This window comes from Zingiber officinale, chromosome 2B, assembly GCF_018446385.1.
Source record: "Zingiber officinale cultivar Zhangliang chromosome 2B, Zo_v1.1, whole genome shotgun sequence".
NCBI lineage: Eukaryota > Viridiplantae > Streptophyta > Magnoliopsida > Zingiberales > Zingiberaceae > Zingiber > Zingiber officinale.
This window is the reverse complement of record NC_055989.1, coordinates 127,226,453-127,369,864: the sequence shown is the minus strand read 5'-3', so window position 1 is coordinate 127,369,864 and position 143,412 is coordinate 127,226,453. Positions and strand designations below refer to the sequence as shown.

Sequence of the window (143,412 nt, the reverse complement as noted above, 5' to 3'; positions counted from 1 at the left end):
TCCGTGCAATTCTCGAGACATTTGGATGGCATCATCCCCAACCGCGTTCATCCACAGAAACCAGGAAAACCTGTTCTAAGTCAAAATGCTCATCTTGCCGATTGGCCCAAAAGGTCAGACCTACGGTCAGTCGACAGTCTTCAATAGACTGGTCGGCAAGGAGTGGTCACACAACAGGCCGAAGTCAAGGGAGGATCTACATACAAGTGAAAGAACCGTTTCAGAGATAAACTGTCCAGGTAGTCGGACTTGTACCCTCCTTCGACTAAACTTGAGGGATTGGCATGTGATGCGATGATGAGAGGCCCACCCCGCGGAGGATCACAACCACGGTGTAGGTCAAAGTCAAGGTTGACCAATGCCCCTATATCCTCGGCCGTTCGGGCAACCCACTCGCCCGACTAGGATAAAGAAGACCCGATCCAACATCAGTACAGCCTGAGAACACACCGAACATCCGATGCTCAGAAACACAAGTACTAAGTATCCGCAAAGGCGCGCCGAGCGGCAACCCCGTTCGGCCTTACATCAATCCTTGAAATCAACGGAGCGAAATGGCGACCGAGCAGACTACATTCAGACATATAGATATTATTGCCAAGCAACTTCCCGGCTCGGCCAAGGAGCAGATCCAACAGTCAAACACCAATCCCGTTCGGCACATCAGCATAACAAAGGATAGTGGAATGTCGACCGAGCGTCTATGCCGCTCGGCCCAGGGGCAGACAGTGTTTGGACAAGATGAAGGTCGGTCAAGCGGCTCTTCCGCTCGGCCTAATAACAGACAAAAGGAGTATCTATCGGTATCCTTTTGGAAACTAGTGCCGCAAACAGGCGACATGGCCGGCGCCATAGTCGGGCATAGGATCGTACGACGAAAGCTTCTAATGTCACGTCAGAGATATGCTCGGCTCGTTAAGGTATTATGTTATAGACACTTTTCTGACATATCTTTACATGGAAATCGTGGAGAAGTACGCATGCCTTGGGGTTTAGGGTTTAGAGTTAGGGTATATAAAGGGGGTCCAAGGTTCAGCGGAGGTATGTGATAATCCACTGTTACTGCTACTGTTCGTTACTTTACTTTGCTTCCACACATCGCCGATGACTGACTTGAGCGTCGGAGAGCCAACACTGGGGACCCCTTCCCTGGCTCGGCACTGACGTAGTTGTGGTTGCAGGGCCACGCGGAGTCAACATACGGTCAGCCGGAGCGCCACATCCCAAGCTTCCGCCGCCTCGACTATCGGACAGGATTAATATATGTTTTTAAATTCAAACTTAATTATTCTGAAACTTAAATTTAAAATATTTTTTCAACATTAAGAAATCCTCAAATTCAAACTTAATAATTTTTGAAATCCAAATTAACTTAAATTATTTTTGAAATATAGTTCAATATCATAAATATTTTTTAAAGTTAAATTAACTTAACTCCGTCTCACACACACTCATAAGTTGAACATGCTTGATAACATAGAATGAGTGAGATAGAAAATCAGGAAAATAAATAATAACCTTTATGTTTTTTATTTACATACTTGAATTCTAGGATTCCCAAACCAATGGACTCTAGGATTCCCAAACTAATTGACTCGAGGATTCCCAAACCAAAATTACTTAATTAAATTTATTGGCATTAATTAAGGGAGAGTGAAAAAGGAAGTTTAATTTTAAAACTATTTTTGTAAAGGAAAATAAATTATTTTTGAAAAGACAGAAACTAAATTTTGGATAAAGTATTTTTCAAAAGAGTTTTTTTACTTAGCTAAGTATTTTTATCAAAATATGTTTAAAGCTAAAGTTTTTTTTAAGCTAAGTTTTTATCAAAATATTTTTAAAAGTTGAAGTTTTTATCACAATATTTTTAAAGCTAAAAGTATTTTTATTAAATGTTTTTTAAAAGCTAAGTACTCAACTTAATTTTTATCAAATTTTTTTAAACTAAGCTTTAATCAAAATCTTTTTTAAGCTGAGTACTTTTAACTAAGTCTATTTCAAAACCTTTATAAAGCTAAGTATTAAAGCTAAGTTCTTATCAACTTCTTTTGAAAGCTAAGTAATTGACAAAATAATTATCTTCAAAGCTAAAATTTAGCTAAGTTGTTTTTTTGAAAAAGCTAAGTATTTTCAAAGTATTTCTAAATTAGGTAAATATGTTTCAAAACACTTATTTTCAAAAGCTAAGTTTAGCTAAGTTTTTTTTTTAAAGGTTGACTCACTTTCAAATGCTTAAAAAATAGCTAAGTTTTTTTAACTGCTACCCTTCATGGGGAGTTTAAAGTTCAATAGAATAAATATTTTTAAAAAATCTTTACATGTAAAACAATATTCTCTCTATTTATTATTTTTTATTTATGTCAAAGGGAGAGAGAAAAGTCAAAGTTAAGAATTTAAACATAATTTTTATGAAAGGGAGAGCATAAGAAAGTTTTTTTTTTTACAAATTATAGTATTTATGCTCATGCTTAAATTCCTTTATTATTTTGTTATGTTTTACTTAACTTGAATCATGTTGCCATAATAAAAAGGGAGAGATTGTTGGTGCGGAAAGCATCCGATGATCGAACCTGTATTTTGATTATGTAAAAGGGTCCAAAGTTAAGTTGTCTTATTATCTAACAAAGTTCATTGAGCTTGCAGGAAATTCCTAAGTTATCTTAGGCAAAAATCCTAGTGGATTCTAGGCAGGTGGAAAATCTTAGGGGGTGGTAACTCTAGGTCCTAGGGGGCAGTAACCTTAGGTGGTGGAAAGTCCTAGCTATGATTAGGCAGGTGGAAAGCCCTGGGGGGTGGTAACCCTAGGTTCTAGAGGGTAGTAACCCCAGGCTGAGGAAAATCCTAGGGGATGGTAACACTAGGTCCTAGGGGTGATAACCCTAGGCAGAAAGTCCAGTCAGTCTGGAGGACCGATCTAGCAACAGGTAAACTCTCCTGAGAGAAGTAGGTGAGGGTGTGTTCCCCGAAGAGGGAACAGTAAGCGTCGGTTCGACCTAGGGTTTTCGGAGGAAATCTGAAGTCAGAATCGGACAGTCCGATGACTATCAAATACTTATATTATTTACATTTTATTGTGCTAACTTGGTTTTGCAGGGTATACTTTGTTTGTGGACTAATATGCCTTGTAGGAAGGGAGTTGCACAAAAGAAGCCTCTGATGAACAGTACCCGAGGCACCCTCCATGAAGCTTGGAGGCACCTCGGGTGCCTTGGATGAAAGCCTCGCAACAAGGAGAGAAGGCGCCTTCCAAGGAGATGGAAGGTGCCTCGAACACTGGATGGAGGGTGCCCTCCATAGAGCCTGGAGGCACCTTTGGGCGGATAAGCAGCGAAGACGTATGAGTTTATCGATGTTGTGGATTCGGCGGGCTGGAGGCGCCTCCTAGGGCTACTGGAGGCGCCCTCAACACCCTACTTAAGGTTGGTTCAAGCAGCAGCGAAAAAATAATCCATACTCACAATACTTCTTCCGTGTACTGCTAACCAAACGATCCGAAGAAGCTGTAGCACTGCTCCGACAACTTGAAGTCCAGGTTTTCTCATTCTTAGTTGTTGGTATATTTTTCTGCACTTAAATTATATACTTGTAATTAATCTTGTAAAAATTCTTAAGCTTATAATGATTGCCCACCGAAAGCAATCAACGATCGCGGGCCTTAAAGTAGAAGTCGACATAGACTCCGAACCAAGTAACCAAAAGTGTTAGCATTGTTTTCGTGTCTTTACTTTTCCGCTACGTATTTACTTAAAGTTTTCTTAAACGAACGAATTAGCCACGAGCGCTATTCACCCCCTCCCCCCTCTAGCGTTTTTTCGATTCTACAACTGGGACTTGGTCGTAAGAGTAGACTTACTTATGACTCGACCAAATGGCACAAAAGGCTGGGATTTGGTCATGAGAGTAATCTCACTTATAACTTGGTTGAATGGTGCGAGAGCCTGGGCAATGGGTCTAAGAAGAAGCTCACTTATAACTATTAGGATTGCAAGGTTACCAACATAATCTCACATTGAAAACACATGGGAAAGATCGTGGGTTTATAAGAGAAAGATATCTTCATTGGTATGAGACCTTTTGGGTAGAACCCAAGAACAAAACAATGAAGGCTTAGGCCCAAAAGTGGACAATATCATGCCATTATGGAGATATCTAAATTCTTTTCGATCCAATAATTAGTATCAGAGTCTGGACTACCAGAAGGACTAACCGTCGACTGTGCGCAAGAGCCATGGTCCAATCGAACCATGTGGGTGGAATATTGACCTCAAACGAAGATGTGGGGGCTCCCGTGTCTGAATCAAGAGAACCAGACACTAAGCAGGAAGTCCTAGTTACGGGTAGGCAAGGAAGTCCTAGTAGATCGAATGGACTGAGGGACAGGAAATCCTAGTTGCGGCTAGGCAAGGAAGTCCTACTAGGTCGGATGGACCGAGAGGCAGGAAGTCCTAGTTACGGCTAGGCAAGGAAGTCCTAATAGATCGGGTGGATCGAGAGGCAGGAAGTCCTAGTGGGTCGAGGATCGGACGTTAGGGAGCTTGTGGTCCTTTGTTTGAGGGGGAGATTATTGGGGTTACAAGGTTGCAAACATAGTCCCACATTGAAAATACATGGGAAAGATCATGGGTTTATAAGAAAAAGATATTTCCATTGGTATGAGACCTTTTGGGTAAAGCCCAAGAAAAAAATCATGAGGGTTTAGGCCCAAAAGTGGGCAATATCATATCATTGTGAAGATATCCAAATTTTTTTGATCCAACAATAACTCGGGTGAACAACCTAAGAGTTTAGGACTTGGTAGTGAGAGTAAGCTCACTTATAGCTCCTCCGAACAGTGCAAGAGTCTGGGATTTGATCGTGAGAGCAAACTCACTTATAACTTGATCAAATGGTACGAGAGTCTGGAACTTGGGCGTGAGAGCAAGCTCACTTATAAATCATCCGCGCATGAGTCTGGGACTTCGTCGTGAAAGCAGACTCACTTATAACTCAGTGAATAATACGAGAGTCTAGGACTTGGTCGTGAGAACAGACTCACTTATAACTCGGCCGAATGGCACGAGAGTCTAGGACTTGGTCATGAGAGCAAGGTCACTCATAACACAACCGAATAATGTGAGAGCTTGAGACTTGATCATGAGAGCAAGCTCAATTATAACTTAGTTGAATGACATGAGAGTTTGGGACTTACACATGAGAGCAAACTCACTTATAACTTGGTCAAACAATGTGAGAGTTTAGAACTTAGTCATTAGTACAAGCTCACTTATAACTCAGTCGAACGACGTAAAAGTCTGAGACTTAGGCTTTTTGACTTGAACTTATCTGCATTCATTAGGTATGAACTTTCAACAAGATACACCAATTTATTATAGGCATACCCTCAAGCCCGATAGGGCTATAGATGATCTGCAGTCCAAGGCTGATCCAGGTTTTTTCCTTCTGTGTCTTGGAGATAATAAGAGCCCAAAGTGAGCTTTTGCACCAGTCAGTATAGTCCACCCCATTATGGCTCCAACTAAATAACATCATCGACCGACTTGATCTACTTCCAAACTAAATCACCGACCTGAAAAAATCTGGGGATGACTCTTCGATTGTCGTTGTTCTTCATTCGTTGCCAATACACCATCAGCCAAATGGCTACTTTATCTCTGATTTCATCTATAAAATCAAGCTCCATAAGACGCCAATCAGAATTATCCTCATCGTACAATTGACACTGAAGGGATTCTACGTCAACTTCTATCGGTACAACTACTTCTCCACTATACATTAGATGAAAAGGGGTTATACCCCTAGCGTCTCAAGGAATAGTGTGATAAGCCCACAACACATTAGGCAATTCATCGATCTAACTTCCATGGTTATATCCCTAATTTTGAGTCCTCTAATGATTTCTCTATTGGTGACTTCCTCCTAGTCATTGCTTAAGGATAAACCATGGAAGTAAAAGCTTGCAAAATGTCATAACTTGAGCATTATTCCCAAATCGTCTGTCCTTAGAATTGCTTTCCATTATCCAAGACAATATTATAAGGAATATCGAACCAACACGTGATGTTTTGTCACAGGAACTTGATGACCATCTGCTTGATTATCTTGGCCAGTGCCTCAGTTTCTACTCATTCGAAAAAATAATCCATAGCTACTAGGAGGAATTTTCTTTGACCGAACACCATTGGAAAGGGTCCTACAATATCAATACCCTATTGGTCGAACAGGCAAGAGACAACTGAGGTGTTCAATAGTTCAATGGGTCCGTGCAGAATATTTTGGTGTTTTTGACATGATAAATAAGTGGATACTGTTAGGACCTTCGGACGCGGCTAGAGAGGGGGGGTGTGAATAGCCGACCCCAAATTCACGTTTCTTCCTGCAATTTGAGTTAGCGCAGCGGAAATAAAAAGTAGAAACGAAAATGGAGAAGATCAAACCTCAAACGCGATGATATAACGAGGTTCGGAGATGATACTCCTACTCCTCGGCGTGTCCGTAAGGTGGACGAATCCTATCAATCCGTCGGTGGATGAGACCCCGGAAAATCGGCTAATAAATACTCCTTCTGGGTGGAGAAACCTCGCCACAATCTCTCTTGCAACAGCAAAATCAGAGTACAAGAAATACAGCAAGAAGTCAAGAACAATATGAATGTAAAACACTAGTTTGCTTGCCTTCTCGTCGACTGTTGATGAAGCAGCAACTTCACTGATGCCAACCACAGCAGTAGCTGTTCAGTTGGAAACCCAGCCGAGGGAAGCTCACACGAAGCTTCAGCAGTGGAGAGCTCAGCAAAGCTCAGATCGTAAGGAGGAAGAACTAGCAAGAAGAAGTTTTTTCTTCCCTGTAGTGGCCCTCTTATATGAACCTGTTAGAAGACAAAGAAGAAGCAGAAATCTAGCCGTTGTGACTCAACGGCTAGGTCTGGACCGATCAGGGTCCACCCTGATCGGTCTAGGGAGGATCTGATCGGTCAGGGGACCGATCAGGCCCTACGCTGATCGGTCCCCTAAACCCTAACGTCTTCCTAGTCTAGAGAACGAGCTACCGAGCCCTCTCTGACCTAGTCCGGAGAACGAGCTACCGAGCCCTCTCCGACTTCGTCCGGTCCAGAGAACGAGCTACCGAGCCCTCTCTGACCTAGTCCGGAGAACGAGCTACCGAGCCCTCTCCGACTCCATCCAGTCCAGAGAACGAGCTACCGAGCCCTCTCTGACCTAGTCCGGAGAACGAGCTACCGAGCCCTCTCCGACTCCATCCAGTCCAGAGAACGAGCTACCGAGCCCTCTCCGACTTCCACGTCCGGTCCAGAGAACGAGCTACCGAGCCCTCTCTGACCTAGTCCGGAGAACGAGCTACCGAGCCCTCTCCGACTTCATCCAGTCCAGAGAATGAGCTGCCGAGCCCTCTCCGACCTCCCATGCCAAGCTTCCATACTTGGACTTTTCCCCGTGCCAAGCTCTCTGCTTGGACTTTTCCCGTGCCAAGCCCCCTGCTTGGACTTCTCCGTACCAAGTCTCCATACTTGGACTTTTCCCGTGCCAAGCTCCCTGCTTGGACTTTTCCGTGCCAAGCTCCCTGCTTGAACTTTTCCGTGCCAAGTCTTCATACTTGGACTTTTCCCGAATCAGGTCAACTCAAGTCGGGTCAACTAGGTCAACCTTGACCAAGGGTTGCACCCACAATCCTCCAAGTTCCTATTCTTGTCAAACATCAAAATATAACTTCTCCATTCTTGTCAAACATCAAAATATACCTCGAGTCAGGTCAACTCGAGTCGGGTCACCCAGGTCAACCTTGACCTAAGGTTGCACCAACAGATACTAACCGACCTGAGTTCGCTTGCAGAGTGGGCAAAAAAATACTCGGCTAGTAGAATCTTCCGAGAGAGTGACTAACCACCCAGATAGCTTCCACATGAACCTTGATGCACTTATTGTAGAATATACTGTATATTATCGGATCCGAAGCACTTGAGCAGAGGACGAGAAAAGGCTCTCTTGTATAAGTGATCTCCCACTAATATAAACTAAATAAATAGCCCGCTTCTTTATCATATGCGCTTACTCCCGATCAGACGGTAAAATTCCTTGTTGAAGAAATGAAATCAAAGGCACTCGCCAATTACTTTGTATCTCTACTTCAGCTTGTCTCCCAATGTGAGCTATCAGTAATGTTTGCTCGATCCTTTTATTCAAAGTTAGTAGGCTTAGAGAGCTAGCCAACTTGGCTACCTTGTCTGCATACTAATTCTCCGATCGGGAAATTTTCTGTATCACCACCTCTTGAAACTCTGCTTTTAATTTCTCAAACGGTTATGTATACAATATTAACCAATCATTATTTATTTCAAAATTGTCTAATAATTATTGAGCTGCTAACTGAGAATCCGGGTAGATTAGGACTCGGGAAGCCCCCATATGCTTTGCTACTTGCAGAATGGCTATTAGTGTCTCATACTTCACTTCATTATGGATGCCCTGATACTCTAGCCGAACGGATAGTTGCTTTCTATCTTCGCGCGGAGATATCATAAGGATCCCGACTCCACTACCCTAGTGAGTGGATGATCCGTCCACATAAATTCTCCAAGTCTCTTCCGGCTTGGGGCTTTTTATCTCCGTCATAAAATCGACTCAGGCTTGAGCTTTGATGGTCAATCGGAGTTGGTACTATATGTCATATTCACTTAGTTCAATGGTCCACTTGATCAATCTTCCTGATACCTCTATGTTGATGAGCACTCGACCTAGGGTATTATTAATCAATACAATTATAGGATGAAAAAGAAAGTAAGGGCGTAACCTTTGAGCAGTTAAGACCAGCTCGTACGCTTACTTCTCGAGAGCAATGTAGCAGCATTCAACATCTTTTAATAAATAGCTTAAGAAATACATAGGTTGTTGTTCCTTACCATTCTATCGTACCAACACCGATCCAGCAAAGGGTAGACAAGTATACCCACAGTGGCTCGTCGGCTATGGGCTTTGCAAGTATAGGTAAACAGGATAAATAATCTTTAAGCTCCTCCATCACCTTATCACACTCGGCATCCTACTGAAACTTTGTGACTCGGAAGAATGGTAGAATCCGATCGAACGACCTTGAGATGAATTGGGATAAAGTCGTGATTCGTCCGGTCAAGCGTTGTGCTTCCTTCAAATTGCACAGCGGGGCCATGTCCTGGAGAGCTCTCACCTTGCTTGGGTTGACTTCAATTCCCCACTCTATCATGATGTAGCCAAGGAAGCGTTCACTCCTGGCCCTAAAGAAGCATTTATTGGAGTTCAGCTTGAGTCCATACTTCCTCAAGGTTTGACACGTCTTCTCTATGTATGCGCATAAATCAACAGCTCAGAAGAACTTGATTAGTATATCATCCACATATACCTCCATGTTTCTGCTGATTTACCTTCAGAACACCTTGTTCATAAGTCGTTAGTATGTTGCTCCTGCATTCTTTAGTCCGAACGGTATAACATTATAACAGTAAATTCCTTCAGCAGTAATGAAGCTAATCTTTTCTTGGTCTTCCTTAGCCCTAATATGCATCCAGCATGTATATCAGCTCGCGACCGATAGTTGATTCTACCACCTAGTCAATGCATGGTAGAAGGTAATAATCTTTTAGGCAAGACTTGTTTAGATCTCTGAAATCCACGCAGACTCACCATTTGTTCCCTGCCTTAAACACCAGCACCACGTTTACTAGCTCGGGAATTGTACTTCATGGATATGTCTAGCTTCGAGTAATTTATCCACCTCCGCTCCGATGATTTGATTCTGCTCAGTTCTAAAGTCTCGCTTCCTTTGCTTGACTGGTCGAGCGTCCAAATGGACGTGCAACACATGCTCTATTACTGTTGGTGAGATACCTATGAGTTCTTGGGGCATCCAAGAGAATACATCATTATTGCGTACTAGTTGATCTCCTTTCACCTTGCTGACCAGGTCGTCAACCAGGAATTTGATCTTCTGGTTGAATGTGGAGACAATGGCTCAGAATTCGTTCAGCGTCGGTCGTACCAAAATTGCATTGTAGGTTGACGAAACATCCACCACAATGAAGTTTGACTAGCGGGTTCTCATCAGAGGCTCCTCCCCCAGAGAGATAGTCAATCAGATTTGTCTGATCAGTTATACCTTGTTGCCCGTGAATCCTGGCTGGAGTTCGCTTTTTTCTATCTACAGCTTCTCGAATGTCTTTTTGAAAATAATATTGACAGAACTCCCTATTATGGGTGTAATCAGCTTCCAGGGTTTTGATGTTTGACAATGTACTTAAGTCTGATCAGTTTAACTAAGAGTTGCTCCAAACAAGACTTAATGTTTGAAAGAGAGAAGTCCAGTCAAGACTAGATAACTAGCAAAGAAAAGTCCTAATTGCAGGTTAGGAAAGGGGAAGTCCTGGTGAGGGAAGTCAGACAATGGAAGTTCTAGTGAGTGAAATTAGGCCCTTGTGAGTAATACAGGTGGTGGAAGTCCTAGTGAGTGAAATCAGATAGTGGAAGTCCCAGTGAGTGAAGCTAAGCCCTAGTGAAGCAAGGTGGTGAAATTCCTAGTAAGTGAAGCTAAGCAGTAGAAAACCTTACGGGGAGGTAACCCTAGGTAATGGGAAGTCTTGGAGAAGCAAACTCCAAGCATGAAGCATAGTAGATCGGGTAGACTTATAGGAGTACAGCTTGATCATAAGGGATTGACCCTTAGGTGGTAAACTTAGAGGAGGGACCTCCAAGCAAAAGATAAGCCTAATAGGTCAGGTAGACTTACATGAGTGTGGCTTGATTCTATTGGATTGACCTTAGGTGATAGACTTGGAGGAGGGACCTCCAAGCAAAAGGTAAGCCTAGTAAATCAGGTAAACATACAAATATAGTCTAGGTTGCTTGTTTATGATTGGTCGCTCAGCATATTTCTTGATTATAGTAATAACAATCTTCAGTATTGTGTGTTCCCGACCGGTGATAGGTACAAAACATCGAAGTCCATCAATGAGACTCAGTTAATCGTGTCTGCTCGACCTCTACATGCTGGACTGCATTCGGCCTTTGCTCGTGGTGATACGACAGATGAATCGATCGAGACCCTTTAGGTAGCGGAGTAGGAAGAGGACTCAGCGCTCGAGAGCGGAGGTAGGAGCAGAAGGGGCAACCTCCTTCCGAGCGGATTGAGCTGTACTTGGTGGCCCATCTGAGCAAATGATCGAAGTCTCTCAAAAACTTCTTAATGAGTGATCAGAAAAAATCACCGTCTATGATCCCTTGGGAGAAAGCGCTCACAAGAATCTCCAAGATGGTCGAGGAAATGTCCATGGCCACTTGATTGAATTTTTTTTATGTAAACTCTTAACGTCTTCTTAGGCCCTTGCTTGAGGGAAAATAGTCTCATCACTGTCTTATGGTAGCAACGACTACTGGCGAAGTGATAAAGGAATACCTTGCGGAAATCTTTGAAGCAACAAATGGATTTGGATGGGAGTCGGTTGAACCATCTCTGTGCCAAGTCAGCGAGGGTAGTGAGGAACATTCGGCACTTGACTCCATCAGTATGTTGATGGAGGATAGTAGCATTTTCAAATTTTAACAAGTGGTTTTCAGGGTTGGTCTCTCCTCCATATTCTCATAAATGACTTTGTGGTGGAAATGACTTGGCAGTTTATCTCCTAAGATTTCTTGGGAGAACGGCATGCTCGCTCTCTCGAGAGAGCCACTGGCCATCGGAGCTTTACCCTTTCGAAGGTCACGGGCAGGTGCATTCTCAGAAGACGATCCTTGGGGCCTTTCTGTTCGGCTCATATCATTAAGGGGTGCGTGGAATAGAGCCCGGTGATATGCAATCGGTGATGGGGGCACGGGCAGGAGGCTGGTCGGATGCGCGGGTGTTTACGGGAAGGCAACTGGGGGAGGATGGATCGGTTGAAACCCGGTCAGGCCTTCCACATGGGTCCCTCGCTTGGCCTGTGGGCCAATCATAGATACAGCCGGGTCATTAGGAAGAGGACATCCGATCGCTGCTTATTGTTGTTGACCAATCTAGTCGCTCATGCAGCTATTAGTAATTCCAAATATTCTTGTGGTAAAATTTTTGTAGTGAGTAGTCCAATCTCATCCATCTTCTCGTTTCAAATGCAGACGAAATTCCCACAAACGATGCTAAATTTTATCCTGTCCAAAAGTGGGGAAAATGGCGCATTAGCAGGTGGCTCTAATGTTGACTGAGTGAAGACTCCTAGCTGGAAAAATTTATTCCGAGTGGCCATGCGTGTCAAAAGGAACATCAGCACTCGAGCCAAGGAGGAGTCTCTGACGCAGGCACTCTGACGCTCAAGTGTTTGAGTTGAATGCAATGAACAGTAGAATGAACAATAGGACGAACAGTGGCTATGGATGCATAAAATTACGTAGTATCGCATACCTATATTTGTAGATGGAGACCCTCCATTTATAGTGTTATTGTTTATTTATACATGAATCTCAAAGCATTTTCAAAAAAATGATAGACTATAAAAATGATCTGACATCTTTTCCAAAATAAATTTGCAATCTCTGCGTTTGGCAGGATGGAAGCTTCTAGTGTACAATTTGCATATGAAATATTCTCTATCATCCTTGGCACAAAACACCAAAAAGGAATGTGAGACTATTGAGTTGAGGGGTCGTTAATATGCTTAATTGGCAAACCAACCGAATCCCTCCTGTAGTTCGATTGGTTATCACTTGCAATAGTAACTAGGTCAGATTTAAGGAATATTGTCAGAGACTCGTCCCTCGTTCAACCTCTCCATTTGGCCAAAGAGTTCGATTGGACCGAGTGCCCAATTTATTCGATCAAACCATAGATCCAATTGGCTAGATGACTCGGTTGAAATAATTAATCACGCTATCCCCGAGTGAGGAAGAAGACTTAGCTCTGGAGGATACTAACTTGGCTCAAAGTTTCATCAATACTAAGAGACTCAACGTCTAACCAAACCCAATGATTTGATTGGATAACCTCTCAGCCGAGACAATCGACTGCGCTAGCTCTAAGAATTGATCCCTCCTTAACTTTGACTATCATATCACTCTTAAACTTTGACCCAACTCAGGAGTCCACCCAACTCAGGAGTCCACCTCTCTTAAACTTTGACCCAACTCAGGAGTCCACCTTATTCACCGTATCATAACCCATCTAAATTTGCAATTTCAAGACATGCAACGTTCATGTACTCATGTTTACAAAAAAAAAATATATCTTGCTCTTATGTTTACAGAAGTATCTTACTCTTATGTTTAAACATATTTTGTATTTCCTACTTACCACGGTAGTAGGACACCTTCTGATAAGCATTACTTATCGACCTTCCAACTCTGTAAATGATTCTCTCTCTGTGGCTAGAGAATGCGGATCCCTCATTGCTGAGTTTCCATATGAATCTGCTGAAGAAAAAAAACCTGGTTGTTTAGGTTCTGGTATAAGAGAAATGTCGTCCTCCATACTGCCCAACATTGTTAGAACCGAAGAAATTGTTGGCCTATCTATGGGAGATTCTTGAACGCACAAAAGTCCAATTTTGGCACACCTCAAAACCTCATCCTCTGAAAATGAACGACCAACATTTTTATCCACTAAATCAAGGCATTTACCTTGTTTCCACATCATCCAAATCTAGAAGAAAACGAGAGCATAATCATGATATGAGCATGGTTGAAATATATGAAATGGAGATGTTTACACTTACATGTCCTAAGAGGTTCAGTTGCAGCTTTGTGTGAGACAGACTTCTGTTCTTTTGGCCTGTTACCATCTCAAGTACTAATACCCCAAAACTATATACATCGGATTTTACTGAAAATATTCCATCCATGACATATTCTGGAGCCATATATCCACTGCAATAACGGTAGAGAAATGAATGTTAGGGCCTAGTATATATAATGTAGTTGGAGATAATTGCAATTGCTATTACTCACTATGTTCCGACGACTCTCTTAGTATTTGCTTCTGATTCTTCGCCTCCAAATATCCTAGCCATTCCAAAATCTGATATTTTGGGATTCATTTCTTTGTCTAGAAGAACATTACTTGCTTTGAGATCCCGATGGATGATTCTGAGTCTGGAATCATGATGCAGATAAAGAAGACCGCGAGCAATTCCTAGTATGATTTTGTATCGTTTTGTCCAGTCCAACAAAGCACCTTGATGTTCATCTGAATAAAAATAATACTGTAAGTTTACTTATTGATCAGATTACATGATTCAATATATATTTTGTGTATACGGTATGCGGTGACTAACTAAAATTTTTTCTTAGATCAACTTGAATTTCTCTAGGAATGCACAAGAGTTGGGGTTTAACTCAAACTGGAGCAAATTAAAATTTTCTAGTTGACTTTTGACCTAAGTTCAGCAACCAAACATAGTCAAAATATAAAACTATATTTAGGTTTATAAACTAAACAAATAACCAATAATCAAACTATTTTCCTTTTATGAAATTTTGAGTTATTAATTGATGCCAACTATTAAACAAATAAAATCAATTTTCATAGTGTGAACAAAAATATATATAATCTATGTGAACCAAAAAATTAACTAACCAAATAGGATAGCATCCAAGCTTCCATTAGCCATGTATTCATATATCAACATCCTTTCCCCCCCTTGAATACAGCATCCAAGTAACCTTACAAGATTACGATGTTGTAGCTTTGCAATCAATGTAACCTCATTCTTGAACTCAGCTGCACCTTGAGTCGATGCATTTGATAATCTTTTTACAGCTATTTCTCGATCGTCTTCCAACTTCCCCTACACGCAATTTAGTGTCATTTTTTTGGTAAAAGTGTCGAATATTGTTTACATAGACCAAAATACTATTATCACCAACAGTATGATTCGATTAGGAGAAATTGATCCCAAGACCTCTTGTTAGTTTACATGAAATATATTCCTTCCATGTCTAGAAATTCCCTATTAGAGCCCAAGAAAAACTCAAGTTTACCCTAGATTTTCTTTCAATCTAGAATTTTTATGTTGAAAAATGCAGAAGGTGGACTTGGGGGAAAATTTTCAACAACTGAATAGGAAATTCCTTTACAAGATCATATATGCAAAAAGAATGAAATATGCTTACGAGTTCATTCTATTCCCTACCTTGTATACAGGCCCAAAACCTCCTTCACCGAGCTTATTGTCTATTGAGAAGTTGTCAGTTGCATCTCTAATTGTGCTCAAGTCAAATAATGGCAATTCCAAGTTCTTCTCTTCTGCATTTTCACTAATATGAACACCTACATATTAAGAGAACAACACATGCAGGAAGTTAGGTAACATCTTCCAGGCTGGCGTGACTATAAAAAAAAAAAAAGATAACCAAGTAAAATAGCTGACAAAGAATGAATTTACTTCTTTTTTTCCTCCAAATGAAGTAAGCAACACAAGCTAGGAAAATAATTGCCAGAGGAAGGATCACAAGCATCACCACCATGTATTTCCGGAGAGAATGGTTAGGCGAAGGCTCAGATGCTGAAGGATAACAGAAATTGAGTCAGTGCAAGAGTTGAATTTGATTGCTCATCAAACAGAAAAGCACATCGTGTAGTTCTTTTGCTTGGTCAACAATTTACTTAGTAAGGTACTCACCTAAGTCGGCTGCCGCTAGCTTGACATAAAGATCTTGCCCTAATCCACCTTGATAAACTGTGATATCAGTGAGATCAGTTGCCCATATTATGCATCCACTGCCACTGCCACTGCTGCTAATGTTAGAGGCTGCATACGCTCTGCAAGAGCAATTCTTCAAGCACAATTCCTTGCACTGCTCCAAACTCAAGCTTGCATTCACTGTCGCTCTAGCCGTGTCTGGCAACTTTGTGCCACTTTGGAGCCAGAATCCGTCAGTCCCATTTTGGCAGTCCAATGTAGTCGTCCTCACGCAACCGTCTGACCCATCCAATAGTTCCCAGTTCCTAGGGTTCTTAGGGTGAAACCCCTGCAAGCATGCACAAACCGGGGAGGAGCTTGGACGGCAGTAGCCATTGGGGCCGCAGGAAGACACACTATCGCACAGATCCTTGGGCACATACCAGATGACGTTCCAAGCTCGTTGAGTCTCTAGCCACACGACGAGCTGTAGGTGGCCAGAGTTGTGCACGACCCACCTCAAGATGGCAGTAGATTTGTTGGAGGGCAAGTAGGTGACCTGATTGGGTTCCACGTCGAAGTCTACGAGCCCGTCGGATCTGTCCCTCACCTCCGGGACGCCGCTGAGCCAGCGGCCGTTCCATGACCCTGCGCGCCAGTGCGGTCGCGTCCCGGACCAGAGGAACAATTGGGGATCGCCCTGCACATCTAATCCGAACGAGTATCGTCCCGGCGCAGGATCGATGTCGCTCGCCCAGGAAGCCATCTTGATGTCAATGATTCGCCCAGTCCTCAGCTTCCTCTGCCCCAGCATCATGCCCGGAATGAACGTGTCCGTCAGGAAGTCGAAGCTCTGCCACGCGAAGCCGTCAGGCTCATCTTCCTCACGGACGACGAAGTTGCCATCGTCGAGCAGCTGCGCGACGGGATTTACAAGGGCCGGCGAAAACGAGGCCGTAGACCAGATGACGGCCGAAGCCGACCCATCGACGAGGACTAGAGTCCCGTTCCTCGTCATAGAGAGGTTCCCGAAGCGGGACGTCACCGGCAGCCCGCGATTGGCGATCCACACGACGGTCTGGACCGGGATGTCGGCGTACCACACGCCGACGTAGCGGTTGACAGATCCGTTGGGACTGAAGAACCCCAACCGGAATCTACCGCGGTCGGAGACGAGCGACGACGCTCCGTCATCGAGGAGAGGCAGATCCGGGGTCAAGCGGTCCGCTCCACTGCAGATAGCGACCAGAGTCGCCGCTAGGAGGAGAAGAGGTAAGAAGACGACCGCAGCGAAGCTTCTCGCCCTCATCGCCCTGCTAATTTCTCGGCCAAATTGTCGGTAGCAGCCGGAGATGTTTATAATAATAAATTAATGACGATATGGGCCAGTCGTTTCGCCGTGTCCGCAGGGAAATTGAAATTCATGGGCAGTTGACGTTGACGTTGACGTTGACGTTGACGTGACGTGGCTGACGCCTTTTTTGTCAGTGAGGTTGGACTAATACTGGAATTTGCGGACACAGCTAGTGGCTCCTCCAAAGTTAGTATTTTGTTGTATTTAAATTTTATTATATGATTTGGTTGTATATTTGAAAAAAAAACTAAATAACTTTATTAATTAACCCATTATTTACTCACATCGCATTTTATTTTACATGTGGATCAGCATGTCGACATGTTCCACTCAGACTTAAATATGAATAGCAAGATAATGTAGAGCCGACCACCAACCAATTCATGGCTAATTATTTTCCAAGGGCATGGCTGTAACCACGGAAACAGAATTTACCGCATCAGGGTAGAATTCCGCCAAAGTTATTTGATCCTATTCTTTCGTGGGAACTTCTATACTTTTTTTTAAAAAAATTTCTCTCCATGTGGTACACTAAGAAGGATTGCACTTTTGATCGAATGACTAATATTTTCCCTCCGCACTTTAACGCCCTCCAATCAGATTTTTAACTGCCTTTATACCTAATCGTATAAAAAATCAGGTGGCGCGCATAAAAATTCACTAAGAGACTTTCGGAGGTACACTAATTTTAATTTAGAATGATTTAAAAGAAGGAGAGATATAACGGAATGTATTGCATAATTTTAATATTATGAAAATTAAATATATGATTTAGTTTTTTTTATTTTTCTTTCCTTCGTATTTATCTTTGTAGAATCAACCGGTGCTGATGAGGGATCAACATGACATATCTATTTGACTCCAATATAATTTAATTGAATTCTCTAATTAATTTGACGTCAGTTATAAATTAATATTTATCTTCCTTCGTATAATTATTTTCTAGACCAGATTATTATTGCGATTTACCCTAAATCAATTGATAAAAGAAGTCTTTATGGAGGTGCATTAATTATGATCGTTCAAAAAGCTGAGCAGAAGCAGAGAGATGGGGGCGGCGCCGTAAGGTTGATGGTACACCATTAATGAGCTAGTTCAAGCTGTACGACTTTATTTAATGAAGAAAACGATGCTCAACTTCCTTCGTATATATATTTATTTTCTAAAAAAGTAATAATATCAAAACCCGTTTTAGGAAAAACAAAATTATATTGCATGAATTTGTTTTGGGAAAAATAGTCTCTGATTGAAATCTGACTCTGTCAACCTTCTACTCTTTTTATTCTTCGTCCATTCAAACTGAATTAATCTCGTATTTTGCTGGTTTAAAAAATAGAAAGGCTGCAAATGTTCCAGCTGTCGCTAGTTGATTTTAAGGAGATCTGCCCGCCATTCTTGACTTTTGACTTTCTGGCACACCATAATTGACTTTGATCCTTTATTTTTTATGTCATTATAATAGAGATTTCAAGTTTTAATTTAATAATAAAAAAGATATTTTTGAAAGAGTTTATTCCCACTTTACTTGGCCACCATCTATTTACCCAAAACAAACTATGCTACTCATCGCTAAGAGTTAGATTGAATAAAAATTAAATAGTTATTTGATAGCTGATTTCAGCCAACGACAATGTTAAAATGGAGAGGAAGATCATGATCATTCTTAGTTTGAGGCTTTGATACTCGTTGAATATAAAATAAACAAATAAATAAAAGTTTAGGGGGCGTTTGATTAAATGATGAGAATAATTATGGATATGAGTTTGATAGTAGGGTAGAATGAAAATAGGAATAGAAATAAAATTCATCAAGTTATATGAGTTTGATTGATTCCCATAAATCTAATAATTATTTCTAAAATATGATTCCCAAATCCATAATCTAAACACTATCTTTTATTATCATTTCATTCCCTCATTTCTAAACTCATCAACCAAACATCTCCTTAATCATTCAACCCATTTTTTCATGTCCACCAGTCACATACTTTGACAAATTGGTCAAACTCATGACATATCTTGCACCTTCTTCAAAGTCTCGATCAGTGTAACAGTGTGAAGATGAACAAATTAGGCTTCAAGTCAAAAGGTGGCCCACGGAAGAAGAATAATTAAGAGCTGAGTGCCGTTCCGATCCATTCCCTAAACAACTCAAATACACTTGCTCATTAATAAAAGAGGATGAGAAGTATCAACTAGTCCTCTGATTCTCCTCTTCAGCTAGCCATGGAAGGAAGAATCGCTTCCTCCACTTCATTCTCCTTCGTTTGTCTTCTTTTTCTTTTTGTTTCTACTTTCTTTTCGATCTCTAATGGAATAGACACCCTATCGATAGATCGACCTCTTCTCGACGACGATACAACCACCTTGGTCTCAGCCAACGGCAACTTCCGGTTGGGATTCTTCAGCCCCAATGGATCTAACAGTCGCTACATTGGCATTTGGTACTGTTGCATCTATAGATTTTTACTATAATAAATTTAGTTTTTTACTGGATTTGATTTTCCATATTAGGTACAATAATATCCCCGTTCATACTGTCGTGTGGGTCGCTAACCGCCAACGGCCAATCGCCGACCGATCCGGCAATCTCTCTTTGACCGCCGACGGCGCCCTCGTCATCGCCGATGGGTCCGCCAACTCCACCGTCGTTTGGTCGTCTGGCTCGCCGGCGCCGGCCCTCGAGAATCCGGTCGCGCAGCTCCTTGACGACGGGGATTTCGTCGTCCGAGAGGCCCGAGACATTAATGGCACCGAGGAAGATGAGAGCTTCGCGTGGCGGAGCTTTGACTTTCCGACCGACACGCAGATCCCCGGGATGATGGTGGGGCGGCGGAGGCTCAGGAATGGGGTCGAGCACAACATCAACCTGACGGCGTGGACGAGCGACGGCGACCCTGCTCCGTCGCAGTACACCTACGGCTTGGACGTGGAGGGCGACCCGCAGTTGTTGATCTGGTCCGGGGCGGAGCCCCACTGGCGCGGTGGCCCGTGGAACGGCCGCTGGTTCAGCGGCGTGCCGGAGGTGAGGGACATGTCCGACGGGCTGGTCAACTTCAACGTGCAGCCCGACGAGATCACCTTCTTGTACAACCACCAGAGCACCGCCATCTTGCGGTGGGTGATTCACCACTCCGGCCAGCTCCGGCTCATCGTGTGGCTGGAATCGGAGCAGGATTGGAACATCATCTGGTTCGTCCCCAAGGATCTCTGCGACAGCGTCTCCACCTGCGGACCCAACGGCCTCTGCCGCCCGAGCAGCTCGCCGCTGTGCGCCTGCCTCCAGGGGTTCCGCCCCAGGAACCCCCGAAACTGGGGGCTCCTCGACGGTTCCGACGGCTGCGGGCGGACGACGGCCTTGGACTGCCGGAACAACACCGACGGCTTCTTCATCCAGCGAGGCGCGAAGCTGCCGGACACCTCGAGGTCGACCGTCGTACCAACCCTGACTCTGGATCAATGCAGAGCCCTCTGCTTGAGCACCTGCAACTGCACCGCGTTCGCCGCCTCCAACGTCAGCGTCGCCGCGAGCGGTTGCATAATCTGGACGACCGATCTCACCGACATCACAGCCTACCAAGGCGGATTAGGACAGGATCTTTACGTCAGATTAGCCGCAGCAGATCTCGGTAAGTATCCAAAAATTAATCCCAAACAAATGAAGCTCAATCAACCACTGCTTAATTTATCTCAAATTCGATCAGTATCCGAGTCTTCGCCTGAGAAATCTCGTCGCCGGAATCTCAAGGTGGCGATAGGCGTGGTGCTTCCTCTGGCGATCATTTCGCTGGCCTGCGCTGCCTACTTCGTCTTGAGGAAGAAGAAGAGAGGTACCCAACTTCCTCAAATAGCAGAGAAGGAGGACTTAGAGCTGCCGTTGTTCGACTTGAGCACCATCAGAGACGCCACCAATGGCTTCTCCATGGACAACAAGCTCGGAGAAGGAGGCTTCGGCCCTGTATACAAGGGGAAATTGGGGGCGGATCAAGAAATCGCCATTAAGAGATTATCAACCACATCGACTCAAGGCGCCGACGAATTCAAAAACGAGGTTACTTTGATCGCAAAACTGCAACATCGTAATCTTGTTCGACTTCTTGGATGTTGCATTCAAGGAGCGGAGAGGATGCTCGTCTACGAATACATGCCCAATAGAAGCCTCGATGCTTTCCTATTCGGTTAGTTCAAGCTTTTTCTCTATATTATTTACTTTTGTTTTTTCGAGTTAAGTAGCAATTTGTGATCGATTATTATTTTTATTCAGATGAAGTTCGAAGTAAATTGCTAGATTGGAGAAGACGATACAATATCATACTTGGGATCGCTCGAGGTCTTATGTATCTTCATCACGACTCGAGGCTTAGAATCATTCATAGGGATTTGAAGGCCGGCAATGTTCTTCTTGACAAAGATATGAATCCTAAAATATCAGATTTTGGAATGGCTAGAATATTTAGAGGAGATCAATCAGAAACAAATACTCAAAGAGTTGTCGGAACATAGTAAGAAATCATAACCGTAATCATTATTAATTTTATTTTTTTTCATATTATACTTCTTTAATATAATTATTTTCATCGTTGTGTAGTGGATACATGTCTCCTGAATATCTTATAGATGGAGTATTTTCAATAAAGTCAGACGTATATAGTTTCGGTGTATTAATACTTGAGATTATATCAGGCAAAACTAATCGAAGAGTTTATCAACATCAATCGAACCTTCTAGAATATGTAAGTCTTTTTATTATTGTACATATATATTATTGTCGATATGATGATTCACCGGTGATTACTTGTAGGCATGGAACATGTGGAAAGAAGGTGAATGGTGGAATTTGGTGGACAAAAACATCGACAAATTCTCTTCGGAGGAGACGGAGGTTACGAAATGTATAAAAATTGGACTCTTATGTGTTCAGGAGTGGCCTACAGATAGACCAACAATGCCTTTGGTATTGACAATGTTGGACAACACCGAAGATATCAATCTCTTACCCGAACCAAAGCAACCATGGTTTGCTTCTAAAGTAATTTCCTCCCAAGATTCAGCGACGACTCATCTAGATTCGGGCTCGATGGACAAAGAACTCCACACGGAGTTACAAGGACGATAGACAATTATCTTCCAAAAAAAAAATGTATACGACGAAGAGTCTTGCAAGAAATTTTTTGTACAAACATGTTTTTATCTTAAAAAATAACTATCTTTATCTTTTTTAATTTCTCCTTCTTCTTCAAACTAATAGCACAATAGAAACTTTTCGAGAAAACCAAGTCGGTTGCAACTCACAAATTCAACGTCGCCATATAAATCGAATCCACTTGCCCTAATTCATCTAGAAACCTTGCATTAATTGACTACGTCAATTTAGTCATCGTAATTTAAACTATTTTCTTTCATTTTATTTTCCTTCTTTCTTTTATCCAGAAATTTCAACCTTTGAACTTGACTTCAGCATGGAAACCTCGAAAGATAAACATAATTTTCAAATTGTAAAAAATAATAAAAACAACTATCATGCATTTCCTAAATTCGAATTATTTTAATTAATTCCCCCCTCAAAATAATTAAAATAAGTATCGATATATTAGGGACCCAAAGACCAACTGGAGACCGAAACGTGTCCTCAGGCATCCTTAGAAAAGTGGCAGCTATAGAAGCTGTCCACGTATATAAGCCTCAAAGACCAAAATAACCTCAATTCAAGAGCTCTTCCTCTAATTAAATAATTAACCAGGTATTATTTATAATTAGTACATCCTAATGTTAATTTAATGGCTCCCTTCCAACAGCGGCGTAGCCACGTGGGACGGGTGCGATCGCAACGTGAGATTAAAAAATACAATTAATATCAAATCCTCATGCCAATCCATCATCTTGTCATTCGAAAATTAAAATTCATCATATATTTAGGAAACTTTTTATCTAAGTTATTTATTGATATCATCTTACTATCTTACTATTTTATTAAAAATCTCCCCTCTTTACTAACTAATTTTGATAAAGCTTAAAATGCATTTATGTTGATGTCCTTTTTTCTATTTACACTAAAAATAATTCCAAAGTTTATTAGTAATTCTACAAGCGAAACAATCAGTGATTTAAAGTTCGAGACTCAGCTACAGCGTATTATTATGAATATTTCTCATCATTAATTTTCTCTGATTGTTTTATATAAAAAAATATAATTCTCTTTAGTCTCATATCTTATAATTGATAACACTATCATCAAAGAAGATTCTATAAATATTTTAGGGCGACGATGTTAAAAATTATACTTTTCTTAGTTTTTTTTACTAAGACAAGTATAATATTAAATTGAAATAATTTTTTGCATAGGGAAACCCGTTATAGTCGTCACTATTGCATGGGTCTGACGAATCTTACTCAAATAATTAATTCTTGGTTTATAAGGGTGACACTAGAAAATCTAAACAATTCGGATTTTCAAAAACCCAAATAATTTATATATTATTATATTACACACAACGTGTGTGCACGATCACACTAGCTTTTAAAAAAAATCAGAATATTAAGTATTTTAATTTTAAAATAAAATATATAATAATAAATGTATAAGAGAACTAAATTAAAATCGGATCGAATTAAAATTAAAGTCAACAGGTAAGTAGGGAGATAAGGATTGCCTTGGTTCAAACTGATTTGAAGATGATTTAAATCAATTATGACTGATTCAAATTTATGGTTTAAACAAATTCGATTAATTTAAAATGAATTAGGCCATTTTTGAAGAATTTTTTTTTTCTTCCCTTTCTCCCTATGCATGTAATAACACCTTAGCTATGTCTTCGCTCATTTCTTTTATTTTTCCCTTCCTTTTCTTTACTATTTCTTTCTTCTCTTTCTTTTCTATAGTAAATTTGTAGTTTTTTTCTCTCCTCTTCTCCAACAAGCAAGTACAAAAGTGATATTTTCTTCTCTTTTCTCTTCTCCAACAAACAAGAAACACAATATCAACCACTGTCTTCTTCCAGCAATAAGAGCTAACTCTCACATCTTTTTCCACTTCTCATATTTTCTAGGATTTTATTTGCATCACAAAAATAGTCCTATTTTGCATTACTTTGCTCTCTTTGTCTCATTGTCAATCTCATCGAAATTAGTCAAGGTCGTTGACAAAGAAGGGAGCACTCTCTTTTGCTTCTTCCTCCCTATCTTCTCTTCTCTATTTTTCTCAAAAGTAATGATTTTCATTTTATTTTTTCCAGAGAGCAACCCTTGACAAGAAATACTTTTTCTCCTTTGTTCAGCAACAACAAGAAGAGTGAATTGTTCCTTTCTTCTTTCATGTTTCATTAATTGAGTAAAATTATAAAATATAAATTTTATTTTATTAGGTTGCTAGTTAAAATGATTATTTAGATCGAAATGAAGTTCTAGAAATACTAAATATTACGAGAAATTACATCATAAATGTTTCTTCAATTTTAAATCATATATAACATCTGGGGATCAATGGAATGATGTTTCAACTAAAATTAAGGGATAATGTCAAAAATTTTGAATTTAAATTTATTTTCATATCTTTAATTTCTACATTTAGATTTTTGGATTGTTAAAATTGACCTATATTGATGTTTGGAATTTCTAAAAATTTCAAATTATATATTTTTTAAAGTATTTTCTAGTTTTTAGAATTAAATAATTTAATTTTATATAGTATTAATTTTTAAAATTTATTTAATTCGTTTTCATATTGTAAATCTTAACTACGCGCACTACTTTTTTTTATATATGTATAATGTGACACGTGGTGTGCCATCTCCCATCCTCTTGAAAATTAATTTTTGAATTCAAATTTAATTATTTCAATTATTGGATGATCACATCCACTTAAACTCAAAATTATACTGGAACAAGTTTAGCTCATTAATATTAATTAATAAAACTCTGATATAAAGAAATTCTAAAATGAGCAAACAACCTTAAAAAATCAAGTTTATTAATTAGTCAAATAAATTTAAAAAATGTAAAAAAGATTTAACTTGATTGAATTACAAGTTTGAAGAATATAAATCTTAACAATTCTAATTATACTAACGAGAAGTATCAACTAGACTTAGGGGGCGTTTGGTATGAGCATAAGAATGAGAATCGGAATGAAAATCATTGTATTGTGGAATGGGAATGGGTATGAGTATGGATATCACTCTTAAAAGCAATGTTTGGTTAGTTGCATACTTTCTATTGGAATAAATCAATATTTCTTTTTTTACCCTTAAAGGAAAATAAGAGAAAAAAATTAGATGTGAGAGAAAGATAAATGTGAGAGAAAAATATGATGAAAGAGAATGATAAGAGAGAAAGTATGATGAGAGAGAAAGTGTGATGAGAAAGAATGAAGAAAGAGAAAGTGTGATGAGAGAAAATGAGAAAAGAGAGTGTGATAGAAGAGAGCAAGATGAGAGATAAAATATGATATGAGAGAAATCATGATGGAAGAGGATGAAGAGATAGAAAATGTAATGAGAAAAAATGAGGGGAGAGAGAGTGTGTGATGAGAGAGAAAGTGTGATGAGAAAAAAGAATAGTGAATGTGATGAGAGAGATTGAGAAGAGAGAAATTATGATGAGAGAGAAAGATTGAGAAGAGAGAAAGTATGATGAGAGAGAAAGTGTGTTGAGGAAAAAAAAGGAGTGAGTGTGACAAGAGAGATTAAGGAGAGAGAAAGTGTGATGAGAGCGAAAGTGTGATGAGAAAAAAAAAAGAAAAGAGAGTGATGGGAGAGATTGAGGAGAGAGAAAGTATGATGAAAAAAAAAGGAAGAGAGTGTGATGGAAGAGATTGAGGAGAGAGAAAATACGATGAGAGAGAAAGCGTAATGAGAAAAAAGATGAAAGAGAGTGTGATAGGAGAGAGAAAGTGTGTGATAAAATGATGAGAGAGAAAATATGATGAGAGAGAACAAGGAGAGAGAAGTGATATAAAGAAAAAATAAATAAATAAATTTTGATATTTGATATTAAGGGAGAAAATTTTAGTTTTAGGTCAAGGGTATTTTTGGAATAAGAGAATATTTTGATTGATGAAAATAGGGTAATGACTCATTGAAGGGGATGTACATGTGAATGAGTTATTATCCAAATTCAAATATTCATTCCCTTATTTATATTCCTATTCCTATAATCCAAACATTAACAATGACAATTAATGATTTTCATTCCTATTCCCCACTCTTATTCTCCTAAATCAAATGTCCCCTTATTCTTTCTCCTAGTTCATATCTCCACTTAAAGTACAATTGTCACTCAAGACTTGATGCGGTGGTAAGAGAGGTAGGATATTTTCCTAAGCACTATATTTTTTTTTTTGAATTTATTTAATAGACGGAATATAGAGTCGGATCATCCATTCATGCAAGTTAAAGAAAGTTGTAAGAATTTGATACCCAGTTATATAAAAAAAAAAAACTCAAAGCACATTTACAAGTGCTGCCAAACATGTCATCAAGTTGATAGCCCTATCCAGCTCACTTCCCAGCTCACTCGCCAGCCATTCTCTGGAGACAAATTAGTAACCTAAAAATGTTGTAACAAAAACCATGCGCAGCACTGTGGCAAACATGCAAGCAGTCCTTTGGCACACCACCACGACCACCATCAGAGGTCCAAAGGGGCATCAGGACAGGGACAAGGGAGGGCCATGCAAATTGCAAAAGGCCAAGCAGCTGCAGGTCTCTCGATCGCCATAGGCCATAGCTTGTCTCCTCCTTCATCTCTCCACCTCCTCCTCACAGGCACAGCAACCATGTGTATGTGTCCTATTCCTTGCTTGCAGTACTCGCAGTGCATTTAGCACTCTAAGAGAAGGCACGCAGAGCAGTCATCTGCAAGCAATTATGGGATCTGGCACTACTGTAGCTAGCTAGATAAATCTGCCATGTATCTGTCTTCCACCGTTACACTTTGCTTTAGTGAGCAGCAAGGGGACACCAACAATGTTCCCTTTGTTACGAAACTACCGTCAATAAAGAACAAGGCAAAAAAAATTAAAAGGACCGTCCTTTTATATTATTATTAAAACCATTAAATAAACGTTCATTCATTTATTTATTTTTTTTTAAAAAAGACGTCACATAGCTACCTGCTCGAATTTAAATTCTGAATGATCCGACGAACTTGACAAGTTTAATAACGTTGATGAGGGTCTGGCCGTCTGGGTCAAAATTTGATCTAATTGAGCATGTCTTATATGTCTTAGTTGAGCAAAATTCAAGGGGAATGAGTTGAGCAACTCCTTGGCGGCTGATTCGAACGAAGACACATATCCAAATCCGATAATACGACGTTTTGTGGGAGTAAACCCATTCCTTGATTTCAGGAGCACAGATTGGACTATTTTTTTGTGATCCAGGGGATGTGTCATTCATATTTATGGTCGGATCATGATCCAACCATAAATTATTATGATCCCTTCTTGGGTTCACCGACTCCACCAGGTTATAATTTTTATTCGGAGCGAGCAGCCGGAGGCCGTCCGGAAGCCTTCGATGGTGGATAAGTGGCTAGGTTACTGGGTGCCAAATGAGGGTGTCCTTCAGGCAGCCTCCGGCTGCCCGCTCTGAACAAAAACTATAATCTGATGGGAACAATGAACCCAGAAAATTAAGGATCGCAACCATTTGCGATCGGATTGCGACCACGATCTACCGTAAATACGAGTGACACATCTCCTGGATCATAAAAAGTAGTGTAGAAGATCTTATCTTCGATTTCAGACTTAAACATATATATTTTTTAAAAGGGAGCTGATGAGGTGAAATGTATTTTTTTTTATAATAATTAAAAAAATGACACCTCTTTTATTATTTTAATAAAAGGACATCCTTTTCATTTTTAATAAAAAAAATAAAAACAATAAAATATTTAAAAGAGTAATAAAAAAATTAAAATTTAAAATGAAATAAATATTTTTTAAAAGGTTTGGAATGTATATAAGCATGCTTTGAATTTATTCGAATAATCAACAAGACTAATACCTCAATTAATTATAACACATTAATTCTTGCCTTGCTTTGAATTCTTGTTTAGGATTAGTTTAACAACACATTAATTTATTAAAACCATGAAGTTATCACTTCAATTCATTTAACTTGACTCCCACATTAGAACTAATCAAGTTAAACAATTACTTCATCTTATATTTAACCATATATTAAATGAGACACGTGGCAAGCGTCATTATCACCACATTCTTAAACTAATTACAGTGTTTAATCTTCATAGTTAATTAATTGTCTTTTCATGTAAAATTTAATTTCCTTTTGTTAATATTATCCGTCGTGTACCTTTATCAAGAGTGGATGAAACTGTGGGCCCGTACGACGAGGCAGGTAGGCGTGGATGGGAGGAGACGCAGGGACAGAGGGATTTCTAGGTGCGTGAGACAGCGAGGTAGCGACGTGGCCCAATGAGAACGAAAGGAGTTGGAGGCTCGATGGCGTGGAGGAAGTGGAGTGGATGGTAGGGTCGTTGGTGTCCGGGAGAGGGCGGGCTGCGGAGTACGAAGAGAGAGCGTCCAGAGGATCCGGCCTGCCGATGTATAAATTGCCGGAGAGGAGAAACGGCGGCGTGCCCGCTGTCTTTCCCGATAAGCTCGGTCATTGCTGGAGCGCGGACGCCTAGGTTTTCGGTACGCGAGGCCTCGCCAATCGCTTTCCCTCCCTCGTATCCTTTCTCGGGCGGATTAAACAAGATTCAGCGAGGAGATTAGGCCGATTCCCCACGGCTCCTACGTTCTTGCGGGCTCTAGATTCTCGCTATTCGCTTTGCCGAGTCGCTGGCGCTCTTCTTGCACGCCGACGCGATTGCAGAGGAGAGAGGAGGAGATCGAGGTGCGGGAATGGAGGATTTCTGTCTGAAACGGGTGTAGCGGTCTTGTTCTGAGGAAGTGGAAAGTGCCATTCGTAGGAGGAGCTTTCCGGAGGAATGCAGGTCGATCTGATGACGGAAGCTTCCAAACTGTTGAGGAGTGAATTTGAGAATGGAATTTCATGGTTCCCGGCGTTGAGTGGGTAGATCTGGGGGGCTTGGGTGCGTTTCTTGGTGGGAAGGCTAAATTTTGATGTTTGATTGAAGAGTTTTCTGAGATTTCAACAACCAGGGTCTATTGGCTAAGTGAGCATTTGTTTTTGTTTCTCGTCATTAGCTTTGCTTTGCTTGGTTGCTCTTTTTGCTGTATTTTGGGTATTGTTTGGTTTTGGTTCTAAAGTTTCTGCTAGGATTAAAGGTTGCTGCTGTTTTGTCCGTCTTTTTTATGTCTTCGTTCTCAGAATTCATACTGCGCTTGTTGCAGCCAGTGCTGCTGCTGTGTTGCAGACGGCAGCCCTGATTGCTGGCTGCCTGGCGACCGCAATCACAAGGAAAAAAGAGGAGCAAGACGAGCAGCTGATTGCTGGTTACAGTGCGATCTTCAGCGTCCAAAGGTCTAGCCTTCTTTCTCTTGTTTCTTTTCCGCACAAAGTATTACTGCCACTGTGAACTCGTCATCAATGCGAAAGGACGACCTTCTGCGCACTCTCAGAAACCCTGTGCCCCAGAGCTGACACAGCTCCATTCACAGTCGCCGTTTTCAAGGAAGGAGATCAGGTGGTTGAGATAAGAAAGGAGAGGTCGGGAGGTGTTAAGACCGATCTTGGGCCCAGGAGAGGCACGAGAACGGGATGACATTGGAGGGGAATAACCAAGGCTGCAAGCGGACCAGGGTGGCTGTGGGGCGAAAGGAGCTCCAGGACGACGACGAGGAGGAAGGCGAGAAGAAGGGTGGAGTGACTGCCCTCATCGCCCCCTGGCAGCACCACCCATCTTCGAGGATCTTTCGGGTTTCCGGCGCTTCAGGAGGAAAAGATCGGCACAGCAAAGTCTACACGGCGAAGGGCCTCCGAGACCGGAGAGTACGCCTCTCCGTATCTACTGCGATCCAGTTTTATGACCTACAGGACCGCCTAGGTTACGATCAGCCGAGCAAGGCTATCGAGTGGCTGATTAAGGCAGCGTCGGCTGCTATAGATGAGCTGCCTCCCCTCGACGGTTTCCCCAGGCTGGCTTTTCCTATGGAGGAAGACGCCATGAAGACCAAACCAGACGTTAAGTCGAGCTACAACCATAGCCACCACCAGCAGCAGCATCCCTCCACCAAATCCGGGTGCAGCAGTACCTCGGACACCAGCAAAGGCTCTGTCTTGTCACTCTCGCGCTCCGAGAGCCGCATCATGGCTAGAGAGCGAGCGCAAGGGCGAGCCGCTAAGGACAGAGAGAAGGACATAGATGACAGCGGACGCATTGATGTTTCCCCTCATCAGAACCTGAATGCTCAGACCTCTTTTACTGAGCTTCTAACAGGCGGTGGCAGCAGCAATGGGGCCGATAACAATGCAACTGCTGCCGCCGTAGGTGGCGAGAATTCTAGCCATGCCTGCATTCACAAGCAAATCTCAACGGCGGATTACTTCGGCCAAGCTGCTCTCTTCCCCCAGTCTCAGAAGAGTCACCAGCTGCCATCAGGGTTTTCCAATCAACCTCACTTGGGAAACAATTCTTCTCTGGGAATGCTTCCTTCTAACATTGTCTCCACTGGTGACCATCAAGAGATGCAGCATTTCGCTTTCTTGCAGGACCAATTCTTCCCTGCCTCGGCGGTGGCAGCGACAGGGGACTACAACCTCAACTTTTCAATTGCCTCCTCTGGTTTTGTGGGTTTCAATAGGGGGACCCTTCAGTCCAATTCACCAGCTCAGTTGCCTCATCATCACAACCACAGTCACAATTATCTGCAGAGGCTTTCGTCTACAGTCGACGGATCAAACCTCCAGTTCTTTGTTGGCTCTGCCGCAGGTCCGGTTGCTGCTCCTACCAATGCGGAGAACCATTTCCCAGAAGGCTTTGACGGTCGTCTGCAGCTCTACTACGGGGATGGCTATCGGCAATCAGACCTGAAAGGGAAAGGGAAGAGCTGAATGGTCAACAATTGAGGTCTTTGTGCACTCACGTTGCTGGTAAGTTATTTCAGCTAACAAATTAAAGTTCATCTATGGCTATTAGTTTAATAGGTTGATCATGTCTTTTCTATTTACCACTGTTCACTTTTCCAAAATGCTTTGGGATGTTCTCCGTTTTATGTGATTGGGTTGCTATTCTCCAGGTTGCATGTATTGATTCAGTCCCCATAATTTTATAACCTAATAATCTGTAACAGGAGAAGAAAAACTAATAGTAGATTGACGAGTGGCCGCTAGTAATTTTATATCTCACTTGCAATTCACCTATTTGTTGGTTAGAACAAGCGTAACTGTCACAGTTATGAAATCCAATAACAGGCAATCTTGTCCTGCCACCCACTCATACAACATCAACTGTAGCCTGACATCTTTTTTATTAGATGATTTGCATCGGACCGACCTTTCTTTTTTGTATCCTATATATTTTTAGCGCATAGTATAGTAATTGTTTGAATAAATTCTAATAAGGCACCTTCCTATTTTCACGCTCTAGCTAGGGGGTGTTTTTGGACACGAATGGAGAGAAAAATGAGAGGGAATAAGGATTAAGGATGTAAATTATTCTTTTGTTTAGAAGCTCTTTTAATTCTATATCTATTTAGATACAAGAGACGGAATTTTCTGAGAGACGCTGATTTTCTCGTTTGCTGTAGAAAATATGGGTAGAGGAAAGATGGGAACTGCAGCTTCCATTTTCTTATATTTAATTTTCGCCCAAATCAACCTGCAGAAAAATATAGAAATTGGTTTGCAAAATTCAAACCGCACAATTTTTTGTCCTCTATACTGTAAATTTTCCCCTAAACAAATAGGAACATTCATGTCCCTTTTTTTCCCTCGACGTAATTTTTTTTACCCTATTGTCCTTGCTGCTGCTGATAAAGCATTGTTTTTTCTTACTTGTTGACACTCCTTTTCTTCTTGGCTTTTCATTGAAGGATTGGCACAACTTAAATTTTTGACAGGAGAAGGGATATGCAATTTTTTTTACTAATAAAACCTTAATTACTTTGATCCTTTCCGTTTCTAATTTTTTCTGATCCAATCCAAAGATACACTTAATTCGTGATAAAAATTTGATTCCCATATACATGTGAATTGTAAACTTTGTACCAACTTTTAAAGAGGTGCAATGTTGGAAAAAATGGCAACTTTACCTTGGTATAGTATACAATATTGATGAGGTAAAGAAAATGTTGCACTTGTTAATAAGTTCAAGTACTTATATTTCTTTCCATTCTATTTTACAACTAAATCTCCACAGACACAATATCAAAATATGAAGTTGCTAACTCTAACATCTCGAACAATTGCATCAAGAAAATTTACAGTCGAGAGCAAAAGGAGTCAATTGGGAATAGCAGTTAGGAAAATAGTAATATGATTTCTATAACAAAAAAAGTTAGGGTCCATGTGGAACCCAACTAATAAAACTAGCTTGCATAAATAATCACATTCATTTCTCAACATCAAAATCTCTGTGCATAAGTGTAGCTCACAGCAATCTGAATATACTGCATCCAATGCATGCACACACTCATCAACGATATGTCAAGCGAGTTAAGGATAAAAAAATGTTTGCAACCATGTCGACAAGTAGAGGTTCATAGCAATCACATGGATGCACATAATAAAATTGTACACACGTACGAAACACAACTAAGTACTAATCCAACTTCCACTACTCAACATTATCTAGCTTAACATGATAAGTTATATTTTCATAATCTCAAGAAGTACTAGGAGTTTAACTCACATTTGGAATGTCTTCTTGTTGCTGCCCTTGTCAATGTTAAAAGAGAGGGATGAAGCAATTAAGATGGCGCGAGGAAGAGAAGGAATAAGGAATGGAAGAAATCAGAAATGAGGATCATGTTAAGATAAGGAAGGGATGGATTGGGTTGCTTTTACTTGCATCCTTCACAACAACACATGAGATGTGGGAAGATTGAGAGGAAGAAAAGGCAAGCAATAAGCGACCTTCTCAACCCACCCAAAAGGGTTAAGTTATGGATTAGCGGGTAGAGGTTTAGTTCTGGTGTAGATTCAAATTCTACTTGATTTGGGCCCAAATAAAAAGCCTAGTCCACACTGAAAGTCCTTGATATATATATATATATATATATTTTTTTTTTTGAGGGTTATAATTTTGGTGCAATGTAGTCTTTCATAGAATTTAAAGGATGTATAAGATCCATGCAGCCAGCAATGAGTTCAACATGTTACAACCATCGATCACATAATATCCCTTAGATTTTTCTTTAAACAATAACAAAATCAGACAGTAGACTTGAGATTTTCTTTAACACAGTATCACATTGTCTTAGAAGGAGAGTTTTGGTGCAATGATAAAGTTGTTACTTTATGACCTAAAGGTCACAAGTTTGAATCTTAGAAACAACCTCTTGCAAAAAGCAGGGTAAAGTTGCGTACAATGAATCCTTCCGTGCACCGAGTTACCCTTAGTAACACATTGTCTAACATCATAAATTCGATACATGCTGGAACATTTTAGGTTTATATTCATGGAAATTTCCCCCCAATAGCTGATTCAAACCTATACCCGAGATTGTTTTGAGTTTGATGGGTATTGACATCTAGAAAAGTTAAATATTATAGTTGATTATAAAATTTTTTATGATCTTTTAGAAAAATATAGTTTGTTGCTGAATTTCCACGCAAAACATACAAATTTTGATGCCTAGAAGAGTAGGTGCACCAACGTCAGCATCTTTAAGCCAAGCTTGTCTCCAATATTTGCAATCAGCTACATGAATTTCTTCCTCGAATGAGTTCCATGCAAAATATCATCGGGTACATATATAATCCTTGGTAAAAAAAAATGTGTATATCGTATTAGATAAATTGCTAAATCAACATAATTATTCAAAAAATTACAATTTATACAGAATATATCATCATATAAGCCTAACTTTAGATACCAAAGCAAGCAAAATATAGTATTATCTTTGGGGAAAAAAAGTTCTCAAAAGTATTAATCCTCTTTGAAAAGGAACTCAAGGATCTTAATGGACAAAGTGTCATTATCACCATCCAAATTATCATCAAAATTCTTAGTTCACGTTCACCCTCTTGACCCTAATCAAGTCACTTAGTTTCTGTTATAGTAGAGGGAAGAGTGGCACTATTAGACAAAGTGTCACTATCACCGTCCAAATTATCATAAAATTCTTAGTCATCACGTTCACCCTCTTGACCCTAATCAAGTCGCACTTAGTTTTTGTTATGGTAGAGGTAAAGCTCTTTTTCACGGAGAGATCATTTGTCCCAGAGCCAAGAGGCACTGTAGTATCACTATGCCACTTAATGGAATTTAAGGTATGTAATGGACGCATTTAATTTACTAAATCATCTAATTTTTATATTTGGCCTTCACATTAACCATGAGAGATGATTCGGTTGGATGCTGAGCTCAAACACATGCATGCATGACTTCCAGATAGAGTGTATATGATGTATTCCATTAACGTGGCAAAAAGGTAATGCGCTCATCTCAGGCGGCTCAGTATCTATCGCCTGTCCTATGGCAAGATACAAGTAGATAAATCAGGATATGCAAAAATTAATGGAACACATCACAAGTCCAGTGTGTGCACAATGTCATGTTGTTTACCTCACCCCCGTGCAAAGGGTCACTGGTCACGTGTGATGTGTTCCATTAATTATAGTAAAAGGTGACTATCCTCACCTTAGACGCCCTAGTTCCTATGAAGGAAGGTAAATCACGGGATCAGCTTATAGCCAACTGCCAAGTTGGTTAGGGGGTGGGAGGGATTTTTTTCCCCAAGGATATGTGCCCGCCGGGAATTGATCCCTTGTCCTATTGTAGCAAGTCTATCATCCTCTAGCCAACTTGACGGTTTTAAAGCAATGCTGCTAAACATCCAAGTTTTAAAGCATTGATCTGTATCTTTAGCAGGAATTGAGTTTTAAAGACCACCTCAGGTAGTTGAGATAAACATTGACCTATTCACAATGGTGGTCCTTGTACTTAGCTAATTTTCTGCTGTTCTTTTCTTGGAGTTTCTTTCATATTTCATATTTTCCCTTTGAATTGGGAGCGTTACTAGAATATGTGTCCCATGGATCTAGAAGTTATCTACCAATGAATTTGGCATAGCCAATCGGCAAGAAGGGTAGTAGAATTATAAGAAGACCCGTTGGAATGGCCAAGCTTTTTGAAGCTAAAGACTATTCAATCCATAAGGCTGACAATAAGATCTTGCTGGTAAAGGAATATAAAGGGAGTGAAGAACAAAATCTAAACTCTTCATATCTCTCACGTTGCTAAGTGAGATTTTTAAGCATGCTTAAACAAAGGTCTTCTACCTTAGAGGCTTAGCATTTTGAGTTAAATTCAGTGACCTCTTAGATTTTAACATGGTATAGAGTATAGAATCTCCCTCTAGTGAAAGAATATGTTTGAGATAAATAGGAAAGGCAGATATCAAGAAACTTCGCCTCCTTAACTTCACATTGTTGAAACTTCTTAACCATTCTTAAATATCTAAAGGTCCTTATTGTGTGCTTTGGGTTGGATGGATCTTTCTAGAGCTTGAACAATTATAAGTTTAGCTTAAGGTACATTAGATGGGATATTGCAGAGGCCAAATTTGCTCCAACAGCTGGAATATACTTTATAGGTAAGATTAGGAACCATAGTTCGACAAACAAGCTAAGATCTTCCTAATTGTATTAGAAATGATAGCAGATCATTTTTTTTTTCTATAACTATCATCCAGACTATTTAAATCTCATTTATGTTTGGTGAGGATCTGAATTGAAGAATTAGTATCCCATCCTAGTTGATTTCATGTTAAGCTCTACTAAGATTTGACTGACGTAGAACCATTTTTTGTTAAATTTCAGTTCTCTCACTTTTGTTGCAATGTATTTTTCAAGTTATTGTGTTATTTCTTGCCCTCGGCTCTGTATTGTATGTGCTTGTGTTCAACATTCTGTTCTGAAAGCCAAGAAAATCATCAAATAAACTATAAACATAAGATGGATATGAACTGTTAATAATTTAGGACAAAAATCAAAAGGGCGCTTCTTTTTTAAGGAATCGTCAAGGGGCGCCCTATGTTGATTTATTATCAAAGAAACACTCCACCTCCCTATAAAATGACACATTTGTCCTTTACTATAAAGTAGCAGTTTATTTCCATTATTATCTCTCTTCTATTTTAAACCTCTAGAGCTATAAATGAGTCAAGCCGAGCCAAGCTTTATGGTGTTCAAGCTTGTTTGATAATATAACCAAGCCGAGCCGAGCCCAAAATAAACCAAGTTGTTAAATAATTGTTCAAGCTTAGCTTGGTTCATTTTTTATGAGATTAAGCTTGGTTCATGCTTGGCTTGAGCTTGGTTCGTTTAGATGTTATTAAGCTCTTAATTCTCAAGCGTGTTTAATTATTTGAAATTTTTACGTTTTAAGCTTGTTTGATTGGTTATTGAGTTTCATAATATAAATTTATTTATTCATTTTGAAACATTATTTTCATTTATTTAGCATGTTAATAAGAGTTTTATTAATAAATATTATTCACAAACGTTGTTCACGAATATTAATGAACTGAACATATGTGTTCAAGTTTGTTTGTTTAGTTTAACGAGTTGTTCAAACTTGTTCATTTAATCAATCTTATGTATATTGAACGAGCATAAACAAGCTCTTACCAAGCTAAACGTCAAGCTTGTTTACGAATATTTGATTCATTTATAACCCTATTTACCACCTAAATCGGCGCGTTATAGTATCTACGGATTTCATAGTTGCTACATAGTTGTAGTAGCTACGGTTTCGTAGTTGCTACAACTGACTGCCACATAGTTGTAGCAGCTATGAAACTGTAGCTGCTACAACTACAATCGAAAGTGGTTAGTTAATGATGTGGAAACAATCAAACTTTCAAAGGTCATAACTTTTGACTCGAATATCAGAACAAGACGCATTTTTTTTAATCGAAGCTCATTGAGAGATCTATATTTGTTACCGAGTGAAACCCATAACCGGTCAAATTTCGAATTCAAAAAATATCATTTAGGATCCCTTTTGGAGACTCCAAGCATCTTTTCACTATTTTTGGTAATTTTTGGTTTGTTTATCATAAATGAACTCAAAGATGCACACATCGGATTAGTTTTTCTATCCGAACTTATATTAGTTTATTATGATAAACGAACTTAAAGATGCACACATCGAATTAGTTTCTCGACTCAGAATTAGATGAATTTATCATAAACGAACTCAAAGATGCACACATCAGATTAGTTTCTCGATCTGTAATAGATTCAAAAGACGTCCTTTTTTAGGGTTACAAAAGAACTTAGTGCTATTTATTAAAAAAAATCATGTTGTAATAACTACGGTTGCGTAGTTGCTATTGTAGTTGTAGCAGCAACAAAATGTAGCTACTAAGAATGGAACCATAGGCTCCTATGTAGGGAGCAATTAGGGGTATAGGTCTAAGCACCTTAACTCCTCGTTTCTCATAGCTATTATAGCGCGACCCCGAGTCAAGGTTTAGGTGGGAATATAGGTGGGAGTTCGTGTGTCAGATGCATGCCTGTGTCTGAAGCAATTACTCTACTAGAATGTAAAAGGGGAAATGTAGAAAGGGGTGGGGGCACCCTTTTGATAACAAATCAAAGTAGGGCGTCCCTTTGACAATTTGTTAAAAAAGGGGCGCCTTTTTGATTTTTGTCCAATATGAGCAATGGTGATATATTGATTCATACATTCAAACCCAAATAGTTGGGGTCCAAAACTCCTGCAAGGATTTTGAATGTGATATATCTTTAGGTAAAATTTAATTGAAGAATAAGATTCATATCAATCACAAATAGTTAGGTGGTCTCTTACCTCTTCCAGTGTGATTTGTCTTCTTGTGTTGATTTCTATTGTTCGGCAATTTCAACCACAACATTTTAACTTGTAATTTCAGGCAATTGAAGAAATTCAGCCGAGCACATTAGATACTTGTAACTGACTTGCAGGAATTAAACCCACATTTCAAACATGTATACACGAGTCATGACTAATACAAGAATCATGTTTCTGTGACAACCGAATAAAAGTTAGTGAACATTAGTATGCTTCAGGTTCCTCTTTATTTTGCCTTTCAGATTCAGCCTCTATAACCTAACATGCATTTGGATGGGTAATGCAGGAACCAACATCAAGTTAGCATGGCGACTTCGCATCCGTTCCCGCAGTGGGTTGTTTTCTTCAGCAGCTACTCTGCCACTATATGCTGTCTCTATTTTTATTATTATCGTGCTTCAGAAGCTTGATTTATACTTCCGATGATTTCATCCTTGGTAAACCTTGTCGTGTATGATAAGCGCTCTCATACTATTGCTTGTGTGTGGATACAGAAACATCTAAGCAAATCAAGTCGCTTGGAAGATTTTGATGTTTGTACCTTGGTTACTCCCCATCTTTGGACTGAAACAAGCATGTTTAATGTTTTCAAATTTTGTTCATCTGGATTTAAGATTCTTTGTACTGTTACTGATCATCTGTTGATCGTGAGGTGCACCATTTGCCTTTTTAGCTACACTTGTTACAGAGTTTCTGCTGTTTGTCTCTGTACGATAACTTCTCCACTCATGATTGAATGGTTAAGCTCCATAGACACCTTCTACAAGTTACTTGGTGCAGTTAATTAAGGTGGCAATTGTATTATGCTATGCTAATTTTATAGCATACGTATTGTATCATTTGTGTTATTAAAAAATTATATAAGATAACATAAAAATAATTATAATCTTTATTATTCTTTTGAATGTTGTTCAAGTTTGACTATTTGATTCTAACCATGTAGTAAAAAAAATAATTCGCTCATCCCAGTACTTTACTAATATGTTGCCAACAGAAAAGGAAAATTACGGATAGCTATTAGACATGTTCAGATACGTCAAATTTCGACCCCAAAATCTTCCCAAAATGACAATTTTTTAGTATATGTAACCTGATTATATGTATAACTGAATGCTTCAAAGAAGGAAATCATTGATGATCCTTGAAAAGATGCCTTCCCATTTCATTACTAATCATACGGACTAGGCAAATAAATATGAAATAAACCACAATTGTCACTAATATTACAAACAAACAAAAAAAGTTGTCATTTCATTAGATCCAAGAAGACAAAACCATTCCATAGGCTATGCAAGAGAATTGGAGGCAGCAAATTTTTGGATCTCGCAAACACCACTCCCATTACCACTCCAAGGAACACCAAGGGAAGCAGTCTCTGAGCATTAAAATGTGCAAGTGCAAAAGCAACTGCACTCACCAAAATTGATCCCCATAATGGCATGTACCTGGTCAGCGAAGGGAGAAGAAAGCCGCGGAACACAATCTCCTCCCACACGGGAGCGCACACAGATACCACAATGGCATAAATAACCATGGCCACGGGATCACGGGCCAGAATTGACTGCTCCACGCTAGAAACTCCGACGGGAGGAGCAGGGAGAGCTGGCACCATGCTTATGTTGATCTGGGATAGAAGATTGACCAACGGAAAGAGTAGGCATCCTAAACCCACATCTAAATGCCAGCTTTTACCTTTGATATTGAATTGGAACCAGCCTGATGGAAGGGGTTGGAATCTGGAAAGACATCGATGCAGGATTGCAATCCCAGCTAGACCTTCAGCTACATCCGTAAGGAGGCTGTACAAAGCCTGACCTCGGTGTGTCAGAGATTCCTTGCTAAAACCAGCTGCATGAGCCAAGAATGGAATTATCCAGGATCCCACAAACCAGAACGATGCGATCCAAAGAAGCATTACCTGAAAATTCATCATTTTACTTAATTTTGAAAAGACTGGATGTAATAATTGCGCATGAACTTGGAACACATGGTAATTGTTATAACCATATAGTTGAATGAACCATGGTATCAGCTATCAGAACAGACCACATGTTACAGCACTAACTATAACCATCAAGAATAGGCAAATAAAAGATAGAGAATAAGAAAAACAAGGATAGGGCATTATACATTAACTTTCCACGTAAAAAAAAAGACTGATAAATGAGGACAAGTTGAAACTTCTCCTCTAAAACGACAAAGTGGTGACCTAACTATACTCTGGAGACAAATATGTTATATGGTCAATATATCAGTTCTTTTATCCAAAAAATCAAGTAATCTGGTTGGCAAGGACATGGATTTTAATTTCATACTTTGATGGAGCATCCATATTATAGTGTTTTTTAATATGAAAGATGATTAATTGCAAAATTTGGTAAGTGAAATAATTTGCAAAATTATGGAGAGATATTAATTGCTTCTGCTACAAATAAACAAGAAAATGAAAGGAATTACAAAATGTTATTGACGGGCATTGACATGCAGATAGTTGTAAGGCTATACGTGAGTCAACTAAGAGAACAACAAGATGCACAAGCAACAACCCACTCTAATAAGATTAGTGATAGAGCACAATTCCAGATGAATTTCAAAGACCTTGCATAGGTACAACTTCAAGACAGGCAAATGTCTATGGATATGCAACTCAAGAAACTGAAGTACTGAGATTCCACAAAACATTGAACAGAGTTACTCCCATTTTTACAATCAAAACAGATTTTTAAACCAGGTAAAGTTAAAGGAGATGCATGAAAGACTAAACAGCTCGTTTTTTTTGGTGGAAAAGAACTTGAGAAAAATTAAACTCAAATTAGCAAAACACAAAAGAGGCTGGTCCATCTCAAATTGATGAAAAAGCCCAAATGAAACTACTGCCAAAACTATATCATCTTAAAATATTCAGTTAAAAATAAAAAGGTGAAGACAACAGACTGCTAGATAAATTACTAACTTGGACAATTGTTTCCAAAGTCCATGGTACTGTCCAACCATTGCCATTAAGAGTGAAGATCTTGGTTAGCACCTGAAAAGTATCATGTTAGGTAAATAGTACAGCCTAAATAAACAAGCAATGAGCAAATGCTTTCATCCTAACCCAGAAAAGCTAAATAGAAAAACTAGTTTTTCAATAGAAAAACAAGTGTTAAAGAAAAGGTATACCCAAAAGTTGGGTCTTGCAACATGAAATAAAAGACCATCTTAAATATATAATATCCATTGTATTCGAGCACACAATGGTTGTTTATTATGGAAATTTAAGAAATCTCAATAGTTTGAAGGTGTTTAGTGTCATTTATATATTCATAGAGCTTCCATAGTACCTACTACGATAACAATCCCAACAATAAGCCATGTGTTGCAACTTTGTTGAAGCTTGCTGCATTGATCTCATCATGCATGGCTACATCACCAGTAAATGTAATGCACATGGTAATTAATCCATTTGTATAGTTTTCTTTGGTTCCTCTTTAACTTTTACACCTTGAATTCTAATCAGATAAGTGAAGGAAAATCAAAGAAAATACAAAATTCTACTTTAAAAAAATGAAGTTTCCTTGTACATGATCCATTTCAACCACAGATACTAGGAGGCAAAAGCTAAGATTTTGTTTATTTTGTAAGATAAAGAAGTCCATTTCAAAAAATGAAAGGGAAATTATTGATGAGAAAAATGGTTTAGAGTGAAGATCAAGCATCCTTTATAATATATCATGTAGCCAAGTGAAGAAGATGATGGCAACTCTAATTTTTTACTTTTCATTTTTAAGATGCTCTTTTTTTTTCTCTGGAAAAGAGAAGCTATCAAGATCCCTTATTTGATTTTGTTCTTTTGCCAATTCATGGAGATTTATATTTCTATTGAATTATGTCAAGGAAAGATCACGATTGGGCAATTTGTAACTTCACTGTTTGAATATTACACCAAATTGACTGTTACATTAAAATGTCAACAGTGTTGTCAATGAGCACACAATGATTCCTCTAACTTTCATTGTCAAATTGTATTTGTCTTGACTATTAAGGTCAGTTTGTCTCGACCCCACCTAATGGGATAAGGTTTGGTTGTTGTTATTGTCATTATTGCATCGTTTCAAGGACCATATCCTCCAATGAGCTCTATGCAAATGTATAGACTACTAATATTCAAATTAGATCATTTTTCCCAAACTAACTTCTGCCTTGATTTGTGGAGACTGACAAGCAAGAGGCAGGAACATAATGAAATGAAGCTTTGACTATTAAAGACGGTTTGTACCACCTAAAAAAGCTCAAACTAAATGGAAGGACTCGCCTAGAGACAGATGCTGATGTTTTGGTACAATATTTAAGAAGTGAAAAAGCACTGCCAATGCCATAAACTCTAATTAATCTGATTTAAGACAAAAGGTCATGTTGAAAATTTTATAGAGATAGAGGAATCACATACAATTAGAAAGGGGAACAGTAATTTGCCAATGTTGTTCAGATACCTAAGCAGGTTTTTCTTTCGGGTTTTATGAGTTACCTTATCAACTCCATGGATATGAGATAAATATGTTGTGTATGCTTTGTTTAAACAAACACACCAGTTGTTTTTAAATAAATAAATGCCTACGAAATAAAGATAGGAGTGTCCATCCTACTGAAGATAGGAGTGACAGGCATTCAAGATGAGAAATTTCATGGGCTACATAGCATTTATGCAGACTGCATTTTTCTTTGCTTAGGCTCACAAAATTCAAACATTGTTGAGTTTCAACCAACTAACATCTATCAGGTACTAAAAGGCTAAAAGTTATCATCTTTTTACTTTCTATAGCAATTGATAAATCTTGTTACCCAATCTTTCATCTCCCAGATTTCCTTTCCTGAACTCCTCCAGTAAACAAACAAGGCGTATTAGAACATTGATGTGATTTAGTTAGTTTATTTCCGTCCCAAAAAATACTCTAATCGGTGTTAAAGCTTTTGGGTAGCCACTAAATGATCTATTCTTATGTAAAGATGTAGGTCTTATTTGCATTGGGTTATTTATTATAAAACAGATGTTAGCCTTTTATGGACACTTTATATCGGTTAAGTTCTACGTAACTATTTAAACTATGCTCTTATGAACAAAGACCATATATGTCCCACATAAGGACCATATATAAATCAGTTCAAGTAAAATATAAATAAGGACTATATATGTCTTGCATATTCCTATGAAGTGGTGGCCTGATATCAGCAAGCAAATTGCATATATTTTTGATACCTTTGTGAAGAGGAGGCTGCATCTCCTGATTGAATCTCAAAAGACAACTCAAGGTGCTATAACCCATGTACCACACAACCAGTTTTGGTATCTCCTCAAGCTTAGAACAGATCATGTATAGATGCTAAGAGAGAATTGTACCCCTTGTGGTTGCAGCTGCTTTCATTACGTAGAAGTTCAACCTTAAATGTAGCTTTCTTAACATAGAAATCCAACCCCTTCTTCTAGAAGGTTTGACAAGAGTGAGACCCTAAATAAGCCTCATGGATTCTATGTAAGTGCACTACTATACAACTAACTATAGAGAAGATGTTGTAAGCTTATTACCAACAAAGGAAAGGAGAGTAGTCCAAGATCCACCGGATCTTTACAAAAGACATACAAACTTATGTAGTTATAAAATGTTTACAAAGTTCACACTGCCTTTTGATTCGTTCATTCCTTTATGTTAGCATGCAGTGGCTTCCAAATGCAAAATTTGTTCGTGCCCAAAAGTAGAATAACTTGATAATACATCGCAACCCGAAAACAAAAGTCCACCACAATGAAACAGTCACAGAATCATAACAGTAGCGTCTAAAATTGAATACGGGTTACTGACCTTCCCAATTCGCAAAATCCAACCTGCTTTCTCCTTCCCTGATTCTTCCAGCTTAGTCTCTCCTACTTCCCCGCCTTGCTTAACTTCCACAAAATCAAATTCCCTCTTGCTGGATGATGTCTCCTCCTCGTCCTCCTCGTGCATAAAGCACGACACACGAGCAGTCTTCCATCCCTGCAGAAAACAAAACCCCATAATCGAACCCTTTTTCTGATGAAAAATCAAAGTTTTCCATGGGAAAAACTCTCATAAGACCTTTTCCATCCCCAACCTCTATTATGTTCAACTACCAACCTTTCTGGGAGCTCTGCAAGCTGACAAAGACCGCCCAAATGTCGAAGGTAGAGAAGAAACGGTTCTCAGGGAACTGCGAGCCCTAGATGGCGAGGGCAGGGGAGTCAACGGAGGTAGAGCGAGGGAACGGCAAGCGGCAGACATGGATGAAAGGGCGTCCCAAGGAGTATGAGGAGGTGGGAATACAGAACCCTAGACCTCGACAAGGGCTAGTTAGAAAACGCGAAGGAGACGGCAAGCACGATGGCGATGGCGCTGCTACTGTGCTGCTTCCTCCGGTGGATGGCAAGGCGACCGCAGCGACCAATCGAAAAGGGACGCCCAGAGCTTTTCCAATCCTGACGCCCCAGAACCAAACGGATGGTCTGATCCATCGCGGAGTAATTATAAGGAGAAAATATTAAAATTATAATAAATAAAATATTAATAAATAAAAATACTCTTTTTTATCGATTAAAATAATTCTAAATCGGTTAAAATCCAATTTAACTCTGTTATAATAACACCAGCTGCAATGAGAGTTTAATCAAGCTAGAGTCGTTTTGATAAATTTAAATAATTTTAATAAAATTGCTTTAAAATATCTTAATATAATTTTTTTAATTTAATTTAATTAAAATAATTTTATTCAACTTATTTCATATCATAACAACTATAATTATACTTATTATAATAATATTAAAATAATTTTAATTAAGTGATAAAGCATATTTTAATATAATAATATGCTATCTATAATATCTAATGCTAACTATTATGAATTTTTTTTAAAAAAAATATGATAAATTTTAAAAAAATAAGAACATCTGTTTTTCACTGCTGCTGCTGCTAATAATAATAATGTCTTTTTAATCTTTACCCTAATTCTTTTAAGAGTAAGGTATCAAGAAAATTAAGACATTGTGAAGCAAAAAATAATAATAAGAGGATAATTTCATGCATGACTCTTGCCTTCTCCTTTAACCCCAACATATAACAATAGCTGTTTTTAAGTGTGATCCAACATAGGTGGAGAGGCGGCCCACTCGGTTACGGAGGTAGTAAAGTGTACGGATCTCAGAAGCGGTACATGAAAAATATGAAAGTATGTTGGAAGAAAAATTATATTAATTTTGTGTATCTAAAATAAAAGTCAATTATAAAAATATATATAACTTTTCAATACATAAAATAAGGAAATTAAGACTAAATTTAATATGAATTAATTATATAGAATATATTTAGGAAATCATATTAATTAAATTGATTTCGTTAGAATTATTTCTTTAATACTCTCCTCAAATTGGAGTGTGGATGTTAAGAATACAGCTTGTGAATGTGTGAAATGGAGATTTACCTAATGTCTTGGTGAATATATTTGCGATGTGGTTTTCACTTGGCACATAAGCAGTCTTAATTTCTCCTTTTTCGATTCGCTCGCGGACAATGTGACCGTCTATCTCAATGTGTTTTGTTCTTTTATGAAAAACTGGATTGACAGCGATGTGTGTAGCTGTTTGATTATCACAATATAAAAGTATTGGTTGTTGATGATTAATGCCCAAATCTCATAATACACAACAAAAATAGTCGCGAATAACGACTGAATATTCCGTCGGTATTTCGTAGGTAAATGAGTTTTCCGACAGAATACCGACGGAATTTTTGATATCGGGAAGAATTGGATCGTCGCACAATTTATCGACGGAAATTATATTCGGTCGGAAATTACCGACGGAATTCATGAATTTCGTCGGTATATATTAACGACAAAAAACTTATCCAGTCGGCAAAGGTCAAAGGGCAAAGGGCAAAGGGCAAAGGGCAAACGGAATGTAACGGAGGTTACCGACGGAATAAAATATAGTCGGGAAATCACCGACGGAAAAGATAATTCCGTCGGTGATTACTGACGGAATTCAATATTCCGTTAGTGATTTCCGACGGAATTCAATATTCTGTCGCTGATTTCCGACGGAGTTACCTTTTCCGTCGGTGATTTCCGACGGAATTACATTTTCCGTCGGCATTTTATCGTAAAGACCCTGTTGCAGTTCGATAAATTACCGACGGAATGTGGATTTCCGTCGGAAATCACCGACGAAATATTGAATTCCGTCGGCAATATGCAGTAAAAAATTTGAAATCCCTCCTTCGCATTTTCCACTTATCATATATACAATTTTTATACAATAAAAACCATCACAAGCGATGGTAACACAAACACAAGTCATACATCATTCACAATCCACACAATCAACAACCAACACAACATACAATATGCTCACAAACAAATGATAAAACTGTCTAAAAAATAATACAAAACATACTAATAAGTGGTCACATATCCAAAATTCAATACAAAATAAAATATAACTATCCAAATATCAAATTCTGACAATCATAAACATCCAAAAGTACTGACAAGTGAAAGTCAAATACAAAATATTCAAATTTACCATGATACATCACCTACACATATATCCAAATATAATCCTGTAAAAGTCAAATATAATAGATTATAATCAGACCGAATCGATATAAATATAATATATAACTAAAAAATTATAATATATAACTAATTTTGCATGTAATAAAATACCTGGATTATATTGTAGATATCCAATGATAGTACGGTGGTAAATGTATCAATATGAACTCCTGAAAAATGTAATACAATTTAAGATAAATATCTAAGAATATCCAAATAGAATAATTATACTTCACTTAATTAATGTATGATAAATTAAAACCCCTTAAGAATCTGAAACCTAAAAACAACTACAATATACTTTAAGCATACAACTACTAAAATTGAGGATGATATGCCAACTACGGCTTGGTTATTGGTGGCAAGGATGGTTAATCAATCAAATAAGACACTGTTAGTAGATCAATAATCTAGCTTCTTTATTTTTTTCTACTTCTTCCAGTAGCATGGTTAAAGTGTCGAAAAATTATGCAATGGTTATGAGAAATTTTATGATGGAGAAAGTAAACCAGATGTTCGGTTCACAATCAAACAACACTAATATTGAATTAATAACATTTTCATCCATAATTTCGGTTCATAATCAAACAACACTAATATTGAATTAATAACATTTTCATCCATAGTTTCATCTCAGAGTGAACAACCAACCCTTTTGACATCCTTGAACATTTTAAGTCTAGGTGCCAATGCAAGACAAGGGGCTTTTTTGCAACAAATAGAGTTGCAACTGTCGCAAAAGAGTGCTTATTAGCAACGCTAAAATCTGATCTCCGATCTAGAATAATATGGGTGAATCTTGCAAATGCATACTATGTACTGGGTGATCATAGGAGTGCCAAATAGTGCCTGGAGTAGTTTTCTTTGTTTCTTTGCTTACTAATCCAGAAAGCAAGTTAAATTTTGTTCCAACTAAATAACTTAGTCTGTATCTCCAAATAAATGTTTGGATAGTCTGTTAATTTATCGTTTGATCAATTGTCTTCAAAGTCAGAAGATCCAACTACATGATTTATTTATTTTTTCATTTTTCAATATTAATTTTCTACAAGATTAATGTCTATCGGCAGGCAGCAGCACTAGAGCCTAATAACATGTCTACTAGGTATGCAATAGCAACCCCTAATACACATATGAGACATGCATTCCATAACAGAATTTAGACTAGATGATTTCACACAAGAGAACAGAATAATAACTAGGATGATTGCACTAAGAAAAAAAATTAAGTTGTAATTGAACATATCTCAGAAAAATTTAATCATCAGCAGGGTCTAATGGGTCTCAAGTTTCCTTTGACTCAATACAATGCTCTGACTGGGGCTCCTGTGACTGGGGTTGCTGTGATCGGTCTCATTTAGCAATGATTGCTCGCATCTGGGACAATGTCTGCTCCTGAGCAGCCCCATCTCTCCTCCCATCTCTGATCCATGGTAGTCATCTGAGTCTTCAATTCTTGATTTTCTTTTCTTAATGACTCCACCTCAGAAGAAGAAGGAGAGGAACTGACACGACCCCTAGGAGTCCTCAAGCGATCAAATACCACCTTGACCTGGGAGCCAAGACTGTAGAGAGAGGAGTTCTTTGTCCTTCCACCCACAACATCATAATAAATTTCATTTATTTTCTGGGTGGATAGATCCTGTGACTCCCCTCCCTTTACTGGTGGCTCAGATGCCTGAGCAACCCTACTTGTCATTTCCTCCTGTGTAGAAAAAAAATATACAATTTATATCTTGTACACAATTACTAAAGTTAATTAATCATTAATAATGATTAAATATAATAAAGTTAATAATTCAAATCCGAATGTTCTTCGATCGAAGATCTACATATGTATCATCCTTTCTCTTGTGAGTCTTAAGAAAGACCTCTAGACAAGTGGGTTGTCTTTCTAAAGAACGCTCCTGCATGCACAAATAAGTTGAGTCACAAATATACAAGCTTGTTAATAATAAAAATTTAATTTACAAAATATTAAATTTAATTCACCAGATCCATGGCGTGCTCAACAATAGATCGAGATCTTGATGTATGCCGAGCAGATCCGGTACTCGGGCCACATGGCTCTGTATTCCTATTTTCTCGAGTTTTTAGAGTCTTTATCTACCATCTTTCTATAGACCAAGTGGTCGTCCATGCACTTCAAATCTCGTCGGATACATAAGCTGGTCTAGTGTCATCCTTTCTCATATAATATAAAAGGTCTTTGTATAACTTGGCACAGTAAATATTCCAAGTCGCTACAAATTCTGCCTCGTGTCCATCCTCCCATGTATATTTTTTCTGTAATTAGAAATTAAAAATTTAGTATATTAAAGAATAAATATATTGTACATATTCAAGTTACTTATCACAAAATTCTTTATAATAAAAACATTTAGTCTCACTATCTACATGTCTCCATGTAGTACCAGCAATGCAAACTCTTTCTTTAAATTTTATTGTAATGTATGTGGATACTCAATGGCCATCAGGAGTAAATCTGTATGTAGATACTCGACACCATTCTGGATGACTTTTTAGCAAAGTTCACGAACTGTTCAACTTCAGCAATAAAATCAGCTCTGAGAAATCCATTTTCTAATCGATTATACATCCAAGCTTTGGTCATATACATTGCTACCTAATAAAGCATTATGAGCTCAGTTTCATCTCATGATCTTCGTAAAATATTACCAAAATTCTATGTTGTTGCATAAACTCTCATTAAATGAAATAACAATACATATAATGAAACTAAGTCTATTAAATAAAAGATAATGCAAGTAAAACAAATCTAATTTATAGAATGTAAGCAGGGGCCTGTGGTCAGCCGCGAGCAGGGGCCTACGACTAGCCGCGATCATGGAGGCTGCGGCCAGCCGCGAGCAGGGGCCTGCGGACAGCCACGAGCAGGGGCCTGCGGCTAGCCGTGAGCATGGGCATGCGGCCAGCCGCGAGCACGGGCCTGTGGCGCCCAGCCTATCACGAGCAGGGGCCTGCGGCGGCTGCCGCGAGCAGGGGCTTGCGGCGCCCGGCCTGCCGCGAGCAAGGGCCTGCGGCGGCCGGCTGCCGCGAGCAGGGGCATGTGGCGCCGGCCTGCAACGAGTAGGGGCCTGCGGCGTCGGCCTGCAGTGAGTAGGGGCCTGCGCCACCGGCCTGCAGCGAGCAGGCACCAGCGGCAGCTGGCTGCTGCGAGCAGCCGCCGGTGGAGCACTCTCCTGGGGAGCAGGCGCTGGCGTAGCAGGCGACGTGCGCGTCAAACATAAGAGAAGAGGGAGGAGAGGAGCATACCAGAGTCGCCTGTTGCTGATCGCCGAGAACGGGAGAGGACACGAGGCTGGACGCCAAGATCGCCGGTTGTCGATCGTTGAGGATGCGGAGAGGAGATCGAGTTCGCGTGGAGAGGAAAGTGGAACCATGCCCTAATTTTTACTCTAATTTACCGACGGAATTGGCATTCCGTCGGTAATTTTCGACTGATTGTTACAATCCATCAGTAATTCCTATCCCTGAACACTACCGAATCGGAGCGCCCAAATACCAGTATTTATCGACGAAACTAGCATTCCGTCGGTAAACATCAACACCCGAACCCGTTAAAGGATTTGCCGACTGAATAAAAACTTCAGTCGGTAAATACTGACTGAAATATCTATTCAGTCAATATTTTTCGACTGAATTTAATTCACTCAGAAATCACCGACTGAATTAAATTCAGTCGATAATTGTCCGACTGATATTTATTCAGTCAGTAACCACTGACCGAATTGAATTCAGTCGGGAATTCCGTCGTTATTTGCAGGTTTTTTTTTGTAGTGATAAGTACCTTAGCCAAGTTACTTCACAAGTAGTGGAAGCCATGGATCTATATTCTGCCTCAGCTGAAGACTTAAACACAGTGTTTTGTTTTTACTTTTCCATGAGATAAGAGTTTTTTCAAGAAAAACACAATAACCAGTGACTGATTGTTGTGTAGAAATGTCTCCACCCTAGTCGACATCGCTGAACCCGATCAAACTTAAATCACCTTTAGAAGGAAAAAAATAATCCTTGTCCTAGTGTACCTTTTAAATATCGAAGCAATCGATGAACTGCATCAAGGTGAGGTTATCTGGGTTCCTGCATAAATTGACTAAGAGTATTGACTGGAAATGAAATTTCTATTCTTGTGATGGTTAAGTAAATCAACTTTCCTATCAATCGTCGATAATGCATCGGATCTTTGAGTAAGTTGCCATTATTTAATTTGAGGTGAGCTTCAAGGATTGTTCCATGGGAAACTTAGCAGGTTTTGCACCAAGCAATCCTATTTCTTGAAGAAGATCGAGTGTGTATTTACGTTGGTTGATGTCAATGCCCATTTTAGAACGAGCTACTTCAATTCCAAGGAAATATTTTAACATTCCAAGTGAATAGCCTCTTTAAAAACTTAAGCAGAGAGTTCTACACAGAAACTAGTTAGCGCAGCGGAATAAGCAAACTAAAACAAAATGAAAACCAGCACACAAACACTGATACACAGATTTACGAGGTTCGGGGATAACTTGCCCCTACTCCTCGGCGTGTCCGTAAGGTGGACGACTCCTTGATCTTCGGTAGATCGCACCCCGGAAGAATTCCGGCTAAAGATCCTCCTTGTAGGTGGAGTAACCTTCCCACAAAGTCTCAAGAAATATCTAAGTTAAAGCACAAGACTTACAGAAGCTCGGTGGCAGAGAAGAATGAAAAATGCTTACAACCACGCGAGGATCAGTAGCAGAACAAAGATCGCAGTTCACCCGAGAGCTCAAGAACTTCGCACAACAGCACAGACTTTTCTTTCAAGCTTTCTTGTTGTTGTGTTCTTCTTTCCTCTCGCTGTTTTTTACTGCTTCTGAAGCCCTGTTCCCGATCATGGTCAGACTGCACGAATCAATGCTGCAGCCAATCCCTCTTTCTCCTTACCTGGTTCTCTGAACTCACACCAATGAAATCACAGTCATCACTGGCGTCTCTGGATACGAACCAATAAGTAGAGGTCAAACTGAGCGCAGCCCAATCGCAATCAGATTCGCCAGTGAACGTTGATGCCTCAAATGCATCTGTTGCAGCAAATCACAGTGAAAAGAGCACTTGTCTTCTTCTCTTAATGAAGCTTAATTTGAATTCAACCATGAGAGTGTGACCTGCAACCTGCAAGCTAAAAAGACTCACAGCAGATGGTTAAAAACAGACGGGTGAAAACAAATACGGCAAGAAGAAAAAGTGCACTTAGTCCGGGTCGAGCCCTCTCTGACCTAGTCCGGAGAAACGAGCTCCCTAGCCCTCTCCGACTTCATCTGGTCCTAGAGACCGAGCTACCGAGCCCTCTCTGGCTTCGCATGCCAAGTTTCCTTCTTGGCCTTTTTAACACCAGATGTCCGATAACCCTTGATCCATCTGGATTTTCCCTTGCCTGGCTTCACATGAAGCATGCTTCGTGCAGCCTCTTGTAGGACTCGGTTCTTTCTCTCCACAACCCCATTTTGCTGTGGGGTCCTTGGAGTAGAGAACTCATGCCTATATCCCTTTTCTTGACAAAACTCTAAAAACCTATGATTTTGAAATTCCCCACCATGATCACTTCTAATGGTTTTAATTGTTGTCGATTTTTCATTTTCAGTTCTTCTACAAAAGGAAATAAAAATATCTATAGTTTGGTCCTTATGTTTCAAAAAGAAAGTCCATGTGTATCTAGTAAAATCATCAACGATTACCAAGCAATATCTACTTCCATTCAATGATATTACACTACTGCAATCAAATAGGTCCATGTGCAATAAATCTAAAGCAGTAGATGTACTTACAGTGCTTTTACCTTTATGAACAACTTTTGTTTGCTTACCCTTTTGACATGCATCACATAGTTTGGTCTTGTGGTATTTGATGCTAGGTAAGTCTCGCACTAATCCTTGGTTGGCCAACTTCCGGATGTTCTTCATGTTTACATGTGCCAACCTTCTATGTCATAGCCAAGACTCTTCTTTTTTCGACATGAAACACTTAATCAAAGCATTAGTAGCACTTTTAAACGATACTTGATAAATATTATCAACCCTTGTGCCTACTAGTACCGTGTCAAGTGTGTCAATGTGTTTAACCAAACATTGACTTGAATGAAATTCAATTGTGTAACCCGTATCACACAATTGACTGACACTTAAGAGATTAAAAGTCATCCCCTTGACTAGAAGGACATTCTTGATATGGAGACATTCGGATATATGAATGTCTCCAACTCCTACAACCTTAAGGCTTCCATTATTACCAAACGACACATTACTTCTACTTTTGTTTTGAATGGTTGTAAACAGTGATCTGTCCCCGGTCATGTGCTTGGAGCATCCACTATCAACAAACCAAGTTGATAGATGCTCCCCCTCGACCAATGCCTACAAGACACGGAAGATAGAGGTTTTAGGTACCCAAATCTTGGGACCTAATGCTTCTACAACGAAAGACCTAGGGACCCATGCCTTGGTCATACCTTTCCTAGTTCCATGAGCCCTAGAAACATGTGATCTACTATTTTGAGTTCTAGACATTAGGGAAATGAAACTCGACTCCTTGGGTTGATACCCTAGCCCGGCCTTGTTGTAGACTGCCCTTTGGGCGTTTAGAATCATGTCTAGAGTCTTAGAGCTAGTTGAGAACTTCTCAAGCATTTTCTTGAGTTTCTCAACCTCACCCTTTAAAGCCTTGTTCTCATCCTCAAGGACTTCTAGATGTAGGTCATCGACCTCATCTTCCCTAAGGGTCCTTAAGGTTTTTACTTCTTCTTTTAACACTTTATTTTCTGTTTTTGACTTTTTAAGCAATGTAGATAAGTGAGTGATAGTCTTATAACACTTTTCTATATGAGAAGAGGTTACCTCTTCATCATCCGACGATGATGAAGCCGCGGTTGAAGCGTCGCTCGAATCTCCCTCACTTTCGGAGTCCGAAACCTCCCTTGCCATGAGTGCTAATTGTCGTGTGCTCTTTTCCATCTTCTCTTCTTCCTCCGATGAGCTTGATGAGGACTCATCCCAAGTGGCCTTGAGAGCCTTCTTCTTCTTGGCTCTTTCCTCCTTCTTTTTGGCTCGTTCCTCCTTCCTCTTTAATTTCGGACACTCGCTCCGAATGTGTCCTTTCTTGCTACACTCATAACATATAACATTAGATTTATCAAAATTTTGATCATTAGTTTTACCTTTTCCTTTGTATCTTCGGCTTCTTCTCATAATCCTTCTTACAAAGTTCGCCATCTCACTTGATGATGATCCACTTTCATCATCGGATTCGGAGGAAGAGGTGGATGAGGAAATCTCCTTTTCCTTCTTCTTTTCCTTCTTCCTTCTTCCATCCTTGCTCTTTGGTCCTGCAAATAAAGCAATACCCTTCTCTTTTTGACCTTTGTTAGCAAGCTCATGAAGTTCCATCTCACAGAAAAATTCATCTAGTTTAACAATGGAAAGATCCTTGGATACCTTGTAGGCATCTACCATAGATGACCACAAGGCATTCCTAGGAAAAGATTTAAGAGCATACCTTACTAGATCGCGATTCTCCACTTGTTCGTCCACAGAGTGTAGACCGTTGATGATCTCCTTGAATCTACCATGAAGTTCACTTACCGTTTCATTGTCCTTCATGGTTAGATTTTGGAGTTGATTCAAGAATAGGTCCCTCTTGGCAATCCGAGAATCTCGAGTTCCCTCTTGGAGCTCGATGAGTTTGTTCCATAAGTCTCTTGCACTTGAGAACGGACCTACCTTGACGAGTTGGTCCTTGGCGATTCCACATTGCAAGGTGACCATAGCCTTGGCATCGGCTTGTGCTTTGCGGAGTTAGACCACCTTGACGAATCGAGTTCCTTACCTTCTTCATCCTTTGGTGGTGTGAAACCTTCCTTGACTGAGAACCACATGGCAATGTCGGTCTTGAGGTAATACTCCATGCGGCCCTTCCAATATTGAAAATCTGCTCCTTCAAAGTAGGGTGGTCGATTTGTGCTAAAGCCTTCCTTCATAGCCATCCTTGTTTGCTCTTTTGGGTGTTAATCCGAATCAAAGAGCCCCTTGCTCTGATACCACTTGTTGGGATCTTAGATGGCTAGAGGGGGGGTGAATAGCCTCTTTAAAAACTTAAGCAGAGAGTTCTACACAGAAACTAGTTAGCGCAGCGGAATAAGCAAACTAAAACGAAACGAAAACCAACACACAAACACTGATACACAGATTTACGAGGTTCGGGGATAACTTGCCCCTACTCCTCGGCGTGTCCGTAAGGTGGACGACTCCTTGATCTTCGGTAGATCGCACCCCGGAAGAATTCCGGCTAAAGATCCTCCTTGTAGGTGGAGTAACCTTCCCACAAAGTCTCAAGAAATATCTAAGTTAAAGCACAAGACTTACAGAAGCTCGGTGGCAGAGAAGAATGAAAAATGCTTACAACCACGCGAGGATCAGTGAAGGAAAACAGAGATCGCAGTTCACCCGAGAGCTCAAGAAGTTTTCACACCCAACAGACTTTTCTTTCAGCTTTCTTGTTGTTGTGTTCTTCTTTCCTCTCGCTGTTTTTACTGCTTCTGAAGCCCTGTTCCCGATCATGGTCAGACTGCACGAATCAGTGCTGCAGCCAATCCCTCTTTCTCCTTACCTGGTTCTCTGAACTCACACCAATGAAATCACAGTCATCACTGGCGTCTCTGGATACGAACCAATAAGTAGAGGTCAAACTGAGCGCAGCCCAATCGCAATCAGATTCGCCAGTGAACGTTGATGCCTCAAATGCATCTGTTGCAGCAAATCACAGTGAAAAGAGCACTTGTCTTCTTCTCTTAATGAAGCTTAATTTGAATTCAACCATGAGAGTGTGACCTGCGACCTGCAAGCTAAAAAGACTCACAGCAGATGGTTAAAAACAGACGGGTGAAAACAAATACGGCAAGAAGAAAAAGTGCATGCAGAACAATCAATACCGTGGATCGGTCAGCAGACTGACCTAGTCCGGAGAAACGAGCTCCCTAGCCCTCTCCGACTTCATCTGGTCCTAGAGAACGAGCTACCGAGCCCTCTCTGACTTCGCATGCCAAGTTTCCTTCTTGGACTTTTCAACACCAGATGTCCGATCACCCTTGATCCATCTGGATTTTCCCTTGCCTGGCTTCACTCACCAGGACTTGCACCTAGCTTCACTCACTAGGGTTTTCACCTGGCTTCACTCACCAGGATTCCCAATCTGCCTGGCTTCACTCACCAGGACTTTCCAACTGCCTAACATCCCAGTTAGGACTTTCTCAATCAGGTCAACCTAGTCAACCTAGATCAGTAATTAATCTGAGTTAAATATCTGATAAAACTTAAATCAGTGTCAACAGCAAAACAACATCCAGATCAGACTGTATCAACACCAAGGTCCTTCAATTTAAAGCAAGTTGCAAGAAAAGCCTTCACATTGTTTATGGCCTTTTGATCATTCCCTGCTATAATCATATCATCAACATACAATAAGATAATTGTAAAGGAATTTTCACACACCTGTGTGAAGAGTGAGTCCAAACCTGGTAATGGTAGAAAGAAACTTTTGAAACCAAACTTGGTAATGGTGGAAAGAAACTTTTGGAACCATGATCTTGAAGCTTGTTTTAATCCGTAAAGGGATTTATGAAGTCGACATACAAGTGACTCCCCCTGTCGACGAAAACCAGGGGGTGGTTGCATATAGACTTCTTCTGCAAGGTTGCCATGTAAAAATATATTTTGAACATCCATTTGGTGAAGGGCCCAACCACGAACAGATGCGATAGCTAGTATGCATCGAAGAGTGGTGAGTTTTGCAACTGGAGCAAATATTTCATTATAATCAATACCTTCTCGTTGGATGTATCCTTTGACAACTAGATGAGCTTTATATCTTTCAATAGTACCATTAAAGTTGTACTTGATCTTGTATATCCATTTGCATCAATGGGGCGATGTCTTGTAGGAAGAGGAACAAGAGACCAAGTCTTATTTGCTTCTAGTGCAGAAATTTCAGCATTCATCGCTTCAATCCATTTTTTATCTTTACAGGCCTACTCATATGTTTCTGGCTCAACCAAGTGAGAAACATTATAGATGAAAGTACGGTGTGAAGGAGAAAGATTACAATATGACACATACCTTGATAATGGGTGTTGAGTACTGGATTTAACCAGAAGAGACGAGGTAGTGGCTGGCAGAGTATGGTTGACTTGATAATCTCGAATGTGGGATGGTGTGCGACTAGGTCTAGTAGATCTCCGGAGTAGTGATTCTGGTTGTAGAGAAATTTCATTTGGCTGATGTGGTTGTTCTTGTGTGTTCGGGTTTTGTGTAGGCATGATATTGGGTTGGAGGTCAATGTGGCTATGAGTAGGATTATTGATATCTTGTGTAAGTTGAGTGATTAAAGGTATCTCTATGTCCTTATCGACAGGCTTTGGCAAAACTGGCATATCGTCTTGGTCATCATATGACGTGGTTGAGTATGAAAAAATATTTTCATAAAATATGACATCTCGAGATGTAATCATTTTTCTGTCAGCCAAATCATAGAGAAGATACCCTTTTTGCCTTGGTGGATACCCAAGAAAAATACAACGTCATGCACGGGCATCGAATTTATGAGTGGGTTGTAGATTTGTGGCAAAACAAAGACAACCATAGACCCATAAGTGGGAATAAGAGGGTATTTTATTATGCAATTTTTCATATGGTGTTTTATTTGATAAAAGTGGTGTGAGTAAACGATTAACAAGATAACATGCTGCTTTAATATATTTCCCCCAAAATTTCAAAGGAAGATTGGCTTGAAAGCAAATGGCTCGGGCTACATTTAAGAGATGACGATGTTTACGTTCAACTACCCCATTTTGTTGGGGTGTGCAAGTACAGGATCGATGAAAATTGGTGTCATTGCCATCAAAGAAGGTTTGCAAAGAAAGAAATTCTAGCCCATTATCAGATCTTAATGTTTTGACTTAGCGATTATGTTGTGTTTTGACCCAAGAGAAAAAATTCTTGATAATTGATTAAACTTCATACTTTTGACGCATGAGATGAACCCAGGTATAACGAGAATAATTATCAACAATTGTCAAAAAAATATTTTGCTCCATAATAGGAGTGGATTCTCTGGGGTCCCCAAATATCACAATGTATTAGATCAAAAGGTTCATGACTGGAAATATTACTAATGGAAAAACGTAAACGACATTGTTTTGCTAAATGATAAATATCACAAACATTGCTTGATTCTAAAGAAATGTCTGCAATAGTTTTAGATAGTGACCATAGTGGATGAACGGAGGGATGCCGAAGACGTTTATGCCAGAGGTTGGATGTATGGTTGATGGTGCTGCAAAGGCGATTCGGTTTACCCAACCCAATCGTCTTCTTCGTAGTTAAATCCTACATTACACAAGAATCAGGGTAAAATGTCACTATGCAACCTAGAACATGTGTAAGTTTGCTAATCAAAAGCAAGTTTAACTTAAATTTTGGAACATAGAGTACATTCTCAACAGTCATATTGTTGCTTAATTTCTTAGACTCGATGGATTTTATCTCTGCATGCCCTCCATTTGGTAGTTGCACAAAATCATGTTTAGAGAAAAATTTAATTGCAGTAGGTGGAGTATTACATACGTGATCAGTAGCACCACTGTCCAAAATCCATGTACTACTTGCATAAATAGAATCGATACCTGAGGTATTGATAAGAGATTCAGTGTTACCGATGTCTTTGCGAAGGAGGGTAATAATCTGATCATATTGTTTTGTCATCAACTACTTAGTTTCACTCCTCTCCATATTGGGAACAACAGAGGAATTTATAGATTTTTTGCCCGGAATGATGCAAAGAGAGCGGATCTGATTGGTTGGCTCCCTTCTCCTTCGAGCTTTCTCCCATTATTGTAGCGGAAGTGTATTGTTTTCATAAACTTTGCTATGATATCATGAAAAATATGAAAGTATGTAGGGAGGCAAGCTATATTAATTCTGTGTATCTAAAATAATAGTTAATTATAATAATATATGCAACTTCTCAGTACATAAAATAAGAAAACTAAGACTTAATTTAATATAAATTAACTACATAGAATAAATTTAGGGAATTATATTAATTAAATTGATTTCGTCAATCAACTAGAATCATTTCTTTAATAGTACACTCACCTTTTCCTATGATAAAACGATTGTTACATATACGAGATTTTATACTATCGACTGTTGGATTATTAGAGGATGTTACACAAAGATTGACAGGATTACAAGGTAGAATGGAAGAGTGAGCAAGACTTATGACTTCTTTAAATATCTTAGTCCTAAGAATTCGAGTTGTGACTATAACAAATATCCTAATCCGTAAAAAGTGCAATGTTATAGTCACAACTCGAATTCTTATCCATCGATACAAATCTATCATTTGGATACCAACTCAATTACGTTAGTCACGGGCTCTCTTCTCTGATGATGCAACCACAACAAGTGAATAAATACAGTAAATTAGTTACTAATGATATATCTGCAACTAATAATTCAACAGGCCACATAATCAAGCTTCCTTTCGATACAGAACTTCTACTTCCGTCGATGCTCGAGAGACTATCGAATAGACACTGAAATAAAAATATTTTTATAATAAAAAATAAGTTGAATGGCTTGTCTTGACTTTTCCATTTGAATTTTGGAGACCTTTCAGAAATTTGCTCAGGTATATCGATCGTTGTACACGTACGTACGGCTTCAGAAATGTTGCCCGCGACATCCTGCTGAGCAGTAAACCTCCACGACACAACTGTATCGTGGAATCTAGTCCAGATTCTGTCCATTTGCACTGCACAGTCCTCAGTCGTCGCTATTTCTCCACGTCTGTCGGCGTCACATCCGCCCGCAGTCTGTTTTTTGATCTTTGAGCGAGATGTAAAACAGAGAGAGCAAAAAAAAAAGCGTCTTAGCTCGTCTCCAGCATCGTACGAAGGATCGCCATTTCTGGACATGGATGGATTATGGAATCAACCTCCCACGCAGCCAACGGCATGCCCTGTAGCTCGCTCGAGGATTAAGGCAATATAATTGGAGATGCACGCTGAGAAAAAGGAGCTGAAAAGAAAGATCTTGATGATATACGATGATGGCGATGGATTCGAGTAAGCAAGACAGTTCGTGGCTTCTCCCCTCAGACAAGAAGCCAGACAGATTAGCGGAACAATGACTTGCCACCAGCTTTTCCGAGCTGTTGGAGGCCATTAAATAAGTCGATTCCATTCTCTCTAATCGAACTCATAAAGCTAGATCTCTTTTCCCTCGCCTTACAAATCCATGGCTTCTTCTTGCCTTGCTAAGCTTTTCGCATGTTGCTGTTGCATGCTCGTCATGGTTCACGCCGTGGATGATGGAGAAGGAGGAGCTGGAATGGAGACCGGTGAGCTCTTGGCTTTGTTCGAGGTGATGGGTGCCCTGCTGCAGGACTCCGGCTGGGCTCAGCTCCATCCCCACCCGTGCACTGACACTCCGTGGCTTGGAGTCCAGTGCGAGATGGTGCAGGATCCTTATCTCCATGTCACGAAGCTCCACATCGGGCCGGATGTTGCCTCGCCGCCGTGCAAGAGCTCAGCACGACTCTCGCCGGCGATCCTCCGCCTGCCTTACCTCAAGAGCCTCTCTTTGCTCGGCTGCTTCCTCTCCGCTGACGACGAGTCGGTGCCCCTGCCTCCCTCCCTCTTCACCAACGCCTCGTCATTGGAGCAGCTGGTGATCAAGTCCAACGCCGGCCTCGCCGGGACCATCCCTCCCTCCCTGGGCTCCCTCCGCCGCCTCAGGGTCCTCTGCCTCTCGCAGAATGGCCTCCGTGGAGACATCCCGAGGGAGCTCGGGTCGCTTGCGAGATTAGAGCAACTCGACCTCAGCTACAACGATCTCGCCGGCTCCATCCCCGCGGAGATTGGCGGCCTTTCGAGCTTGACCATCTTGGACCTGAGCTGGAACGGGCTGCGAGGCGAGATCCCTCCTTCAATCGGTCAGCTGCGGCGGCTCCAGAAGCTCGACCTGAGCTGCAACAACATCTCAGGGAGGATCCCAGCCGAGGCAGGCAGGTTGGAGAGTCTTGTCTTGCTGGATTTGAGCCGCAACTCCTTGGCAGGGCCTCTGCCGGATGGATTATCAGGTTTGAGGCAAGTCCAGTACTTCCTCGCCGAGAGCAACCCGATCGGCACAGCCATCCCTCGTTTTCTTGGGGCAATCAAGAGCTTGATGGTGCTCGACCTCTCAGGCTGCGGGCTCTCAGGCCCCGTGCCGCCATTTCTTGCTGCTCTCGGCAACCTCACGACCCTGTCCTTGGACAGGAACAGGCTCAGTGGCAAAATTCCTTGTTCGTTAGAGACAATTCCCAACCTCGATCAACTCAACCTCAGTCAAAACCTCCTCACCGGGGAGCTTGCTTTCTCCGACCAGTTCGTGAGCAGGCTCGGGGGGAGACTGGATGTGAGGGACAACCTAGGGCTGTGCATGGACCCACCCAGCCACCGGAACCCTCTTCTCCCATTCTACTCGCAAGCTCCGCCATGTCTGACCACTGCCAGCTCCATCAGCAACAGTGGCCCAGAGACAAACAACGAGACAATGAAGTCGATTTCCAACACTTTGAGATTGAATCATGCCACACTCATTGCCCGCTTGGTTGTGGTCGTGATCATAGCAGTAGCTTCAGGTGTTTAATCCGTGGACTACGTTGTTCAGCAGCGACATTGATGGTGGTGGTGGTGGTGGCGCAGAGGAGGGCAGAACTGGAAGAAGGTATGTCCCTTTTGACCATGTTTCAAAAGCATCCAAGCCATTACTGTATTTTATCTTCTTCTAATTCACTTGGCTTGGTGTTTTAAAAGGACATGTAGCATCAGATGTGCCTGACATGGAAAGGGGCTAACTTGGATGCTAAACTGATTCATCTTATGAAATTTATTGTTCTACTTGTTATTTGACAGTCAAGGTCGAGGCTTATGTGAAGAGACAGGTGAATGCCGAACGTGATTTCACATGCATTGGTTGTGGGAAAAAACAAACATCAGAAGTCACATCGTATTATTTAATGGATATATTGCATTTCAGACAATGGCCTTTGCCCTTTGGGGTGTGGCGAGCTCAGCCTACAAAGTTGTAGGCTGTGCCCATGCATCTTCCTACTGGAAATAATTTTGTTTGACTAGGCAAGTTGCTATTATTTTTTATAAGTGAATATAGACCTGGGAAGGATAGGCAACTCATTAATTTATATAATTATCTAAAAATTATATATAATCTTGCAATAAGAAAGCAAAACTTTTATTGCATTGCGAAAATATGCTTTAGGCCTTACAAAAAAATGTGGAACCGGTATTTTAATCTCTTGACCTTTCTTTTCACTCATGTTCTTTATAAATAAACAACATTTTTTATCTATTATTTTGTCAATAAACTTTGCGTAACACAATTAGGTAAACAATGTGAATTGGATGTGTCAAAAATCTTGTTTATCAGGCAAGCAATTTTCAGGTAAACATCACCTATTTGTTTTATGCATTTGTATTGTATAATAAACAAGTAATAGTCATGATCATTCTTTGAAAAATAAATAGTAGTATTCCTTTCATTCAGTCCAAGAATGCGTAGCGTTCCTTAACAAAGAAATGAGTAGTGTTCCTTTCATTCAGGTCAAAGAATCCAGAGGCAATCAAGTGGTCAATTCAATAAACTACTACTGGACTAACCTTGAAAGAGTGTTCAATATCAAATAGTATAATCTAAAGAACCCGCTCAGGATTTACATTCAAAACTTCCTGAGGTAAGTTTCTAAACTTCATGATATTATCAAGGAATTGAGAAAGATTTCTCCAAAAAGTCATACAAAAAGAATATCTTCACCTCAATTTGGAGGAGCTAAGATCAATTATCAAAATGCATTGTATCGTTTGAAGATGTTTTAAGCTGTTACAATTGTCGCAGTTTCACCTAAGATTTAGGTTCAGTTTAAACAACTTACAATGCAACAATTTGTTTACCTAGAAGCTCAAGATGAGAGTGGTACTCCCTCCCTCTCTTCGACAGGAAGGAGAACCCGATTCTTTATGCCTTCTTTGTGTTCGTGTCAAGCAAACAGCAAATTCTCCTGCTTTCTTTGTGCTCATGGGTCAAGCAAACAGCAAAATCACTTTTTTTTCGTAGTTCTTCGCCTCCAGTTTGTGCCATTCCACTGAAGGAAACACAGCCTCTGGGACACATGCCCATTCTTTTGTTTTTTGGCATTAGAGCAATCATCTCGCAATATCGTTCCGGACATCATGTCTTGTTTGACACTTTCTGACCCGCCGTGAAAAGAATGGTAGGCACCCTACTTTGTCACAATTAATTAGATTCAGCATAAAAAAAAAGAGGGAAAAAAAATCTATTTTACACACAAAGCAGACCAGTACAAGAATTTGTTCGCAATGGTGTTCCTCAGGAATGGACCAAAATTTGGACGTAAATCCAAGACATAAAAGTGCCAAGGCAAGTTAGCAACGATCTGATTTCCAGCAATGCTCAAGGCATCACAAAAATCTTGCCTCTTGCCCTTTCACCACCTGCACAAGAGAGCAAAAACAAGACCTGCTCAGACCAAGCCATTCAGCTGCATCTTGGTGTTTCTATGCTATTTTTTCCGCATCTTGTCTTTTCTAACCCTTATTATTCGGCGGCTGGATTTGTCAACACCACCACCACCACTGCCAAAGGCAAAGCTTCCTCCTTGAGGGAACTCCACACTGCCAGATGGTTGAAATTTTGGAGGAACTGGAGACGGGAAGTTCTGTTGACCAGCAAACTGAAAGACTGGTGAAGCAGGTTGAACTGCCGGCACACTGAACACTGGTCCAGCTGGTGAAGTTCCTGGCTGGCCCAAATGTTGAAACATACTATCCGCTAACTGGTTATTGTCTCCAGTTTCCTCAATACTCATCTCATTGCCCCCAGCTGTGCTGGTACCAGCTGCTGAATTCTGCAAGCCAAATGTGGGATGTCTAGAAAAGACTGATGAAGTACTAGCAGCAGAACTAAAAGAAGATGCCAAATTGGAAGACGAATTAAATATAAATGGTGTGGAAAATGGAAATCCAGAATTTTGAGAAGATGCACTAGAAACAAAAAGACCAGAAGTAGGCAACGTTGGCGGTTTAGAATTCAAACCAAACAAATTAGAGATCGTTGCCAAAGGAAAGGTAGTAGCAGCAGCAGCAGTACAGGGACTGGAAAAAACAGCATCCATGGGAAAAGATGAACTTGAGATGAAAGGATTGCAAACTGTTCCAAAAAATGAGCTGCCCAAACTCGATGAGGAAGAAATGTCCATTCCCATAGTTGAAGAGGGGATGAACGACTGTGGCTGACTCGTCAAGCTACTAGAAATAAGTGAGGTTCCACTTTGAACTTGAGTTGGAGGAGTTCGACTAAATCCAGTAACAATAACACCTGGGAGGGACTGTTGGGTGTTATCCAGAATCGAAGAGCCAGTGTCTCTGGGTTTAGAAATAAAACTGAAAAGGTTGTTGCTTGCACCAGATATTGTTGTAGGTGCAACAGTTAGTTGGCTTCCACTAGCATGCAGAAACAGACTTGATGCAAGAGATGAAGTGATTGCAAAGCTTGAAATACTGGGTGCTGCAGAAACAGCACAACCATCAGCTCTGTGTCCAGATGTTGACTGGACTTGACTCGCTAAACTGTCATAGCTTCCACTTTCAACTTGAGTTGAAAGAGTTCCAGCAAACCCAGGGGAAGTAGCAAGAGGAGAGGTTTTGCCACCATTGTGCAGATCCGATAAGGCTAGATTATCAAATTTTGTTGAACTGAAATTAAACTTATGGTCACTTGCACCTAATAAAGTAGGTGAAAAAGCAGATTGGCTCCCTCGAGCACTAGGAAACAGACTTGATACAGCAGCAGAACTGTTTCCAATGCTTGGGCCTGTGGATGTTGCCATATCAAATCCACTGTTAACTTTGTTCCCATATGTTAATTGGAACAGACTTGCTGAGGTAGAATTTTGTGAGGTTGGACTTTCAACTTGAGTTGCACGAGTTCCACCAAATCCAGTAACATTAACACTAGACAAGCTGTTGGCACTGTTGTCCGGATACAATGAATCTAACTTATTAGACTTGGATGAAATGAAATTAAGATTATTGCTTCCATCTGATAATGTTTTTGCAGCTAGTGAAGATGGGTTTCTACTATCTGGAGGCAGACTTGATGCAGCAGTAGAACCGACTGCAGAATTGGGAAGACTAGTTGCTGCTAAAACAGAGCCACTGTCAGTGCCTGGAAACTGAGACACAGCAGCTGATGCAGAGGATTTGCTTCCAAAATTAAAAAGTGTAGTGTTATCATGACTGGAACTATTTGAATTCACAGGTGATTCATTGTGAGGCTTTCCTTCCAAATTTGTATCATTGACTACATTCAATGGTTGAGATGCCAAAGCGGAAGAAATGATCAAGGATGTAGATCCAAAGTCGAGTGTAGGAATGGTGGAAAATATTCCTGCTACATATGACGTTGAATTATTGCTTAACCTGGCAGCAAAGAAAGTTGTGCTATCAATCATTTCATAAACTGCCACAAGTAGAATAGCAGACGATGGGTAAAGACAAATTCAGTGAAACCACAAGAAAAGCCTCCATAGTGAGAAACACCAAAAAATATTTTAGCTTATAAATACACAGTACATGAAACAAAGGCAAAAAATTTAGCAAATTAACTTGTGCATATCTTGTCTATACAAGTACTTCCCTGACTTTACTGATCGATACTAAGAATTTAGTCCATTAGGCCTTAATGCCCAACCATTTGCTTGCTTCACTTTCTTTAAGAAACAAAAAAGGGAATAAAGGAAGGCATTTGGGGATAGAAACCTATATATTGTTCAAAGAATTAACAATTACAATTTGCCACTAGCAATAATTACATAACCAAAAAACATAAATAGTCCAATACCTTGTGCCATTTTCTAGCATAGAAGCGTGAGAATTGTCCTTTGTCGTAGGTAAAGAAAATAAAGCTCTTTTAGCTCCCATGGAGGCTGAGGTAAATGAAGGAGTCATACCATGTTCTTTTTGTGTCACAAGCTTCTGAACTAAAGGTCTTGGCATAGTAGGTGTTGGCGGTGGTTGAGAAGTTAAGGAAGAAGGCATAGAGGGAAAAGTAAAACCCTTGCTATACTTGGCAACAGAATCAATGGAAGGCTTCAGATCAGATGCCTTAGAGAATACAGATGTTGAAGGAAAGTTTGCAAGCACAGTTGGAGGAGATCCCTCAGTTCTTGTTGATGGGATAGCTTTATGCTGAGAAATATTCGACTCATCTTCATGCTTGAGTTGAGATGAAGGATCCATCACTTTATCCTGAACAACAAAATGATGAAAAAACCTTAAATACAAATGGAAGGATTAAAAAACACCAATTAGATACGGAAACACACTACAACATTTTCAGCCATGACAGAAGAACTGCAATACCTCAGATTCTCTTTTCTGAAAAGATGGCTTGTGATTCCCAGAAATTGCTTTGCAATTTGAGATTCCAGCATCAACAGCATTATTACCGTGTATGGTAGCAGCACCAGGTACTAAATTAATATCATTGGTTGCATTTATAGATTTGACTCCTGAAGAAGTTGATGCGTCCTCCTCAAGCACTCCAACCCCTTCTTGATTATGAGATAAAGAATAGATAAAGCCTGCAATAAGACAAACAAAAGTAGGTTTATATGCTTTTGAATTGTAAGAGAAGATCAGTGAGAGGCTGAGAGCCTGGCATTTTGAAAATGAATGAATACCATCAGCAATTGTTACATCAAGGGGATTATCTAGTGATTTTCTCTTTGGTGAAGGTGCTAACTCATGTAGGTGTTGGAAGATTTGGTTTTCCATCTTAGTTGATTGAGCTAAAGCTGGGGCAATATCACAGCTGGATCTTTTCTTAAAAATACTTTCCTCATGTCCATCTAAACAATTAAGCCTTTGATTTGGTGATGGATTATCTTGAAAATCTTTTTTGAATACAGTTGAGGTACAAAGCTCAACATTTCCAGGAAGAACTGAATGGATGATTCTTTTTGAAGAATTCAGACCGAGCTTTTGACGAACTCTTCGTATGGGACAAGTTGATCGAAATTTATCGTACAATGTTGAATTTCTTCGTTTCAACACCTACAGAGAAGGAGATCGTTTGAACTTTTAAGTGATCACACATTATATACAAAATTTAATGAACTAACATTCTGCTCATGCAATCCTAATAAAAACAAAATAATAATAAAAAAAGCACAACAAGTGTCCCAAGTTACAAGACACAATATATGTCCTTTCCTGTAGCTAGGGTTGCAAATGTACGGGACATTAGTGAATAAGCTTGGTGTTTGAGTCGATAAAGCTCATTTATATTACTTCAATAATAACAAAATTATATAAAATAAACAAGCTTCAACACTAGTAAGCTTGGCTCGTTAATGTTCATAAATAAAGTTCATGAAAATTTCATGAACAAATTTAAATAAATGTTTAACCTAATTTATAAGAGCACTAATCTTGTTAGTTGAGCTCAATAAAATAACTCGATCTCGATAGGATTTTTAATAAACAAGTTCAATAAGTAAATAAACAAACTTGAACACAACTAGGCTCGGCTCGTTTACACCCCGGATTGTAGTAGTGTAGAAGCCATTATCAATCTTTCATAATATGGTGAAAATGTAGATAGGAAAGTTTTAACATGTACAGGCTCAAGCTAGACAAATTAAAAGTTGCTAGTTAATTAGGTTAAAGAGATTTCTTGTACAAGTTATTTTGAAGACTAATATCCAATAGAAGCAATCTTGAATCGCATTAACACTAGAGTCTAGTGATGGAAAGGAGAGTAAAAGTCTTAGAATTTGATATAAATCCAAAACAAGCCAAAGCTTTTTGGAATTGGGGAAAAAAAACAAAAACCTAACCTTAACAGATTTTTCATAAGAAAAGACAGACCCAATCAGGAACATATTTGAAGTTCTTTTTGGGTCTACCCTCCAAATTAGTAGGATTTTGAGCATCATTCTTCATGGATTTCTATTTTAACTATCTAATCGTATATTTATTTTCATCAATTTTGAATATTAAAGTCAAAGGTCTAATCTTTATCCACTCAAAAATTTCAAGAAACACACCATGCGAAACTAAACCTAAAAAATATCAATATCTAGGTTGATTGAGTCTCTAGGTTGTGGGTTGGTCAAGGCTAATCATTCTTTTGTCAGTTGAGAACACTTGTCTTTAATCTTTGCATTTGTAAATTATATACAACTATATAAGTTCTACTCTGAATAACTTTACCCCATAGCTCATAACCTAACCCATCTCTCTAACGCTCCCTTCCCTCTCGAATGCAGGGCAGTCTCTTCATAATGTGAGTGCCAAAGCAACACCACTAAACCCCAATCCAATTTTTTGACAGGTCACCCCTCCCAACTTTCTACAACATGATAGTTGGATAGAACCAATGTGGATGAGTATTAACTTTCTAGTATACTACAATAGAAAGAGATATTTCATTGATTTATTGATGCAATTGCAAAATATTATATTACATCTTACATAAATAGCTTAATAGATAATGCAGTTCAAAAGATATATATAGAGTATAGAGTGTGGTTGGCCTTAAACAAAGATGCCAGCTTTAACAAGATCAAAGAGTTGTAGGACCAACAACATCCAATATGGTTCTGGTCTTCTGGATATCATATGCAACATGTATATTGATTTGATGATGACAAATATTGATAATTTTGGTATACTGAAAAGAATAGTGAAAAAAGCATAACCATTAACAAAGTTCTACTAGAATTATCATTGGATTTATAAACTAATGATTATTGACAAAAAGATTCCATAATCCGGAGTAATTAGGTTTACAACTCACTTTCTTATGTTAAAGTCATCTAAAAAAAATGACAGCTTGAAGGTCATATTCACTTGTGAGGATAGGAAAGTATCACAATACTTTAGCACCACTAAGGGCAACGAGACACTAAAATTTATTCTATATGTTAATTTTAGGACTACATTCTAGAGATTCTTATAGAAATAGTGCTCTTGCATAATATTGTTTGCAAGGTTGCTATCGACAAGAAACCATAAATGGGCAATGTCTACTACTTAATTCATGGAAATCAAAATGTACTTATATTGTCAAACAATTATTAATGTTATGATGATATAATCAATGGAAGGTGAGACAACCAAATGGGAAAAGATATTTTTTGCTAAGTACGTAAATTTTTCAATAATAAAAAATTGCAATATCAAATATTAATGATTATATATGTTTTATTATTTTATGTTATTATTTTAATCCAAAATATCTATATCGATATAAATAATGCATTAATAGTGTCTCGCAAAACTAGAGGTGCAAAGGAATCGAGCCTGTTCGCAAGCTTTCCGAGCGAGCTCAAAGAATATTTGATTAGTATTCGAAATTACTGAATTCAAACCGAACACGAACATGTTCAATAATTTTTTCGAGTCATATTCAAACCCACAATATTTTATTCAATTGCTCACAAGTCACTCGTGAACTGAATTCAAACCAGATTTTGTTTATTTTTACACAATTTCAATTTAAATATACTCAAATTAAGGTTCGAATAACTGAAGCTGAACTTAAATTTAGGTCATTTCGAGCTATAGTTTGATTCTGCTCAAATCAAGGTTCAAACCACTCCAACCAAACTCAAGCCAAAAATCATTTGTATTTTCAAGCTTTGAATCGAATCTGAATCAAATATATTTTTCAAGCTCGAACTCTAATATCATATTTTCATACAAAACAATATTATCGGCAAACAACATGCACCACAGTACTCTATCTTTAATGTGTCCCGTAAGTTCGACAAACAACACGCACCACGGTACTCTATCCCGTAAGTTCGTCCATAGTCCATGATTAGTGTAAAAAGATAAAGACTTAGAGCTAATGTAACCCTCTTCACTTTGGTCATTACATCCTTATGCATATCCTTAATTAGTTCAATATATGTTACGCTAACACCTCTCTTTTCTAGAATTTTCCATATAATTTCTCTTGGGACTCTTTTTCTAAGTCAATGAATATCATATGTAGATCTTGATTTTGCTCATGATACTTTTCAATTAATTGTCTAAAAAGATGCATAGTTTTTATTGTTGGCCATCTGGGCATGAACCTAAATTAATTTCGATCACTGTGCTCTCCTTAATCTTTTTGCTATGACTCTTTTCCAAAGTTTCATGGTATGACTCAGTATAATCCCCCTATAGTTTGTATAATTTTGTAGATCTACCTTATTTTTATATAAGGGAATTAGAATACTTATCCTCCATTGATTAGGTTTTTTTAATTTTCAATATCATGTTAAATAATTTTGTAAGCCATTCAATACCTTATTTCCCTATGCACTTCCATACCTCTATAGGAATATCTAGTTACTTGTTTATTTTGCATTCCATTTAAAATTTGTTCTACTTCTGAAATTTGAATTTTGCGATAAAAATTTAAATTTGTATACTCATTTGACCTACTTAAATTATCTAAGTTAAGTTGGTCACCTAAACATTCATTAAAAGGTGATGAAAATACTCTACCACCGTTCTTTATTTCTCCATCATTTACTGGTACCCTATTGTATTCATTTTTAATACATATTATTTGAATAAGATCTCTTGTCTTCCTTTTTCTCACTTTAGTTGTTATATAAATGTCTCTTTCCCCTTTTTTTAATCCAATTGTCGATATAACCGTTCAAAAGTTTCATTTTTTTGCTTCATTCACAACTTTCTTAGCCTCTTTCTTGGCTATTGTATATTTTTTAAAAAATTTCTTGTTTTACAAAGATATAATTCGTTTTTCCTTCACTTTCTTCTATACTTTCTCATTCCACCACCAAGATTCCTTAGTTGGTGGTGCATGCCCCTTTGACTCATCGAGTACAATCTTAACTACTATTTTCAACTTTGATACTATTTTATCCTATATCGTATTAGAATCACCGTATATTTCACCTAATGTTTGTACTTCTACCTTCTCCTTAAATATGCTTTGCTTCCCAATTTTTAACTTCCAACACTTAATTCTAAGAATTGTGTATATTTTTCTTTTACTGAGATTATGTTTGAGACGAATATCCAACACTACTAACTTATATTGGATAGTTATGCTTTCTCTATGGATGATCTTGCCATCTTTACAAATCTTTCTATCCCTCTTCCTAACCATAAGAAAGTCAATTTGCGATTTATCATTCTTACTTTTGAACGTGATGAAGTGTTCTTCTCTTTTCTTAAAAAATGTATTAGCTAGTACAAGGTCATATGCTATTAAAAAATTCAATATAGTTTTCCCTTCTTCATTCTTGTTCCAAACCCATAACCCTCATGCACCCTCTCATATTCCTCATTTTTCACTCCAACATACTCAATTAGATCGCCTCCTATTAAAATTATTTTATTTTACGGAGTGTTTTGTAATACTTCATCTAGGTCATCCCAAAACCTTGATTTGGTATTTTCATATAATCCTACTTGAGATGCATATATGCTAATTACGTTCATAGTTTCGTTCACCAACTATAGTTATAATTCTATCCCCTCTGTAACTACTCTTACAACGTCATCTTTTAACGAATTATATATAACAATACTCACTCCATTTTTTGTTTGTATCATAACTTAAAACCCGAGTTCTCTATCATTTTTATCTTCTCGCCTACCCATTTTGTCTCTTGCATACACAAAATACTAATTTTTCTCTTAATAATTGTATCTACTACCTCCATTACTTTATCAGTGAGGGTTCCTATATTCAATGTTCTAAATCTTAGACTATTAACTTTCCTATAATATTTGTTCTTATCCAACCTATGGTGTGAAAATTCTTGCCTATTTAACATTACACCCAAGTTTTCATGGAAATGTAGAGGTCGTTGCCGATACGCCTGCAACACGAACTCTTGCATATTTAAGATTACACCTGACTTCTGAAGATATAACGGTCCCTACAATGCGTTCCTTTCCGAGAACAACCTAGCATTAGCACAAAGTTTAATGGATTCATTTATTGAATATTTACCTTAGTTTAACGTCGGCTGGCAATCTAATGCAACCATCCTCTTTTATCCAGGCTTGAAACCGGCCATGACCAGGTTAATTTGTCATGGACCAGACTAATAATAAAAGATATTCAAAAAATTTCATAGTGTGACTTAGCAATTTAATCACTTTACCATTAAGAAGCATTGACTTCAGCTTTATTCATATAAAAAACAATTTATTTGTTCCCTAAAGTTTCTTCAAAACCATTTGATCTAATATCAGAACTATCATTCATAGACTTGCCATAATTTTTAATCTGCAAAGTTAGATGTTTCATAAAGTGCTATTAAATAATCTGCAACATTTATTTCTCTTGATTGTTTCATCTACACCTTTGTCTTCCAAACATCTAATATAACCTAAATCGCAGATTTTTTTTGTTTTTCTTTCTAATTTTAGAAATCCTGTGGATATCATTTTTTTTCAGTTCTTAGCTTTAAATGACATGGAAATTTCCATAAGTTTTAAACTTTATTATAGCCTACTTTTTCACAAAATTAGCTACTTTATACAATATCTAAAATGTGAATTGTTTAACTTTGTTGAATAATTGATAATTAGGTGAGATAAAGGACCTGGCAAAGTGCTTTAGCAATCCTACCTACCAGAGAATTAATGTAGAACAATGTGAAAAGCTAAATGTTTTTTAGATATTTATCATGAATATACCATCATCATCATTCAACAGCAACAAATAGACTGTTTAGCCTAACAATTTAGGGTCAGTTAGATGGATCTAACACGGCATTAAATTGGATATAAGGCTACACGGTAGCAATGGCCTTAGTTACAACAATACACATCATCACAAAACAAAAAGTAACAGACTTAAGACCAGTAAATTACCTGTCCCACATTTTGATTGGTGCCTGATGTCTTAAGAGACAAGGACCCAACATAACCATCTTTGGAAGATCCCTCACCCTAAATGGCAGAAAAACTAAATTAGCAGAGAACAATAATCCCCAGAAATATTCAGGAGAGGGGATTTCATATGAAAAAAATAAATCATTTCTCTATATCCAGACACATTATGCAGGCAGGAGCATCACAAACCTTAACATAAGAAGACCCTGGCATTTTATAGATTCCAGATGTTCGAACAGATCCTGGAGTGAAATAGTTATTTTCAGGAATCTCAGCAGATACATGAGATAGAATGGGAGGCTTTTGACCATTAAGGCTGAACTTTTTTGCTGAATTTGAATTACTTTGCACTTGTTTATTCTCATGAAACATATGGTTCTGCAAATTTTGATGCAAAGGAGATGCATTTGGGATCTTGAAGCGCATATATTCTCTTGCAAGTTCGACTGATGGAACAGTATGATCATCAGGAATCTATAAAATGTACAAGCAATGTTAGGAAGATAAAGGATAACATAGAGGAGATTGCAGGTCAATTCTCTGGACAACGTTAGGTTATTCCTGGCATTATCTATTTTCACAGGAGTATATACTAAATCCAAAGAAATATATGAGTTATCACTGAAATCAGATGAAATGAATGGTAATGTTTTTTTGAAGAATAAGATAGCTAAAGAACTCACAGATTCCTGGTGAGATATTGTTGCTCGCAGAGGAACAACTACGTCATCATTTTTCATGCCACTTGCTCCAGATTTCATCGAATCTGAATCAACAATTCTTGACTGCAGTATACTTATCAAATGCTCGCATTGAGCTCTGTTAAAAGACAAAAAGGATTGGTATTAGGAATAAAAGGAGTTAAAAAAAAACAACACTTAAATAGCCAAACAAAAGCTTTAGATGCATATGATCAATTTCTTGAGTCTGGTTCATTCTTCCAAACTGAAGTCAAATAATAGGAAAACATGACAAGGGCACGTAGATGTAAGGGGAAAAAATGCAGGTAACTGATCCAGTGGATGACATGGAAATCAACTCTACTAGATGCATGCATAGGTAGCTGGTGAAGAACATTCCCACACAAAGTTATGAAGATTAGGATTAAAGATACAAGAATTAACAAAGAAGCCTCTTAAGTTGTAATTAAAGGATGATGTGAAATGGCAACCAAAAGAATCTTCCTCTCTACAACCATAGCAACTTTATAATCAGAAGGATAAAAACTGTGTTGATACAGAATGAAGGAATCCAAGAAGCTCAACCTTACTAATAACTCTAGTATTGAGGTGTTCCAGATGACAATGAATTTCAAGGAGAAGAACGGCGTAAGGTACTTGCCTTGTGAAGCTTTTCTGCTTAATAAATTGTTCAAATTCCAAAATTATATTGTCCGCAGGATTATTTGCTGCAATGTTTTGGTTGTTGATTTTATTTTCTGGTAGTTCACCTGAGAGCTCCTGCATGGCAAACAAGTATTCACAAATAAGGACCTTGAAATGTGTTACTGAATTATCGAGTTATAAACATCAGGTTCATCATATACAGTGTCATGTCTTTTTATTAGTATCCTTTCAAATCCATGCATCGAGATTGGGTAAAAATACCACTATGTGACGCACCAGGTTCCAAATCACAGAAACAATCTGACTTGGAGAAATAAAGCATCATAGACCAACCCCAATAGTCCTACCTTGACACTTGGTAGGACTTAAGGAGCACATGAGGTTGCAGTTTGGTATGAGTATTAAATTGTTCACAAATTCATCAAACATCTTACTTATTGGACAATTTCTGACTATGCATTGCGCATCCCGACATGATAATATCCCACACGTCAACCATTAAAATTAGTCCAAAAATTTAATTTATAGGCTTATGGCAACAATAATTGCACATTTTATATCTTCCCAATAATGCCAGTGAAGATTCAAGTAAAAGAACTTTAGAAATTTGCTGACAAGAGGATTCTGATTGAAGATAATATTACTAATTTGTGAACTATGCCATATGCTCAAAACAATACTACCACTCAAATGTGATTATCTTACTCCTGTTTACCAGAGACCAAGTACTACCAAATTGTAAACTTAGTGTTTTAAAAAGTAATGCAGGAGATGATCAAAAGTATATAATTGGTAAAACTACATTGAATATAGCATACGTGGTCCCAAATTATTGTTTCTTCATAGACAAGGTCAAGTAGTCTATGCAATCCGCATATACAAGCCTAAAAAATTTTGAGGATGTGCTACATTCCAATTTCCAAGCAATTTGAGTCAAATCAAATCAAACAAAACCCCCAATAATTACTTGCATCAGGTCCTCCATAGTGTTTTTCCCCTCCTAGAGAGGAAGTTTAAAATTTAGAGCATAAGTTTAGAGTTAGTTTTAAGCTGCATATGGTAAGGCTTTATCATCTTAAAAATTAATTGAGAAGACTAGGATCTTGAGTTGTTTTATAAAAAAGACCCTATATACCCTCTTCTAAGTTAACTTTTCGATTTTAATAAACCTCTTCTTAATTGTGAGATTTCTTTGTGTGAAATTTTTCTTTGTATGAAATAGTTATCCCCATATGTGGTATTAGTTTTGATATGAAAGCTCTCTGCAAGTTTTATTAATTCTAGTGTTATATCAAATGGTATCAAATGCAAAGGCTGAAAGAAATTATAATGATTATTAAAAAGTTCACATATTAAATTAGAAATAAGCCTCGATCATTATATGTTAACTCAATTCTTCAGGAATCAAAATAAGATAGAAAGAAAATCAATACTCAGTAAGGCCAAGGGAAGATAATGAAAAAAAAAATGTTCAACAAAGTTAGAAACAACATCCGAAGAAAGATATTAACAACTTACCTAGAATGGAGTTAAGTACTCCAGTTCCTTTGGTGGGGAGAATGATGTATCTAAATTTTCAGGCTTAATTTTAGAATTAGTTTTGTTCCAGAGTTTCAAAATTTTAAAGTTGATTTAAGTTTTCATAAGTTTGATATATTAGGGTAAGTTAGAACTTATCTTTTGAATATCATTTTTATAAAAAAAAACAATAATTGAAAAATAAAACATCCCCGATTAAACTACTACCACATCAAAAGATACTCTTAATAAATAAACAATCGTAAACCTTGACACCTAAACTAGGACAATATCATATCAACTAACAAGGATTATAAAGTAATGCAATAAACATAATGCATAATCACAATGCAAAAATATGTAGATGATAAATAAAATTAATGATGATATTATTTGGGTGAATTACAAATAAATAAGTTAGAAATTATGATAGAGATTTTGAGCTTTTTTATGAATGGATGAAACATATGAAGTTGTGAGAAAAACTTATTAGTGTAAGAAATTTAAATTTACCATCTAAATAAGCAAAAGTAAAATTTGAAAGAGCATACGCTTTTACCAAGATGATCGATGTTGAATTGCCACAAGATTTGGCTGTGATCAATGGATTGGCGGGGCAAATCTCCTTTGTAACTTTACCAGATTCAATAAATTGAATCGCCACAAGTTGCAAAATTGTGTCCACCACGAATGCTTGTTGTCTGATCGCAGAATCATGACAGGCTTGCCATGATTTCACGACCGCTTGGCAGCACACTCGCGGCTGAGAATGCTTGCAGTCTAGATAGTCGCGAGCTACTGAAGTTTTTTTTTCCCAAGGTGAGATTTTTTTCGGTTTGGTCCAGTTCAAGTTGGAATAACAGATGTAATAAGAGGGAGGATATTTCAATAAAAAAAGTCTCTTAGGTAAATATGGAAGTTACGTGTGCATATTGAGTATTTTTATAAGTGTGTCGTATGGTAAATTGCCAAAGATATAAAACTTTGACACCTAAATTGGGCAATTACCAAAATCAATCGAGACTCAAAAATTCAAATTCAAATTCAAATTAATTCCTAGCATCACCTACGTGTGGTTGCCACAATGATGCAATCGACACTGAAGGACAATGAAGCATCAAAGTGGATGGAGATGTTGACACTTTTCATCCACAAATGCCAAGAAGGGTGATGACGCTAAAGTGTGGGTCGGTGATGTGATGCCTCAAATAGGAGCGTCAATAGGAGAACCTAGCTTGCACAACGATGTATGTTGTATGGGATGAAAGATATACAAATAGCCTCCTATATATTATCCATGTACAGAAAGTCCTCAACAAAGCAAATGAGCTACACTGGTTTAATCAAAACCAATGCATTATCTGTTACACATCTGAATTTGTAATCAACCTTGCTCACGTGCAAACCAATTAACAATCCTTGTGTTCTCTCCCGAAACTCAAATCTTCCTAATGTTGACTCCTCCTAAGTCCTCAAATAATCATGATTACCATATGTTGAGCACTTTAAGACTTGTTTTTTTCTCTAATAAAGTTCCATAAAAAAATAAAGATTACACTAGGCATTTTGCTTGTGTACTAATTGTTAAAAAAAAAAAGTGTCAAAACTCATTGGTATTTACTTGTAACAAACTGAAAAAGAGGACAATTCATGTGTAATCCAAGGATGGAGGCCTTAGCATGAGAAAAGCTCAAAATGATGCTATTGCATACATGGGCCTCAATCAGCGACACTTTGTTTAGTGTTGTTTATGATCAACTTAATACCACAAAATTAGTCTCATTCCATTATCATAAGCTACTTCAATGAAGAAAAATCTTCAGAAATTCAGTGAATTTAACATAAAACAATTCTTAGTCATAGCAACAAAAAAAAAATCACTTAGTCAATGAATTTATTATAAAGAAGTAAACAATTATCATCATTGTTATTTAATAAGTTTGCATTTCTAATTACTAAAATATTTCTTATCTAATGGTTGTAACATAAGAACCTTGTGAACTTGGGAAAGCATTCAGTTGAAAACTAGACTTTTTGCTACATACATGAGAAATTGCTCCAGTAACTTGTGCAGATTGAGACAAAGAGGTCCCACCTGCATATGCAATCCAAAGGTTATATATGACTATTAATTGAAATAAATATTTTGTGGAAACAATCACACCTAAGGAAAGACTCGTTTTCAATTTTAACTACTGAAAAAGGTCAATGAAGCAACCAATCCTATCAAGAAACTGGTAAAGCTTTAGTGCAAGTGAGACGTTCACAAACTGCCACAAGTAGCAATGAAAAACCTGTTTTCTAAATGCATCATACAAGATATAAACTCCCCAATAAAAAATCAGCCAAAGGATACCACCCGTGTTTTATGGAAACAAAACTCTTAAAATTGTGTTACAAGAAAATCAGCGCACCCTTCTAATGTTTGAAAAGAAGTTATGACAGCCCTAGCCAAATTTATAGAACATAGGACTTGGGCTGAATAATATACAAACGGAGCAATTCAAGCTTTCCTTTGTTCAGGTTCAGCTTCAACTATTATCAAGCTAGAATGTGATTCAATTATAAATTCATGTTTAAATTTGACTTATCTAAGTTTCACCAAGCTCATGTAAACTCGAGACTGGCTTATTTACAAGTAAAGCACACTCAACTTGACTGATTATGTTAGAACTGCAAAGCTTCAATTACAATCAAATGGAATTTTCACCAAGTCCATGAAAGGCTCAAGGCTGACTGGTTTACAACTAGAGCTCACTCAACTTGATTAATTATGTACCAATTAAGAAACTTGAACTAGAATCAAAAGTAATTATAACCCACAACTTTAACAATCTATCAGTTGGATGACAATGAGATAGTTAATTATTGAATTGAACCTCTTCAAATTGTAAAGGCAATAGGTATAGTGTACTGCAAGAAAAAGGTAGCAAAAAAATACAGCAGCTTAAACAATATTAACTAGAGTGTAGATGTCAATGATTCCAACTTATCAAAAAGCACAGAGAGACAAGAGGTCCTAGAGAATCACGGAGATTAGTAGGATATGGTACTCAAGAGGAAAAAACCTAAGGGAGAAAGATAAAATAAGATAGATAATTTAGAAAGGGAGGAACGTTGTTTGCTCAAAAAAAAAAACAGGAAGGAAGAAATTTTGAAATTGACGAACGGTGATTTTACCTTTGTCATTTTCCTCTTGCTGCTCCCTTCAGTCACCATGGGTCAAAACACCCACTGAATGGACACATGCAGCAATGGCAGACAGACCATATGTGGCAGAAGATCATTGAGTGATGATAGCAAAGCATGGTCAACCAACATGTAAAAGAGGGAAGTGATGGGAAGATAGTAAATTTACAAGAGGAGAGAAAGAAGTGGAGTTTATTTCCAATTTCATGACAAAGATTTGGGAAGAAAGCTAGGATGTTTTGTTTTCCCCTGCCTTTCAATTCTTCCTCAACTTTCTCTCCAAAATAGATAGTGCTGAAGAAGTTTTCATGTGTAATTGGAGGGAACTAATGGGCAAAAAATTAAGACTTGGTCTCACAATTGCAACGTTGATGTAAGCCTTAACATGCAAAATAATAGTGACTGCATGGGATCTTCAGCCACATATACTATTTGTAACCTCAGAGCACAGTAACACTATCATGGTCTATATTACTTGAACTCAGATACAAACATTAAACACACAGGTATGGATCTAAACATAAAACATATGATTTTCTCAAAGTTGAGACTTGAGTCACAAGGAGTCGTCAATAAAGAGTCCAAATTTATGATAGGGGTACAAGGATAAGACAATAATATAGCTAAAACAAATATATTAACTAAATATATTTAATAATTTCTTAATGAATGAATTAAAAGATGAGATATATACATATATGTATGTATTATAATTCAATATATTAACAATAAATAAATAAATATTTAATTTTGTAATAAAACTATAATTTAAGTTATAAAATATATAACTTATATACACAAATTTAAGTTATATAAGTTATATTTAAGTTATAAGATATAATTTAAGAAGGGGAGCCTTGGCGCAACGACAATGTTGTTGCCATGTGACCAAAAGGTTACGGGTTCGAATCCTGGAAACAGCCTCTTGCAAAAAGCAGCACCGGGCTGCCCTTTATAAGATATAATTTAAGTTGTGCTATATTAGTGTTACATCATATAACATAAGACTTTTTATTATAAGTTATCAGTCATAAGAAATATTATGTTATATTATGATTCAAAATATTATATAATATCAATTATAAATTAAAATATATCTTATATTGTATATTGTATAACCTTAATTTTACACTAACCTTCTTCATCATATTTCATGATTCTCATTCCTCGCCCTTCTTGCCCTTCCTGGCCTGTGCAACAACACCACCCACCATAAGCGAAGTTGCAACTAGACTCTCTTTCTTGCACAAATTTGCCTAAGACACGAGCCTGCTTACAAAGCTTCTCCCCAGTGCGATGCTAGCTACCTGCAAGGAGTTAAGTTTCCTCGTTTGTGTCTTCTTCTTTCTCCCACTTTTTGTTTCTTCCTCAACAATTTCAACTCATAAGCTCGTTTTTATACCCATACTAGTATCGTGTAGTGTTGACATCAGTAAGGCAGGGAGTAACAACGAGTTTGAGTGACAGAGGTCATGGTAAGGAAATTGCCCAATCATGGGTTGTAACATCAAAGGTGCCCAATTGCCACCAAGAAAACTAGATTTGAAATAATAGCATGCAACATTGTACTAAGTTGCTCACTTGCAGGACTTTGTTGAAAACAATTTTCTCATATTGTACTTATAGAGAGACTCGACGAGTTTCCAAAATCGAGCATTCAACAATACTAGCACCTTGGAATTACCAACGTAAAATTTCAAAAATGGCCCTCATGAGTAATGGTCCATGCATTCACTCCAAATCTGTTTTTGAGAACCTACTCACAGATTGCTTGTGCCTAGTATCTCAAGCAAGCATATAAGTCATTGTGGTGATGTAGAGAAATTGTATAAGGTATTGAGGTTTGCACTTTGCACACACATCTGAGCCATGCAGTGGAATCTCACAAAATAACACTTGTCAACTTCTAGTTGGGGATCCTTAAGGCATTCAAAGCTTGTTAAGAAGAACACAAGAGAAGAGGGCAAAAAAAATATAAGGAACCAAAAAATGAAATATCATTTTTTTTCCTTATCCTATTTATCTTGAGAGGAGCCTTAGCGCAACGGTAAAATTGCTTCGTTAAAATTGCTTCATTTGACCACAAAGCACAATGGTAAAGTTGCTCCGTGTGACCTTATGGTCACGGGTTCGAGTCACGAAAGCAGCCTCTTGCAATGCAAGATAAGACTGTGTGCAACAGACCTAATGTAGTTGACCCTTCCCCAGGACCCACATTAACGGGAGCTTCATGTATCGGACTACCCTTTTATACTATTTATCTCCTCTTACTTCCAATTTATCCACCAACGTAAATAAGTTGTCAACGCTATGACCACATATTGCATGAAAAGCTTAACTCCCTTGCTGACAGGAATGGGTAATCTATTTATGTAGTCAATAAATTGATAGGCATTTGACATTGGACCAAGACAATATTCATGCTAAATTTAATACAGGGGTCATAGTTGATACAGACAAGGCATAATAGTTTGCATCTCAAACTATGTGGATGTACATAAACATCTAAAAGCTTCTCGACACCTAAACATGGTAAAGAACCATATTATTTTGAAGAAAAACATTACTTTGAGAAACAAAAAAAAATGAAATATGCAGGCAAAATATAACCATAATGGCTTCCTGAAACTTTTCAAAAGGTTGCACCGAGTCCAAAGCAAACAATGAAATTTATACCATGTTGACAAAAAATAGTTAGCTTTGAAGACAAACATATGATAATATCCGCATAGATAATCAATAGTTGCCTAAACAAACCGTGCATCTTTAAACAAATGGATTTGCATTACTATATGAACTAAATAACAAATTAACTTCATAAGCAAATTCTCAATAATTAAGCTAGAGGGAATTTCAAGATTGATTGTCATCAAGGAAGATACTAAGGTAAAGCAATCAACTGAACTCATGGAATCAAAAAATAAGTAAACAAGGCATCCGGCTGCAGAGAAGCAAGCTAATCTCCAAAGATTGAAGCTCAATATACGCATTTAGACACACAAAAGAAAAAAGAAAAAAAGAGAGAGAGAGACTCATACTTAAGTGTGTAATTCACCAATGACTACATGTTAGTTAAACCCCTAACCACGGTCACGCCAATCGATCAGAAAATAATACGATTTTTTTTAATAAATTCACAATAAACAAAGAAGGGAGCCAAAACCCTAGGAAAAAATCCCCAAAAAAGCAATCCCAGGCTCAAGAACTGGAATGGGAAAATTCCAAGAAGACAGATTCAGGTCTCCAACCTATAACTGGAACTCCCTGGACCGGCCTCGCAGAAAGCCGTTTGGGCAACACCGAGGAGAAGAGTCTGGACACGCTATTGACGAGCCTCCCCAGCCAGCTTCCCTCCTCGGGATCCCTGATGCTGGAGACGGAGGTCGGCGATCGGTCGTATGGCGTTTTCGCCACCTTACGGAGCGGCTTCCGGCGAAGCTTCCCTCCGATCCCGCCCCCGTATGGCCGCATCTCCATTAGGGAAAAGCACAATGGAAGGGCGAGGAGGGCGACGGCGAAGATACGAAGGAAAAGAAGAATTGGGGTTTCAATTTAATCGCAGTGGAAACAAGGGAGCAGTGAGAGCGGGAGCAGTTAGAGCGAAAGACCTGGGGAGTCGAAATAAAAACAGGCGGAGATGAAATCCACCGATTAGACGCATAAAATTTTAGGATTATATGCGAGCATAACGGATGAATTCTTTAATTAATAAATTAGATTATTTTAGAGGAATGGGAATAAAAAAAATCTTTTTTTTTTTTGACCTTTGTAAAATAGAGGATTGAAAAAAAAAGGTAAAAATTAAAAAGCAAAAAAATAATCTTAATTATTAGAATTATAAAAAGATTGTATTTTTAAAAACAAAATAAAATAATATCTCAATATATTTTTATTTTAAAAATATCAATTATTATTATAACAACTACAAAATAATTGCTATAACGTATTAAAATAAATTGTTTCGAATTTATCAAAAATATTATACTTAGAATTTTTTATATTAAAGAAATTATTAATTTGATCAAAATTATTAAACTTGAATTATTATAAATGGATTTCCACATTTCTAAACAAGTTTAAAAATTGTAAACTAAATTGATTAAGAGTTTTTTTAATATAAAATTGTGTTTATGTATAATATTTTTTATTATATAAATATAGTAGAGAGCTATGTTGACTATTTTATTTTAAAAAAATGTGACCTTTTAAAATGATAATCATTTTTCCCAAAAGATAAAAAATGATTAATTGTTTACGACCCTATCAAAACTTTATATTTGGATGTTTACTAAGGGGTGCATTAGATCTTCTAATCGATAATTAAGAAATTTAAAATTTGAATCTTAATTTTGACACATTATTAAGGATTTTTCTATCGTAAAAGTGGGTCTAAGAATATTAATTATTTTAATAAGTCTTCATTAATATTTTTTAAATTTCTGCCAGTAAACAATTTTAATGGAACTGAACTAATCATCTTTACAAATAGTATTTTTTGTTTAAATCTCATTACCATGTATGGGGTATTTTTTTTGAATGAGATAAAATATTTAGGACGATAGTTGTTGGAGTATGTAAGAGTAGATACTTTAAAAAAATCCTAATTGATTTGGAACTATGTGGATCTTTGAAAATTGTTGTCTGACGGCCTCTACAACCTCATCTCACTCACAAAAACCCTTGTCTCATCTTTAATGCAACTGAGAACTTTTTGATGGAATTATAATTCAAATTTACCGTACAAAATAATAAATTATACCTTGTTACGGTCAAATTTGAAGGAGGAACAAAACATTGGATGGAGGAAGTTGTCTTTTGTCGTATGTGAGAAGGTTACGATCATGAATACACTTCTCGATGATTCCATAAGTCAAATCTCACATCTTCGAATGTTCTTCTTCCTTTCGTTCTTCCACACCCATCTCGTGAACCACCTTTGGATGCCCCCTTTATAATGAGAATTATCCCAAGGGTAAAAGGGACTTGTTTCCCTTAAGAAAGTGGGCAACGTGGGCAAGCCCATGCTCCCATTTCCTACATCTCTCACTCGTCCAAGATAAGTCACTAACACTAATTCACCCAAGTAAGTCACTAAGACTAGTTAGTCACAAAGACTAAATAAGTCACATACACTATATAAAAGTTTAGTCACAAAGACCATATCAGAACATCCAATCCATACTTAGAGAAAATGGTTCGTGCGACAGCAGACATACTGAGTGATAGATGCTAAGAAGATTGTTACACTTTACATAGTCGATCTTTGAGCAATCAATGCTAACAAAGTCGTTACACTTTATTTAGTCGTTCTTCAAAATAAATCAGAAACATTCTCATAATAGCACATAACCTTTCTGTCATGGTGGCACATAGCTTTTATCCAAGATACATCCAATCTCCTAGTGGCACACAACCATTATCTTGGAGATATTCATGTCTTGTTATTTACCCAGACTAAATAATTTTCATTTACAATATAAACATCTTTAATACCTTATAATGACTATTATATCAAGAGCATGTTCCATATTCAATATTCACAATCATTTCTATACATAACAGAAATAGGTTGACTAGTGAATAATATCAAAAGATGTAAATCTATTCAATATTCCTTTTTAGCTAAATCTATTCATTCTAATCAGTCGCTTTCCTAGTTATATTCCATAAACTGAATCATCCATAGTCAAGTAAATAGCTAAATAGTCACTAAGGGCAAAACTAAGATTAACTTATAATCTCAAAGATCTCACATAGTAGAAAAACAGGGATCCATTCTCCTACTATCTTTATTGTCGCAATAACACATATGGTATAAATCACATGCTACGATATTATTCTCTTTACTAAAAAGAGCACATGTTTTCCTCAAATTTAATATCGTATAGATTTTGATCTAGACATACCTAATGTCTAATCCTAAATTCAACATATGAATTCTAATCTGGCTTTCAACAAGTTCAGTAAATGGTGGGTTCATTTACTTCGATCATTATTAACACATAAATGATCTCAACTTGACACAGTTATTAAGGCAACCTTAACTTATGGATCTGTCTTTGTTCACAGCTATATAAGATATCACATAAGCAACAGTCTTACCTCTATTTGTACTCAACAAACAGAGATGATTGTCCATGTGAGTAGACCAATCTCAACCTGCCAACATACTCATCGAGATCTTATATGAATATAACGAAATCATATACACTGAATAAATTATGACAAATTATACAATCAAATCACAATATTTGATTGTACTTATAATGTTGTTACATTCTAGGAACTCCTTGATAGGACCTTTGCGTATGGCTAGAGGGGGGGTGAATAGTCTTTCTTCGATTTTTCACCTATAACTTGTTAGTGAAAGCAAATAGAGAGAAATGAAAGACAAGAAAAACAAGAAAACAATGCTAACTCCTTGGTTTACTTGGTCTCCACCTCCTTGAGGTGACTAATCCAAAGCACACACCCACACGATCAAGCTCCAATATGAACTTCTCTTTCTCGTTATCACAAATGAAGGTGGAGAAATCTTTACAAGGTTGCCTCTTCCTCTTACAAGATAAGATCTAGGCTTAGGAGGAAGAGACTCAAAATCTTTTGCTTTGAAATCACTTGGAGAGCTCTCTTTTTTGCTTAGCACAATAAGTATTCAAGTGTGTATTTTGCTACAGTACATCTCCCCTTTTTATTCGTCTTCAAAAGTAGTCGTTTCTCACGTGATCGTCGTCGTCGATCGATTGAGCACATCTCCAATCGATTCCAATATAGTCGTTGAGCGTCGTTACGATCGATTGGGTCAACACTGGATCGATTCAACCGCATATTTCTTAGGTACAGAAGTGGATTCAATCGATCGGTCGATCGATTGGTTACCTCCAATTGATCGGTTGATCAATTGATTACCTCCAATCGATCGGCTGATCGATTCAAAATCGCACTGCTCCTTCGTGCAGAAACCTTGTGAATTGATCGACTGGTTATCTCCAATCAATCGGCTAATCAATCCAGGTTCGCACTGTGTTCTTGCGCAAAAAGCATGTGAATCGATCAGCCGATCGATTGGATTCCTCCAATCGATCGGTTGATCGATCTAAGTTCCCTCTGTGCTCTCGCGCAGAGGACATCAATCGATCGGTCGATCGATTGGTTTCCTCCAATCGATCGGCTGATCGATTCAGCAATATTCTGTTCCATAGTTATACGCCTCAATCGATTTACCAATCGATTACTTGTTGGTTTCCCAACTAATACCTCGTGCCAGATGAATGTATCCCTGGACTTTCTTGCCAAGACTCCGGTCCTCGACCTTCTTGGACTTCTCTTGCCTTACACTCGATCTTCTGACCTGCAAGGACTTTTCCTGCCAAGACTTCGATCGGTACTCGACCTTCTTGGACTTCTTCCTGCAAAACTTGTAGCACACGTTAGATCCAAACATATTAACCTAAACTTAAATAGTTGTCAACACATTGAAAACATCCAGGGCATGATTGCACCAACACTCCTAAAGACTTTACATGTTATTTAAACAACTCTTTAGTCATTGGCTTAATAAAAAGATCTACAAGCATAGCACATGTAGGGATATACTCAAGAATTACTTTTCTTTTAGCCATAATATCACTCATAAAGTTATATTTTATAGTTATATGTTTACCTTTGCTGTGATATTTGGAATCCTTGGAAAAAGCTATTGCACCTTGACTATGACAGTAGGCAGTTACTGAACTTCCACTGTCCTTAGCAATCTTCAGATGCTTCAGGAACCTTCTCAACCAGATTGCTTCTTGCATAGTCGCTGAATATGTGGTCGTTGAATATACCACATATTCAGCTTCTAAAGTTGACAAAGCTATACAAGCTTGTTTCTTATTGTTCCATAAGATAGCGCCACCATTCAGTAAGAACGCATAATATGATGTGGATTTCCTATCATCCAGGTCTCTAGCCCAATCTACATCTGAATAACCTTTCAGACTCATATCTGATTCTTGAAAATAGAGACAATAATTTGTTGTCACCTTCAGATATCTGAATATCCTTTTTACCGCCTTCCAATGTCTCAGTCCTGGATTTGATTGGAAGTGACTGACTAAGCCAACATCATAGCTGATATCAAGATGTGTACACAACATAGTATATATTAAACTACCAATAGCAATGATATATGATTTTTTTATTCATTTTAGCTATTTTCTTTGGAGTTTTGGGGCACATACTCTTGCTCAAAATAATATCATTCACAATAGGTGTATGCTTTATGTTGTAATTAGACATGCTGAAATGATATAACATCTTATTTATATAAGACTCTTGTGATAGACCCAAAAGTCTTTTAGGACAATCTCTAATGATCTTTTCACCCCTAAGATGTATTCAGCTTCTCCCATATCCGTTGTATCAAATTGTGATGACAGTCACTTCTTAACTTCATTCACATATCCAATGTCATTTCCAACTATCAGCAATATCATCAACATATAATGATAAAATGACATACTTTCCTTTTTTCCTTTTCAGGAAAACACAATGATCCTCATTGATCATCTCAAAACCATAAGATAAAACAACTTCGTTAAATTTTATGTTCCATTGTCTTAACACTTGTTTTAGCCCATATATAGACTTTTTAAGTCTAGATACTTTCTCCTCGTGGCCTCCATCAATGAAACCTTCTATCTGAATCATATAGATTTTCTCGTCAAGCTCACCGTTAAGGAAAGTGATTTTTATATTCACTTAATATAATTCTAAGTCATAATGTGTCACAAAGGTCAAAATAACTCGTATTGATATAAATTTTACTACGGGAGAAAATGTCTCTTCAAAATCGATATCCTCAATTTGGGTATATCCTTTTGCAACTAAACGAGTTTTATATCTGTTAATCGATTCATTAGCTTTCCTCTTTATTTTGAGAATCCACTTATTCCCAATAGCCTTTCGACTCGGTGAAAGATCGACTAAGTTCCAAATATGATTTTAAATCATAGACTCCATCTCTTCAACCATTGCAGCTTTCCATTTTTCTCTAACTTTATATCCCAATGCTTCCTCAATAGATCGAGGTTCATCATAGTCAACTGGAAGAGTTATCAATGCCTCATTCTTAATATCAAACCTCTTCTTAGGTTTGATCTTACAAACATTTCTTCGTAAGTTGGGATATTGAGAAGTCAACTCATGACTTGACGTATTACTCCCACTTGGTTGGCTAGACTCAGGAATCCCTTTTGACACTTCTCTTGTTGATAATATCTCATCCTCCTCAAAGAGAAGAACTCTTTTATCAACATTACTTTTGGTTGGAAACTCTGTTTCGAGAAAAGTCACATCTCTTGAATCTATTTCAGAGATGTTCCATCTAATTGCTCACATATGAAAACATAACCTTTGGAGGTTTCATGGTATCTGATAAAGATACATTTCTTATCCCTATATCTCAGTTTTCTATACTTGTGAGAACTATCATGAACATAAGTAACTAACTCCCAGGGTCTCAGATTATTTAAATTTAGTTTTTTGCCTGTCCAATGTTCATATGGGGTAGATAGAACTGATTTTAAAGGCACTTTGTTAAGTATATAGGCGGCAGTTAATAATGCATCTCCCCAATAGGAGATGAGTAAATTAGCTTGTGCCATCATAGACCTAACCATTTCAAGAAGAGTCATATTTCTTCTTTCAGCTATCCCATTTTACTGTGGAGCTCCAGGGATTGTCAGGTGTCTAATAATCCCTCTATCATTACATATTATCTTGAACATATCAGATAAATATTCTCCTCCATAGTCAGTGCGTAAAGTCTTAACTTTACATTCTGTTTGATTCTCAACTTCGTTCACATAACGAATAAAGTAATCTAATGCTTCAGATTTATGAGAAATCAAATACATATGACTGAAACGAGAGAAATCATCAATAAATATAATGAAATAGGAAGCTCCATGTCTAGCCTTCATATTCATAGGACCACAAATATTCGAATGAATTAACTGCAATGGTGATTCAGCTCTAATAGCCTTACCAAATGATTTCTTAGTTGCTTTTCCAGCAAGATAATGCTTATATATAGACAAGTAAATCTTAGCCTAAGTTTCCAATAGACACTCTCTAGCCAACCGATTCATGCGTTCTTGTCCTATGTGTCATAATCTAGCATGTCAAACCTCATCAATTATACTTGCATTACTAGTTAAAGCAATGTTTGAAAAATAACCTTCAATTGCATAATTTACATCTAGTTCTACATCAAGAACCATAAAACCATTTGTTAAAAATCATGTCTAATTAACACTGAGTTAATCTTAAGTTCAACGCACCGACTGTAAAAATTAATATAATACCCTAAATCAAGAAGACACGTAACAGAAACAAGATTTCGTTAAATTTCATGAGCATACAAGACATCATGTAGAAACAAAACACTACCACCACGAAATTTGAGTTTGTAAGTGCCGACTCATTTGACTTCAACTCTTGCATTGTTTCCTACATAGATTCATTTGTTGCCAGCTGGTACTCGACGATACTCTACAAATGTAACTCGCTCCTGACCTACATGGTTGGTTGCTCCCGAATCTATAATCCATAAAGGATAAGAATCAGTTAACAACACTGAGTTAGCATCAAAATGCTCAGGAAAAGAAAACACATTTAGATTTACCTTTTTCGGCTCAGTGTACTCCCGAGCGAAGTGACCCTTCTTGCCGCAGTTAAAGCAAGTCAACTTGCTTTTGGGTATCTTTCCAGTCTTATATTCTATCTTCTTGATTGGGCCTTGTCCCACAGTAGTAGTTTCTTTCTTCTTTTCCTTCCCTTTCTTGAACCATTTATTTTTCATAGATCTAGATGATCAAACAGAACCGACAGCCACATAGGCTAGTTTAAAAAACCTTGCGGATTCAACTCTCTCCGCCTCCAATTCTACATGGCGTGAGACATCAATGAAAGTCTTGATACTCTCACTATGAGTCAAGATCTGCCTCATGGTCTCCCAAGAATCTGGAAGGGAATGAATAACTGCTTGAACATGTTGTTCATCGGTCAACTCATGACCAGCAATTTTAAGCTCCCGAATCATGTTTGACATCTCCCTGAGGTGTTGAACCATTGAAACATTCGGACGCTTCTTGTAGCTGTTAAATTTAATCGTTAGCTGTCGAAGCTTGCTCGGACTCACTCCACTGTATTTTTCTTTAAGGGCTACCAGACTGCATGAGTTGAAAGATATGACTCATACTCAAAAGATAGGTTATATACCATTAAACTAATCAATATGTCCTTTGTAGTGGAGTCTTTTTCTTCCATATCTTATAAACATCAAGATCTCGTTTGTTCTGTGCAATGAGACCATTTACAGGTTCTACCATAACCTGATTTACAACCTCTAATACTTCTTGCTCCTCAAGTACATAATGTATCCTGAGGTGTCAGATCTTATAGTTATTCTTATTATGTTTTTCACTCTTGTTGAGTTCAACTATAATATTTTTTGTTGTAATAATCTATTATAAATAAACATATTATTTAGTATTCAGTGTAAATCATATACATGCATGCAATTTATGATTGACTCAATATTAATTTGAATTGGTTTACAAAATCAAGTGATAACTATGTTTTCACTCATCATTCGTATGATCAATCAAATTAATATTGATCAATTCTATTACACACATCCCAATAAATGAATTAATCATTTATTATATCATGATTTCTTTAATAAAATGAACTAATCATTTATCATGCATTATGTAGAGTAAACAGCATAAATTAAACATATGAATGAACATATCATTAACATAAAAATACAGCATATTGTTAACATATAGCAAACTGACATGAACTAAATGGACTAATATTGTTCATACATAATGACAATTGATCCGGCGGTTAGAGCAAGGGACCCTCATTCTGAGAGGTCATTGTCGCGTGGGAGTCAAAGGGCCAGATAGCCGACCGGCGAGGGCCAGGTGGCCGACCGGAGAGGGATGGGTCGGCCTCCCGGCAGGCCGACCAGTGAGTAACCGATGGCAAGAGGTGCTCTGACAGAAGTCGGGGTTCCGGCGCTCAATTGAACAATAGCGAAGAGCCGAGCGGACGTCATGATCGTCCAAGGGCAACACAACATACTGCTAGTAGTCCCTACATAACATCTTACCGAAGATCTCCCCAGCATGCCAGCCGGGCGGACGCACCGTCCCATCGGCCGGACGGAAGACCCGCCCCGCCGGCCGGACGGATGCCCCGGCCTGTGGCCGGTAGAGGAGGACCAGAAAATCTTATGACAGCTGTCAAATCCTAGGGTTAGGCCATACTCCAAGTCTGACAACGAGGTGTTCTGTTGTCCCATCGAGGACGTGCTTGGACTGTAGCAGTATGGCGTCAAGTAAGCTTTCTGACAGACACATACCGAGGTATGGGCTGCAGACACGTATGCGCCTCGATGGACGTGCAGGAGCTCTTTCACCGCTCTATATAAAGAGCCTCATACTTCGCCGGAGGGATGCATTTTTGGACACCTTTGGAGCCACCTTTTTCATCTGCTTGCCTGACTTGAGCGTCGGAGAGTCGCCGCCGGGAACCCCTTCCCGGCCCGACTTCTGTGCAGGTTCGCCGGAGTTTCGTGCAACCAGTCGAAGATCCACGTCAGCCACCGGAGAGTGCCACGTGCCCAGCATCCGTTGATTCAGCATTCGGACAGAATCAAATTGGCGCCGTCTGTGGGAACGCTCCTGCATCCGAGCGGAAGCAATGGACGAGACTGGACGACAACACACGGTGACGCTCTCCAAGGAGGAACTCGACGCTCTGGTCGAGTTGAGGGCCACCAAGCTTGTGGAGCAAAAACATAAAACATTAGCCGAGCGGCCGGAGCAGCAAGCAACGTCTGCGTCTGGTGGCCGAGCGGAGGCACCGCAGGCCACCGTTGCATTTCATCGGGCCCTGTTCCGAACCCCCGAAGCCGCAGCAACTAATAGAGATCGGGGATCTTCTTCTGATGAAAGGCCTAGACGAGAAGACAGAAAAGGGAAAGCCCCCTGAGCGGACGCATCACCCGAGCTGATCAACCGCCAATTTTTAGAGGCCATTCTAAGAGACCCTCTGCCCAAGCACTATGTGCCTCCGACGATCGGCGAGTACAATGGGACAACCGACCCGGATGATCATCTGGGTAAGTTCGATAACACAGCTACTCTCCATCAATACACAGATGGAGTAAAGTGCCGAGTTTTTCTTACCACTTTATCGGGATCGGCGCAACGGTGGTTTCGGAGGCTGCCAGACGGATCCATCACAAGCTTCAAGGACTTCCGGACGGCCTTCCTCCACCACTTCGCAAGCAGTCGACGCTATCAAAAAACCAGCGTTAGTCTGTTCGCCATCAAACAAGAAGCCCGTGAATCGCTCCGAGCTTATATCCAGCGGTTCAACAAGGTGGCAATGGATATTCCAACGGCCACCTCGGAGACCATGATGAATGCCTTCACACAAGGCCTTGTGGATGGGGATTTCTTTCGATCGCTCATTCGGAAGCCGCCCCGAGACTATGATCACATGCTACACCGGGCCAACGAATACATCAACGTGGAGGAAGCGCAGGCGGTCAGGAAAAAAGAAACTCCAACCGAACAGGCTCCCATTGCCGAGCGGAAGTCGCACGCTGCCCATCCACCCAAAGGACCAAGGGCCGAAGCAATCCGCTCCCCCCATGCCAGGTCTCACGTGCAAGAGGTAGCTGCCGCCCGGCCCAAGCCAAAGAATAAATGAACCCCGATGTTCTGCTCTTTCCACCGGACGGATACGCACAACACAAGGGATTGTCGAAGTCTTCCCTTTGTGGCTCATCCCGTTCCCCGGAATGGCGGCCGACGGTCTCCCTCAGTCGACAGGCGACAGAGAACTCATGAAGCCGAGCGGACGCAGGCCGACAGGCGACAACAACGGACTCCCGAGCGGCATCGCTCTCCGAGGCTAGAGAATCGCCGAATGTCAAGAGAACGGTCCCGACCATCCGCTCGGGAAGAAGAAAATAGAAGCAATACTTCCCGAGGCGAAATCAACATCATAGCTGGTGGGCCGACCGGAGGAGACTCCAACCGAGCAAGAAAGGCAAGCGTCCGGTAGCTCCAGATTCATGCAATCGGCTGCAGCAGAGAGCGGGCGAGTGGACCCGAAATCAGTTTTGGGCCTGGGGACTTGGAAGGAGTTGAAGTACCCCACAACGACGCTCTGCTCATCAAAGCGGTAATAGCCAACTACACTATTCACCGCGTTTTTATTGACACAGGAAGCTTGGTCAACATAATATTCAAGAAAGCATTCGATCAACTGCAAATTGATCGAGCCGAGTTGCTGCCCATGACAACCCCCCTTTAAGGGTTTACGGGCAATGAAGTTCAGCCGGTCGGACAGATTCGTCTGGCCATATCGCTGGGAGAAGAGCCGCTCAGGAGGACGCGAACAACAAACTTTATGGTGGTCGACTCTCCATCGTCATATAACGTCATCTTGGGACGACCGGCGCTCAGCGAGTTCCGAGCGGCCGTCTCCACCTTCCACCAGAAGATCAAGTTCCCCGTCGAAGACAAAGTCGGAGAAGTACAAGGAGATCAACTAACAGCTCGACGATGCTATGTTGAAATGGTCCGAGCAGAAGCAAATGCCGCTCAGAAGTCGCCACGGATCGAGGTGAATGCTATAACTGAAAAGCCTCCCTCTTTAGTTTACGTAGAAAAAGAGGAAGTACAGATACACCCGACCCGATCGGAGGCCACGACCTTCATCGCGTCCGATCTGGAGGCCAATCAGAAGGAGGAAGTGATCAAATGCCTACAGAGAAACCATGATGTCTTCGTCTGGTCGACACATGAGCTGTCCGGAATTTCACCAATTATAGCGCAGCATGAGCTCCATGTCCGACCGGACGCTCGGCCAGTAAAGCAGAGAAAAAGAGATTTCAGCGCCGAGCAGAACGCCATCATCCGGGCAGAGGTGGAGAAGCTTCTGGAAGCAGGCCATATACGCGAGGTACAGTTCCCCAGCTGGCTGGCGAACGTAGTATTAGTCTCCAAGCCGGGCAACAAGTGGAGAGTATGCATAGACTTTCGAGATCTCAACAAAGCTTGCCTGAAAGACTTTTATCCTCTGCCCCGGATAGATCAGCTGGTGGACTCTACGGCCGGCTGCGAATTAATCTGTATGCTCGACGCTTACCAAGGCTATCACCAAGTGCCGCTCACCCGCGAAGATCAAGAAAAAGTCAGCTTCGTGACGGCCGACGACACCTATTGCTATAATGTGATGCCGTTCGGATTGAAGAATGCGGGAGCCACATATCAGCGCCTGGTGAATAAAGTATTCAAAGAGCAGATCGGGCGAAATCTGGAAGTGTACGTGGACGACATTCTCATCAAGTCCGTCCGAGCGGCCGATCTCCTCAAAGACATGGAGGAGACCTTCCGAACGCTACGCAAATATGGAGTCAAGCTCAATCCCCAGAAGTGTCTGTTTGGAGCAAAAGGAGGGCGCTTCTTGGGGTACATAGTGACCGAGCGAGGCATCGAAGCAAATCCCAGCAAGGTCAAGGCTCTACAAGACATGTCGCCTCCAAGAAATACAAGGGAAGTGCAGCGTTTGACCGGTCGAATAACCGCTCTGTCCAGATTCATCTCCAAAACTGCCGACCGGAGCCTTCCTTTTTTCAAAATCTTGCGCAAGGCCAATAAGTTTCATTGGGACGAAGAATGTGATCGGGCGTTCGAAGATTTGAAGGCATATCTGAGCTCTCTCCCGGTATTAGCCAAGCCGACCGCGGGTGAGCCACTTTATATGTACTTGTCTTCAACAGAGCAAGCAATTGGCTCGGCACTAGTGAGGGCGAGCGGAGAAGAGCCTGTGTATTTCCTTAGTCATATATTAAAAGATGCTGAATCTCGCTACACTGGGCTCGAGAAGCTGGCTTTCGCTCTGGTCCTCGCCGCTCGGCGCCTTCGTCCATACTTTCTGGCGCATACCATCATTGTTAAAACCAATAGCCCGCTCGGACGTGTATTACTAAATCCAGAAGCGTCCGGGCGGCTCATCAAATGGACGACGGAGTTAAGTGAATTTGACATCCAATACCAACCCCGCTCGGCAATCAAAGCGCAGTCCTTGGCAGATTTTGTGACTGAGGTTCAGAATTCAGAGCCGGAAGCTATGTGGAAAATATTTGTGGACGGATCCTCCACTCGGTTCGGAAGCGGGATTTGAATACTATTGCTCTCCCCTCAAGAAGAAAAGATGCACTTATCCGTCCGGCTAGATTATAAGGCTACGAACAACGAAGCAGAATATGAGGCCCTCATAGCCGGCTTGCAGGTAGCACGGCATGTGGGTGCCGGTCAGGTTACGCTTCATTCTGATTCCCAGTTGGCTGCTCAGCAGCTCTCTGGTACCTTCGAAATCAACAGTGCTCGGCTCAAGCTCTACGCAAAAGCCTTTGAGAAGCTTAAAGCCAATTTCAGAGAAGTCATTGTCCAGAAGATACCCCGAGCAGAAAATCATGCGGCCGATGAGTTAGCCAAGCTCGCTAGCTCAATAACGTCGATCGCCATTCAGAAGCCAATTGAACAAGTATTGTTGGTGGCGCACGTCGACCGTATGGAAGGTCTTACGTTTCCGATCGACTGGAGGACATCCATCACGGAGTTTCTGCGATCGGGCGCCACACCGTCCGATCAGAATGAAGCCCAGCTGCTAAGGAGGAGAGCCGGTCGGTTCACACTAATCGGCGATCAGCTTTACAAGAAGGCTTTCTCGCGCCCGCTATTGAAATGCGTGAGCTCGGAGGACTCGGCTTACTCCTCCAAGAAGTACATCAGGGATCATGCGGAGGACATCCGGGCGGACGATCGCTGGCTAAAAAGATCCTGTTGGCCGGGTACTTCTGGCCAACCTTGCAAGCAGACGCCGCTCGGGCCGTGTCGACATGCTTTTCGTGCCAGAAGTACCATAACTCCTACCACCGACCGGCAGAGGAAATGAAAGCATCAACAGTCTCATGCCCGTTCGATCAGTGGGGAATGGATATCGTTGGTCCATTTCCTATGACGACCGGACAGCGGAAATTTCTGCTAGTGTCGGTCGATTATTTTTCCAAGTGAGTGGAGGCCGAGCCGCTAGCTAAGATCACCGAACAGATGGTCAAGAAGTTTATATGGCAGCACATCATATGTCGGTTCGGCATCCCTCGCCGATTGATTTCCGACAACGGGCGGCAATTCACAGGAAAGTTGCTCGAAGATTGGTGCCAAAGCTATGACATCGAGCAACACTTCACGTCCGTAGCATACCCCCAAAGCAATGGTCAAGCTGAAGTAGCTAATCGGGAAATTATTCGTATTCTGCGTGCTCGGCTCGACCATTTGGGAGGAAGTTGGGTGGCTGAAGTGTCGGGCGTCTTATGGGCCATCCGAACGACTCCAAAGGAAGGGACGGGCGACGCCTTTCCACCTGGTGTATGGCGGCGAAGCGGTCATTCCTGTTGAAGTCGGCGTCGAGTCCGTCCGGATCCAGAGCTATGATGATGGCAACGCCGAACGGAGGAACATGGAGTTGGATTTGGTCGACGAGGAGCGGGCCAAGGCGTCCGTTCGGCTAATGGCGTATCGGCAGCGGATGAAGCAAAACTACAACCGCCGCGTAATCCCCAGATCATTCCAGGTCGGCGACTTTGTCTGGAAGAAAGTCAAGTCGATCGGCGACGTTGGCAAGCTGGAAGCTCCCTGGGCGGGCCCCTTCAAGGTTATCGAAAAGCTCCGCTCGGGTGCTTACTATTTGGAGGATGAAGACGGACGGCAGCTGGATCGGCCATGGAGCGCGAATCATCTCCAGCCTTATCGAGCTGGGTGAGAGGTGCGCCGATGTAACTCATTTTTGTGTATATGCTAGTCGTCTATGTCCTTGTAATGCAGGAAGCAAAAAGGGAAAAACGCATTGATCATTATCCGTCGAACGGCCTACTGCGTGAAGACCCCGTGCCGATTGGCCAGGCGTATAATTATACGAGACAAATGCTTAAAGGGAAAGACCCTGTGCCGTTCGGGTAGGGTGTACATTATTCGAAGCAAGATCAAGGTCAAAGATCCCGCGCCGCGCCATTCGAAGGCTCAAGGACGAAGACCCCAATCCGTTCGGAAGTATATAATAAAAATTAGCCTTAATAGACCGTCGAGCTCCGACGTTAAATATCGAGAGACGAGCCGGCGTCTATAAACGTCCGAGCGGAAGACCGTCGAGCTCCGACGTTAAATATCGAGAGACGAGCCGGCGTCTATAAACGTCCGAGCGGAAGACCGTCGAGCTCTGACATTAAATATCGAGAGACGAGCCGGCGTCTATAAACGTCCGAGCGGAAGACCGTCGAGCTCCGACGTTAAATATCGAGAGACAAGCCGGCGTCTATAAACGTCCGAGCGGAAGACCATCGAGCTCCGACGTTAAATATCGAGGCGCAAGCGTCTATAAACGTCCAGTGGAAGACCGCCGAGCTCCGACGTTAATATCGAGACGAGGCGGCGTCTATAAACGTCCGGCGGAAGACCGCCGAGCTCGGCGTTAAATATCGAGAGACAAGCGGCGTCTATAAACGCTCCGGCGGAAGACCGTCGAGCTCCGGCGTTAAATATCGAGAGCGAGCGGCGTCTATAAACGTCCGAGCGGAAGGCCGTCGAGCTCGGCGTTAAATATCGAGAGAGCCGGCGTCTATAAACGTCCGAGCGGAAGACCGTTGAGCTCCGGCGTTAAATATCGAGACGAGCCGGCGTCTATAAACTTCCGGCGGAAGACCGTCGAGCTCGGCGTTAAATATCGAGACAAGCGGCGTCTATAAAGCGTCCGGCGGAAGACCGCCGACTCGGCGTTAAATATCGAGAGAGCGGCGTCTATAAATCCTCCGAGCGGAAGACCGTCGAGCTCCGACGTTAAATATCGAGAGACGAGCCGGCGTCTATAAACGTCCGAGCGGAAGACCGTCGAGCTCCGACGTTAAATATCGAGAGACGAGCCGGCGTCTATAAATGTCCGAGCGGAAGACCGTCGAGCTCCAACGTTAAATATCGAGAGACGAGCCGGCGTCTATAAACGTCCGAGCGGAAGACCGTCCATGTGTTACATTTCGGCGGTAAGAGCCGACCGACGACAGAGCCTGTTCTTTAAAGCCAACATACGGCTGAGCGACTCGCTTAACAAAAATAAATGGAAAACCCCTTTAAGGTAAGGTGCAAAGCAAAAGACGGTTAATAGGAAGTAAAGAGGTGAGCATGTGAACGAATGACGCTCACGCGCCGAGCGGCTACGCAGTCGCATGGAGAAAGATGACGAAAGAAAAATTTCTTGCCAAAACAAAAGTTGCAGGAACGGAAAGATGATCTATTTACGCCAAACGCTGGGCAAACAAAAGGAATTACCACAAAAACAAGTTTTGCCGAACGGTGATACAAAAAGGTTGATAAAAAACACGCCTCACGCGTCAAAATCAAAAAGAGCGTCTGGAATGGCGCCCATCACGGCAGCCAGGTCCTCTGGGGGGATGGTCAGCTCGGCGGGAAGGTGGCCTTTAGTCTTCAAGTAATCCACCGCCGCCTTAATCGCCTCTTCGAAAGTGAGGGAAATCTTATCGGTGAATTTCTCTCCGAAGTCGTCCGAGCGGACAAATGCCCTCCTCACTTCGTCTGAGCGAGCCGACTCCCCATCCTGATACTCTTTGAGCGCGACTCGGGAAGCATTGTTGGCAGTCTGGAGATCCTTTAAATCCCCTTCGAATTTAAGTCGATCGGCCGAACGGCTCTCCTTCTCGGTGGCCAGAAGGGTATCCAGATCCTTGACGCGTTGCTCTAGCCCTCTGATCTCCACCTTCATTAGGTCCATGTCGTCGATGGCCTTGCGCTTACGAGTGGTCGCCGTCTTGATTTCTTTATCCTTTTGTTTGACCACAGCTTCAAGCCGAGTGACCTCGCTCGCCAGATCGGAAGAACGTCTCCGCTCGGCTTCCAAAAGATTTTTGCTCTTCTCCAAAGTAGCCGTAGATTGCCCTTGGTTTGCCTCCGAAAGTTTAAGTTTTCTCATTTCTTCCTCCAGCTCAGCCAATCGGTTGCTGACTGCGATCTGCTCTACCCAACTCTGCGAATAAGGGCAGTTAAGTAAAAAGCTAAAATAAGAGATATCAGTAAGCAGAAAGGTATACCCCGGTCGCCTGCTGCAGGTTACTGTCCCCTAACTAACTGGGGGACATGAGCGCGACGCGTACGGTTGCGTCCTCCCAAACTTTGGCGAGCGGACCGGTGAGGGTGATCTCTGCTGTTCGGGAACCGATGGTCGATCGGCGGCCTGTAAGTATTCCTCCGAGGGAAATCTGAGGACCGTTTTAATCACCCTCGGGCCGCTCGAGTCATCTTGAGACGCAGCAGCATGGCCAGAGGACTCGCCGATCGAGGCCGGACGATCGCCCAATCGCCTAAGACGACGTAAAGTTTGAGAGGTGGAAGGTTGCGCCTCAGCGATGGTCGGTGGCAAGTCGAGCTGAGTCGGAGTGTGCTCCGAGGAGACCGCCTCAAAAACCACATGAGCATCATCGCTCCGCTCGGGAAGCTGCTCTCCTGGTGGAGGTTGTTGAGCGGCTTGCTCTAGCCGACGGCGTTTACGAGTTACCAAAGGTACCTCGTCAGCCGATCGGCCTTCCTCCTCGGCCTGAGCAGATGTTGTGATATGGGTCGCGGCCTCGTCAGTGGAGACGCGGGCGGTCGAACTCTCGGGAGCAACTTGAGTTCCCTCGCTCCCTTCACTTGTATGGCCGGTCGGCACCAGTCCCCGTTCGGCCGCTTCCTTGTCCTTCACCGCCTCAATATGGGCGGCTTTCAGCTTGAGCTTTTCGGTTGCCTTTGCACGCCACATAACTTCAGCTGCAGAAACAAAAAATAAATCAGTTAGAACAAAAGAAAAAAGGGAGATAAGAATCGCTTACTCATGCTGTAAGGCAGATCGGCTTGGATGGGGGATAAGCCGAATATATACATCACTCCAGGAAGGAGCAACTTGTCGATATCATAACGTTGGCCGACCAGCTGGTTGGCCGCATGAAGATACGCCGGATGACTCTTGAATTTGCCAAGACCCGGTTGGTTCGGCACCGCCGTCTGCCACTTCGTTCGTAAGGCCGGCCGTTCGGGAAGACGCATAAAAAAGAAATGCTCCTTCCAATGCTTATTGGAGCTCGGCATGTTGGTAAATAGGACGAAACTCGACCGAGATTGAAATATGAAGGTCCCCCACTCGGATTGTTTTGGGTAGAAGAAGTAGTGGAAGATTTGGGGGTCCAAGGGGATATCATTCAACTTGAAAAGGACTATCACCCCGCTCAGCAACCTAATCAAGTTCGGGACTAATTGGCCGAGCGGGAGTCGAAAGTGGTTGCATATTTGGATGATGAACGGATGTGGAGGAAAGCACAGCCCGGCCAAAAATTGATCGCGGAAGAAGCAAATGGTGTCGGGCGGCGGATCATTAGGCCGATCGGAAGGGGTGGCTACAACTATTTCATGGGCGGACGGAATTTCATAAGTTCGAGTAAGACGCAGTGCGTCTTCTTCATCGAACCGGCTCTCCATAGTCGTATACCAGAGACCAGGAGCGCCGACTGTAGGCGTAGAAGTACTCGCCATGGTCGGAACAGAAGAGATATTGACAGAAAAACTAAAGAAAATGCCGACAGAATGAAAAAGAAAGCAATGCAGGAGGTGGGGAGTTGAAAAGGAAGGCTTACGGGTGTTAGAAAGATCGAGGAAAGGAAGAAGATGATGAGCGCACCAAACAGGCAGGGAAGGAGGATCACCGGAGCAGAGAGAGCAGCGTGAAGGCGAAGTCGATGAAACAAGAAGGCGGCAGAGAGAATTGGCCGCGAGATTTATAACGATAGCGTCGAACGGCCGTGGTCGTCCGATTCAGGTCACAAGGAACGAGGTCATCATCCAGCCATTCATTTCAAACGGCGGATGTCCCATCGGAGGTGACGCCACCGCCATACGCTGACAAGAGCAGGATGGCCACGCGTCAGCCGGGCACAGGTCGCATTTAATGAGCGCACCTTACCGTGCGCAGCGCACGTGATTGGCAGTAAGGGAAAGGATTTGATAGGGATTTCATAGGAATACAAGGCACGAGCCAGACACCACCAACCGGATGAGCACCTCTATGCCTCACCGACCGGACTAGTGCAGGGGCCGTTATCCAGTCAGATCGGCAGTCCAGTCAGTCGGACTTTGCCTCCTTCGACTAGACTTGAGGGGGAGGCAAGTGATCTGGCGGTTAGAGCAAGGGACCCCCATTCTGAGAGGTCATTGTCGCGTGGGAGTCAAAGGGCCAGATAGCCGACCGGAGAGGGTCAGGTGGCCGACCGGAGAGGGATGGGTCGGCCTCCCGGCAGGCCGACCAGTGAGTAACCGATGGCAAGAGGTGCTCTGACAGAAGTCGGGGTTCCGGCGCTCAATTGAACAATAGCGAAGAGCCGAGCGGACGTCATGATCGTCCAAGGGCAACACAACATACTGCTAGTAGTCCCTACATAACATCTTACCAAAGATCTCCCCAGCATGCCAGCCGGGCGGACGCACCGTCCCATCGGCCGGACGGAAGACCCACCCCGCCGGCCGGACGGATGCCCCGGCCTGTGGCCGGTAGAGGAGGACCAGAAAATCTTATGACAGCTGTCAAATCCTAGGGTTAGGCCATACTCCAAGTCTGACAACGAGGTGTTCTGTTGTCCCATCGAGGACGTGCTTGGACTGTAGCAGTATGGCGTCAAGTAAGCTTTCTGACAGACACATACCGAGGTATGGGCTGCAGACACGTATGCGCCTCGGTGGACGTGCAGGAGCTCTTTCACCGCTCTATATAAAGAGCCTCATACTTCGCCGGAGGGATGCATTTTTGGACACCTTTGGAGCCACCTTTTTCATCTGCTTGCCTGACTTGAGCGTCGGAGAGTCGCCGCCGGGAACCCCTTCCCGGCCCGACTTCTGTGCAGGTTCGCCGGAGTTTCGTGCAACCAGTCGAAGATCCACATCAGCCACCGGAGAGTGCCACGTGCCCAGCGTCCGTTGATTCAGCATTCGGACAGGATCAACAATAATAATAACAAAACTCTAATAAACTAGATAGGTTAACTGTTGGAGCAATTCCAATGGTCCGTGTGACCATGTGTTTTGGTGTTTGGGCAAAGAGTTTAAGTTAGGTTTATCCTTGTTATTTGATATGTGTATGTGAGTGTGTAAGTTTGTAGGATACACATATGGCTCAGCTTGATGGCTTCAGGTCCGGTGAAGGATGGAGCATCCGAGGGACCGTTGACAAGACAACAAGGACAAGGGCCAAGGGAAGCGACTTCGAGGCATACGCGAAGGATGATATTGGAGACGAACCGTGAGCTTGGATACATTCGAGGGACGAGAGCCAAAGGAAGTAGACTTGAAGGCAAGAGGTCAAGGCTGCAAAGAAGAGTCAAGTGAGTCGTGAGGGTATGAGTGCCTGAGAGATTGTACTCAAAGAAAAATCTCGGGGGGACTGCAGCAGTCAACGGGGGAACTGTATTAGTCAACGGGGGCACTGTAGCAGTTAACGACATTGTATCAGTTACTGTAGCAATCGACTGGTGCACTGTAACAGTCGACTGGTGTACTGTAGCAGTCGATTGGTAGAGAGCCGTTGGGCTGACACCAGTCGACTGGTATAAAGACCAGTCGACCGGTAACGGTAAAACAGCAAGGTTGTTTTCTTCCAAGCTCTATAAGGAGCTTGGGATGGCCGGACAAGGTGACGAAATTAGACTTGGTTAAAGCCTAATTAGTAGTCACAAGAGTTCTCAAGTGCTTGTATAATCTAAGAGGTCTTGGTGAGTTTGTGGTGAGGTTTCTCCGCCCACAAGGAGCGACTTGAGATAGCTGGAGTTTGCCGGGGGCTAATCCACCGACGGATTGAGGGATCACCCACCTTATGGGCAGCCGTGAAGTAGGAGCAAGTTATCTCCGAACCACGTTACATTGACGTGTATTGGTTTACATTTCTTTCTTGTTTATGTTTGTATTCGTATTTGTATTTGTATTTGTTATTGTATTTCCACTTGCGCGCTAACAAATAAGTAGGAAATAATCGATTTGGGGGTGTCGTCTATCCAACCCCTCCTTCTAGCCGTCCACCGATCCCCTACATTAACACCACTCCCGCTAGGACAGACACTAGTACAGTGGTCAACATTATCCCTTTCAATCTATACTCATTTGGGGTAATCACAGATGGGACAACTTCAGAATTCTCTATCGGATCCTCTTTTGGATCTTCCTTGATCATTTCCGGGTCCTCTTCGAACTCTTGAGGATTCTCTTTAGCCATATAATGAAGCAGTTCCTTACATAATTCTGAATATATGATACACCCTTCATGACACCCCCAAACATAGTCTGCCATCACCTTAGGATACTCTGGCAATGAGCGCATCAAATCCCAAATCCTATAACTGTCCAGGACTAGAAACTCTTCTCGCTCAAGTTTCCAAAATAGCTCATCAAGCCGTCCAACGTGTCCGTCGACTCCATAAGCATAGTTATACTCTATCTCCTGAATTTTCTCCCTTAGCTGGTTTCGCTGCACTTCGCGATGAGACAATGTGGTAATCATCCGTGTCATTTGAAAAATTAAAATTAAATAAATCAATACAAAACCGACTTAATTCAATTTATACAGGCATAAAACCAACATAATAAATCAAGAAAAATAAATCTTCTTGATTTTTAGGAATCTAAGTTGACTGACTCATTGGACTGGTGTCTAAGTTGACTGATCCATTGGACTAGATGATTGGGAATTCAAATCCCGAGTTTGGTCCATTGTCCTCAATTAGAACAAATCTAATTTGACAAGGATCTGCCGTACCTATATTATGTTATTATTTAATCTAAGTTCATTTCAACTAATTTCAAATTTATTGATCAAACTCAAGTCCATTTGATCAAACCAATACTCATCGGTTTAACACTACAAGAATTTTTGCATTCAACAACACCCAATAGACAACGCTTTTTAATAAAAACGTTGTCGTTCTTTGTTTTACAACGCTTTTAGTGAAAAGCGTTGTCTATGGTATTTACTTTTTACTAAAGACAACGGTTTTTAATGAAGTGTTGTCTTTAGTGTTGTTGTTTATGGTCAAAGACAACATTTTTTTAAAAAACGTTTTTTAAAGTGTTGTGTATGTTTCCCCTAAACTCACTTAAAATAAATTCGCAGCCCTCGCTTTGCTAAACTCTAAACCCTCAACGCGCGCGCGCCTTCTCCTCACCACTCCTCTCCACGAATGCCTTCTCCTCTCCACGAGTGCCTTCTCCTCTCCTTCTCCTCTCCACGAGCGCCTTCTCCTCTCCACTCCTCTCCACGAGCGCCTTCTCCTCTCCACGAGCGCCTTCTCCTCTCCTTGCCGCGTGATCTCCTCTGAACCCTAATCTCGACCCAAACTCCTCACGCAAAACTCCTCACGCCGGCCCAACTCCTCCAAGTCAAGATCCCTAATCTCGCATTTCCCCATCTCCTCAATCAAAGTCAGCTTACCCTTCCTAATCTTCTCACGGCTCCTCAACTCCTCTGAACCCTTCGATCTTAGTTCCTTCCTCGCAGAGCAGATTCGAGAGTAGGAGGAACGGAAGAAAGAAAGGTAAAATTTCTTCCATCCCTCTAGAATAAGATTTTGTTTATTTTTGATTATTTTCCGAACTAGCCATTTTGCCGGATTCATACTGCATCAATTTTCCCCCTCCCCTGATTGTATTTTCTCATGATTTAATCTGGAATTTTTAAACGTTTAGCTATAGACTTTGGCAGTAGGTATTAATCCTTAAAAATAGCATGAAGCATATAACATGCTATCCTTTTTTCTCAAATTCAGTGTGAAGTTGTTGGCCAAGTTGCAGATATTATTCACATTCCAGCCTTTCTTTGTCGTCAGGTATAATGTGCAGCTTGAAATTAATCAATCTCTAGTGTTATTCTACTATTATTTTTATTGTGTACCCTTAATGCGCAGAGAATATCTCTCATTTTTATTGTATCTAAAACTTGTGTTCTGCATTATCTCATCTTAATTCTGGGCAGTGACTTGTGCCTACTCAGTTTGTTGAATTTATATCAACTACTATTGTTATATTTATGTCACTTGCCTTCTAAGAGCTTAATGGCTTAAGTATGATTTAATACATCATGCACTATTGCATTGAGTTGCTTATGTTGATGTCCCTTTGAGGAAGTTGCAGATTCTCAAGTGCTAAAGAAACAAAGTTGCTTATTATAAGTTATAATTCAAGCATTTTCCTGGAATGGTTTCATTTTTCAACTAAAGGTTAACATGTTTCAATAGAGAATATGTTTTGGTGAATGCTCCAATATTATATGACTCTACAATTTATACCAAGGCAAAAGTACCTAACTACCTATACGTAGACTCTAACAAACATGTACATATGGATAATATAGATAACTAGGTTATCTCCCCAAGTGAGAAATTTGCTATTGGGATTGCATTTTGATGAGAAACCTGTATGGTCAAAAATTTTCAGGTAGAAATACAATTTTGATTAATTGTTTAAATATTTTGTTATAGTTTCACACTATTGTTTGTGTTAATATTTTTAGGTATTAGCTCATTGTTGATTGATTAGTTATAAAGAATGGACAAAGATTGGATGTCAAAGGATAGACTATCACGTGAATATGAGAATGGAGTTGAGTCTTTCTTGCAATTTGCAATGGAAAACACTAATGATCCGAATATGGGAATATCTTGCCCATGTGCAAAATGTGGCAATCTAAAGAAGAAAAATATACAAACTATCAGGGCACATCTGTATTGTAACGGTATAGATATGACATATCATACATGGATATGGCACGGCGAAAGATCTACGATAGGGATTTCACAAAATGAAAGTGACCAAGTAGGGCCAAATGAATATGTTCGTGAGGAACCAATAAATATGGTTCATGATGCATATGATAGTTATGTTGAGAATCCAACCCAATTCAATAAGCTTCTTGAAGATGCCGAGACGCCTTTATATCCGGGATGCACTAAATTTACAAGGTTATATGCAATTGTGAAATTATTCAACTTGAAGGCCAAATATAGTTGGAGTGATAAAAGTTTCACTGACCTACTCAGTTTGTTAGGAGAAATACTTCCAGATGACAATAAATTGCCTTTATCTCTGTATGATGCAAAGAAAAGCTTATCTGCATTAGGGATGGATTATGTAAAAATTCACGCTTGTCCTAATGATTGTATCTTATACCGGAAGGAGTATGAGGATTTAACTAATTGCCCTACTTGCGGGATGTCAAGGTGGAAGTTGGGAAAAAAAATATGATAAATGAAGGAATTCCTGCCAAGGTTTTGTGGTACTTCCCCCCTATTCCAAGATTTCAAAGAATGTTTCGGAATAAAGAGATATCTAAGGAGTTGACTTGGCATGCCGAAAAAAGACTTTGTGATGGATATTTACGCCATCCAGCTGATACACCTTCTTGGAAAATAGTTGATCGCAAATGGCCAGATTTTGGTATTGAGGCAAGAAATCTCAGATTGGCTATATCAGCTGATGGGATGAATCCTCATGGTTTAATGAGTTCTGCATATAGTTGTTGGCCAGTTTTAATGATTACTTATAATCTTCCTCCATGGTTGTGTATGAAGAGAAAATTTATGATGCTCACATTGTTAATTTCTGGTCCCAAACAGCCAGGAAATGATATTGATGTTTACTTAGCACCTCTAATTGATGACTTAAAATGCTTATGGGATATAGGTGTCGAAGCATATGATGCATATCACCAAGAAACTTTTATGCTTAGGGCTATCTTATTATGGACGATCAATGATTTTCCTGCATATGGGAACATGTCAGGATGCATTGTGAAAGGATATCATGCATGTCCTATTTGTGGTGAAGATACCTATTCAATAAGGTTGAAGCATAGTAGGAAAATGTCTTATACAGGTCATAGAAGGTTTCTACCTGCAACTCATCCTTATCGAAGGCAACGGAAGGCATTTAATGGGAACCAAGAATTTAACCCTGCTCCAAAACCATTAAGTGGCGATGAAGTTTTTGAAAGAGTTGAAAGAATTAATTGTCATTAGGGAAAAATGAGTAGAAAGTCTCAGTCGAATGATGATGTAAAATCATTCTGGAAAAAAAAATCAATTTTCTTTGAACTTCAGTATTGGAAACATCTATACATTCGACATGTTCTTGATGTGATGCACATTGAAAAGAATATTTGTGAAAGTCTTATCGGAACGTTACTTGATATTCCAGGAAAAACAAAGGATGGAGTAGCAGCGAGATTAGACCTTTTGGAAATGAATGTCAGGACAGATTTGGCACCAAGGATGGGGGAGAAGAAAACATTTTTGCCAGCAGCCTGTTATACACTTAGTAAGGATGAGAAAAGGAAAATTTTGAATTCTTTGTTTGGAATACAACTTCCATCATGTTACTCATCTAATGTTAAAAACCTCGTGTCGTTGAAGGACTTAAAACTTATTGGCCTTAAGTCACACGACTACCACGCTTTAATGCAACAATTGCTTCCTGTGGCGATACGTGGTGTTTTGCCCAAACATGTTAGAGACACTATCACTCGCTTGTGTTTCTTCTTCAATGTGTTATGTAATAAAGTGATAGATGTTTCAAGGATGGATGATATGCAAAGAGAGATTGTGACAATATTGTGTTTACTTGAAAAGTATTTCCCCCCTTCATTTTTTGATATAATGATTCATTTAAGTGTTCATCTTGTGCGGGAGGTGAAACTGTGTGGACCGGTTTGGTATAGGTATATGTATCCATTTGAAAGATACATGAAGATTTTGAAAGGTTATGTGCGAAATCGCAATCGACCTGAAGGGTGTATGGCTGAATCTTATATTGCTGAAGAGGCTGTTGAATTTTGCTTAGACTATCTGTCTAGTGTGCACACAATTGGGATCCCATCAAGTCATCGACAAATAGAACTTACTAAGCCTTTATCAGGTGCAGTAGTCTACTCCACTACTCACGATGAGTTGACGCAAGCACATCGTTATGTATTGGCAAATGATGCTGAGATTGATCTCTATATCGAGTAATGTATCTAACTTATTAATATTTTAATGTGGTTTGCTTACATTCTGTTGGTTTATTTATACCAAATAATTTGATTAGGGAACACATGACGTATTTGAATGCAAGATTTCCTCGTAAGGCTAAGTCCAAGAAGTGGTTACAAGATGAGCATAATCGAACGTTTATTACTTGGTTGCGTGATCGTGTAAGTTTCTTTAGTATTACATATTGGCATACATTCATTTTCATATTTATGCATAATTAAAATTTTATTGCATAAAAAATTTAGGTTGCTGATGTAGTTGACCATTCCACTCATCAAGTTTCAGAAAGATTGATGTGGATAGCTCGCGGGCCTAACAAGCAAGTACTAAAATACTCTAGCTATTTGATTGATGGGGTTACTTATGCTACAAAAGAGCGTGATGCTATACGAGTTGTTCAAAACTCCGGAGTCAGCTTAGTTGCAAAGACAATGCAAGTTGCAAGTGCAAAGGATAAAAATCCTATTGTGTCAGATATGGTTTTTTATAGAGTTATAGAAGAAATATGGGTAGTTGATTACCATAAATTTCAACTTCCAATGTTTAAATGTAATTGGGTGGAGCATAATAACGGCATTAAAGTAGATGATCTTGGTTTCACATTGGTAAACCTCAATAGACTTGGATTCAAATCTGACGCTTTTATCCTGGCAAGCCAAGCAAAGCAAGTATTTTACATTGAAGATCCCGAAGATCCTTTATGGAGTGTTGTACTTGCAACACCAAACAGAGACTACTTTGAATACCTAAAGGGCGAAGAGTTAGAGGACACTGCTATCCACTATCAATGTTTTAGTAGGGGGTTACCATCAATGGATATTGACGGAGAAGATGATAATGAACCACCATGTATTCGTGAAGACTGTGATGGAAGTTGGATTGACAATATTTAATTGCTGAATTTTTGCTTTTGAATATAAGTGTGTAAACAATTTACCTATGAGGATGAATTTGTGGACAATATTAATATGTTATATTCCTCACTTTAATTCGAATCAGATATGTTGTGATGTTATTGCAAGTTTCTGCTTTTATCTTTTATTTTTTTTCATATTGTTGTGAATTTGTTGGTGTAAATATATCATCTTGCTGTGAGTTTATGCATGTTTCTAACTAAACTTATGTTGATCAGTCTAAGTTGTTACAGATCAATGGATTCTACTAGAAAGAGTAAGAGAATAGGGCAACTTGCAAAGTTGGACAAGGGTAAAGAAGTCATTACAGCTGCCCGTGAAGAGAGTTGCGAGGGTGATAAAGTGTTGGATTCCAAAGACACTATCTCCTCAAGAACTTCTAGAGGTCGCACACAGTTGGATAAGATTACAAAGCAAAGAATGCAAGGTATTAGAAATGAGGTGTCATTCAATAATTTTGGACAACCGATAGGACCAGCTGCTGTAGCCATGCAAAGTTACATTGGTGTCTTGGCTCGGCAAAAGGTTAATATTAAATACAAGACATGGAAGCAAGTCCCAATTGCTGTCAAAGAATTAATATGGGAATCAGTCAATGTAAGCAAGTTAGCATGTTTTAACAATTATAATATTTCACTACTAATGATAGATATATTTTATGTTTGTCTTAATTAATCTTATTAATGTTTTCCACTTATTTGATGTACAGTTGATTTATAATGTTGACTCAAAGTGGAAAAAGGGATGTTTGAGGTCTGCAAACAGTAAGTGGAGGCAATACAAGACCCATCTCACCCAAAAATTTATTTTAAGCAGGCGTGACAAACCTGAGGAGTTGAATGAGCCACCTGTTGGCTTTGAAATTACAAGAGAAGATTGGCGTGCGTTTGTCATTAGTCGCATTTCTGAAGATTTCATTGTAAGATTCTAAATTTTTTCTTTTGAAACTATTCGATCATAATTCATTATGTATTATTCAAATTTGATATGTCGCCTGTTTGAAATAACTAGAAACTCAGTGATCAACAAAAAGAGCGAAGGAAAAAAATAGATATCCTCATCGACTCTCACGCAAAGGGTATACACGCTTTCTTGAAGAAATTGTAAGTATTTTTAAAATATATTTCCTCTAAGAACCCTCTAATTGATTCACATTAAATTATTTCACATTTGTTATTTGATTTTTCTTTGTTGTAGGGGACTGAATTATGTGATGATAATGACATCAATAGAGCTATTATGTGGAAGAAAGGACGCGCCAACAAAGGAGGAGAGTTTGAAGGTGAAGATTTGGTGAACACAGTACACAAGATTGTAAGTAAATTTTCATGTTCTTCTGATAATGACTTCAATATATCTTCTAGTTTTCGAGAGTAAAGTTGCATGCATGCATACCCTTTGCGTGAGGAAGCCAAGGCAAGCAGTGCAATGAGGAGTTTAACAGCCATTCCTTGCATAGCTTGAATTCTCAGTACTAGAGCATGTATTGAGGAAGTAAATGGTGAATGAATGCATTGAGAGCTTAGAGGTGACGGGTTTATATAGAACATATGTGGATTTACTAGGTATCTAGGTTTGAAATGTTCTTACTTGGAGAAGAGATCAAGTCGAAAAGTCTATTACATGCAGTGGTTTCCTTTTGCTGCAATCAATTAATGGTGAATGCATTGAGAACTTAGAGGTGATAGCTAGAGTTTCTATAGAACAGATGCAGATAAATCAACCAGGTTTGAAACGTTCTTGGCAGTAAGCTTGAGCATTCTCTTTGTGCTGTTTTAGTTTGAATTAAAGCATAAGATTCATGAATCGGAACTTGAGAGGTTGGGAACAACTTTACTTTTGATTATTCTTTCCTGCAACTCCAGACAATTAGCTTCAATTATGTGGTGGTCCTCTCTTTATGGGTTTGTGTAGTGAAAATTTATTAAAATTTTGTCATTTTATTAAACTTGTAGTCAATTGCTCAATCAAATATGTGCCTTTTTTAGAACTGTGCAGAAGTAAATATATGATTGAATGCCAAAAAAGGAAAAAATATTTCAAAGTCAACTTCATATTTGTTCAATATGACTTACTAAGCACTTGACTTGAGCTATCACGGGAAGAACCGGCCTGGACATCAGTATTTTTTAAACCAATATTGCATATCCTTGGTAATTATCCTTGGTAAAGTACTGATAATTCTTTTTAATGTTGCATTACAGGATGAATATATACAGCAAAAGAGGGAGGGTAAGCTGCAATGCGAAGGAGCAAAAGAGGATATTCTTACCAAGGCACTTGAAACTCAGGAATATTCTGGGCGTGTCCGGGGTATCGGAGGTCATATCAACCCAACAATCTATTTCAATGTTGGTAGAACAAGGAAGAAATATGATGTTACCCTAGATATAATCGCTGAGCATAAAAGGGAGCTGAAGGAGGCGAAGATGCAAATTTTAGAACAAGATGTACGCATCCAAAAACTTGAAGCATTAATGCATAAAAGGGGTGCATGGGACAATTCAATTGATGACAAAGGCAGTTGCTCGGTGAAGTTTCATCAGAAGAATATTGAAGAAGATGACGTACAGATTGTAGGTAAAGACGAAGTTTTACAGGTAAAATACAAGTTATAGTGATATTCATTATTATTATAGCATTATAAACTAAATATAATCAACATGTTTTTTTTTTAATATTTTAGGGTCAATCAGTTGTATTGACATTGGAATCTTGCTCAAATATTGCTGCATATGGTACAATTGTTTGTTTCAATGGCATGGAAAAAATGCTTCATGGTATTCCATTTCCCAAGAATTGCATTCGAGTCTCCATTGATCAAGCAGTGGACAAATCCGCTCCTTTGCCATATCCAATTCCAAGTGAATGTGAAGTAATTGGTGATGCCATAGGAACTGTTGTGGCTTGGCCTGAACAGCAGATTGTGAAGCAAGATGAGGTATATGAGATATTATATTTCTAATTATATTGTCACTTTATTATTATATTTCTAATTATATTGCCACTTTATTATTATTCAACCTAGCTATCTAACTTGTTTATATTTGAAATTATTAGAAGCCTAGAAGGAAGAAGTTTGAACGAAAAAAATCAAAACCTACTTTGTCAACAAGTGTCCCAAGAGCATTACATATGTTATATTGTTACAGTAAGCATGCTCTAGATGGAGGAAAATGTATATCAATGTGCTTAGATAATGAAGTGTTTGATGAAGATTGTGAACTTTTTCTTGACCTTGAGGACATCAATTCTTTGTATCATTTGGAGTCAATTTCAGGAAATTTGATTGTTGCCTACATATGGTAAGTAAGTTTATTTAAGCAATTTCAGCAACTTTTTCATCACATGTTTGCTTCCCAATTTTAGCAACTTATTATGGTTTATTGTTACAATTTCACCAACTTATTATGAGTGATCATTATTTTTTAATCCACATGATTGTTTTGTATCTAGATTTTAATATTTAGTATCTAAATATTATTTTCTCAGTTGCAACTGCATTGCTTTACTTATGCTGGGAAATTATTGCATTGCTTTATGTTTGCTGGGAAATTCTAATATCTAGCAAGACAGAAAATCCCTGATTTGAACTGCAAGAAGTTTACTAATATTGTTGTGTGAACAAGTTTACTCTTGAAAAATTCAACTTCTAGTAATTTTCTCATACCATGTTATTCTCATTAAGTTAATAGTTCATCATTTCTATTGAGAGGTTTACTAATATCAATTGATGTGGTACACTTTACATAAATATAGCTCATTCATTTTCAACCGGCCCTTAATGTTTGCCTTCTGCCATTTGTTCTTCTAGACAGGAAGTACTTTGCTCATATCTTTTTTCTTGTATATTTTTAAGTATCTTAAATGTGCTTGTCCTCAAGAAATAAAAGAATTTGCATGTATACATTTCTGGTATGTTTAATATGCAAGACTGTTCATAGTAAGTTCTCATGTATGGATGTTACTATCATCAGCCATAACTTAGTGTTATGAGTGATCATTATTTTTTCCAACTTATTTTGAGTGTTTTGTATCTAAATTTTATTATTTAGTATCTAAATATTTTTTTTCTTTGCAATGATAGGTGTCTGTATAAAAAGATGGTGAAAGATACCAAGACAAAGAAATTCAGATTTATGAATCCTCACAAACTCCCATATCTGGCAAAAGCGGCACAAGACAAATCAGTTAAGCTTGAAACCCTGAATCAAAGGGCAACTCTTTTAGCAGATAAGCTGACAAGTGCATCAACAGATCAACTAGTGTTAGTGCCATGTAATGTCGGGTAAGCAAGAAGTAAAACATCACTTTCAATTGCTTCCTTTCGATAATTTATTCAATTTTATGATCTAATCCTATGTATTTGCCTAGTTTCCATTGGAATCTTAGTGTTATTGAACCTTACAAGGATGCTATTTACCTGCTGGATTCCCTAAGTTGCCGCATTCGCGATGATGATTCAAAATACGTAATGGAAATGTGAGTTCAGATTTCTTTTAGTAAATATTTATTATAATAAAAATCTTATTTAACAAATATTCTTAACGTATGAAGGGCCTTAAAATTGTTTAATTCAACCAAGGGAAGGAAAGGTAGGAAAAATGTTAAGTGGGAAGTAGTTAAGGTATGTGTACTTTTGTTTAACATATATTGTAATGTGTATAATTTTCATTAACAATTTGACTCTAATTACTATATATAGGCTCCTCAACAACCGGATGCGAAACAATGTGGTTTTTTTGTGATGCGATTTATGAGAGAAATTATTGAAGAAGTTGAGACTATTGAGAGAGATTCACAATCAATAGTAACATTATTTAGCTTATCTCAAATTATTTGACATAAACTATTTAAAATTGCAAAGTGATCAGTGTTGATTATTTTTCCATTAACATAAATTGTGTATGCTCACAGTTCACAAAAATAGGGTACTCTCGTGAACAAATTGATGAGGTTCGGTCCGAGTTGGCGGAGTGCATACAAGATCATATTTATGAATAGGTATGGAATGATAGTTGCCATAATTCTATTTAGATTTAAGTTCATGGAATGGTGGTTTTTGGTGGAATCATAGTTAATGCCAATTTTTTTGATGCAGTGCATAGTTACCAGATCGACCTTGAGCAGTTGACCCCAAAGAAAAGTTGTCACTGAAGTTTAAAAACTTGTGAAAATTTTTAGTGAATGATGATGTTTTGTGAATGATGATGTTTTGGAAAAATTGTCACTTAGGTGAAAGGATGTTTTCTGGATTAATATGCAAGTACAAAGCACTGTATTATATGTTATTCTGTAAAGTTCTGTCCGTGTAAATTATCTAGTTTCTTTATCTAGCTTTTGTTCCACTATTGGGTTTGTTTTTCTAATAATTACTCGTGCAGCAAAATCTTGAGCAAGAAGCTGTAGATCTTATAATCGGGTAAAGTAGAAAAAGTTAACTACTTCATTATGCTTTCATCTTAGTATTTGTATATTTGATTTGTCTTCTTTGAACCAACTTCAAGTCAAAAGCCGATCCTCTAGATAGTGTTAAAAATAAGGTATTATTTGGTTTGTCGATGATCTTAATATTTGGTAATATTTGGTCTTTGATGCTCACGACAGAGTTCCAACGCTGCATGATTACCTTGTTCAAGCAGATTGCTCGCTGCCTCAGTAGCTCGCATTTTCAGGTTTGTTTCATCATTGATATTCCTTCTTTTTAGTGTTCTATATTAAAAGGAAATACTAACTGTCGATGAGATTGTTATCCTCTTGCTTGAACATGAACCAAAGTATATAAATTTGACCTTTTGATCTGAAAGTATAAAAAAAAGTTAATTGGATACTAGTTTTTTATTTTTTTTTGCAATTGCATTTGTTGTATTTTCATATGTTTCTTAGTGAACTTCTAAACAATTCTTTTTTCATTAATTTATTAAGGCTTATTATAAGTTTCAGTTTGATGGTGCAAATTGTTTTCTTTTGTAATCCATCTGTTTCTTCTTTGGTTTAGGAAAGTTGAAGTGAATCCCTTGATAGCTGTTTCATAGGTTTGTTCCATTATTTTCCAGTACGTACTGGAATCACTATCAATAGCCCTCAAGGACTGTTTGCAACCTTGCAATCAAATTAATTGGACTTATAATCTAATGTATGGTCATCTGGAGCATGAATATTGGAGGATTCATGAATGACTCTTCGGATGATGAATGTATGTCATTTAATATTGGTTCATGTATTTATTTAGATACATCTTGAGTATTTCCTATAAATACCCTATGTATTTAACAATTCAAAGATGAAGAAAATCAGAAGTAGTTGAACACTAACACTTGGACGCCAACATTTTTGAGTTGGCGCCTAGATTTGACCATCTAATAGACACGGCTAAAGGATCAACTTCTATGAACACCCTTAATAACTTATACAGATATTTGTGAACAATTAGGTTGGTGGCTATCATTTATCCTCCCTTTTTGTTGTTTTTTCCATGTACCCAATGCAGCTTTCATTTCAAAGGTTCCAAGCTGATGAACAAGGATGGGTGGACACAATCAAGTCAGTGCGATTTGGAGGAGCTGTCAGGATTAGTACCATGGATTGGCTTGGGCAATCTCAATATTTGCGTCAAACTGTCTTCTGGCCTTCCCTATCATCTGCAGTATCTGAGGTATACTATGCACATTTACCGTGAATTTTCCTTATTGAGCTTGGGCTAGTGACGGTTACGAATGTATTTTATTTCAAGAACCGTATAAGCAAGTGTTCGTGCATCTAGTTTTATAACAATGCACTTCGTATCTTTGATCTAAAAAGCTTCTGAAACAAGTCATCTTCTCCAAGCATATATATTGGCCATGTTAAGTGACACAAACAAGATCTAAAACCATGTGTTTAAGGCATTCAAAGCTATTGGCCTCATCCGGTGGGTGGCTGTTCAGAAGACTGCTCGTGAGGGGATGCAGTGGGTTTCAATTGGCAATGAGGTGACATAGTAGGTTTCAACCGACAAAGAGGAACACATGAGGTGTTAAAGGCGGCAAGCGGTGGTGCAGTTCATAGGAGCATACCAGTAGTTTTGTTCTTTTTCGTGTGCCAGTTGGCAGATGGAATGAATTTTTTTCCCTGTGCCAACCAGCATGGACAAAATTTAAAACTTCGAGGCTTCTAAAGTTGTTGGTCTCTTCCTGATCAATACTTTTAATCTTCCATCTTAACTAAGGTAATATTTCTTCGCCATTTCGTGTTCTGGTGTTTGGATTGCTATGGATGGAGAAGTTGTGCAATAATTCAGAGTGATGCCACCGTTGGGATTCGAGGTGATAAGTTGCAAATTTCTAGGCTAACCAAAACAATGTGGGTGCTTCTCATGTGGTGTGGTAGGATGTCTTAAAAAGAATAGGACAGTAAGATGAGTAATTTACTTTTTTTGATTGCTTGATCAGATGGCCTTTGGACAAATGCATAACCATAAAAGATGGATAATTCAGAATATTGGTTATTAGGGAGAAAGGTGATAGAGATCTCATTTACGATGAGCCACACAATCTTTTCAAGAAAATAAAGTTCTTATGTGCTTTATATTAACTTGGTTTTTCTCTAATGATTTCTATCTGTTTGTATTGCAGGTTCTAAAATATAGTAAGCATTGTAGAGTCTGTGACAAATGCGTTGATGGCTTTGATCATCATTGCAGGGTGAGGGTTTTCTCCATTCACAACCTTATATGTTTTGTTATCTTGTAGTAATATGCAGTATTCATCTTTCCTTGTAGTGGATCAATAACTGCATAGGAAGAAAAAATTACAAAAGGTTCTTCATCCTCATGGTGTTTGCTCTTCTCTTGGTAAGCACAAATATTTCCTACCATTCCAATAGTTGTATTCATTAATCATAGTGATTGACACTATTTTCTTAGTGTAGATTTATCATCTGTGTGCATCAACTTAGAAGATACTATTTTCTTAGTACGTGAAGGACCTGATACATAGAATGCATTTTATGTCAGGTCCTTTTCATTCTGATTGACTATTGATTGGTCTCCATGCTTTGTGCACCTTGGGCCAGCTTATTCTGCAGTGGGCTGTTGGGATGCTTGTGCTGATACTGTGTTTTGTTGAGAGAAGGAGATTTTCTGCTGAAATTGTTTCAAAGCTGGGTAGTAGCTTTTCCTTGGCACCCTTTATCATTGTGGTGGTGAGTACTCAGAAGAGAAAATGAATGAAAATCACACATCATAATGAGGATTTTTCAAGGTTCTGATACTAATTTGATAATGTCTCTATAATGCAGGCTGTGTGCACTTTATTAGCCATGGTTGCTACTCTTCCAGTTGCACAACTTTTCTTCTTCCATATTCTTTTAATAAAAAAGGTACACTACTTTCATATTTCTACTTGTGACACAGCAAACACTACCAGTTACACAGCTCCTACATTTATATAAAACAAACCTATGTATCCGGTCAAATATCTCTATTTCAAGGAATATATCTTTTATATTTTCAAATTCTTTGCATTCATCCATACACTGAGCATTACTGAAACTTATTATCCAACTGAACTATTACAGCTTGTTATTTAACTGATAGATTTTCCATAGTGGAAAACAAATAGTAGAATTTGAACGATATGGTGTTGTTTATTCATCAATTCTGGAGAAAATTGACACTTTAACTAGCTCATGCTACTCTACATGGATGCGCTTACAGGGAATCAGCACCTATGATTACATTATTGCTTTGAGGGAGCAAGATCAGGAGCAGGAGCAACTTGCTGTTGGTGGGCAGCAAAGTCCGCAAATGTCCCAAGTGAGCTCTTTTACTGGACTAAGCAGCACCAGTTCTTTCAATCAATTCCATCGGGGTGCATGGTGTACTCCGCCAAGATTATTCCTTGAGGATCAGGTATCATACTTTCATTATTTAGAAAGTTATTGTGAATGTAATTTACCATGGTTAAGATTATTTTTGAAAAACCTTTTAATAAGATTTTTTTTATTGTACGAGGCAAATCCATTTAATTAAAAGTTTTTTTTTGGTAAAAAAGCCTAGTTGTAAATCTTTATCAGCACTTCATTCATTTCTCCTTATTCATCATTATCGTATTTTTGAATAAAAATTGAAATAACAAATGTAATCCACTTGCTTATTGTACACTTGGTTCAATGGTTAGCGAACTTAGGTGTGTGCTGTTTGAATTTTGTTTTCATGCATTGACCTCTTTAGATGATTTGTTTCTTGTGAACCTATTTTGAAAGATGCAATATATCTTTTAATATGGGTAGTTAATGTTGTTATAATTAACCCGTTTTTATGGAATTTCGTGAACTAAGAATCTTGTAAACTGCATGCGATTTCTTATTCAAGCTCTCGCTGGAAAGCTAACCAAAATCAACTTAGTTGATCATTAGCTATTCATAAATTGAACTGCATTCACATTTCCATTGCCAACTTCTGACTTCTGAGAATTTGATAGTAGGATAATGTCTACAATTTGTTAATATATATATTTCCATGACGCATGGGTGTTGGAAGGGAATAGAATGTCGTCCTCGATTTTGGGACTGTGAATGTGTCATGTCAAGTTGAACTTTTACCTTGCTTCAGCTCAATTGTGTAAATAATTGTCAATCTCATGGTATAACTTAAGTTAGATTCTATTACAGAAATTCTAGTTCAAAAATAATTCTAGTTCAAAATTAATGTCAATAGCACTCGTTGCTTTTTCACGTTCGTTTAAAAACAATTGAGTAAAATGCAGCAGAATATAAGTTAAGTAAAAACAATTGCTAACACAGTTTATTTTTACTTGGTTCGGAGTCTACAGCACTCCCGCTTGGTTAATATATATGCTTAGAACTTGTAAAGACAGGTCAAACATTAATATGCTTGGTTAATATATCCATCTACAGCACTCCCGCTTTTTCCTCTAAATATGATTTTCATTTAGCACAGAACTAATGCCAATTTTTTTATTTTGATGCAGTGTTTAAAGAGCTTGAGTAGAAGTTGGCCCTAAAGAAAACTTGTCAGTTACGATATAAACACACTTACGGTATGAATTACATGTATATATAACATTGACATATTATTTAGTACGAGATTTACATGTATGAAAGTTTTCATACAAAATTTCTTGATTGCCTACAACCCCAGGTGTGCTGATGACAAGTTGAAGAAGATGGCTCTAAGAGTGATAGCTGAAAGCCTTTCAGAAGAAGAGATTGCTGGACTTAAAGAAGCAATTCCATGCGATGGACACCAACAACAGCGGTTAGTCAATGATGAGGTTTTGTAAAACTTGTGTATTTGAAAAATTATTGTCATGAAGTTAAGGATAACTTGTATGATACAAATTTAATTTGTGGATCAATATGTATACATTTTGTTTGTATAATATAAAGTTTTATTTATTTGTTAAATAGTCTTATTATAAAAATGATTGTGGTTGTGGATATTCAATTATATGTAAATTTTGAGTATTTTTTATAATTTTTGCTATTTAATTAAGAAAAAACACTATTTTTTATAAATTTAAAAAGACAACGTTTTTAAGTAATAAAAGACAACGCTTAAAAAACAATGTCTTTGAGACCAACCACAACGCTTTTAAAGCGTTGTCTTTGATATGTGCATTTTTACAACAGCATCTTTAACAACGCTTTTTAAGAACGAATAGACAACGCTTAAAAAGCGTTGTCTTTGTGACCAACCACAACGCTTTTAAAGCGTTGTCTTTGATATGTGCATTTTTACAACAGCATCTATAACAACGCTTTTTAAGAACGAAAAGACAACGCTTTGTCTTTGTGACCAACCACAACGCTTTTAAAGCGTTGTCTTTGATATGACTTTCTACAACACCATCTACAACATCACTTTTTAAGTACATACGACAACGCCAAAAAAGCGTTGTTGTTTAGCTTTTTTCTTGTAGTGTAAGTCTGACCCATTAGAATAAATCTAATCAATATAATCAAATTTGACCTAATAAAATAAATCTAGTCATTTGATTATATTTGGTCCAAGCCCCAATTAAATCAACCCAAATCGATTTCAGTTTGAATCAACCTAGTTCGGTTAAACCAACTAATAATTAAATTAGATCGAGACCTAATGGTCTAATTAAACCATTTGATTCAAACCTATATGATCTGAACCAGACCGGTGAAGAAAAAATTATTATTTTTTCTTACCATTCATTTACATGAAGCTCACTGCTTACGTTTTTTTTATAATTTATCATGCAGATGAAAAGTTGCATATATATCTATATATATACTAGTGAGTGTGCACACGCGTTACATGAGCTAGGCCCTTTAAACCAAGTGGGGTAATCCTAGCGTTACATGATCTAGGCCCTTTATACCAAGTGGGGTAATCCCTACTTGCGTGCGTAATATAATACAGGTAATATACTCTTGGGTAAGGGACCCATGCAATAGTGCAATGATACGGTAACGCTCGAGAATCCCAACAACAAGTTACTGTAACAAACTTCCCCTTATAAAAAATTAATTTAATGTCATACTTAATCTTAGCCAAAAAGTTGAGAAAAGTATGATTTTTAATATCGACAGCCCAAGATATTTATAGAAGTTTCTTTGCTTACAGTGTTGCCAATTATAAGATGTGAGACTAAAAAAAACTCTAGATTTATAATTGATTAATGAGAAAAATTTTCAATAATATGCCGCAACTGAATCTTGAACTCTAGATCACTGATTTATGCGTTTATATAAATTACTAATAAATCTTAGAATTATTTTTGATGTGAATAGTAAAAAGGACATTAATATATATATATATATATATTCAAACTTTTTTCTCACAAAGCACTGTGCTTTGTGTTTCCTCTTCTCAGTGTTTTCTCCGTCGTACGCCACCCATGTCGCACGTCACTGCTTCCACACAACCGTGACAGACACAGTCGTCGCCCATGAAGGCCAATTTCCAGCCTACTCGGGTGGTCGCCGATCCTTTCCGACGTTGGACATTTATCGACTTCGGCCCTGTCAATCGCTGTTCTACGCATCCCAGCGACTAGCGCATCGCCGGCTAGACGGGAAGCTATCACCGGCTTCGGAATGCCGTCGCCAACATATCCCCATGGCGCGAGCCCAGCTCCGGTGGAAATCGTGGCACTGTCGTGATTTTCCAACCTGGTGCAGTGCGTTGCATAGTAGCGCTACTAACGTCGGCAAGCGACGCTTACTAGCGACCCTGTCGCTGGTCTCCCTGTGACTCTACTGTCAACATCTCCTACTACTGTCATGTAGTCGTCGGCGCTCGTCTGCTATGACACATTAATCTAATGTGTCGTGCAAAACGTGACGAGAAATTACAACTAGGAATAATTCCTACTGCTCTGATACCAATGAAGGAATTATAATTCAAATTTACTATACGAAACAATAAATCATATCTCGTTGCGGTGAAATTCGAAGGAGGAGCAAAACGCTGGATGGAGGAAGTCATCTCTTGTCGTCTGTGAGAAGGTTACAGTTACGAACACTTCTTGACAATTCCACAAACTAAATCTCACAGCCTCAGATGTTTTTCTTCCTCTCGTTCTTCCACACCCTTCTCGTGAATCACCTTTGGATGCACACTTTATAATGAAAATTATTGTAGAAGTAAACGAGACTTTTTCCCTTAATTGCAACAAAAAGACGAAACTCTCGCCCCCAGGGCCCCCACCGACCGGACCCACGGTCATTGTGAGGGAGGTAAATCGTAGCACCCGAGCTAACATGGGACAGACTGGGTGGGATACAGGGATAGGGAATTTATTCCCCCGTTGTCACTGAGTTTCGACCCGACGGCCTCATTGCAGTAACCTTCGCCCCATGCCATCTCGGATGACCCACGGGGTCGAGACTTTTTCCCTTAAGAAAGTGGGCAATATGGGCAAGCACACATTCCCATTTCCTACCCTTTGGCTCTGGGTGAGCATGTTCAATAGCAGTTCTTCTTCCTCTCGTTCTTGTATTTCTTGCAACGTATATATAAACTGTGGTCGTTGTAAATTAATTAGCTTTTATTTCACACATTAAAAGATGAGACAATACCAGATCATTAGCATCATTGGCATCAACGTTCACCGACATCAACCTCAAGAAATGAAATAGCTAGCACTCTATCGATAGAACACCACATTACAAGTGCTTGAATGATGATTCCAAAATGCACTTACAAACGCAGCAGATACACGTACGAGATGATCCACTTTGAACAAAACAAGTGGAACAGAATGTTTTAATTCACCCTGCTATTCGTGTGCAACAAAATCTCCGGTCACTAATTCGGGGTGAGTTCTCCAGAACCAACAACAAGCCCACATTGGCATTGGACGAACCAAGCGCGTACCTAGTTCTTGACGGTTTCTTTCTCCAAAGAAGAAACGTCATTAGCCACTGAAAAAGAAGAATTCCAAATCAATTGTCATGTTCAGCTGATTGATCAATAAAAAGTGATATACCTCGAGCTGAGCGACCAGTGAAAAACTTGCAGACGAAGAGTTTTTATTGGCAATCCTCCTCTCAGGCAAAAAGAGATCCTTATGCAGCTGCTGTGCTAACTCTCTGAGCAACACCAGCTGTGCCTTCTCTGTTCTCATTGAAATAATGGTTTGCCTCATTGAGTCCCTGTCAGCCTCGAGTGCCTGCAGTCTCATGCACAGGTTCCAGATATCTGGAGTCCCGCCTTCCATCCCTCCATCCGTCCCCCTTCTCTTGCACTTCTCCCTTTGTGTATCGAAGCAATCCTCAGAGGAACCAACTGTCGCAATCTCATGCGCTTCGTCGAGTAGATTGGGCGAGGTCTCTAGCTCATAAATACGCGTCTCCAAACTGTCAAGGTCCTCGTCGGCATCCGGCGTCTCCCCAAAAGCGATCTCTTCGAGATTAGCAGCGTCATCGACGTCATTTGGAAGGTTGCACTTCAAAGGGGGGTATTCAACTGTGTGCATCTCCTCGAATTGAGATACACCGGAGAGTGCTGTGTCGTCGTCGACGTCGTCAGGATCAATGCCGTGGCTGATGAGGAGTTCTCGGTAAGCCTGGAGCTGCAATGCGAGGCCTTGGATGCCTTCTTCGCGCTTCAATATGAGTTCCTCGAGATCGAGCAGCTCCTGCTGGTCGTGCTCCATCTTCTCCTCGGCGAACAGCTTGAACTGCCGCGCGTCCATCTGGGCCTCGGCCTTCTCCCGCTGGAGGCGGAGGATCATGGACATGGCCTCGCTGGCCGCCGAGGCAGCCGCGTTCCGCTCCTCGTCCAGCTCAGCACACAGTTCCTGGATCGTCTCCTGCTGGCTCGCCAAGGCTTCACGCAGGGCATCCGCCTCGTTCTCGACCTCTCCGCCGCCGTTGTCGGAGGAATCGAGTTCGAGGCGGCGCTTCATGGAGCGGCGCCAGGAGGGGGACGTGGGGCGGCAGCAGAAGGGGCAGGCACAGGGGCATACGCGGCCGGCGGCTGAGGGGCCAGGAAGATGCAGGTGTTGGACATCCATGATGAGTGGATGGATCTGAAGATCATCCGAGGAGGCTAAAGGTGAGGTTTTAGGATTCATGGATTGAGAACTGTGCAGACGACGCCGCGGAAGACGAGCAGAGCAGAGAAATTTGGAGCATCGTGTTTGAGGTCCGTCAGATTAAATCGACACAGCCCATTGATTTAAAAACAAACGAAAAAAATCCAACGGTTTCTTTTGTTCCTGGTGGACTGGACGGCGACGCCTCATACTTTATTTTTAAATATCAATAATTTTAATCACATTAAATTAATTTTTAATAAGTAAAAAAATAATATAATTATTTTTATATATAATAAATTTGAACGAAGTGGAGTAATTTTATAATTTTACTCATAGTTGCTACTTATTCTGAAGTATTATTTTGATTTTTTTAAAAAAAGAAATACTTTTTTTATGAAAATGATAATTAGGGAGACTTTTAATTTTTACCCAACTGATAAAACTAATGCCTGACATAAAAAGTTATTAGTTAAAAAGTGGGGCTAATAAAACCTGACAAAAGTTAAAACAGCGGCGCTACTACTAGTAATTTTATTTAATTAATAGTTTAAATAGTGTTTAAACTAATACTGTTTTATAATTAAAGGTTAATGTTTGTATAATAATATTATTACTCTAAATAAAATAATTCTCTCTAATTTAACGTGTAATTTTCAATTTTTGAGTAATTAGGGTTTGAAGTCGGCCGCCTTCCCTTGATTCGTCTCCCTATAAATCCAAAAGTGCGAATAATTTGATGGCCCAATAACTTAGTTGTTCTAGTAGTTTGAACACGATGATGAATTTTTTTGTATATCTTGAGATTCAAATGTTCGGTGCGTGGGAGAATCTATTGAGGGTTTTTAAATCCAGGTATATAATTTTTCGAATTGACTAATCCTGAAAGTGATCAGTCCAATTTCATAGAAATTTTTCATCAATCATCAAGATAAATTTAAAAGTATGAACGGTGCATCACTCCACAGCTAGCGTCCCAAGCTTGTCTTTCCATTGAAGGAAATTAATTTCGTTGGGCCTTTTTTTTTTTTTTGGGTAATCTAGGTATCTAATCTTATGATCCGATTAATCCTAGAGATGACCAGTCTGACTCCACAAAAATTTCCCACTATTTATCAAGGTAAATCTGGAAACATATGTGGCAATCCACATAATGGTCCAGTGGTTCGAATGTGGAGGTAAATTTTGTGTAGTGCTCCTTGGGTTTTGAACCCTAGATGCATAGGGAGTCCCAAGATGTCCATAGTTTAGGGCATGCCTTATTTTTTTTAGTTGATACTAAATATTCAGTTCTTTGAACTGAATAATCCTGGGACGATTGATCCGACCTATAAAAATTTCTCATCGATCACTAGGATAAATCAAGAGGTACTCATGATGGTCTATTTAGAAGTGTATCTTTCTCTTATAAACTCATGATCTTTCCTATGTGTTTTCAATATGGGATCATATTTCCTCAAACAAAGGACCACAAGCTTCTCACGTCTAATCCTCGACCCACCAGGTCTTCCTGAGCCCCCACTTTCTTTGTTCGAGGTTAATATTGTATCCACATGACTCAATCAGACCATAGCTCTTGTGCACAGTCGGCGGTTAAACCTTATAGGATCGAAAAGAATTTATATATCTCCATAATTACATGATATTGTCCACTTTGGGCCTAAACTATCATGGTTTTGCTTTTGGGCTCTATCCAAAAGGCCTCATGCCAATGGAAATATCTTTCTCTTATAAACCAATGATCTTTCCCATGTATTTTCAATGTGGGACTATGTTTGCAACCTTGCAACCCCAACAAGAAGACCCACTTTTTTAGGTTTGCTATCCGCGAAGGAAAAATCTCTTACAATTCACAACAGTTGAGTCGACTGTGAGATTCTTGAGATCAAAGATCTAACTACTACAACATAGCTTGGGGTGATTTAGGCCTCCATATACCATGGATAATTAGCACCATCGTAATAAAACATGATTACACTCATCTTAGGTATCCCTCATAGTTCACCCCCATATTATGTGAAGGGAAGTAAATTACGGATGATCCTGTTTGAAAGCGGTGGAGATGGCGCACTGGCTAGGGGGGCGTCGAGGTGGCTTGTATGTTGATTGGGAGAAGACTCTGAACTGAAAGGAGATGACACTAAGCGATCTTGGAGATAAGAGTTGTGGACCTACGCACACCACAGACAAAGCCAACAAAAGCGTTAGAGTGAGAACCAGGGAAGGGGTCTTAGGCATAGGCCCTCCGACACTTAAGTCAGAACAGTAGCCCAACAAAATGGAAAATACGATAAAAAGTAGATAGTGAATGACGATGTGCATGCATGAGTCCACGTAAGCATACCTGACTAACGAAGAGAACCCTTTTTTTATATCACCTCTCATAACCTTCGTAATAATGCGGTGACAAGGAACATTTGGTATCAGAATATGTTGAGTAATGGAATATGTACGACAACCTTCCTATAGGCAGAGATAGGCTCCATTGCATGTATATATATGTCAGAGCAATGGAATATTTCTTGATAGATTGTTACGATTCTCTATTAGTGTTGTCTCTAAGAGGGAGTCCAACCGGCTCTAGGCCAACCGGCTGTAAACTAGGAGTCATGCTCATGTGTGGGGAACTTAGGTCAAGCAAATGTAAATTGAGAGTCTTGCATTTGGAGAAGTGGGGAGCTAGGCCCCGTAAGTCCGACCCGCTCTAGGGACGCTCAGGTTTATGTTGGGAATTCGACATCCATTCGGACAAGATGTCCAATCGAACTTTATGTTGGGGGTTCATCTTGCACTCAGTTGATGCACTTGAATATAGAGTCTAGTCAAGCCGTGTATGTGCCTAGCTTGCTCGATTTGCCCTTTGGTCTGGTCGGTCAGAGCACTCGGCGATGACACTTGACTTATTTCGACATGATACCGATTCGACCTAAGAATTGACCCCTTCTTGATTTTAACCACCACATCAGTCAAATTTCTTGACGTCAAACCCACTTCGAGGTTCCCACCTTACTCATCGTATCACTAACCTCCTCTTCAAGTCTAGTCGAAAGAATTTGTAAATTAGACTAACTAGACACTCGTGTTCTTTAATGTCATTGACTTGGGCACTCGGTCCTATTTCTGCTATTCGAGTTTTATGTTGGGAGCATTGCCCATTCGAATAGTTTCGCAGTTGTGGTAGAAGTTGAGAGCAGACGTGAGAACAGGCTCGCTTATAACTCAGCTGAGTAATACGAGAGTCTGGGATAGGTGCGAGAGCAGGCTCGTTTATAACTCGACCGAGTGGCAAGAGAGTCATGGACATAGGCACGAGAGCATAGTCGCTTATAACCCTACCGAACGGCTCGGGAGTCAGGGTCATAGGTGCGAGAGCATGTTCACTTATAATTAACCCGACCAAATGACTCGGGAGTCTAGAATATAGGCACGAGAGTATGCTCGCTTATAATCTGTCCGAACGACTCGGGAGTCTGGACATTAGCGTGAGAGCATGCTCTCTTATAACCCGACTAAACTGCTCAGGACTCTGGGACATTGGTGCTAGAGCATGCTCGCTTATAACCCGACCGAACGACTGGGGAGTCGGAGACATAGGCGTGAGATCATGCTCACTTATAACCTGACTGAACGACTTGGGAGTCTAGGACATTAGTGCGATGCTCGCTTATAACCAGTTGAACAGCTCAGGAGTCTAGATATTGGCGTGAAAGCATGCTCACTTATAACTCAGTCGAACAGCTCGGATGTCTGGGATAGGCGTGAGAGCATGGTCACTTATAACTCAACCAAATGACTCGGGAGTTTGGGATATAGGAGCGAGAGCATGCTCGCTTATAATCTGGTCAAACGACTTGGGAGTCTGAGATGTTGGGACCAAAAGGGATTTAGATATTTTCACAATGGTATAATATTGTCCACTTTGGATCTAAGCCCTCATGATTTTATTTTTAGACTCTACCCAAAAGGTCTCATACCATTAGAGATATCTTTCCCTTATAAATTCATGATTTTTCTCATGTATTTTCAATATGGGACTTGTTAGATTTTGAGGGGTGTCCTAAGGCAATCGCCTTATAGTTTTTATTAAATATAGATTCACTATTTGAGTGCATATTATATGTTTGATTGTCTTAAACTCATTTACTAAATGCCCACGATATAATTCATAGCATGAGAGAAATTGTGATTGGATCACAATTAGTGATTATCTCTATATGTGCAATTATGAACATATTGAAATTTCCTAGTTGTTAAATTGATGCATTTGGATATCATCAATTCTGTAAGACTAGCACGAGTTATACTCCTTGGTTCGTCAAGCAGTTGTTTTCTCACTGGCTGAAGACATTGGGATGTCGAGAGTTAACTGTGGATGCTAGTTATGCTAACTAGTTCATTGGAGTGACTACTTGTAAGACTTCATATGGTTATCTATATATATGGATATGTCTGTGAAGCTCTTACTGTAACCCGAGTGCAAGTTTCCTTTAACTTGAGGTATACAAGTTATCTTGGTCATGGAGACTTATACTTTGATATCTTAAGCAAGTACCTCATTGAGATATGGACCCAGGAAGATTGGGTATAAGTCGAAATACCCGAAGATGTTTGGATAGCCTATAGAGGGTTTACCGCTCCTTGCGAGGAGGCGTATACCCTATGACCACTCGTTAGGATTATTACTCAAAGTCTTTGGCCAAAGCATCACATAGTAAGAGTACGAGACTCTTAGACACATGTACGAGCAATTTAAATTCTTAGAATGAGGAAGTATTACTTGGGCTAGGTGTGACATAGTCAGTCTAGTGAGGACAGACACATAGACCATGTCCTGAACCAAGTGGGTATAAGACGAGTGAAAGGAACAAGACATGAGTCACTGTAGCTGCTGAAGGGTTTAGAATTAGTTCTAAGATCAACTATGATTTTTCGACTAATTGGGGATCATGATGTACTACTAGGTGTCACTCATGATCATTTTATAATTAAGTAGTTAATTATGGACGACCAAGATAAATCGGGAACCTATTAGGTCACACGCACTAACGAGTCTCTAAAAAACATAAAACAAGTTAAAGAATAGGATTTTTAAATCAAGAAATAAATATTTGGTTGGACCATACATAAGACAAATATGGAAATATTTGGCATGATGAAAGTACGGATGTGCGACATCTCTTATGGTAGAGTTGAACCATATTTGATTTAATTATGAATTAGGTCATGAACCAACTTGGTTTAGTTGTGAACCAAACCAAAGAGTTAATGGGCTAATTTTTTTCTAAGGGATAGTGAGTTGGATTTGGGCTTTTTAATTCGACTCATTAAAGAGGATTATATATATATATATATAAGTTTCATTATTTGTTTGATTAGATTTTGGAAACTCAATTCTCCTCTCCCTCTCCTCTCTTTCCCGCCGCCAACAACAAGGAGGCTCACCTCCTTGGAGCCTCCTTGTTGTCGTGGCCACCACAAGGAAGAATTTCTTCTCTGTGTGCTTCATTCTTCTTTCTTTTGATCCCTCTTCTTCACTCGTAACTAGTAACTTCTGAAGGAGAGACTTGTACTTAAGGAGTTATCTTGAGGAGATTGATGTGGATGTGAATAAAGGCAAGGTTCAACAACGTCGCTACGGTTGATGCCCTTCTTATTATAGGTCATCCGTAAGGTATACCTAGCATAAATTTACTTCCCGTAAAATTTTAATTATGCGATCATGTTTGACATGTTATATCTTTGTATGTGTGTGGTGTGTGTGATGTACTAATTAGGAATTATTATTGTTTTATTTTCTGCTGGGCATGTCTACGAAACGCGTTCTAGCACGCACCTGTATTGGATATATCCCAACAGTGGTATCAGAGCATGATAGTGTTTCAACATGATCGTAAAAATTTTTTACAGTTCGTAATTAGTGTTGTAATTAATTTTCGATTTTTTCTAGAATTATTAAGACTTTTTCTATTTTTGGAAGTTTCCTAAATTTTTAGGAAATTTCATTTTTGGAATAATATAATTTTAGAAAAATAAATTTAGAAATATTCTGTTAATTTAAAAATTATCATTTCTAGAATTTTCTAAAATTTTAATAAATATTCTATTTTTAAAAAAATTTAAATTTTTTTAGGTAATACCAAATATGGAAAGATTTTGAAAATATGAAAAAAAATCTAGATCTTAGATATTCTAAATTAAATTATAGAAATAATATTTTCTATAATTTTTAGATTTAATAAAATATTCTATTTTTGGAAAGTTTCCTAAATTGTTAGGAAATATCAAATTTGGAAAGATTTGAAAAAGTATTTAAAACTCATATTTGAGATATTCTAAATTAAATTATAGAATTAAGTTTTTCTATAATTTTCATATTTATTAAAATATTCTATTTTTTGAAAGTTTCCTAAATTATTAGGAAATATCAAATTTGGAAAGATTTAAAAAAATTATAAAAAAAATCTAGAGTTTAATTATTCTATAATAAATTAATAAATATTAATTATTTATTTCCTAAATTGTTAGAAAATTAATTTCTAAAATAATTAAAGATTCTTGATTGTGAGAAAGATTCTAGATGAAATATGTTAATTAAATTTTAAAATTAGTTTCTTAATTTGATTAGATAAATCTTTATTTATTAAAATTATATTTATAACATATTTTTATTTTTAAAATAGAATTATAACATATATAAATTTATGTCGTGTTCATACTATATTGTATGTCATATAGATGCATTAATTATGACATGATTAGATTTTGCTCGTGTGATGTAATTAGATCTTACCATATGTGTAATGTGTTGTGCTATGATATGCATGCAATATGTCATGTCATCATTTATGTTATGTGTGTGACGTGTCATGTCGTCATTTATGTTATGCGTGTAATGTCATATAGATAAAATATTTGCATGATGTAGATGTGACTAAATCTCTTACTCAATATTAAAACATACACTTTCCGTAATATGATAAGAACCGGAGTTTAAGTTTTTGATTAAGTTGTTGGTCAAAGTCAAGCTCAAACTTACAATTAAATATGCTCAAACTATAGAGATGCAATCTCATGATTAACAGGTCGATTTTAAACTTGAAGCATTGGTTTGTTTTGCCAAAGTCATGGTCAATGTGGATAGAGGTGAAGTTGGGTGATATGCATTTGATGTATACTTGTTAATATGTTAACAACCCAATGTTTATGCGAAGATAAATCAGTTACTAGCATAATATGATAGTTGCATATAAGTGATATGTAATCGGTAAACTTGTTACCTACCGCTATAGCTAAGAATGACTTGTTGGCCAAAATCAAGGTTATTCTTATTTGTAGTGGATATCAACCCTCTTGGAGAAAACCTACCATCTCCCAAATTCAAAAATAAGGGTATTTGAATTTGATAAATAAACGGGATTTTATGTAAATTCTTTACATAAACAATATCATGTCTCTCATATATTCTCATTTTTGTATTTCTAGGTTAATCATTTAATTATGACTTCTGTTAATCTGCATTCGATTTTGAACTCAAATAAAAACATGAAAGACTACCCTTCGTCGTCAATATAACCACAAAATAAAACATGAAAACAAACTAAGTTAACCAAACCACTCTTCCACGATTTGTTCCAATTGACTACCCTCCGTCGTCACATGAAAGACTCGGAGATAGAACCACCAGCTCTGGTGGATAGAAACATCAATGGTTGAACCTCTGATCTACAGCTCGCAACAACATGAACCACGCAAGTTGATAACTTAGATGAAACAGGGAACCACTTAGAATTCTAGTATGCTTCTGTCAGAATTGATGAACTGAGGTTGCTGGGAACATACTAGCCCTCGTAATCACGTCCGCAGAGAGTCCACATCACCCTCAATATTGGGATTCAAATGGGAGGCTTGCCGGAGATGAAGATGAACAGTGAGGTTGACTTATCTTCTGCCGAAGATGGATACACACTGAATTTGATGGAGTCTCCTGCTTTTGCAACCACGTCCGCAACGATTTTGAAGCAATTTCAGTGTCGGATTTAGAATAGGACTTATTGGAGAAGAAGAAGTGACATAACCGGCTTTAGGCATAAGTTATTAAGGCCTATGCCTAGGGGCCCAATTTTTATTAGGCCTCATTAATAGGGTTTGCGTTGTAAAGATTACACAATCTCATTCTCTAAAAATTGGGGTCGTTATTTTTAATATATTAAATATATTTTATGTATATTTTTTAAGAGAATGAAAAAGAATAGAATATTAAATATTTACATGATCTCAATCTATAAAGTTTCGGATTTCATAAAGATCTTATTAGGTTACAATGGATAGAGTCATACAGAGACACATTTTTTTAACAAATTAAATTTATTTTAAATTATGGATGTTATTTTATAAAATCTAATATATTCCTCTTCAATATCTATCAATCATAGCCTACTCTTGTTACATTTCTCATTCATTGGTGATGTTTTCCATACAATGCAAAATAAAAATACAAGTTTTTTTTTAAGTTCCCCCTCTTCCCCTTTTTCAACTCCCCCTCTCTGTGCTTCTCTTGTTCATTGAGATTGTAGAAGAGAAACCACACCTAACACTAACACGCTGATTCGGTCAGTGCTACGATACTCCTTGTTGATTAAATTCAAATATCCATGCATTCATCCATATTGTGTCTGATAAAAATAGAAGATTTTATTATTTTTTAGCAATAACGAGTTAGATACCTCTACCAATTTGTTTCCTTAATAGATATTAAGTTTAACTTTTATTTAGATATATTTATAATCATAAATTATTCGATTTTCCCTTTGTGTTCATTCTATCATTTACAATTATTCTGATTTAGATAATGACAAATATGGTTTGTTTTTCCCTTTGCTCTGCGCCTAAAAAAGCTTCTATTTAGTTTTTGATAAATGATAATGGATGGTTTGGTCTCATTATAATATTGATTTTCTAAGGATTATATTAAGTTTTATCATTTTGTACATTGTTTTTTATTTATTTGTTTTTTGTTCTTCAAAAATGATGATGAGTTGAGCATGAGAGTATGATTTTTTTCTATTGTTATCATATTTCATTGTTCTTATTTCCTCAATTTTGTTCCTTTCTGTAAAGGGTTGTTCTCTTTATCTTTCATTTAAATAATTAGACATACTTCGATCTTTCCTTATTTTTAAATAATTTTAAATACACTTATTTTAAGCTAAGTGAATTGTAAACTTATTATCTACTTGAGGTGTACTATTATTTCTCTGAATTAATTGTAAACTTTTTGTAAGTGAATTTTATTTAATTGTAAACTTAATATTTTGTTTAATACTGTAAAACTTATGTTTCTCTGAATTAGGTTATCAAAATTTGAATATGAAAATTTAATTAATAATTTTACATCTAATGAGAAAATTAAACTGTATAAAAAATATTTTTTAAAATTCATATTTAATTTGTTAAAAAAAAATTAAACCCACTATTTTAATTCAAGTTTGAATGATAAAAGGTGAGGAATTTTTTTTTTTAAAACAATGTCAAAACCTAAAAAAAGAAAATCCGCCTAGGGCCTCAATATGCTTGAGCCAGCCTTGAGAAGTGAAGCTGACTTCCTCCTCTGTTGAAGTCTCCTTGCATTCACAACCACGTCAGCAGGGAGTTTCTTCTGAGGTAGGGATGGAAGGATGGGAATCATTGGAGCAGAACCACTTCATCGAAACCCTAGATCTAAGTTCAAACTGTCGTCGCGAATTAGGATAGACTTGAGGGGAATCTCACCATACTGGAGTAGAACCACTTCATCGAAACCCTAGATCTAAGTTCAAATTGTCATTGCTGAATTAGGATAGACTTGAGGGGAATCTCACCATGCTGGAGCAGAACCACTCCACCGGTAGAGAACCCTAAGATGAGGTCGTCACCTTCACAGGATCCGCCGGAGATGCTGCCATCCATCGCCGGATTGGAGAAAATAATAAGAAGAGAAAAGTTTGGGGGAGTTCGGGATTTGATGACAAAGAGGAGACACGCACAATAATTTTGCTCGAAGTCATTATTCACTGAACCAAAATTTCCATTTTAACTGCAACTAAACCGTACCCTATTTAAGCTTCAATTTAACCGATCGGTTCGGCTGGACCGACTGCTGAACCAACATGAATCGGATTCAATTGTAATTTTTTTGGGGGGCTTTTGAAATTGGGCTTTAATATTGGATTTCTAATTGAGAATTTCTTTTCCTTTTATCCCAAAATTAAAATGAACCATAATTTGAACCCGGTTGGACTGAACCAATATTTTACTCCTCAATTATTATCTTCCTTAATTCCTGAAAAAATAAAATAATATCCAAAATATTCATAAAATATATAGAAATTGAAATGAAGACTAATAAAGATCCGAAGTCATTAAATGCTAAAAGCATAGATTTAGATATATGAGAGGATAAAAATAATGATAAATCATACTAAAAAAAATACATCCAAATGATGGTTATCAGGCATTCAGGGTCTAGTTCCCCACGCATGAGCATTACTCCTAGTCTTTATCCGGTCGACCCAAAGCCGGTCAAACTCCCTTTAAGAGATATCACTAATAGAGATTCGTAACAACCTATTAGGAAATATTCCATTACTCTAACGGCGCCAAATTGATCCTGTCCGAATGCTGAATCAACGGACGTTGGGCACGTGGCGCTCCCGGCTGCTGACGTGGATCTTCGACTGATTGCACGAACCTCCGGCGAACCTGCACAGAAGTCGGGCCGGGAAGGAGTTCCCGGCGGCGACCCTCCGACGCTCAAGTCAGGCAAGCAAACATTGAAGAAAGTGGCTCCAGAGGTGTTGAACGCGTACCTCCGGCGAAGCATGCGACTCTTTATATAGAGCGGTGAAAGAGCTCCTGCACGTCCACCGAGGTGCATACGTGTCCGCAACCCATACCTCGGTATGTGTCTGTCAGAAAGCTTACCTGACGCCATACTGCTACAGTCCGAGTATGTCCTTGATGGGACAACAGAACACCTCGTTGTCAGACTTGGAGTATAGCCTAGCCATAGGACTTGACGGCTGTCAGAAGGTGTTCTTGTCTATCTCTACCCACCACAGGTCGGGACGTCCGTCCGTCCGGCTGGATGGGGAGTTCACGCGTCGGCCGGACGGACCTCATCTCATGCCCTGGCCGGACGGAACTCCCCTCCCGTCCGGACTGCCATTTACTTCGATATGCTGGGGAGAATTTCGGTAGGGTGCTATGTAAGGACTGTTAACAGTATATCACCTTCTTTTAGGCCTTCCGCTCGGCTCCTTGCTACTGTTCCACTGAGCGTCGGAACCCCGACTCCCGCCGGGGCGCCTCTTACCGTCAGATATTCCTCGGTCGGCCGGCCTGTGCTCTCTGGTCGGCCACCTGGCCCTTTGACTTCCGCAGGGCGTTGACCCCTCAAAATAGGGGTCCCCGGTTCTAACCGCCGGATCACATGTATTGAGCTTGCCTCCACCTATAGGAAGGATATCATATATACTCCATTATCTGACATATTCTGATACCAAATATTCTTTGTCGCCTTATTATTAAGGAGGTTATAAGTGATGATATAAAAGAGATTCTCTCTGTTGGACAGGTACGCTGACCTACGTGAAATGCACTCGCATCTTCATTCAGTATTTTACTATTCATCATTTCTTCCATTTTGTCGGGCTACTGTTTTAACTTGAGCATTGGAAAGTTTGTACTAGAGACCTCTTCTCTGGTTCTCGCTCAAATACTTTTGTTGGTTCTACCTGTGGTGTGCACATGCAAGTCTGCAGTTCTTAGCTTTAGGATTGCTTAATGTTATCTCCTTTCAGCTCAGAGTTTTCTCTGTTAACATATAAGCTACCTCGACACCTCATAATTAGTGTGCCATCTCTATTAATTTTATATATGATTAATTTATAACCGACCATTAAATTAATTAAAAATGAAAGGAATTTTTCTCAAAGAATATCCGTTATTCAAAAATTAATCACTTATCCAATTATCCAATTATAATAAGGGTGCTTGTTTGGGGGGTTTGGAATGGGAATGGAATGAAACATGGTGCTTGGTTTGGGGAAATGATGGTGGGTCCCACGGATTGATTCCTCTAAACATAGGAATGGGCCATTACCCATAGGAATGGGTGGTATGGGAATCATTCCCATTTCATTATTATTGATAATCATTCCTATTCTCATTCCATTTCCCTTACCCAAACCAAGCACCCCTTAAGTTTGTCATGGCACTATTGTAATAAACAATATTGCAGCGGAAATAAAATTTTAATACGATTAGATATATTATGTTGCTAGGGTTTTCCGGCTCATTTTGCCGCCGCTCGGAGTCGGACAGCAGACAGAAGGAAAGTCGGAGAGCGAACTCTTAACTGACGCCATGGTAGGAAATCACGAATCGGATGTCTTCTTCATAGAAATTGGTAAAGTTTTGGTTTTCTGCAGTCTCTGGTTGCGAACGAGGATTTCCAGCATATTCTTCGTGTTTTGAACACCAACGTGGATGGAAAGCAGAAGATCATGTTCGCCCTTACCTCGATCAAAGGTATCGGACGCCGCTTCGCCAACATCGTATGCAAGAAGGCCGACGTCGACATGAACAAAAGGTCGTTTTTTTTCCTCTCTCGTTCGTCTAGTTCTTAATTTCGGCGTAACTATCTGAAGAATTGTCACCTCTATATCATTCCATCACTGGGATTCGAATTTTATTATCGTAATACATTATAATCATTTAAATCTTTTTTCCTCTCTGTATTTGATTAAGCTGCTACAGCTATGTTATAGATTGAATTGTCTGTTTTGATAAGGTTTACTTCTCTGTAGGGCTGGCGAGCTCTCTGCTGCTGAACTTGAGAACCTTATGACAGTTGTTGCGAATCCACGCCAATTCAAGATCCCTGATTGGTTTTTGAACAGAAAGAAAGATTACAAGGATGGAAGGTACTCTCAAGTTGTTTCAAATGCCTTGGACATGAAGCTGAGGGATGACCTTGAGAGGCTGAAGAAGATAAGGTTAGCTTCTTCTAACACTTTGCTATAGCTTGTGTTTTTTCTCCCACTTTTCATATATTTTGTTTTTGCAACGCACATTGCTTACGGTGAAGCATATTTGATTTGTCATAAGTTTGTGTTTGCTCTATAGTTCTCATATCATTAGGTTCAGACTACCCATTCTTTGCTACATTGAACTTTGATTTGGCTTTTTTTCTATATATTTTTTTGTTCTTCCAGCTGGTGAATTCAAATTAGAATGTGTAACAACTTATACAATTTAAATATTTTTGGTCTGGTAGAATGATCTGAAGTTGTTACTTATCAACTTCCAATTTTGTTAATGTTATCTATCAGTAAATTCAATACTCCATTCAACAGTGCACATTTACTTTCTCTCTTCTCAATCTCTCTTACCATACTCTCTCAATATTTTATCTCATCATACTTTCTCTCTCTTCATTCTCTTCCATCACACTCTCTCTCCTCATTCTCTCTCATCACATATTCTCTACCATTTTTTCTTTGTATTCTCTCTCATCACACACACTCTCTCATTATTTTCTATCTCTTCATTCTCTCCTCATTTTTTCATCATACTTTCTCTTTCTTCAATTTCTTACCATACTCTCTCTCCATATTTTTTCTTATCACACTTTCTCTTTCTTTATTCTCTTCCATCATACTCTCTCTTCTCATTTTCTCTCATCACACTTTCTTTCTCTTCATTTTCTCTCATCACACTTTCCTTCTCTTCATTTTTTCCATCATACTTTCTTTCTCATTATATTTTCTCATCATATTTTCTCTTCTCAATCTCTCATTTTCTCTTCATTTTTTCCCATCACTCTTTCTCTCTCAACACACTTTCTCTCTCATAATACTTTTTCTCTTCTCAATCTCTTCTATCACGCTCTCTCTCCTCATTTTCTCTAATCACACTTTCCCTCTCTTCATTTTTTCTCATCACATTTTCTCTCTCATCATATGTTTCTCTCACATTCAACTTTCTTTTTCATCTAATTTTTTCTCTTATTTTCGTAAAAAAGGAAATTTAGGTTCATTCCGATTGAAAATATTCAACTAACCAAACATTATTTTTAAGAATGATATCCAAGCTCATACCCATTCTCATTCCACAATACTATGATACTGATTCTCATTCCGATTCCTAGGAAAGAACCAAACGCCACCTAAGTTTTTAGCGTAATTCCAATACAATCAAAGTGAGCACCAATTGGAGCAAAAGGCTAAGTCATCGCGTTGGCGGTTGCTCCGGGGTGGCCCCACACTATCTGGAAGAGGGTAAATCGCAGGGGCATTTGCCCTAGCGCAATGGTCCTAGGCATCCAGCGAGATATTTTGCACATGTTAGGCATTGATCCCATAACCTATTGGAGCAATCACCATACATGTACCAACTACGCCCTCCCGTGGAGGCAAAGTGAGCACCAATGATTCTTATGATTCGATGTTCATTGTTCATTGAAATTCATGAATGTCAGTGGTAATAAGAGTGAAGGCTTGTTGATTTAGCATTTTCCTGTAGTATATATGGTTTGGTTGGTTCGTTAGATTTTTTGTTTGCCTATCTTTTGTTATTTCTTTACAATTCTCTGGTAAAACAACAAACTATTTGCTTTGTAAGAAGATATTGTGGGGACATGAACTCTGGTTTGAATTGGGTGAGCATTCTAAGCTGTGTTAAGACAGTTTCGCGATGTTCTATCAGTTGATGACCTTCCATCATGTCAAATTCTCTGTTCTAAAGCATCATCTTTGCCGCTGCAGAAACCACCGTGGACTTCGACACTACTGGGGTCTTCGTGTCCGCGGCCAGCACACAAAGACCACTGGCCGGAGGGGAAAAACTGTAGGTGTCTCGAAAAAGCGATGAGGTACTAATCATCTCATGGTACTCGAGCCATCTTTTGAACCCATCTGGAGAACTCTAGCTTTATATTCAGTGTTGAACTAGAATGCCATTTACTTATCTGGCTCTTCTTAGATGACAATTTTGTTTGCTTGCTTGAATATTTGTCTACATAATTCGTCCTCGTCACTTGTAAAAATAAAACTAAATAAAATTTTATTTTTAAAAAAAAATAATTTACTTTATATTAATTAAGCCATTAAAAAGTGGAAGGTAGTTTTTAAAAAAGAATGTGCCGTATCGATATTGGGATCCGATCTCTCCCTAAGAACACGCGCATTTCATTTAGTCCAAAACATTGGCGCCACGTGTCCCTCGCGGTCTCGGTCTGGAAATAGCACGATAAAACCACGAAGTAGGCTCCCTCCCTTTAGACGCCACCACGCTGCGATTCTTCAAAAGCCATTCCCCCTCTTCTCTGGAGTAGGGTTCTTACGAAACTCCGCGAAGGCGTCGAGCGAATCAAACGCATTTGGAACAAGGTGTTGCTGCCATGCGGAATCGAAGGGATCCCAACAAACTTTGCCAATGTGTCTCAGTTCTTGGGTGAACGGAACAATTCTTGGATGCAGTCCAGGGAGATAACGGATATGAAGGTAGGATGGGTTCTTCCCATTTATGTATTATTGGCTGTAGTGGTAGTCGATGTATGGCGTTCATCAGTGACAAGCTTGACTTGATCTCATTTCATGGAATAACGGTCTTTTCTTTCTTTTTTTTATCACAGAATCTCGCTTCCTATTTTCTTTCATAGAGATGAGCGTGAAACTCTCTTCCCCCATGAAATGCCGAATATTTACCAGAAGCGGACACTTGGTTGCGTCCTTTTTATTTAAGGATGAAGTGAAGATTTAGACGCGCGCGTGTGTGTTGAAGTGTTGTGGGTTTTGAATTAACATAGTTACCACTTGATACTGATTTTCTTGATAATTTCCTATTTTAATCCATCTTACCTGTTTGTAAATGAAATGTTAGTAACCCTGCAAAATACTAGTCTTCAAGATGCATTGCCTCTTCTCATTACATTTTAGTTCAAAATACATGGTTTTTTTTTCTGCTTGATTTAAAGTTCAAGATGCATAGTACTTTTCTCCTTTTCTCCCCGAGAAAGCAGAGTGAAATTTTCATTATACTGCTATGCTGAATTATTAGTTAACTGTGATACATGTTTGATGGAAAAGGAGATGTAATGGAGACTTAAGTCACTAATCAGCTGTAAGATTCTGGAGATCAGTATAGTAATGGCAACTTCTCAGTTGGCATGCTTTTGGAAGTTAAAGAGCGGATCTGCCTTGGCACAGTGCTCTTGTGGAGCTCTTTTGCGCTAGTTAAAGTTAAAATTCTAGTGTGGTTAATACTTAGAGATAAGCTGAACATAATGCCAAACTTGAGGAGGAAGCATGGACTTTTTGGATTTTTCGTGTCCCTTATGTGCTGGAGGAGTGGAGGAAACAAGCAGATATTTTTTTTGATTGTGTATTATCTGTGTGATTGGATGATAGCATCTATGCTTGGGTTTCTTTATTGATTGGGATGGTAAATTTAAAAAGGAAAAATGGATGGATGCCTGCAGCACTCTCACAGGCAAAAAGCTTTGAATCTTCAATACAATCACTACAAGCCTGGCTGCATCGAATCTGGCTTGTTTTCTACCTAGTTATTTTCCAAGATGTGCAGCCAAATCTTGAGTATTTGGTGTGCTCTTGGGAGACCTATTATGCATATGGAGGACTAGAGCACCAAGGTCTGCTTTACCTGCATTCATATTACTCAAGATGTGCTGTAATTTGATAGCAGATCAAAATTGTGTCACTGTTTTCCCATCCATGGTGTCAACTTTTTTCTAGAACTCTCTATTAGAAGTTGTAGCAATTCACAAGCTCCTTGCTTTCTATGCACCTATGACTCCTTAATGTTTCTTAATAAAAGTCTATGACCTCTGGTCACACAATCTCTTTAAAAAAAAGACAAAAAAGAGTGAGTCGGACTTTGCATTCTTTATTATCTGAGAATTTTTTTACATGCCTAATGTATATTTTTCTTTTTCTATATCTTGGCTTGTAGATTACGGGTAAATAGGACTATGTTCAAGTCTTACTTGCAAATGCTTTTCTTTCTCACAGCATCAGTAATTGCAGATGATTGGTATATACTAGCTATAATTTTTTCTCTGCAGGGTGCAAGTGCTATCTCTGTTATAGAAGTTAACCAATTACCTACAGAGATTGATCCTTCACATGCTCAGCCATTGCAACCTGGTCAGTGTTCAGCCAGCTTCTGACTCATTGCCAGGGTAGTGTGCTTGACCAGAGTAGCGTGCTAAACCATGCTGTTCTTGTTGATGATACAGGTGACACAGCTCTGAACTCTGGCTTGACACAAAGTCAAATTTATAATCTGCAGCTACTTGAAGCTGCATACCACAAACTTCCCCATCCTAGAGACTCAGAATTTTCTTGCCCAAGGAGATATGTTCCTGTAAGTAACATGTTTCCTACTTTAAATTTATAAGTGCGGGGGTCTTTCTAAATTTTCGGTTTCTCTCAACAGTTTTAATTGGTTTTTCAGAGGCTTCCCGTAGTTACTCCGGCAAGTTATCCACAAACAAAGGCAACGATAGTTGATGATCCTGACTTTTGGAAACAATTATCACTTTTTCCATATAATACTGAAGTTATGTTTTTTGCATTTTATTTTCAACAGGTAACTAGTGATTTCTATTGAGCTTATTATTTCTTCTTTTACCATGAGAACTGTTGAATTTGATTTCGTGTTAGATACTGATGTGTTGCACCTATAAGCAGAAAACCTATCAGCAGTATTTAGCTGCCAGAGAATTAAAGAGGCAACAATGGCGATACCATATTGAATCTAACCTATGGTTTCGACAGCTCAATCAGTCAGGAATTGTAAATAACAACTTTGAGAGAGGGAACTATGAATTCTTTGATTTCAATATTGCGAATGATAACTCTCGGACTGGATGGTGTGTAAGTTCATGCTCTGTCTGATTTTATTGGATTTGCCATTATATTATTTATTTTACTCATCATACTTTTATTTCTTTTAAATTTGCCATTATATAATACTTGGTGCCAATCATCAATCATATAAGCATTGTCTCTGAATAACTGATTGAAAGTTTCTAACTTGTTCCCTCGTATGCAGCAGATAGGACTGGATTGAAAGTTTCTACCAGAATATCTTTACATATCAAGTGACATTTATTGCATAATTACTTGGACAAAGGTGTTTAAGTTGGTCCTTGATGAATTAATGTGATAGACAGAGATTAACTTTCTAGCGCGGAATTATTAGAAGTTTTTTATTGGGTTGATTATTATTATTTATTTTTTTATTTTTTTATTTTTTATTTTTTATTTTTTATTTTTTTTATTATTTTTTTTCAGTATGTTTAATTTCCTGGCTAACAGTAGTTGAATGATTGCAGGCGGCGTAGAAATGCAACTGATTTACCTTTTGATTTTGAGTATGGATTTCTCGAGGATGATGAACCTGTGCCATAGAGTTCCAGAAGACAGTTAATCAGGTCAAATTCCAAGTTTTGTAGAAAAGTAAAGTATTACACTTTTCTTCGTCAGTCAGAAGATCCATCTGAGAAAAAAATTATAGTGATTCCACAAATTGTGATAAAAATACTCGCTTTTCAATTCAAACTCATGTTATGCTATAGCTATTTTTTTTCCCTTCAAACACTTCAATGACAATAGTTTGAACTATATCATCACTTTCTCTTCTTTACCAGTTAAGATGATGACCTAGTTAATCTGGTATTAATATTTTTTTTAAGTATCTAAGGACTCTTTTTGATACTTATCCCATAATATAATAATTGCAACAATGTTCAAATAAAAAATTAAATTAAATTTTCAAATAGAGTATCAGTTCTAGTTATGATTGAAGAAATGGTAGAAAGGACAAACTGGTTAAGATTAAGGCTGACAAGGCATGAGCTTATTATATTGGTCATGTAACATCAGTTCCTTTGTTTAGTATCGCTCGCACCACACACAATGTCGACATTTTCACAAGTTGACTTAAATTCAATAATTAAACAGATAAGAGAGGCGATCGAGGCTGAGCTAGCAATAACAATGACATCCATGCATTGCTAGGATAGAAGTTTATATTCTAAAAGTTTTTAATTGAAGACGTGTAGACAATAAAGAAAAAGAAAAAGGTTGAGTAGAAAGAAGGGACTTTTGGACTGAGCAAGTTATAAGTTGGCATCAGAGTACATGGAACTTAGCACGCACTTTGTCCTCTTCGGGAACAAATGCATGAGAGCATGCACGGCTTCTGCTGCATCGACACTGCTGAAAGCCACAGCCACTGAAGTGAAAGTGGCCAATGGTGATGGTCCCTGCTTCGTCCATGGACTGTGACAATGGAGATGGTGCACCAACATGGAACAAGGCACATGGAAATGGCTAACAGAAAGGGCATTTCTGCGGCGAAAACCAAATAAATTCATCGAACATATTCCACTACGTCGTTTCAAAGATGAAAGCGACATCTAACCTCCATTCAAAAGAGATATATCACATAATTAAATTTCAAGAGTCTCTTCAAATTTATTTCTCGACCATAGCAGGGATGATACGTTGTACACTCGAACACTCAGTGTTCATTTTTTGTTTTGTTTTTTATTTTTTTTATTTTTTATAGCTTAAATATTTTACCCTCAACTTTATACCTTAATTTTTTTTAAAAAAAATAATTAAACGTGGATGTTAACGGACGGATAGGTGTGCAACGTATTTGATTATGTCTAAACGTGAAGAAAATGATTGGCTGAAAAAGTGGTTATGATGTTGATTATTTAAAGACTCTGAGTTAATAAAAAGTGGCTTTCAGTGATTTTACGTGTCAAAAGGAGTGTTAATGATCGGGTCAATAAAGGAGTCCTAGCATGGGTCATCCGATGTTCAAATCAGTAATTGAGTCAAGCGAATGAATGATAAGAAGAACAATAGTTATGAATGTGTGAAATTACGTAGCATCGCGTACCTCCGCCTACAAATGAAGATCGGTTTTATAGTATTGTCATTTGTCTGTATATGAATCTTAAAACGTGTCTAAAAAGGAACAAACCATAAAGATACTCTGACGCCTTTTTTAAAATAGACCCACAATCTCTATATTTGACAGGGAGGAAGCTTCTGCGGTGAC

The 143,412-nt window shown here is 39.0% G+C and overlaps 10 protein-coding genes across 22 annotated transcripts; 6 read left to right on the top strand and 4 right to left on the bottom strand.

The window, feature by feature from the left end:
- Positions 1-13,154: 13,154 nt before the first annotated feature.
- On the bottom strand, positions 13,155-16,968 carry LOC122047089 (receptor-like serine/threonine-protein kinase SD1-8). The gene is made up of 7 exons (XM_042608132.1): positions 15,623-16,968; positions 15,386-15,505; positions 15,134-15,270; positions 14,578-14,788; positions 13,950-14,187; positions 13,718-13,868; positions 13,155-13,644 (listed from the first exon to the last, which is right to left on the bottom strand). The coding sequence occupies exons 1-7, from the start codon at positions 16,929-16,931 to the stop codon at positions 13,330-13,332; spliced, it is 2,481 nt and encodes an 826-aa protein (XP_042464066.1). The 5' UTR covers positions 16,932-16,968; the 3' UTR covers positions 13,155-13,329.
- A 2,180-nt stretch (positions 16,969-19,148) lies between these two features.
- On the top strand, positions 19,149-22,197 carry LOC122047088 (G-type lectin S-receptor-like serine/threonine-protein kinase At4g27290). 2 transcript variants are annotated; one of them, XM_042608131.1, is made up of 6 exons: positions 19,149-19,419; positions 19,490-20,604; positions 20,680-21,153; positions 21,240-21,477; positions 21,659-21,708; positions 21,777-22,197. In XM_042608131.1, coding segments are annotated over exons 1-5 (2,046 nt in total). In that variant the 5' UTR covers positions 19,149-19,201; the 3' UTR covers positions 21,660-21,708; positions 21,777-22,197. The 2 variants fall into 2 exon arrangements, with proteins under 2 accessions (XP_042464065.1, XP_042464064.1); XM_042608130.1 differs by having other exon boundaries at positions 21,564-21,708.
- Positions 22,198-28,471: 6,274 nt separating this feature from the next.
- Positions 28,472-38,697, top strand: LOC122047087 (transcription factor TCP24-like). 2 transcript variants are annotated; one of them, XR_006130472.1, is made up of 4 exons: positions 28,472-29,116; positions 29,295-30,993; positions 37,965-38,096; positions 38,190-38,674. XR_006130472.1 is itself a non-coding variant. In XM_042608129.1 (3 exons), the coding sequence occupies exon 2, from the start codon at positions 29,662-29,664 to the stop codon at positions 30,952-30,954; it is 1,293 nt and encodes a 430-aa protein (XP_042464063.1). In that variant the 5' UTR covers positions 28,472-29,116; positions 29,295-29,661; the 3' UTR covers positions 30,955-30,993; positions 38,190-38,697. The 2 variants fall into 2 exon arrangements, 1 of the variants encoding a protein (XP_042464063.1); XM_042608129.1 differs by lacking the exon at positions 37,965-38,096 and having other exon boundaries at positions 38,190-38,697.
- Positions 38,698-39,038: 341 nt separating this feature from the next.
- LOC122047086 lies at positions 39,039-44,390 on the bottom strand. The gene is made up of 4 exons (XM_042608128.1): positions 44,035-44,390; positions 43,741-43,914; positions 40,857-40,928; positions 39,039-39,821 (listed from the first exon to the last, which is right to left on the bottom strand). The coding sequence occupies exons 1-4, from the start codon at positions 44,176-44,178 to the stop codon at positions 39,150-39,152; spliced, it is 1,062 nt and encodes a 353-aa protein (XP_042464062.1). The 5' UTR covers positions 44,179-44,390; the 3' UTR covers positions 39,039-39,149.
- Positions 44,391-59,390: 15,000 nt separating this feature from the next.
- On the top strand, positions 59,391-63,224 carry LOC122047085 (receptor like protein 29-like). Of its 3 annotated transcripts, XM_042608127.1 has the most exons (3): positions 59,409-61,308; positions 62,202-62,332; positions 62,554-63,224. In XM_042608127.1, the coding sequence occupies exon 1, from the start codon at positions 59,836-59,838 to the stop codon at positions 61,228-61,230; it is 1,395 nt and encodes a 464-aa protein (XP_042464061.1). In that variant the 5' UTR covers positions 59,409-59,835; the 3' UTR covers positions 61,231-61,308; positions 62,202-62,332; positions 62,554-63,224. The 3 variants fall into 3 exon arrangements, with proteins under 3 accessions (XP_042464058.1, XP_042464061.1, XP_042464059.1); XM_042608124.1 differs by having other exon boundaries at positions 59,391-61,308; positions 62,202-63,224; XM_042608125.1 differs by lacking the exons at positions 62,202-62,332; positions 62,554-63,224 and adding an exon at positions 61,497-61,624.
- LOC122047083 (nuclear pore complex protein NUP1-like) lies at positions 63,179-82,240 on the bottom strand. Of its 5 annotated transcripts, XM_042608123.1 has the most exons (11): positions 81,856-82,240; positions 77,464-77,513; positions 73,896-74,014; positions 73,238-73,373; positions 72,744-73,028; positions 72,534-72,611; positions 66,359-66,731; positions 66,039-66,259; positions 65,518-65,924; positions 63,712-65,096; positions 63,198-63,523 (listed from the first exon to the last, which is right to left on the bottom strand). In XM_042608123.1, exons 1-11 carry the CDS (start codon positions 82,082-82,084, stop codon positions 63,486-63,488), a joined length of 3,321 nt encoding a protein of 1,106 aa, XP_042464057.1. In that variant the 5' UTR covers positions 82,085-82,240; the 3' UTR covers positions 63,198-63,485. The 5 variants fall into 5 exon arrangements, with proteins under 5 accessions (XP_042464054.1, XP_042464053.1, XP_042464055.1 ...); XM_042608120.1 differs by having other exon boundaries at positions 63,179-65,096; positions 77,412-77,513; XM_042608119.1 differs by having other exon boundaries at positions 63,179-65,096.
- A 34,263-nt stretch (positions 82,241-116,503) lies between these two features.
- Positions 116,504-117,767, top strand: LOC122048676 (probable protein S-acyltransferase 22). The gene is made up of 4 exons (XM_042610212.1): positions 116,504-116,588; positions 116,810-116,938; positions 117,035-117,115; positions 117,453-117,767. The coding sequence occupies exons 1-4, from the start codon at positions 116,568-116,570 to the stop codon at positions 117,765-117,767; spliced, it is 546 nt and encodes a 181-aa protein (XP_042466146.1). The 5' UTR covers positions 116,504-116,567.
- A 2,803-nt stretch (positions 117,768-120,570) lies between these two features.
- Positions 120,571-123,255, bottom strand: LOC122048675 (myosin-binding protein 7-like). The gene is made up of 3 exons (XM_042610211.1): positions 122,224-123,255; positions 122,010-122,158; positions 120,571-120,904 (listed from the first exon to the last, which is right to left on the bottom strand). Exons 1-3 carry the CDS (start codon positions 123,250-123,252, stop codon positions 120,571-120,573), a joined length of 1,512 nt encoding a protein of 503 aa, XP_042466145.1. The 5' UTR covers positions 123,253-123,255.
- A 12,291-nt stretch (positions 123,256-135,546) lies between these two features.
- Positions 135,547-138,330, top strand: LOC122047082 (40S ribosomal protein S18). The gene is made up of 4 exons (XM_042608118.1): positions 135,547-135,678; positions 135,741-135,901; positions 136,119-136,307; positions 138,078-138,330. Exons 1-4 carry the CDS (start codon positions 135,676-135,678, stop codon positions 138,181-138,183), a joined length of 459 nt encoding a protein of 152 aa, XP_042464052.1. The 5' UTR covers positions 135,547-135,675; the 3' UTR covers positions 138,184-138,330.
- A 136-nt stretch (positions 138,331-138,466) lies between these two features.
- LOC122047081 (CCR4-NOT transcription complex subunit 3-like) lies at positions 138,467-141,967 on the top strand. Of its 5 annotated transcripts, XR_006130471.1 has the most exons (7): positions 138,467-138,815; positions 140,396-140,477; positions 140,570-140,697; positions 140,788-140,922; positions 141,024-141,205; positions 141,388-141,468; positions 141,671-141,967. XR_006130471.1 is itself a non-coding variant. In XM_042608115.1 (6 exons), the coding sequence occupies exons 1-6, from the start codon at positions 138,786-138,788 to the stop codon at positions 141,744-141,746; spliced, it is 633 nt and encodes a 210-aa protein (XP_042464049.1). In that variant the 5' UTR covers positions 138,467-138,785; the 3' UTR covers positions 141,747-141,967. The 5 variants fall into 5 exon arrangements, 3 of the variants coding, with proteins under 3 accessions (XP_042464049.1, XP_042464051.1, XP_042464050.1); XR_006130470.1 differs by having other exon boundaries at positions 141,024-141,468; XM_042608115.1 differs by lacking the exon at positions 141,388-141,468.
- The last annotated feature ends 1,445 nt before the right edge of the window (positions 141,968-143,412 follow it).

Excerpts from the sequence above, each read along its gene's own strand:
- LOC122047086 (XM_042608128.1), bottom strand. The coding sequence starts at position 44,178 with ATGTCTGCCGCTTGCCGTTCCCTCGCTCTACCTCCGTTGACTCCCCTG. Across the intron at positions 40,929-43,740 it reads GGATTTTGCGAATTGGGAAG|GTGCTAACCAAGATCTTCAC; the intron begins GTCAGTAACCCG and ends GATACTTTTCAG. Across the intron at positions 39,822-40,856 it reads CTTTGGAAACAATTGTCCAA|GTAATGCTTCTTTGGATCGC; the intron begins GTTAGTAATTTA and ends ATGAATTTTCAG.
- LOC122047083 (XM_042608119.1), bottom strand. The coding sequence starts at position 82,084 with ATGGAGATGCGGCCATACGGGGGCGGGATCGGAGGGAAGCTTCGCCGG. Across the intron at positions 66,260-66,358 it reads TGATGTAACAATTGCTGATG|GCTTTATCTATTCTTTATCT; the intron begins GTATTCATTCAT and ends GTCTTATTGCAG. Across the intron at positions 65,925-66,038 it reads TTCAGAAAAGAGAATCTGAG|GATAAAGTGATGGATCCTTC; the intron begins GTATTGCAGTTC and ends TTTGTTGTTCAG.
- LOC122047081 (XM_042608115.1), top strand. The coding sequence starts at position 138,786 with ATGCAGTCCAGGGAGATAACGGATATGAAG. Across the intron at positions 138,816-140,395 it reads GGGAGATAACGGATATGAAG|GGTGCAAGTGCTATCTCTGT; the intron begins GTAGGATGGGTT and ends TTTTCTCTGCAG. Across the intron at positions 140,923-141,023 it reads TTGCATTTTATTTTCAACAG|AAAACCTATCAGCAGTATTT; the intron begins GTAACTAGTGAT and ends ACCTATAAGCAG.
- LOC122047087 (XM_042608129.1), top strand. The coding sequence starts at position 29,662 with ATGACATTGGAGGGGAATAACCAAGGCTGCAAGCGGACCAGGGTGGCT.
- LOC122048675 (XM_042610211.1), bottom strand. The coding sequence starts at position 123,252 with ATGGATGTCCAACACCTGCATCTTCCTGGCCCCTCAGCCGCCGGCCGC. Across the intron at positions 122,159-122,223 it reads CACTGGTCGCTCAGCTCGAG|TGGCTAATGACGTTTCTTCT; the intron begins GTATATCACTTT and ends CTTCTTTTTCAG. Across the intron at positions 120,905-122,009 it reads TGTTGCACACGAATAGCAGG|GTTGGAAAATCACGACAGTG; the intron begins GTGAATTAAAAC and ends GCACTGCACCAG.
- LOC122048676 (XM_042610212.1), top strand. The coding sequence starts at position 116,568 with ATGGTGTTTGCTCTTCTCTTG. Across the intron at positions 116,589-116,809 it reads TGGTGTTTGCTCTTCTCTTG|CTTATTCTGCAGTGGGCTGT; the intron begins GTAAGCACAAAT and ends ACCTTGGGCCAG. Across the intron at positions 116,939-117,034 it reads CACCCTTTATCATTGTGGTG|GCTGTGTGCACTTTATTAGC; the intron begins GTGAGTACTCAG and ends TCTATAATGCAG.
- LOC122047085 (XM_042608124.1), top strand. The coding sequence starts at position 59,836 with ATGGCTTCTTCTTGCCTTGCTAAGCTTTTCGCATGTTGCTGTTGCATG.
- LOC122047082 (XM_042608118.1), top strand. Across the intron at positions 135,902-136,118 it reads GACGTCGACATGAACAAAAG|GGCTGGCGAGCTCTCTGCTG; the intron begins GTCGTTTTTTTT and ends ACTTCTCTGTAG. Across the intron at positions 136,308-138,077 it reads GAGAGGCTGAAGAAGATAAG|AAACCACCGTGGACTTCGAC; the intron begins GTTAGCTTCTTC and ends TTGCCGCTGCAG.
- LOC122047089 (XM_042608132.1), bottom strand. The coding sequence starts at position 16,931 with ATGAGGGCGAGAAGCTTCGCTGCGGTCGTCTTCTTACCTCTTCTCCTC. Across the intron at positions 15,271-15,385 it reads CATTTGGAGGAAAAAAAGAA|GTGTTCATATTAGTGAAAAT; the intron begins GTAAATTCATTC and ends CTTAATATGTAG. Across the intron at positions 14,188-14,577 it reads CTTGGATGCTATCCTATTTG|ATGAACATCAAGGTGCTTTG; the intron begins GTTAGTTAATTT and ends ATTTTTATTCAG.
- LOC122047088 (XM_042608130.1), top strand. The coding sequence starts at position 19,202 with ATGGAAGGAAGAATCGCTTCCTCCACTTCATTCTCCTTCGTTTGTCTT. Across the intron at positions 20,605-20,679 it reads ATTAGCCGCAGCAGATCTCG|TATCCGAGTCTTCGCCTGAG; the intron begins GTAAGTATCCAA and ends AAATTCGATCAG. Across the intron at positions 21,154-21,239 it reads CCTCGATGCTTTCCTATTCG|ATGAAGTTCGAAGTAAATTG; the intron begins GTTAGTTCAAGC and ends ATTTTTATTCAG.